The following is a 141,307-nucleotide window of genomic DNA, read 5'->3' on the forward strand; positions in this document are numbered from 1 at the left end:
ATTCTGCTGAACTATGTCCCCGAGGGCAGAAAATCGAGATCTTATTTCAGAGCCCAGATCCCCTATCAAGACCCACTGCAATTTCACCTATCATTTTGACAGATTCACAGCAACACCCACAGCCCAGCGCCCACCCCGCGGAATTATTGTTACCTCCCAGTAATTCCTCCCTGAGACAAACTCCTCACAGCACAGTGCACAGACAACCGAATCAAAATACATTTAGGTAGTTAGAGATCCATGCTTCATGCACTTTCAATTTTCAAACAGCACTAGGTGCGGATCCTTCGTCAGATTTGTTTGTGGAAGAACAGCGGAAATCCACATTAGAGGAAAGCCCAGGGTGGAGCAGACTTGAGTAATACGGAGCCCAGAGCAAAGAAAAAAATAGGCTTCCTAAATAAATATTTATTTGGTGCCCTCCTCCCAACACTTTCTGTTATGTGTATGCTCTCAAGTGCATAATAGTTGTGGCAACTCCATATCCTTTCTGATTGGGGCCTAACTTTAAGTAGATATAAATATAGGGATTTATATAGCAATCTGTATTAATGCTAGTTCCACATCTCCCAGATGTAGCATTCTGTAGGTGGAAAAGAGCAGAGAACTGGAGCCAGCGTCTTTTTGTGCAAGTTGGAATACAAAATAAAAAGTTGTAAAGCTAAGTATTCCTGGCTACAGGCTGAAACTTCAAATTTAGGGGATTAGGTTGCTTAGTGCCCGCTTGGGGTTACGCAGTTCTTTTCCCAGTACATGGGGTCCTAGTGCTCATACTGTGTTGTGCATGCCAGCAGAAAATAGCTGTTTATTGGCTCAACAAGCTGTAATAATCACGTGTAAGTGGGCAGCCAGATGAAAAGGTCGATTTCTATTCCCAGGGGACCGAAGTTAAGCCGGGATGTGTTTGCAGCCTTCCCGCTTGTGACGAGCAGCAGCCTCAAGGTGTTTTAAAGGCAGGCGTAAAATGACAGGGAGGCGTTTTTCGAAGCAATGGGGTTAGTGCCCGAGCAAGCACAGGGGTTTAATATTATTTTGGCCGGCAGTGTTTCCGTTCTTCTCTGAGCGTTGTGGGTGGCTCTGAAAAGAGCCTTTGGGTCTGGGTACTTTGTGGCCGGCCGTGGTCCGGGCTATTTGGCCTTTTGGCCTCACTGGACCGCGACGGGCGCGGTGCTGGGCTTGAGGGGCGCCTTGGTGCCTTTGGCGGCCTTGGTGACGGGCTTGGGCGCAGCCTTGGCGGCGGCCGCGCTATGCAGAGCTTCGGTCTTCTTGGGCAGCAAGACGGCGTGAATGTTGGGCAGGACTCCGCCCTGCGCGATGGTCACTCCGCCCAGCAGCTTGTTCAGCTCCTCATCGTTGCGCACGGCCAGCTGCAAGTGGCGCGGGATGATGCGGCTCTTCTTGTTGTCCCTGGCTGCGTTGCCGGCCAGCTCCAGGATCTCAGCACTCAGGTACTCGAGCACCGCGGCCAAGTAAACGGGCGCTCCGCCGCCGATGCGCTCGGCGTAGTTTCCCTTGCGCAGCAGCCGGTGGACTCTGCCCACGGGAAACTGCAGCCCGGCTCTGGAAGAGCGGGACTTGGCCTTGGCTCGTGCCTTCCCGCCTGTCTTGCCGCGACCGGACATCTTCAGAAACTCCCGACTTCTATCTGGACGAAAGAACGAAAGGAATGCAGGTGCTTGGAGGGGGCGCCTTTTATACGTTTCTTGAGCTGGCTGTGATTGGTCGAAGATGAACAGGCCAATAGAAAAAAGGATTCTATTTCTAAACCAATGGGAAACGAGTGCGCGCGGGTGGGGTCCAGGGAGAAGGTGTCAGATTAATTTAGAATATATTTATATTGCAGGAGAGCAAATAGTGCCTCTCTCTGCTTTTTGTTCATCCGACTCTCCCCAATGTTTTTCCAATGGAAATATTGATGCTCGCGGGTTGTTGCTTTTTTACCCATACAATGTTTGGTGAGAGCTGGGGATATTTTGCAAGTTTTCTCTATGTACATTATAGAGTTTTTGCCCATTCCTTTGCTTATACTGTACATTTCCGGCGCGGGAAAGCTACATATCATTGGGAACATATTAATTTAGAATATATTTAATGTAGACTGCCTCATTGGCTGTTTTCACGCAGCAACCCAAACCAATCCTTTGAATTTTCTGTTCCTTGCTGTTGATTTCCACGCACTCGAGGTGGTTTGCAGTGATTTATAATCTCAGATTATTATCTTTATTCCGATCAATCTCGTGTCCCCCGCGTTGTATGAAGGGCAAACATATTTGCCTACCAAAGTGGAATCAGAAAAGGAAAGGGAAAATAAAATAAAACCCGGAGGCAATTTATAACGGCGACTACCAATGCAAAGACGACTGAGCAAAACAAAAAAGGTTTCCCTAGCGAGATCATACTAGGGATGCATCATCTGGTGGTACTATGAGTGGTATCGACTCGGGGATCGTGGATTCTTTGAAACTGATTTAGCTTTGCCATAGCTCTGCACGTTTCAGTGCACGATTCCACAATACATTTATTAGGAGAAACAAAAATGTCACAAAACAACGAACAAGTTGTCGTGTTTACAAAGCTCTTCGTTATGTAAGAACAGCAAAGGCTAAGGGAGAGGCGGGAAAGCTGCCTTGATGTCAGCCTTTTTATGCACATACACAAACTCCGGTTTTGTTTACTAATCATCCTGATGATTAATACACGTTGGATTCCTAAAAAGTAGGTTCTGATTGGTCTACAACTTAGGTTAGTAATTTAAGAATAAGTTAGTAACAAAGGTCAACGAATGCATATATTTAAGACAGACTGTTCCCACTGAGTAAAGGACGGGATAAGTACCAAAGGGGGGTAGGGAATCTGCCAACAAAACCTCACGCGTTAATTTGGACATCCAGGAACCGAAGAAGGATTTTGTGTGGTGTCAAAAATGTTTACACAAAAATGGGATGATTGAAAGGTGAAAGGAAGGCAGGATGTTCTGTGATTCTATAGTATTGTGCGGATTTGGCAATTGGTAAATGAAAAAGACTTGATAGTGGATAGCAATATGAATACAATAATAGCTAGAGATTGTTTATGGCGATGGCTAATATGTTGGAATTGTCTGGAAAATACAGTGGCGCCTGGATCACATCTCAGTCCGGTGCTAATGTGAAGTGAATGCAGAAATTCCTGAAATTGTTTTGCTGCAACTGTAAAACCTTTGACTGCTACAGAAATTAACAAAAGTCCTGCTCAATCTGCCTCTCTGACATTCGTTGGCAATAACCACCCTGAGATCTTATGATGAAGGGCTGTATATAAATCGAATGAATGAATGAATAAAATAACGTAGATTTGAAAACTTTTTCCAGGTTTCAGACTGTCAGTGAATTAACCAGGAACAATTTAAGGCTGCGCTTGCGAGAGAATCAAATCAGACGCACTATATACATACAGAGTAATCCTATTATTATTTCAATTTATTGGCCACCTAATACAAACGCCCAGAATATTTCTGTGCACATTTAAAGAAAACAATCAAATCTAAAAATGAAACAATACACCCAAAATATAACACAAAGGCAGTTCAGTATGATATTCCTATTTCCTCAGATACCTGGAAGTTGTATATCCTAGGTGTGTCCCACCGTATTCAGTGTCTTACAGGTAAGAGGGCACACAATCTGTAAATTCTTAACATCTGTAAATAAAAAAAAATGCTAGATAAATGTGGGACTGCAGCGGAAAAAAGCTTCTGTCAGAATATACTTCTTAGTTTTTTTAAGTTGCCATAAAGACTGCTGTGTTTGTGGCAACAGACGAGAACGTGGCTCCTCATCCATTTATAAGATTATACATAGGAGTAATTAATACTGAAAATCAAAAGTTTCTGAAATAGAATTTAAGTTCATGAAAAGTAACCATGTCGGACAAGATTATATTTTAAAAGGAAATATTAAAATGAGATATCTCAGATGTTAATTTGTTGGTAACCTTCTTTTTCCTATGTGAACGTCAAAACTGATTAAATTTACAACGTTTCCCAGAAGTGTCTTTTTGAACGGCACAACTTTTCCCTCAGGCAGGCGAGCGAGGTGCCGGGGAGGAAAAAAGGCGGGAAAATCTGAAGCGCTTGGCCGCCATTTCCCCCAACTGCTCAGGAGCATCAAGCCCCGCTCTCCTCTGCTTTCTCCTCCGCAACTTGCGCATATTTAGTCTTGGAGTCTAGAGGGGCACTTTAACGAAGTATGGCAGGGAATTGTCTAACTTAAACTCCGTAACAGGTTTCTTGGAGGACCGTTGTATCTTTTACGCCCTGGAAATGTATAAGCAAAGGAATCGGCTAGGAACTAAATGCACAGGGAAAACTTGCAAAATATCCCCAGCTCTCACCAAACATGGTATGGGTAAAAAAGCAACAAGAAACGAGCATCAATATTTCCATTGGAAAAACATTCGGGAAGGGTCGGATGAACAGAAAGCAGAGAGAGACACTATTTGCCCTCCTACAATATAAATATATTCTAATTCTGTTCCCCTCTCTCTGGACCCCACCCGCGCGCACTCGTTTCCCATTGGTTCAGAAATAGAATCCTTTTTTCTATTGGCCTGTTCATCTTCGACCAATCACGCCAGCTCAAGAAACGAATAAAAGGCGCCCACTCCAAAACACCTGCAGTCTTTTCGTTACAGTATTTCGTCGAGAAAGAAGTCGGGGGCTTTGGAAAATGTCCGGTCGCGGCAAGACAGGCGGGAAGGCACGAGCCAAGGCCAAGTCCCGCTCTTCCAGAGCCGGGCTGCAGTTTCCCGTGGGCAGAGTCCACCGGCTGCTGCGCAAGGGAAACTACGCTGAGCGCATCGGCGGCGGAGCGCCCGTTTACTTGGCCGCGGTGCTCGAGTACCTGAGTGCTGAGATCCTGGAGCTGGCCGGCAACGCAGCAAGAGACAACAAGAAGAGTCGGATCGTCCCGCGCCACTTGCAGTTGGCGGTGCGCAACGATGAGGAGTTAAATAAGTTGCTGGGCGGTGTGACCATCGCGCAGGGCGGAGTTTTGCCCAACATCCACGCCGTCTTGCTGCCCAAGAAGACCGAAGCTCTGCATAGCGCGGCCGTCGCCAAGGCTGCGCCCAAGCCCGTGACCAAGGCCGCCAAAGGGACCAAAATGGTCCTCAAGGCCAGCACCGCGCCCGTTGCAGTTCAGTAAGGAGCAAATGGCAAAAAGTCCTGCCGAGGGCGATCAAAGATCCAGACCCAAAGGCTCTTTTCAGAGCCACCTACAACGCTCCTAGAAGAACGAAACCACTCGTAAATAAATTAAGCTGTTGGCTTGGAAAATTGGCCCATTGATTTTTAAGACGCCTGGGAAGTGAGGTTTCAGCGTCATGTTAGGCCATTTAAAAAATCACTTAAGCTGACACTTAAATTCCATGTGGGCAGAAATCCCAACTTTTTATGCGACTCCGATTAGCAATTTTGGGGACCATGACAGCTAAGTTGTGCTTGCATGCACAATGAATCCATATGAGCACCAGCACCCCATGTTTTAGGAAAAGGATTGCATAGCTCCAATGGGCCACTTACTTGATTTCCTATCTAGCTGTATGGTCGGATACAACCTGCAGACAGTTATACTAGCAGCTTTCAAACTATTTTGTATACCAGCTTGCACCAAAAGGCACTGCCTCCAGGGCCCTGCATTATTTTCCAACTGCTACATAATGCTAGTACACTTGGGGGATTTGCAAAGGATTCTGACTCACTTTGTAGCAGCAGCAAGTGCTCTCACCCCACCCTACCCCTTTCGCAGGTTGCTGAGACAAGTGGCAGCTTGAAGTAAACGGGATTGTGGGGAAAGACGAGCTCTTCTGGTAACAGAAATACACAGGTTGAACAAGTGTTACGGATTTGCCAGCCCCCAGCCTCAGGTCACTGTTTTGGATCAGCATCCTGTGAGAACCCAAAGATTCACCAAAGCAGAACTGACAAACTCACCTCTGTCTAGGAGAAACCGTGTGTCTTATACAGGTTGAATCTTTTAAAAGAGGCCCCATGGAACAGGTGTATTTTAAAAGAGTCGGATCGTCCCGCGCCACTTGCAGTTGGCGGTGCGCAACGATGAGGAGTTAAATAAGTTGCTGGGCGGAGTGACCATCGCGCAGGGCGGAGTTTTGCCCAACATCCACGCCGTCTTGCTGCCCAAGAAGACCGAAGCTCTGCATAGCGCGGCCGTCGCCAAGGCTGCGCCCAAGCCCGTGACCAAGGCCGACTCTTTTAAAGGACTCCGACTCTTTTAAAGGACTCACCATGTACTTGTCAGTGGTTTCATTTCTTCCCCACCCCTGGGGGGGGGTCTAATAGCATAACACAAATGCTCAGAGAAATATTTCAGCACTTTACTAATTCTTAGCTTTGGAGGAAAATGTACAACTTTTGAGATTTACAAACAATCCTATGAAAACATTGCCCAGTAAACAGCTTAACTCTAAAACTTAACTAGACTGGCTAGCCTCTCTAGTAAGTCGGTTGCCAGTCCATAGCCTTTAAGTACATAATTTCATCCGGGCTCCATATCTCAGCAGCATGAAGAATGGAAAGATTGTCTCCAGGCAGAGGGCCTTCTTGGTAGTGACATCCTCCCTTTAGATGTCAAGGAAATAAACAACTACAGTACCTGACTTTTAGAAGACATCTGAAGGCAGCCCTGTTTTGGGAAGTTTTTTATGTCTGATGTTTTATTGTATTTTACTATTCTTCTGGGATCTTTTCAGAGTGGCTGTGGAAATGCAGCCAGGTGGTTGGGGTATAAATAATAAAATTATTGTTGTTATTATTATTATTACTAGCAAAAGCACAATTTAGCCTTTGGGCATGCAGCCAGGGATCTTGAGCTGCTAACTGCTGTGTGGCTGGCAGAAACCAAAAAGGTCAAGCCTTTCCTATACAGTAATATGGAAATACCGTACAGTGGTGCCTCGCAAGACGAAATTAATTCGTTCCGCAAGTCTTTTCGTCTTGCGAGTTTTTCGTCTTGCGAAGCACGGTTTCCCATAGGAATGCATTGAAAATCAATCAATGCGTTCCTATGGAAACCGCCTTCAGACCAGGTTTGGGGACAGTCTGTCCCCCGACCTCTTCTGAAGGCCGACGTGGGGGGGCGAAAGTCTTTGCTTCCCCCCCCCCTTCCCGGGACAGCAGAGACTTCTCCGCTGTCCGGGGCGATCTTAAAATGCTGGCGGGCGGCAGCGCTGCCGCCCGCCAGCATTTTAAAATCCCCCGGGAAGGCAGGCAGGGGGGACAAAGACTTTTGCCCCCCACCCGCCTTCAGAAGAGGTCCAGAGGGCTCTCCAAGCTGCGGATAGCAGCCTGCTGCCCCGCGCGAGGGGCAGACATTCGCAGCTTGGGGAGCCCTGCAGGACTTCCCCGCAGGGCTCTCCAAGCTGCGGATAGCAGCCTGCTGCCCCTCGCGCGGCGCAGACATTCGCAGCTTGGGGAACCCTGCAGGACTTCCCCGCAGGGCTCTCCAAGCGGCGAATGTCGGCCCCGCGCGAGGGGCGCTCTGCTTAAGAGCGCCCCTCGCGCGGGGCAGCAGGCTGCGCACCTTCCCCTCTGTTCCCGGACCTGTCCTGAAGGCTTGCGGTGGGAGGAGGGCTTTCCACCCCACCGCCAACATTCAGAATGCTGTTCTGAATGTGGCGGTGGGGAGGAAAAACCCTCCTCCCACCGCAAGCCCCGGGAACAGAGGAGAAGCGCTGCGCACCTTCCCCTCTGTTCCCGGACCTGTCCTGAAGGCTTGCAGTGGGAGGAGGGCTTTCCTCCCCACCGCCAACATTCAGAATGCTGTTCTGAATGTTGGCGGTGGGGAGGAAAAACCCTCCTCCCACCGCAAGCCCCGGGAACAGAGGAGAAGCCCTTCGCGCCTTCCCCTCTGTTCCCGGACCTCCCACCGCAAGCCTTAGGACAGGTCCGGGAACAGAGGAGAAGGCGCGCTGCGCTTCCCCACTGTCCCCGGAGATTTCCCTATGGGCTTTCGTCTTGCGAAGCAAGCCCATAGGGAAATTCGTCTTGCGAAGCCGCTAAAAAATCGGAAAACCCTTTCGTCTTGCGGGTTTTTCGTTTAGCGAGGCATTTGTCTTGCCGGGCACCACTGTACTGCAAGAAATGCGTATGTGGTTGCCACCTAGTGGCCAAAAGGCAGAAGTATCTCTTTGGAAAAGTCAATACAAGCAGTTTTAAAAATTGCACCTGCAGTCCAGAATCACAGGCTCCTTAAGAATCTCTAGGCAGATGGGACAGGTGGCCTCACTGTGGGATGTGGACTAGATCAGCTTTTGCCAATCTGGTGAGCCCTCCAGGTGTTTGGAGGCTGTAGCTCCCATCAGCTAAAGCCTCTGGAGGGCACCAGGTTGGCGAAAGCTGATCTAGTCCACATCCCATAGAGGCCAAGAGGTCCGGACACAGACGGACTCCTAGCAATGGGCACTTACTGATCTACACAACAGAGCTTCCACTGTCATTTTGTCTATAACTGCTTGCAAAGACCTTGCGCAGAGTTGCTTGCCACACCTTTAAATACCCAAGACACCTAATCAGGACACAGGTGTGTCACCTGCCTACTCTAAGGCAGAGTTAGAATCCCAGTGGCCACAGCCGGTAGCTTTCACTTTTGTTGTTGATCTGCAGCCCTGAGCAGAAGATGGTTCATCCTCATACCATGAACAGCTTCATTTGCTGGTTTCAGCACACTAGGCCGCTTTAAAGGGGCAGGAGCAGGCAGGTGTCTCTTACTGAAGAGCAAACAATCCTAATAAACAAGGTGGATGGCAGAAGACAGGGAAGAAGCGGCCTCTATGGCAAAACAGGGAATATATGCAAATATTCCCGTTATAATTGTATTTACATAATTGTTTTGATTTCTACGTTGTACTGATACTATGTTATGTAGTTGTGTGGTGTAAAGTGCTCTTTGGACTTCTGATGGAAGGGTTGTAAATAATAATAATAATAATAATAATAACAACAACAACAACAACAACAACAACAACAACAACAACAACAACAACAACAACAACAACAACAGATAAGAAAGTGAAGTTTATGTGTCTGAATTAGCTCCTCCACAGGCAAAAAACTCAACAGGTATGGCTTTCCCATCTCTGCATTGCCATGTTGAAAAACAGCACCTTCTGTACAAGGGTTTTCAGCTCAAACTCAGGTGAAAAGGTGACCAAATGCAGCAACCCTATCTAGGTGTCAGCATAGCTTAGTCTGCCTCAAGTTCCGCCCCCAGAGTTTCACGGCTGAGTGGGGATTTGAACCCTGGTTTCCCAGGTCCTAGTCTAGCACTCTAACCACTACACCACACTGGCCTTCTGCCTTTTCCCCTTCCCATATTTTCTATACATCCATTTCAGCTTTTCCCTCGTCCCCCCCCCACTTTTCATAATGATCATAAGGGGTGCCTCTTTTAAGGGAGATGTGGGGCAGATGTTACTTTACCTTGATGGGATTTCAGTGCAGGGAGAGGTATAAATGGTCTGCCCCCTGAGTTCCAGACACCTGGGGGTCCCGAAAGGAATGGAGCCTTGGGCAACAAGAGTTCACATCTTTGAGTACATTTTAATAAGGATAACTCTAAACAGTTATACAGCACTACAGATTGTGGCGCTGTGGGTTAAACCACAGAGCCTAGGACTTCCCGATCAGATGGTCGGCAGTTCGAATCCCCACGATGGGGTGAGCTCCCGTTGCTCGGTCCCTGCTCCTGCCAACCTAGCAGTTTGAAAGCACGTCAAAGTGCAAGTAGATAAGTAGGTACCACTCCGGCGGGAAGGTAAACGGCGTTTCCGTGCGCTGCTCCGGTTCGCCAGAAGCAGCTTAGTCATGCTGGCCACATGACCCGGAAGCTGTACGCTGGCTCCCTCGGCCAATAAAGCGAGATGAGCGCCGCAACCCCAGAGTCGGCCACGACTGGACCTCATGGTCAGGGGTCCCTTTACCTTTACACATTGCTGAAAACACACTGATAAGTTCTCTTAGCAATTCTTACGACACTGCAAGGTAGGTTGGAATATTAGGGTCCCCACGTTAATTTTTATGTGTGAAGGAGAGGGGGCTAAGGGAGGAGAAAATGAGTCAATTGAACTTCATTTTGACTTTAAATGTAATTGATAATGATGAGGCAATACATCCTGGGTATATGTGAATTTAATCTCATCCAACCCCTAATTAAACAGACTTGTTGCTGCCACACGGGCCTCTGCGATTGTTGGCACAGTGTCTACTTGTGGAAAAAAGTTGTGACAGTTGCAGGTGAAGTTAGGAGCGAAGCCTTGACACTACTTTGGGAATATCGAGGGGGGCATTGATTGCCACAGATTGGTTGCCCTCTCCCCTCTCTCCCTTCCCCCAATTTGCTTCCTCTTGTCAGCTTTATATAATTATAGGAATATTCATGCTGTGCAGTGGTACCTTGGTTCTCAAACGCCTTGGTTCCCAAAGGCCGAAAACTCAGAAGTAAGTGTTCCGGTTTTCGAACGTTTTTTGGAAGCCGAACGTCTGATGTGGCTGTTGGCTATTGTTTTGGGGCGCTTGCACCAATCAGAAACGGCACCGTGGTTTTCAAGCATTTCAGAAGTCAAACGTAATTCCGGAACAGATTAAGTTTGGCACTTTTGTTTTGCTATTTATTTTGCATTTTTGTTTTTGAGGCATTTTCAGTTCCTTTGTTTTTTGTGACTGTGTGGAACCCAGTTCAGCTACTGATTGATTGACTGATTGTGTGACTGCGGAAATGGATAAAAAAACCCCACTCAAACAATGACTATCATCAATGCAGTTAATAATTTTTTATTTTTAAATTTATATAATCTACAATACTGTTTTTTTATTTTATAGTACACTGCATTGGTTATTGCTTTCATTTATGGATCAATGGTCTCGTTAGATAGCAAAATTCATGTTCAATTGGTGTTTTAGGGGTTGTTTTTAAAAGTCTGGAATGGATTAATCCATTTTGCATTACTTTCTAGGGTAAAGCACGCCTTGTTTTTGAGACACTTTGGTTTTGGAGCGGACTTCCGGAACGTATTAAGTTTGGGAACCAAAGTACCACTGTACTTGTATTCAAACCTATCACATACATTCTTTTGCAATTCTTATAACAAGCCTGCAAGGTACGTCAGTTTTATTATCTGCAGGCTGCAAATGGCGGGGAGAGAGAGAGAGAGAGAGAGAGAGAGAGAGAGAGAAGCTTGTCTAGGATACCTGAGTGGACTCATTACAGGAGAGGAGAGGGCAACTCTCAAATTCGTAGCACAAGTGTTCAGCCATTATGCCATGATATCCCTTACCTCTACATGAGAGCCAGCCAGGACCCATGTATTTCATAGCTGCCGTCAAAAAAGGTCATAGATTTTTATTTCATATGGGGACAGAAGAGATGGCCTCTTCTTATTTAACTATTAATTATTTATTTATTGAATTTATATATCTCCCTATACCCGGAGGTCTCACAGCAAAAATCACAATATATAAAATAAAAATAAAAACAATGACCCAATTAACACCCGCCCAAAAAAGAGCCGCATTTTAAAAGGGTATAGGATGTTGATCAGTCCAACAAAATGAACAATTTTGGCTGGCGCCTAAAAGTGTATAATGAAGGAGTCAGGCGAACTTCCCTGGGGAGAGCCTTGCACAGACGAGGAGTCACTGCAGAGAAGGCCCCGTTCTTTCCAAGACCTGCCATGAGGGTTCCTTTAGGGGAAAGCAACAGATTCAGTCTAACTTCCCCCACTCTCTCCTTTCCATGTACATGCTCAAAAGATCCCTGATCTCCCGCGCTCGGGGGTTGGCCGCGTACACCGGCTGCCTCTCCGGCTGCTGGTAAGACCGTGAGACGGACCTCACCACTTCCTGCCAGCCTTCCTGGAGAGGCTCCCCTCTGGTCTCGCAAATGTTGTGCAGGATGCAGCAGGCCACGATGACCCGGGGGGCGTAGCGCTCCCTCACGTCCAGGCGAGAGAGCAGGCACCGCCACCGGCCCCGGAGGCGCTCGAAGGCGGACTCTGCTACCGCGTGGCAGCGGCCGAGGGCGTCGTTGAACCGCTGCTGGCGGGCGTCCAAGTGCCCGCCGTACGGAGTCATCAGCCAGGCCAGCAGCGGGTAAGCGGGGTCTCCGAGGATCACCGGCTTCAGCTGCTCGCCCCCTACGTCCACGGTCACGGCGGGACCAAAGGTGCCTTGGTTCATGGCACGGAAGATGGGCGAGCCGCGGAAAATCCGGGCTGCGGGAAGCTTCCCAGAGCGCCCCGCATAGACGTCCGTGAACCTGCCTCTGTGGTCAACCAGCACTTGCAGGACCATGGAGTAGTAGCCTTTGCTGTTGATGTACTCGGTGGCTCTGTGCGCCGGGGCGATGATGGGGATGTGGGTGGCGTCGAGGACCCCGATGCAGTGAGGGAAGCCCTTGGCAGCGAAGCCTTCCATCACCTCCTGGGCACCGGCCAGGTGGACCACGTGGTGGTAGACGTCGTAGAGTGCTTGGCAGACTTCCATGACGATCCTGGAGACGGTGGAGCGGCCCACCCCAAAGCACTCGGCCACTGAGCGATAGCTATCCGGGGTGGCCAGCTTCCAGACGGCGATGGCCAGCTGCTTCTCGACGGTGATCGGAGCCCGCATGTTGGTGGTCTGCCGCTCGAGGACGGGCCTCAGCCGGTCGCACAGCTCCGTGAAGGTCCTCCGGCTCATGCGGAAGTTCTCTTGCCAGAGATGGTCGTCCCAGTGGGGCAGAACCACCTTCTCCCACCATTCGGAGCGGCCCGGCTGCACCCAGAAGGCCCTCTCCATGATGTAGAGCTCGTCGATCAGACCAGCTAGGACGGCTGGCGACTGGAAGAGGCACGAGCACATCATGGCCTTCAGAGAGTCGATGCTCGATTCCACCACCGCCCGGAGGCGCACCGACGCGGCCGTTTCCACCATCTCCTCCAGCTCGGCCAGGTCATCGCGCCCTCGCGGAAGAAGCTTCCGGCGTGTCGCCAGCCGTGCAAAGATGCGTGACTGGATCCCCGCGACGGTCGTGATGGCGGCCACAGCAGCTGTTGCGGCGGCGAGAGCAGCTGACGCCGTCTGATCGCCTTCTGGAGAAAAGGAAAGACAAGAGAGGTCGTTTCGGGAACACCAGGAAGGAACTGCTTTGTACCAGGGCAGATTCCGGTGATGGAGCCCCGTATCTGCTAGGCAATGGGTCTCAGGAGCCTCAGCGGGGAAAAGCCTTGCACCACCTTCGGCCTGAGCAGCAGATGCCTGAGGCTGGAGGTGCAAGCCAAGTAGTCTCTCTCCAGCTGAGCTGCAGTCCTCCTTATTTCCAGAAAAGGACATTACTTTCATTTTAGGTCAGGTGGGGCTGCTGAGTGGCATTTGTTTATTTATTTATAGAGAGCCAGTGTGGTGTAGTGGTTAAGAGCGGTAGACTTGTAATCTGGGGAACCGGGTTCGCTTCCCCGCTCCTCCACATGCAGCTGCTGGGTGACCTTGGGCCAGTCACACTTCTCTGAAGTCTCTCAGCCTCACTCACCTCACAGAGTGTTTGTTGTGGGGGAGGAAGGGAAAGGAGAATGTGAGCCGCTTTGAGACTCCTTCGGGTAGTGATAAAGCGGGATATCAAATCCAAACTCTTCTTATATTAAAGGCTGCCTATGGCTTCCAACTCAATAGAAATGGTCACCTCATTCTACAACTGGACCTTATCCTGCTGATATTAGGTGCGGCCTATAAAAGAAAGGGCTTTTTCACGCAGTGCATGGTTTTTTAAAAAAATGATTTTCAGTTTTATACATTTCAATAATTTTACAGTCCTTCTAACATTTCAAAACTTGACTTCCTTTCTGCAGTTCCTTAATTTTATTTTAAATATTTTCTGCATATCCAAATTAACTTAATTTACTCATCTATTTTAAACATATACTCTTATAAAACTGCGGGTTATTACAACAACCCTGCCAACGTTCTTACCTGTTTACAGTTCACTTGTAAATATCCAATAAACCATTTCCATTCTTTTATAAAAGGTTTATTTTGATTCTTTATTTTTCTATTTTTGCATATTCCATAAGTTTTTGAGCCCATTCTTCTTTCGCTGGGACTTCTGCTTCTTTCCAATTTTGGGGCAAGTAACATTCTTGCCACTGCAGTCTCAGCACATGGTTAAACTGTGGAACTCTCTCCCACAGGACAGGACACCAACTCTCCTCTTCAACCAGGCCTTTGGCTGATTCATATTCCACAGCCTTTTGAATGTGTTTGTGGGAGGCAGGGGGCCACTATTGTTTCCTTCTTTTTAATTACATTATTTACTTGCGCTTTTACTTTGTATTTTATCTATGAACCACCTAGAGATCTTGCGATGACGGGCGGTATATAAATCTAACAAACAAAATAATAATAATAATAATTTATTTATACCCCGCCCATCTGGCTGGGCTTCCCCAGCCACTCTGGGCGGCTTCCAAAATATTAAAATACTGTGATACATCAAACATTAAAAGCTTCCCTAAACTGGGCTGCCTTCCGATGTCTTCTAAAAGTCTAAAATATGAATAAATAAACCTGGGTGACTCTAAAGAAGGATTGGACAAATTCATGGAGGACAAAGGCTATCCAATGGCTATTAGCCACGATGCCTGTGCTCTATCTCCATGATTGGAGGCAACAAGGCTTCTTAAGAATAAGAATTTTATTACTTATACCCCACCCATCTGGCTGGATTTCCCCAGCCACTCTGGGCAGCTCCCCACAGAATATTAAAAACATGATCAAAAATTAAAAAACTTCCCTAAACAGGGTTACCTTCAGATGTCTTCTAAAAGTCAGACAGTTGTTTGGAAGGGCGTTCCACAGGGTGGGCGCCACTACCGAGAAGGCCCTCTGCCTGGTTCCCTGTACCCTCACTTCTCGCAGGGAGGGAACTGCCAGAAGGCCCTTGGAGCTGGACCTCAGTGTCCGGGCTGAGTGATGGGAGCAAGGCTTCTTAATACCAGTTGAAAGAACCACAGGAGGGGAAAGGGCTCTTGCGCTCGGATTCTGTTTCCCACAGGCATCTGGTTGGCCACTGTGAGAACAGGATGATGGACTAGATGGGCCACCGGCCTGATCCAGCAGACTATTCTTAAGTTCTTACTTTGGGGTGCTTTCACCAACAGTTAAAGTCCCATCTATCTACCCTGAGTTTCCCCAGACAACTAATGTTGGTTCTGGATGTTTGCCGGTTAGGATTTGGGCATTTTTTTTGATTTCGCACGGCTTGTTTTTTAAAAATAAAATAAAAATAAAACTATGCAAAACAACTTTGTTATTGCTGCAAAGGAAAGGGCACATAGAATTTGCAAAAAACCAATTTGTTCAGGTTCCTATTATTCATTAGGCAGAGATCTGTTTGTTTCGGTTCAGCTTATTCTGTTGCTGTGAGTCCTGGGGAAAAAGCATGTGGGCGCAAGGGGCATTGAGGTGACCAACACCCGCTGCATATATTTAAAGGAAGAAGTGGGGCTGGCCTGTGGAGGTCGTGAGACCAAATATTTGAATGCTTCCTCCTGTATAAGGAGAATTTCCACGTTTGAAACTTGCAGTCATGGAAAAGGCCAGGCTACTTCTGTAGGTCCAGGATTTTGCTGTTGTTGGTTTTTTACATTGAATAGGATATAATTTTTTAAAAAGAGAGATTTCCTGCATGTAGTCGGAAATGCTGAAATACCTTTGTGTTTTGCCAGCCGTTGAGAGTAAAAACGACCGTGACATGTTGGTTTAATCTCTCAAAAGCTGAAAAGATCCCAGTGTTTGCAGTGCAGGAGTTTGCACAAGCTAGGGCCAGACTGGAATGACCTTGGAAGCCTGAGAAAGAAGTGGAAGCTGCCTTGTTCATCAGTTTCGCATCCACACCCTTCACGGGAGCCCTTGAAAGATCTTCCTGGTCACACACCCACATTCTCAAATCTAATGAGCTAAAAAAAACACACAAAACCTACCGTCTTTTAATTCTATTAACATGTACCTAGGCACACATCTTTTAAGTCTCTCAATAGCTTTGCAAGAGTTACAAATACCGGTATATACAAAAATGCTATCTTATTCTCCTACTTTGTGAAACGAGCAACTTACTGTGGGCCAGAGGATACCCAGTTTAGATATGCAGTCATACCTTGGTTGACGAATGCCTTGTGAGTCAAACGTTTTGGCTCCCAAATGCCGCAAACCCGGAAGTGATTGTTCTGGTTTGCGAACGTTCTTTGGAACCCAAACGTCCGATGGGGCTTCTGATTGCCTGCAGGAGCTTCCTGCAGCCAATCGGAAGTTGTGCCTTGGTTTTTGAACATTTTGGAAGTCAAATAGACTTCGGAATGGATTCTGTTTGACTTCTGAGGTATGACTGTACTTCAGAAGGCACGCCAGACAGAAGGGACCCAAAGACCAGCAAGCACATTCACCTTTCACCTGATGAAATCAAACTTTTGACTCACACGGTTGCCACTGAAATACTCTTCTGTTATGTTTTTCTGTCCGAGTCCTTACCTGAGCTGCTATTCCTTGGCGTCTCCTCTGTCTTAGGGTCCTGGGGGTCCAGGTTCGATGTTTCTTCTTCTCTCTCCATCCTTAACCTCACCTTAGGCTTTAAAGAAAGGAAAACCAGGAAAGAGAAGGCAGAACTAATACCACCACCAGGGGCTGGCAGATTCCAACAAGGCCTTCCGCTCCTACTGCGCCAAGATGCTGCCTTTACAAGATGAGAAACGCCAAAGAGGCTGGAGACACTCACATACACCGTATGACCATACTGAGCAGGGGCAATGTCTGACATCCTTGGGCATCAGAGCGGATCCACCCAGTGCTCTGAATAGTGCCAGGCACTGTGGCCTATCCACCATTTTAATGCCCACCAGACCCCCCACAGCAACACCACACCCCCATCCGTACTGTACATTGAAAGCAGTATCATGGCTTAGGGCCATCGTACTTATGCGGCCGCCTCTCCTGGTATGCCCTGCAGGGGACCTTAAGGTCCATGAATAACCATAGTTTAGAGGTCCCGGGCCCTAAGGAAGTCAGACTATCCTCCACCAGGGCCAGGGCCTTCTCAGTGATGGCTCCGACCTGGTGGAATGCTCTGTCCCATGAGACCAGGGCTCTGCAGGATTTAACTTCCTTCCGCAGGGTCTGTAAGACAGAACTATTCCACCTGGCTTTCAATTTGAACCTGGCCTGATCTTTTGTTCCCCTTCCTTCCCCCCCTCCCCTTTTTGTGAAGATTGCCCACTCTGGGATCCCACAGTTGGTTCTCCCCTGGTCTCCTCGCTGGCCCAAGTGGGACTAATTTAGGCAGCTAGCCCTGGTGATCATCTAATGTTTATTGGATGGATTTCCGCCCTAAATTGATTTTTGATTTTATTGTTATTTACGCTTTATGCCATATTTTATGCTGGTTTTTTGTAGAATCAATTAAGTGTTTTAAATTTGTTGTTAGCCGCCCTGAGCCCAGTTTCCTGAACCAGGAAGGGCGGGGTATAAATAAAAATTTATTATTATTATTATTATTATTATTATTATTATTATTATTCCGCTCAAAAAACGGTCATGGCTCCCCCCAAAGAATTCTGGGAAATGTAGTTCGTTAAAGGTGCCAAGGGTCGTTGCACGTCTCTGACTACCAGATGGGCCATTGGCCTAGTGAGGCAGGTAGGAGACCCCTATTCCACTCGCAGAGCTGCCATTCCCAGAGTTCCCTGGGGTTAAATAACACATTCCCAGTTCCCAGCATTCTTTGGGGGATGCCATGGCCTTTAAAGTGGCATGACACTGGTTTAATGCTATAGTGCAGAAGATGTCTGTGTTGGACCTACTTCCAGGAAATTGTGCAGCCCGCTGCCGACTTAAAATAGCGACCCTTAAACATGCTTCCTAGGAAGTGAGTCTTGCTGAACTCATTGGCACTTGCTCCAAAGGAAACATGCGCAGGATTGGCTGGGATTGGGGAAGGTGGCCATTGCTCTGTGGTGGAGGTAGTCTTAGGTTTAATCCCAGGCACATCAGGATTTCAGGTAGCTAGCCTGAGAAGGCTTAGGTCAGGCATCCCCAAACTCGGCCCTCCAGATGTTTTGGGACTACAACTCCCATCATCCCTAGCTAACAGGACCAGTGGTCAGGGATGATGGGAACTGTAGTCCCCAAACATCTGGAGGGCCGAGTTTGGGTATGCCTGGCTTAGGGCCTGTCTATGGCAGGGATGGGGGGGTGGATAGCTGGGGGCAACATTGCCCACCATGTCTGGTCAGTAGCTACATTGCCTGTGGTTGATGGGATCTGGAGTCCCACCTTGCCAGGAGAGCCACAGGTCTTCCTTTCCTGACTTGGGAGACTCGCCATTGGGTGGAGCTGCAGCCAATGCATGGCTAAATCAGAGGCAGTCAGTCTTCAGGTTTGTCTGGTAAAGGTAAAGGTACCCCTGCCCGTACGGGCCAGTTGTGTCCGACTCTAGGGTTCTGCGCTCATCTCACTTAAGAGGCCGGGAGCCAGCGCTGTCCGGAGACACTTCCGGGTCACGAGGCCAGCGTGACGAAGCTGCTCCGGCGAGCTGGCACCAGCGCAACACACGGAAACGCCGTTTACCTTCCCGCTATAAAGCGGTACCTATTTATCTACTTGCACTTAGGGGTGCTTTCGAACTGCTAGGTGGGCAGGAGCTGGGACCGAAAGACGGGAGCTCACCTGCCGCGGGGATTCGAACCTCCGACCATACGATCGGCAAGTCCTAGGCACTGAGGTTTTACCCACAGCGCCACCTGCGTCCAGTTTTGTCTGATATCCTATTTATTTTTACCTAGAATACCAAGAGCTTCCAACCAGGCAAAAGGCATACCTCCAGGTGGGATTTCCCCAAATGTGGGTTTCTAACTTTTTTTTTTTTTTTACTACCACCCCCGTCATCCTTAGCTAGCAGGACCAGGGGTCAGGGATGATGGGAATTGTAATCCAGAAATAGCTGCAGACCCAAGTTTGGGAAACCTTGCTCTAGGGCAGGGACAGCCCATATGGTGATTTCCTGATGCTTCAAACTAGGACTCCCAGAAGCCCCAGCCTGCATTGCCAAAGGTCCGGGAGAATGGGAGCTATAACCCAAAACCACTTAAGGGCGCCGGTGGAGTTACCTTGTGTTTTTGAGCAGCAATAATTTATTTCCAGGGCCAGAAATGAATTGAGCCGTAGCTGAATTTCACGCGGAAGTCTATTCCTGATTAGGGATTTTTTTTTCCATTTCAGGAATTTATGTTTAGGTGGAGAACATCATTTCTTCACTGCTGATGGGACGACCGAGCGCTGGAAGCCCTTGCCGATCTAATGCAAACCATCCAGATCTCAGCAGATCTCGAGCCACCTTCCGCCTACCGGATTCCCACTTGATCCAGCATTGTCGGCGTCTTCCTTACACCATCCTCCCGTTTGCATTCAGAGAGGCGCCAGGCTCCTTTATCGCAAGCTGCGGACCACAGGAATCATCTTGCTTGGTCGCTCCATCTGGGAGATGAAAAGATCTCACATTCCGCCCCAGGATCGGATCTCCGGGCAAAGTTGGGTTTCTAAAATCCGCCCCGCACGATTCCTCCGCCTTGTAAGCAGCAGAGGAGACTGGGATCTAATGGGATCCCCCACTTCCTGAAAGTCTCGCGGACTCTGCAAGTGCAGGCAGAAAACGCGCGTGCAGCGTGCAAGGAGAGAGACGAATCCAGGATCGGCAGCAAACCCTCCCCCGACAGCCACGGGACCGAAGAGATCCTCTTCCTGTGGCGGCTGCGCCTGAAGACCTCTTACGTGTCAGCTCCCCTCAGGGTCCTAAAGCCTGCCTGCTCCTGGGAGTTGTTATTCTGGGTCGGCTTCTGCACCAAGATTGTGCCTGCGATGCAGTTCTTGCTTCACCTTAGGCATCATGACTGTGCCCTGGCACCAGGGGGTGGCCCCGCCGCCGTGGGTGCCCGGGGCCGTGGGTGCCATGCAGCATGCATGACCCTGGCACTGAAATTTGTGGGTTCCCGGGCCCCTTCATGGGGGATTTTGTGGGTGCCTGAGCACCCAGTTAGCCGGCACCTATGGCCAAGAGAGGGTGGCGCTGTGGGTTAAACCACAGAGCCTAAGACTTGCCAATCAGAAGGTCGGCGGTTCGAATCCCCGTGACAAGGTGGGCTCCCGTTGCTCGGTCCCTGCTCCTGCCAACCTAGCAGTTCGAAAGCACGTCAAAGTGCAAGTAGATAAATAGGTACCACTCCAGCGGGAAGGTAAACGGCGTTTCCGTGTGCTGCTCTGGTTCGCCAGAAGCAGCTTAGTCATGCTGGCCACATGACCCGGAAGCTGTACACCTTGGCTGGACCTAATGCTCAGGGGTCCCTTTACCTTTATGACCAGGAGAGTCAGGCTCCTTCAGACTTCATGCAGTTCCTCCAGACCCCAGGATTGCCATGGGTGCAGGGCACACAGGGTGATCAACTTGGTCAAGAATCAGCCTGCCCTGCTCAAACAGGTCAGGCATCAACAGTGGTGACCAGAGGGGGGATGACCGCTGGGAGGAGCCCAGAGAGAAGAAACGCTATGGGGCATCTCCAGCGGCACAACTGGATACCTTCATCTGTCCCACTTGCAACAAAACAGGCCTCTCCTACATCCGTCTCTACAGCCACGGCAGGCGCTGTGACTCTCCAGCGGTTTGACTTTACCCCCCCCCCCCGCCCCCAGGTACACTCTTCCATAGAATCATAAAATTGTAGGGATGGAAGACAACCGGAGGCTAATTTAATTCAACCCCCTGCAATGCCAGATTCTCAACTGAAGTACAGTGGTACCTCGGAAGTCGAACGGAGTCTGTTTGATTTCCAAAAACGTTCGAAAACCAAGGCGCTGCTTCCGATTGGCTGCAGGAAGTTGCGGAAGTCGCATCAGATGTTCGGGTTCCGAAGAATGTTCGCAAACTGGAACACTCACTTCTGGGTGTGCGGCGTTTGGGAGCCAAAACGTTCGACTTGCCAAGCAACACATGATACTCGCGAGTGGCTTTCAATTGGCTGCAGCAGCTGTGCCTTTGACAGGAGTCAGATCGTAACAAGCGATAAATGTTTAGCTCTGAGACGAATTCTCCCACCAATCATCCCATCACTGTCTCACGGGGGACGAATTCTCCCCTACCTGTAGCCTTTGGGATGTTACTGGACCTTAGGGATGATGGGTCTTGTAGTGCCATGTCCACCTGGCAGCCGTGGGGGATGTGAAGCTTTGTGTCTGAATTTCCAGTACAGAAATGCTTCTGCAGAAATACTTAGAAGGGAAATGATACCAAGGACGGAGGGCGGGGTTGTTTGGGTCTGCATGGTTCATTGTATATTCGGGCTACCTTTGAAGCTGACTCGGAAACTGCAATTAATCCAGAATGCGGCAGCTAGACAGGTGACTGGGAGTGGCCGCCGGGACCACATAACACCGGTTCTGAGAGACCTGCATTGGCTCCCAGTACGTTTCCGAGCACAATTCAAAGTGTTGCTGTTGACCTTTAAAGCCCTAAACGGCCTCGGTCCTGTATACCTGAAGGAGCGTCTCCACCCCCATCGTTCAGCCCGGACACTGAGATCCAGCGCCGAGGGCCTTCTGGCGGTTCCCTCATTGTGAGAAGTGAGGTTACAGGGAACCAGACAGAGGGCCTTCTCAGTAGTGGCGCCCGCCCTGTGGAACATCCTCCCTTCAGATGTGAAGGAAATAAGCAGCTATCCTATCTTTAAAAAACATCTGAATACTCAGGGAAGTTTTTAATATTTAACGCTGTATTGTTTTTAGCACTTGATTGGGAGCCGCCCAGAGTGGCTAGGGAAACTCATAATAAATTATTATTATTATATTATTATTTGAGCCACCCAATAATAATGTGGAGCCTGTTTGTTATAATGTGTCTAGGTAGGAACAGCTGGTTCTTGCATCCCAGAAAACAAAAGATGCTCCAGGCCATTCTCAAAGAAGAGGCGGGTGTGTCAACAAGAGACCTCTTCACATAAACAGACCCAGTCAGGCAGACCCGTCTGACAAGGTCTTTTCACCTCCGCCACCTCCAAACCCTTCTGCAAAGGACAAATCTACTACTTCTCTGGCGTAGCACCACCCCTAACCAGAAGCCTGCAGAAAGGCCATGGGTAGGCAAACTAAGGCCCAGGGGCCGAATCCGGCCCAATCGCCTTCTCAATCCGGCCCGCGGATGGTCCGGGAATCAGCATGTTTTTACATGAGTAAAATGTGTCCTTTTATTTAAAATGCATCTCTGGGTTATTTGTGGGACATAGGAATTCGTTCTCCCCCCCCCCAAAAAAAGATAGTCCGGCCCTCCACAAGGTCTGAGGGACAGTAGACCGGCCCCCTGCTGAAAAAGTTTGCTGACCCCAGAGAAAGGCCATCCCAGAACCCGTTTTCTTGCCTTGTCCATCCTCCTTCTTGTCCGCAGCAACCTTGCTCAACCCTGCCTCCAAGTGTCCTCTTCTTCTCGCCTCCCCATAGACTCATAAAAGCTGGAAGGTACCCCAGGGGTCATCTAGCCCACCCCCTGCAATGCAGGAATCCTGCGCACAGCCATCCCTGGGTGGGCTCAAAACACCAACTTTCTGGTTAACATCCATTTGCACTGAACCATTGCGCTCTTATCCATTATCGTTTGTTTTTGTCTCCATCTTTCAGCCACTCTGCTCTTTATCCTTCCATCCTCTGGGCTCCCTTCCACCCCCCCCAGTTCTAACACCGCCACCCCTCTTTTCAACACACACATACGTGGAGTTTTCTTCCAGCCAAATCCATTCTTCATTTCCTTCCCAAGCGATTTGTCAACAGTATGTTAACTATCACTTCCCCTTCTGCACTTAGAATACTCGACAACATTCCATGATGTCGCAGCAGCTTAGCCAATGGCTGCGTGTTATTTCAAATGCCAGCCTATTCTTTTAACCTATCCAAGTAAGTCATTTTCCAGCATGGGGCTTACAACTTCCTGCATACAGTAGAAGTGGAATAGAGGAACCATACATTGAAGATGTTGCCTGTAGGTTTATATATGTTGGCTCCCAACCACTCAGACAGATTGTGGGAGGGGGCTGTTTTGTCCCTGCTTTATTCTGTATTTTGTGTTCACCAAGAGGTGCATCTGAGATCCTTTGCAATGTCACAGAAGACGCTGCCACCAACTTTTCCCTATCCATGGTCTCCAGGCCATCCGTCATTGTAAAAATGTGCCTGGAGACAGACAGGTCCTGTAGAGAGAAGATGAGCCATGGTGCACTGGCAACAGCACAACCAGACGCCTTCATATGCCCCAGCTGCAACAAAACATGTCTCTCCTGTATTGGCCTATACAGCCACAGCAGGTGCTGTGACTCTCCAACAGTTTGGCTTCACCCCAAAAGGCGTGCTTCTCCATTGTCTTCCGAGACAGATGCCGACAAAAACCCTTCACCCTAAGGTCCCAGATATGTGACATATATCTATATATCTATGTGTGTGTTTTTGCGTGTATACATATAGAGAGAAATAAGATGGCACAAAATGGTTTTGTGTTGAGTGGCACGTGAGTCTCTGTGCTACAACATTTTTCTCCCACCCCTTATTTACCAGAACTAGTAATGTGGGGAAAGAAAGGGGAGGGGATGAAAGAACCCCACCCTCCAACCTTTATCCCCCCCTTCCTAATTACACAACTGGCCAGCCAAAATCATTAATTGCAAAAAAGTTTTTTAAATTCCTGAAAAAGAAACCTACAACCCGTTACGAACGCAGCCTGGATGTCCCGCACGCTAACGGAACTACAGCCAAAGAGCGCCGCCACAGCCACACCGCCGCCACAGCCGTCTTGGGAGTCACCTCCGGTACCTCGCCCTCGCCATGGACCGCCTGGTGGACCCCAAGCGCAAGGGAGAAGCATCTGCCGCGTGACTGGGCTGCCCGAGCCGGGGTAAACGGGCCTGCCGGGTTAAGGCCGGGGCCGGGGGAGCCTGGGCCTCTGCCTGCTTTCGCACGAGCGACTCTAGCAGTTCCGTCTGGCGGTTCATGAGCGCAATGATCTGCTCAGTGTCCACGCGGTCCCGCTCCCGCTCCTCCAGATCGGCCTTCGTGTACTCTCCCAGGGCTGCCAGGATCTGGTCGGTGGCTGCCTGCACCCTTCTGTCAGCCGCATGGGTGATTTCCAGCGCCAGATCCTGCCTGTTTTTCCTCTTTCGCTTCCGGATGTTGGCGAGGCGCTCTGCGGCGTACGACCTGGTGGGGTCAGGCAAGGGACTTGGGGAGGGGGTTATGGCCCCGTCTGAAAAGCACGAAAGAAAATTATGCTTACAACTCACTTCCTCGACAGCAAGTCCCATCGAACAAAGTGGGACTTTCTGAGTCAGCATGATTCGGATTTTCAGCGTTAACTTTAAGAAGCAGTGCATGAGTTTGCTTTCCCCCCCCCTCTTCCTCCTATTTTCCTTTTGTGTTGTGTCATTTTTTGGTGTAGCTTGATTTTTTTAAAAAAATGATCTGTAAGCTCTCTCTACCATGGGTTGGTTCAACTGAGCCACAGTGCGAAGGAAAGACCAATGTGTTGGTTCCTATCCATCCCTTGCGAGTCGGCTTCTTGGTACCTACCTGCCTGGTTGCTTGTGGCAAGAAAGAAAAATGCATCCTGGTAACTCAACAGGGAAGAGTTATGCTTTGGCCTGTGGGCCACAAATAACTAACATAGTTTTGTGTGGCTCGGCAAGCTCCTGCAGATGACCATGGGCGAGTGAAGTTTGCAGACCAACTTGCAAGGCTGTTCCCTCAAACAGCGTCCCTGTTGACATGAGACAAGCGCTTGCTGTCAGTACTTTCTGGAAATGAATGACATTTCTGGAAACACTGAAGACGGATTTGTTTCGACACAATTCTCCACCTTGAAGAAACGGCCTTAGGTTGAACAATACAAAACGAAAACGTCAACTTGGTTTTTAAAAGCTTTTTTGTGTGTTTGTGTGTGTTCCGCTCCTTCTGTGGCCTGCCTGCCAATTGCCTTGAGACAGTATGTAAAAAGCGATTCATAAATTAATAAGGCTACCTATTAACATAACTCCACCTATTAGAAAGGATTCTTCCTTACCCCAGGCGAGCATCTAATTTACATCCAGTCATTCAAATGATTAACCTCCAGAATTGGCAGTTCTTATCTGCTTGTTTTGTTCTGTTCTTACCTACTGTTGAGGCAGAACTGCCCAGTTTATCGCAGGGAGGAGACAGCAGAGGTGGAGCTGGACTGCTGGCTTCTGCAGTTCCTGAAGAAAGACAGAACACTGATTAATTTCAGGAGCATAGCTGGCCTTCGTCCACAGCAACAGCCCTAGCCCCCCTCTGCTTCTGGTCTATCGTATCAAAAACCACAACGTATGCATATTGTTGTGCAGAATGGACTGAGGAAATGCTTGGGGGCAGATGTGTGAATGCAGAAAGCATAAGAATGAAATGATCATCATATATAAAACACACCGCAATCCCTTGCGCATTAACCCAGCCCTTGCATTTTGATTATCGAGTTCAAGAACGTAACAGTCTTGTCTTCAAGAACTATGCTGGGAGCTAAAGACAACCAAGACTTATGAAGGACCGGTTGAAGGAGATGTATGTTTAGCCTGGAAGAGAGGAAACAGGATATCCATCTTCAAATATCTCAAGGGCTGCCGCGTGGAGGATGGAGCAAGCTTGTTTTGCTCCTGCTTTAGAGGGTAGAACCAAAACCAATGATTCAAGTTACAAGACAGGAGATTCTGACTAAACATCCCATAACTAAATAAGGTAAAAAGGTACACTACCCCTGGACAGTTAAGTCCATTCAAAGGCAATTATGGGGTTGTGGCGCTCATCTCGCTTTCAGGCCGAGGGAGCCGACGTTTGTCCGCAGACAGCTTTCCGGGTCATGTGGCCAGCAGGACTAAACCACTTCTGGTGCAATGAAACACCGTGACGGAAGACAGAGCGCATGGAAACGCCGTTTACCTTCCTGCTGCAGTGGTACCTATTTATCTACTTGCACTGGCGTGCTTTTGAACTGCTAGTTTGGCAGGAGCTGGGACAGAGCAACGGGAGCTCACTCCATCGTGGGGATTTGAACCGTCAACCTTCTGATCAGCACGCCCAAGAGGCTCAGTGGTTTAGACCACAGCACCACCTGCGCTCCTTTATAACTAAATAACTGCATGCGCTGATGCAAGAGGACTTGCTCCCTCTCGCCTCCTGCAGAGCATGTGCTTCATGCCCTCCCCAAATCTGCTCTGGAGGCTCGGAGGCAACCTCAGAACAGATTTAGGGAGCACAATGTGGGGGGTGGGAAGTCTCACTGCGCAAGCAGAAGTAGCTCTTCTCTTGCAAGGTTTTATCGCTACTTTGGATATGACTCACTGTCTGTAACGCTGGAGATATTAAGGAGCCATTGTGGCAGGCAGTCACTGGTGTTTTTTTTCATCCTCCGCAAATTTCTCCAGTGAACCTGTCTAAGCTGGCCGGCTGTCACTACATCTCATGGTAAAAGGTAAAGGACCCCTGGACAGTTAAGTCCAGTGAAAGGCGACTATGGGGTTGCGGCGCTCATCTCGCTTTCAGGCCGAGGGAGCTGGCATTTGTCCGCAGACAGCTTTTCAGGTCATGTGGCCAGCAGGACTAAACCGCTTTTGGCGCAACAGGACACCATGGCAGAAACCAGAGCGTACAGAAATGCTGTTTACCATCCCGCCACAGCAATACCTATTTATCTACTTGCATTGGCGTGCTTTCGAACTGCTAGGTTGGAATTAGCTGGGACAGAGCAACGGGAGCTCACCCCGTCGTGGGGGTTCGAACCACCGACCTTCCGATCGGCAAGCCCAAGAGGCTCAGTGGTTTAGACCACTGCGCCACCCACGTCCCTGTACATCTCATGGTAGCTAATGTGCACCACCAGCAACACACTGGCCAAGCAGCAGTGCATTATGGGAGAGGGATGACAGCCAAGAGGCACAGTGACACAAAATCATCCGCTTGGATCTACATGCTTATAACAAGTGCAGCAAAGGAGAGGAGGATATATATATATATATACACACACACACACACCCTACTTTTCTTCAAGGAGCTCCAGGCTGCACATGGTTGTCACCCCACCTCTCAATTTTATCTTGGCAAAAACCTCGTGAGCTTCCTGGGGATTCGAACCCTGCCGTCTCCCATCACGGCCTGCCTTCCTAACCACTACCCCACAGTGGCTCTCTGGAGTCCTGCGGCATGTTGAAGACCAAGTTATTCCACTTTTTTCGCAGGCTTTGGACTGTTTAACTAAATGTATGCTGCAAAAGCAGCAATTACGCCACGGTAAATGGATTTGGCCTTCCAAATGCCACAGTAGCTTTGACCTTTCACAGCAACAGCGGGTCACTTTTATTTACCCTTATGGTGCAAAAGTGCTTAGGAGAGAGAGACTTTCTGTTCCTCATCAGGCAATGGCTTTTCCACCTGCCTGGCCCCACCCAGCCTTTCCCAGACTATAACTTTGAGAACAGCAGCAGCAGCAGCAGCAGCAGGGAAGTGAGGAGTTCAGGGATATTTTTTTAATACAGTTTTATGTTGTGCTTCTCAGTTTCTCAATTTGATCCTTTTACATGGTTTTTGTATGTTTTGTGGTATTTTGCTGTTACTTTTATTGATTGCAGATTGGTAATTCTTTATTGTGGTTGAACTGTTTAATTGCTATTTGCTAATGTTTAATTTTACTGTTTTACTATTAGATTCTGATGGATTGCTGAACGTTGCTTTGTTTGATAGAAGTTGTTTATTTTAAAGTTATTGCGACTTTTATATTGGATCAGATTGTTACTATTAATGTTTGATGTTTTAATATGTTTTCATGTCTTGGAAGCCGACTAGAGTGGCTTGGGCAACCCAACCAGAGGGCAGGGCATAAATGAAATATTATTATTATTATTATTATTATTATTATTATTATTATTACTACTACTACTACTATTATTATTATTATTATTTATTTTGATAGACAAAGTTAACCACACTCGCAGAATCACAGAATTGCAGAGTTAGGAGCATTCCTGAGCAATGAAGGAATTTCAGCTATTAGCATCCAAAACTCAGTGTAGGAAAGGTTATTTTACATCTCTAATTTCAGCATTGGATATCAGCGCTTCTTGGGTGAAAGGCGGAACACACATTAAAGTCAATGTAGTGGTACAGGTGGTTAAAGTGTCATACTAAGACCTGGGAGACCAGGCAGTATTTTTTTTTCTGGGGGTACTCAAGGGTAAAGCTAAAGGACCCCTGGACAGTTAATTTCCGTCAAAGGTGACTATGGGGTTGCGGCACTCATCTCACTTTCAGGCCAAGCTAGCCGGCGTTTGTCCACAGACAGCTTTCCGGGTCATGTGGCCAGCAGGACTAAACAGCTTCTTGTGCAACAAGACACCATGATGGAAGCCAGAGTGCATGGAAATGCCATTTACCTTCCTGCCGCAGCACTACCTATTTATCTACTTGCACTGGCGTGCTTTTGAACTGCTAGGTTGGCAGGAGCTGGGACAGAGCAATGGGAGCTCACTCCATCACGGGGATTTGAACCGTCAACCTTCCGATTGGTAAGCTCAAGAGGCTCAGTGGTTTAGACCACAGTGCCACTCGCGTCCCTGTACATCTCATGATAGCTAATGTGCACCACCAGCAACACACTGGCCAAGCAGCAGTGCATTATGGGAGAGGGATGAAAACCCTGTCGCAGGGATTTGAACTGCCAATCTTCCGATCGGCAAGCCCAAGAGGCTCAGGGGTTTAGACCACAGCACCGAACTGCCACCCTTTTTCCCTAGACAAAAAGAACTGGCTAAAAGTGTGGCATTTACTGCAACGACTTCATGGTGAGAACCGGCACTTTTTTTTCCTACAAGAAAAGCACGGAGACCCGGGTTCAAATCCCCACTCTTCCATGAAGCTCAATGACCTTGACCTTGGACTACTCACAGGCTCTCAGCCTAACTGACCTCGCAGGGTTGTTGTGGGGGATTAAATGAGGTGGACAACCATGTACGCTACCTCGGCCTCCTTGGAAGAAAAGGCGGAATCTAAATGCAGGAAAATAAAACAAAAGACACTGTCTCCCAGGGATTGCTTTCTTCAAAAACCCATCCCACAGGGCTCTCCTCAGGACACCAAATGCTGCCACTGACCCGTGGGAGACGTCACAGGCATTTCGTCGGGGGCTTCCTCCTTTATGCGCAGTACAGGGAAGCCGCCCCCCAGGCTGGGGACCTGGGGGGGCGACCGCGTCCTTAGAGCCAGCATCTCCTGGCTGCCCACTTTGGCCCCCTCCGCCGCAGCTTCTTCCTCAGTGGAGCACTGAGACATTGAGTCGGCGACAGACGCCCCGCGGCGGCTCAAGGCGGGCAGCACCTCCGGGGGCGGGACGTCCGCCTCGTTGGCCAATAGGTGATCGAGCTGGTCGTAGAAGAGCCAGGCCAAATGTCCTTTCCCTGGGGAGTTGTTGGCCTTGGCTATGCGGTAGTCCCTCTTCAGAGTCTTGATTTTGGAGCGGCACTCTAGGGCAGAGCGCTTGTGGCCTCTCTGCGCCATCTTGCTGGCCACCACTTGGAAAGTCTCAATGTTCCGGTGGCTCCGCTGCAGCTCCTGCTGGATCTCCCGCTCGCGCCAAATGACCAGCAGGTCTATGATCTCGGGGTAGGTCCACGTGGTGCCGCGATACTGCCTGTAGGGCGCGATGGCTGGCTCAGGCGTTTCGGCACCTGGAAAGCCAAGTGGGAGAGAGGTGAAGCCAAGTGGGAGGGAGGTGAAGCCAAGAGGGAGGGAGGTGAAGAGAGAGAGAAAGGTTAAATCAGAAAGAACAGGGTGGGGAGAAAACAGCTGAGAATGTTTAATTACTGGTATCTTTTTTTGCATGTGTGTCCTGAAGCATCACAATAATTTTTAAACTCTTGAAACAGAGGGAGGTGTCAACAAAAATAAGGACTGCACTAGATTTGACACTAAGAAAATAGAAGGTTTACCAGCATTCCTCAAGTGGACTCTGCTGTACAGCAGGCTTGAGGCACACAATGCACGGATCCCCTGGGATAGCTCAGTCGGGAGAGCATGAGACTGTTAATCTCAGGATGGTGGGTTTGAGCCCCACATTGGGCAAGAGATTCATGCATTGCATGGGGTTCGACTAGATGACCCTCGTGGTTCCTTCAAACTCCACAATTCTTTGATTCTTCTTTGATGGTTTGAATGAGGAGGGTGCATCTTCCTCAGTGCTGAGTGAGCACAACCTGCTCACTCAAACTCTGGGCAGACAGAGGGAGAATAGACTTCCTTGCAATGAGGTTGAGGGAACGTTCTTTCATATGTAGTGGACCTGTAAAATGGTAAAAGAGCATTGGGAAATAATTCATAATGAATTGAAAAAAAAATGTTTTAAAGTACAGTGGTACCTTGGGTTAAGTACTTAATTCGTTCCGGAGGTCCTTTCTTAACTTGAAACTGGTCTTAACCTGAAGCGCCACTTTAGCTAATGGGGCCTCGTGCCGCCAGACCACGATTTCTGTTCTCATCCTGAAGCAAAGTTCTTAACCCGAGGTACTATTTCTGGGTTAGTGGAGTCTGTAACCTGAAGCGTATGTAACCTGAAGCGTATGTAACCTGAAGCGTATGTAACCTGAGCTACCACTGTACTTTTTTAAAAAAACAACACACCAGAGTCCTTTTTGTTGGGGATAATTCAGACGGAAATTCCCAGGTGTCAAAAATGGTTATTAATGTATGCCACTACTGCGGCTTGTGTTTTGTTAGCCCCAAAATGGAAATCGAGCAAAGTCCCAACTAAAGAAGAATGGCAACTTAAACCGATGGAATATGCGCAGCTTGCAGACCTAACATAAGAGAGCAAGGGGGACATAGGTTTAAAGATTGGAAAATGTTTATTGAATGTATGGGGAGAAATTGTGTACACTTGAAAACATTGGCAGCATTAACATAAATTCAACATTGTAAACAAGTTTTGGTGGATGTAATAATGGAATACCAAATGGTTTAGTTTACAGTGGTACCTCGGGTTAAGTACTTAATTCGTTTTGGAGGTCCGTTCTTAACCTGAAACTGTTCTTAACCTGAAGCACCACTTTAGCTAATGGGGCCTCCTGCTGCTGCCGCGCTGCTGGAGCACGATTTCTGTTCTCATCCTGAAGCAAAGTTCCTAACCTGAAGCACTATTTCTGGGTTAGCGAAGTCTGTAACCTGAAGCGTATGTAACCTGAGGTACCACTGTATGTAAAATAAACAGGGATTTATGATATGCAAAATGAACTATGGAAAGAGAAGAAGGGAAGCCACTGACATTTTAAGCTTGCTTAAATGAGTATTCTAAATTGCAAAGCAGAAGGTTTAATAAAAACTATAGTGAGAGAGAGTAGGCTTCCTGGTTAGAAGGCATGCGCTAGCCCTTCCAGGTGGAGTTGGCCCCTCACCTAACTTGCTTCCAGGCAGGATCCGCCTCCCTCTCGCAGCTTGCTCACTTGGGATCCACGGCTCTTCCTCAGACTCAATCTTGCAGATAAGCTCTGGCTCGTCAGCAGGCAACCCTGCACAGGAAGGAGCAGAAGAGCAGCAAGGCCCAGGTCAGTTGGCCGTTCCACCCATCATTGGCAAGGGAGATGTTCTCCATTGCTTCACCCCAGTCCACAATAAAATGAATTCCATCATTACTGGATGGAGGGAGGAAGGAAAGAAAGAAAGAAAGAAAGAAAGAAAGAAAGAAGGGAGCAGGATTTGGGGTTCTTACCCAGCAAGGCCATCGTTGCAAAGTTGTTCTGCATGACAACACCCCCAGCACAGGGCTCTTTGGTTCTGGTCCAAAACGGCTCCCTGATGAAGTCCCACCACTGTTGGGCTCAAGAGTCACCACCATCCAGAGAAATACACGGGGCCAAATGTCTCCTCCCACGGTTTCGACCAAGGAACTGTGACATGTAGGGGGAAAGCAGAGGAAACAGTGAATCATTTGGGAGTACCCAATGCTGCAACAGTAGGACGCGGGTGGCGCTGTGGTCTAAACCACAGAGCCTAGGGCTTGCAGATTGGAAGGTTGGCGGTTCGAATCCCCGCGACGGGGTGAGCCATTTCTCTGTCCCTGCTCCTGCCCACCTAGTAGTTCGAAAGCACGTCAAGGTGCAAGTAGATAAATAGGTACCACTCCAGCGGGAAGGTAAACGGCGTTTCCATGTGCTGCTCTGGTTCATGCTGGCCACATGACCCAGAAAAACTGTCTGTGGACAAACGTCGGCTCCCTCGGCCAGTAAAGCACCGCAATCCCAGAGTCGTTCACAACTGGACTTAACTATCAGGGGTCCTTTACCTTTTACCTAATGCTGCAACATGGTTGAAGCCAAAGCCTGCTCAGCCTGTCTGTTGTTGTTTTTTCTGATTCTGCGCTTCTAACTCATTCAAGAATTTCTTGTTCTCTAGCATGTCTTGGCCCTTTTCATTTTCCTGCTCCATATGCTTGGAATCACCTTCCAGGAAGCAGGAATCACCTTCCTTACTCCATATGTTCAAATCTGTCTTTAAAATTTGTCCTTTTTTTCTGGAGCCTTTGGCTCTGGATAGCTTGTTCTGTTATACCCGGTGTAACTGTCTGTGAATCAGTGCCATTTTAAACTATTGATGTTTATTGCATTGTTTATATTAGTTGCTTTAGACCAGTGGTTCTCAAACTTTTTTCTCTGGGCCACACTTTCAGAATAAAAAATTGCTTGCATACACCACAAAATATTTTATTGATAAGAAATACATTGGGGAAGGGGATGCAACAACTTCTAGCGGCGTTTGATTTATAACATAGAACACAACTGCTTTATAATATGATCATGGGGCAGCCAGAAAGTATAAAATGATGCAGCTACATAAGAACATGAATCATTCCCAAAATATAATATTGATTGTCCTTGAATCTTCCTGCCACACTTGCCATCTTCTCCTGGACTGACCATGGCTGATTATCAGTTAAACATCTGGCAAGTTCAGATGACAACCTTGAGCTAGGCTAAGAGCTTTGAGAACTTAAAGAAGGAAAGTCACTTGATCCTGCGACAGTCCACATATATATATTGGCCTATTCTAACCTCTTTTTCTTAATGGTGACTGCTCCTTCTCAGGCTGCACGGAAAAAGCATCTTGGCTCCAGAAGTTCATTCCGATTGCGCAGATAAAATATAACTGATAGATTTCTACAGAATGGGGCATTAGTGTGTGAAAACAGTCCAGATCCAATGATCCCCAGTTGTGGCATCAGGTGACAGTCAGGTAGGTTGCCCCGCCCACTTGTCAAAGTTGGCCCACGAAGGGCAAGTTCTAGCCCCGCCGGAGCCAAAATGTAGCCCCAACAACCTGGCAAATAGATCCAGCGTCATTGTGGCTGAAGCCCAAGCTCAGAAATTAGGAGTTGGGCATCCAGCCTCCCCTCTACTAGACTCATCGGCCTGCCAGTCACACAAACACTCATGCGCGGTATATATATAAAATTCAGGCTACCACGCCAAAGGCAGAAACCAAAAGGGCTGCCAAGAGCCACTTAATTTGCCTGATGTGCTAATAATGTGCTATTACGTAGTTTGGCAGTCATTAGGTGGCACAGGATTTAGTTGTGTCTGGGTGAAGTCAGGCATTTCCTGTTACTGCTCTTGTGGGAAAGAAACAACCAAATTCTTGTCTAGCTTCCAGCAGTTTTCCAGAGGAAGGGGATCCTAAGAGGTCCTCTAGCCCAACCCCGCTGCTCCATACAGGATCTACAATACAGGGATGCAACTACAGCACCCCTGAGAGGGCCACCAGGTTTCGGAAGCTGCTGTGAGCCTTCCGGGACACGCGACCCCAGCAATTTCAGGGTGGTTTTTTCCTCCTGGGTCCTGCGTCAAAAGCAGCATTAAAACCTGCATAACCAGTTTGAACAGAGATCCCAGCTGGTGGGGTTGGGGAAAGAGACCGCAAGTATACGTTGAGCAACAGCGATGGCTCTAAGATGCCACCTCTGAATTTCAGAAGAGGTTATTTTCTGTGCTGGGAGCATGTCTCTGTGGTTGGTATAATTATTCCTTGCCCACCCTTCACCCTAAGGTCTTGGGAAATTGCAACACCAAACTGCAATATTAAAAACAGTTTTATCGTCACAAAAATAAGGCAGGCGCTAAAAATGTACACCTCAAAAGCAAGGGTAGAGGTGCCACTCTGTGGGGAAAGACCCCTACAACTCAGAGCAGGCATGGGCAAACTCCGGCCCTCCAGATGTTTGGGACTACAATTCCCATCATCCCTGACCACTGGTCCTCTTAGCTAGGGATGATGGGAATTGTAGTCCCAAACACCTGGAGGGCCAAAGTTTGCCTATGCCCGACTTAGAGGTTGCAACAGAGAATGCCCTCTCCCAGGCCAAGGCATTTAGGGCTTCAAACACTATTTTGAGCACCTTAAATCGGGGCTGGAAATGAACCGGCAACCAGTCCAGCTGCTTTAAAACAGGTGAGATCTTAACTGGAAGCCCAGCCAGGAATCTTGCCTGATGCTTTGGGGAGAACAGTGGGCAAGTCGTGTCTGCCTAGTGAGGAAGGTGGCTGAAACCAGATTCCAAACGCCTTGTTGGTTTGTTTAAAAATAAGAGCCACCGCTTGGGAAACTGTCCCGAGACAGAAGGAAATCAGAGTAGCAAATGCAGCACAACATATCTGGGGTCTGTCAACTGCAGGACCAGCAGAACAATAATTTCAGACTCAGTCTAAATGAGAGGGTTTCTCCCCACCCCCTCCCCAAGGCTGGGGGCATAACAGGGTTGGCTCCCGTAGCATGACAGTTGTGTCTGTTCACACTTATTCCACCACCATCTTTGATCAAATAGCACTGCAGGTTTTTTTGACAGCTTCCAGACTCTTCAAAACCATTTGGACCGGGCTCTTTGGTGGGGCAAAAGAAACCAACAATGCATGCACACACATCAGGACAACACTGCCTCTCTCATGCCACCAGCAACTCTCTCTTAAAAGTAAATAATTAAAGTAAAGGTAAAGGGACCCCTGGCCATTAGGTCCAGTCGTGGCCGACTCTGGGGTTGCGGCGCTCATCTCGCTTTATTGGCCGAGGGAGCCGGCGTACAGCTTCCGGGTCATGTGGCCAGCATGACTAAGCCGCTTCTGGCGAACCAGAGCAGCGCACGGAAACATTGTTTACCTTCCCGCCGGAGCGGTACCTATTGATCTACTTGCACTTTGAGGTGCTTTGGAACTGCTAGGTTGGCAGGAGCTGGGACCGAGCAATGGGAGCTCACCCCGTCGCGGGGATTCGAACCACTGACCTTCTGATTGGCAAGTCCTAGGCTCTGTGGTTTAACCCACAGCGCCACCCACGTCCCCATAATTAAAGTAGTAACGTGATAAAAATAAAAATCAGAATTCAGGCCCTATACATTATCTTGTGAATCGCCCTGAGATCTTTGGATGAAGGGTGGTATAATAATAATAATAACAACAATAACAATAATAATAATAATAATAATAATAATAATAATAATAATAAAGCAGTTTCATACCAGACAAAACCGTCATGGCTTCCCCTAAAAAATCCTGGGAGCTGTAGCTTGTTATGGGTGCTGAGAGCTGTTAGAGGAGACCCCTATTCTCCTCACAGAGCTAAAGCTCGCAGACGTTCTTAGGAAGAAGAACTGATTGTTAAACCACTCTGGAATTGTAGCTCTGAGAGGGAGACAGGGTTCTCTTAACCACTTCCAGCACCCTTAACGAACTACAGCTCCCATAATTCTTTGGGGGGGAGGAAGCCATGATTGTTTAAAGTGCCGTGAAGACACACCTCTTTATCCTAGCTTTTGACACTAGAGGTGTATATTTTTAGCACCCCTCTTGATTGTAAGTTTTTACTATTGCGCTTTAACAATGAAACCCACCCTGGAACCATGGGGTGAAGGACAGATAAGTTAATTATTATTATTATTAATAATAATAATAATAATAAAGTGCAGCTGAGGCCACACACAGAGGGAGGCAGGGGTGAGTGTGTCAACTGAGGACCCCAGGACTAAAAAACGAGAAAGACACTGGAGTTTCAGTGAGGAAAGGGGGCAGAGTGGCAGTACTGATCTCAATTTTCTTTAGGGAATTTGAAGAAACCAGGGGCAGAAGCACCTCGCTTCTTGCCCTGGACTTCTCAACCTTCTCTTCCTCATCCGGGTGGATTAATGCAGACATAAATAGGAACAACCCCCCCCCCCCAAGCCTCCCACCAGTTTATTGCTGTCCTCTCAGAAACAAGTTCCACTGAGTTCCATCATGCTGCGCTTATTTCACAAGCAGAACTTCACCAACTCCACCCCCGGCTTACACAGCCCCAGGGAAAACGTCCACCAGCACAGACCACCACCCTACTTTCCCCAGCCCAAACAAGTCGTTCTTGGCAGGAAGAGGGGGATCTCAGCTCCCCCTAATCGCCTTCTCCACTTCTTGTGATTCTGGATTTCTAGTAATCATTATTAGGGGGTGGGGGGTGGGATTTCTCTTTCTGCAAAGTCCAGAGGACTTGCTGCTGTTTCCTCACCCGATCCACCGCACACCCATTCCCAAACCCCAAGATCTGCAAGAGAAGCAGGAAGCAAAAAAAAAAAAAAGAAAAAAGCACGTGAGAACGCGCGATCACGGGAGCTGGGGTGTCCACTCGCACCCCAAACTCTGATGCACTTCCAGGGCCACCCCGACCTGCCAGAATGACTCACACTTCTCCCAACTCCGGCCAGGTCTTAGAGACGCACCTTTTTCTCTTTTTTTATCCCCCTACCTGCTGGGGGTTTGGTTTCTGCAAAAGCGACGCGTCTGCAAAGGCTCCGCGATCCCGGAGCGCGTTTGCAACGCGAGGAGGAGGAGGCAGCCTCGCCGCCCGCGGCTGCAATGGCTCCGGCTGCTGCTGCTTCCGAGGAAAGGAGGCGGAGGAGCCTCGCCAGCACGTCCACACACTTCGCGGCACCGAGCGGGGGAAACATGGAAAAAAAAGAAGACCCAGGCACTCGGAGCTGTCGTGGCTTCCCTTGCAAGGCAGCCCGGGTACTGTAGTTCGGCCAGAGGCGGCGCCTCTCTTCGCCGGAGTCTCCCTGTTCCCCGCCGGAACTACAACTCCCAGAGTTCCCTGGGAGAGAGCGGACCCGGACTAGCTGAACTAGTTTTGGAACCGGTTTGTGTTTGTAGTGCAGATGCCGAGAGGCGCAAGCGGCGACCAACGCCTTGGAATGGGGGCGGGGGGGGTGCGATGAGGGTTTCAAAATATATATTTTACGGAGAGCTGAGCAGCCAAATTTGCATGGCTGATTGTGGGGGTTTTTGTGGTTTTTTTTAAAAGTTGTGATTTTGTTCCTGGAGGCTTTATGGAGCCTGGAAGGAACGCTTTTGTTTCAGCAGATGTTTAGAAAGTTGACGCGATTTTTAATCCGTTTTTAGTCTATTGTTTTAATTTTTGGGGGAAAGTTTTAAATTATTCTATAAATTTATTTTGTGTATCGCCATCCATTCGTGGATCTCAGGGTGGTTCACACACACAATATTCAAGATTAGAAAAGAAACACCACACAAAATATGTAATAAAAATATGGTTAGTTTTCCTTATTGATAATTTTACTGTTTTGTTCTGTTTTGTAAACCTCTTTGAGTGTTTCGTTTGTTTGTTTTGCAATCAAGCAGTGTATAAAATTAAAGAATGAACAAACATTTTGAAATAGATTTGTCGTGCAAGCCTATGTATGACTACTCGGAAGTCAGCCCCGTTGAATTCAATGTGATTTAGTCTCTGGGATGTCTGTATAAGATGGCAGCTGCAGGCTGCAATTCCAAACATGCTTACAAAGGCACTTGGTAGGGTTTACCTCTGAGTAAACACGGGCAGGATTGCTGCCGCCCTTTGCACATTTACCTGGGAGTAAGCCCCACTGAATGCAGTTGGACTTCTGTATAAGCATGCATTCAAACAGCACTACAGTGGTACCTTGGGTTGCGTACTTAATTCATTCCGGAGGTCCGTTCTTAACCTGAAACTGCTCTTAACCTGAAGCACCACTTTAGCTAATGGGGCCTCCTGCTGCCACCGTACTGCCAGAGCATGATTTCTGTTCTCATCCTGAAGCAAAGTTCTTAACCCGAGGTACTATTTCTGGGTTAGCGGAGTCTGTAACCTGAAGCGGATGTAAACTGAACCTGAGGTACCACTGTATTAGGATTGCTGAGGGCTGTTCCTCTGCCTGCTCCCTTCCATCCTGCACCTTCAACAACACCTAACCAGACAGATACCTGTCAGGTGAAGCTTTCACCTGCACTTCATTTGTGTGCTGGGGTGGGGTGCGGCTTCGCTTGCTGAAATTATCTACATCAGTCAGCGTGCAACAGTAGTCACACTCTGGGAACGGCTTTGACTTGCTGGCTAAACCAGGTGAGGGTAGCCGATGGGTCTCAAACCCTCCATGAGTTAGGACAGCGGTCAGCAACCTTTTTCAGCCGTGGGCTGGTCCACCGTTCCTCAGACCATGTGGTGGGCTGGACTATATTTTGAAAAAAATAATGAACGAATTCCTGTGCCGCACAAATAACTCAGAGACGCATTTTAAATAAAAGCACACATTCTACTCATGTAAAAACACCAGGCAGGCCCCACAAATAACCCAGAAATGCATTTTAAATAAAAGGACACATTCTACTCATGTAAAAACACGCTGATTCCTGGACCATCCACGGGCTGGATTGAGAAAGCGATTGGGCTGCATCCGGCCTCCGGGCCTTAGGTTGCTTACCCATGATCTAAGAGATGGAAAACTCTGATCCTAACTGGAAGGACAGATCCTGAAGCTGAGGCTCCAGTACTTTGGCCACCTCATGAGAAGAAAAGACTCCCTGGAAAAGACCCTGATGTTGGGAAAGATGGAGGGCACAAGGAGAAGGGGACGACAGAGGATGAGATGGTTGGACAGTGTTCTCGAAGCTACCAGCATGAGTTTGACCAAACTGCGGGAGGCAGTGGAAGACAGGAGTGCCTGGTGTGCTCTGGTCCATGGGGTCACAAAGAGTCGGACACGACTAATCGACTAAACAACAACAGCAACAAAACTCATTTGTGAACCCCGGGGGAAAAATTCATACCTGCTGGCTTGTGGGACATCTTCGGGAGGAGAGACGGCTAAGGAGTAAACCCTACACAAATCAGGAGTGGAGTCCCTAAAAGGGTCAGATGTTGCCTTCTTCGCCTCCTTCTGGCAACTCCTGCAGCCAAACATATTTCTTTCCTTTCCTTTGAACCACATCAGCAAGGCCAAGAGTGGAATCCTGTTATCTGGGCATCCCAGGACCTCCATGTACACTGTCCAGGCTTGCACCCCAGGGAGGTCACTTCAGTGATGCAAATGCAGAAAAAGCAACAGTTAATGAGAGCTTTTGAATGCATAGGAGAAAGGTTAGTGAGATAAGGTGGTAACTTGAGGCCATTTTAAAAGAAACCATCCTTAAGAAAGCGAGGCTGCCATGCCTGTGAGAGCGCTGTTATGAAAGGGCACATCTCCTGTGCTAGATATAATTTGAATATTATCTCTCCCCAGGCCAAGGAATCCTGGGATTTAAAGTTTTGTAAGGAGAGCTGGAGGCCTGTTACAGAGTTATTGCATCGCCGAATTGCAAGGATTCTCTGAGCCTGGGAAGCAATGATTTGATATAAATTCTCTCCAGGTTTTCCACTCTGCAGCAGCTGGCAAGCTTAGAAGCACTCAGACACAGAATAGGCAAAGATAGCCACTGAAGCTCAACATCAAAAAAAACTAAGACCATGGCCACTGTTCCATCACCTCCTGGCAAATAGAGGGGGGTGAAATGGAGGCAGTGAGAGATTTTACTTTCTTGGGCTCCATGATCACTGCAGATGGTGACAACAGTCACAAAATTAAAAGACACCTGCTTCTTGGGAGAAAAGCAATGACAAACCTAGACAGCATCTTAAAAAGCAGAGACATCACCTTGCCGACAAAGGTCCGTATAGTTAAAGTTGTGGTTTTCCCAGTAGTGATGTGTGGAAGTGAGAGCTGGACCAGAAAGAAGGCTGATCGCCCAAGAATTGATGCTTTTGAATTATGGTGCTGGAGGAGACTCTTGAGAGTCCCATGGACTGCAAGAAGAACAAACCGATCCATTCTTAGGGAAATCAGCCCTGAGTGCTCACTGGAAGGACAGATCCTGAAGCTGAGGCTCCAATACTTTGGCCACTTCATGAGAAGAGAAGACTCCCTGGAAAAGACCCTGCTGCTGGGAAAGATTGAGGGCACAAGGAGAAGGGGACGACAGAGGACGAGATGGTTGGACAGTGTTCTCGAAGCTACCAGCATGAGGTTGACCAAACTGCGGGAGGCAGTGGAAGACAGGAGTGCCTGGCGTGCTCTGGTCCAGGGGGTCACGAAGAGTCGGACACAACTAAACAACAACAAATCTTGCAAATCTTGCACTGGACTCCGCCTGACTTTGGCAGCGGTCTGCATAACAAAGTGATTTTTAATTGCCTGAATTGGGCCACCAGGTGGCAGCAGACACAAAGGAACGTAAATTTGAGGATGGAAAGGCTGAGTTTTAAACTTCATGCAAGTTGTGATGGATGGAGAGATATTCATGCCATTTTTGTACTGAGATTCCTGCATTGCAAGAGGTTGGAAGAAATGACTCTTGGGGTTCTATGATTCTATTATTCCCCTCACATCATCCTTCTGCCAAAGCCCCCCCCTCTTGTGTGGAATTCCTCTTCCAATCTGTACCTGCTGCAACACACTATCATTTAAAAACAAACTACTTTTAAAATAAAAATCCTGTTTCTGCATTAGGGTGCAAATCCATGCAGACTTAATCAATCCATTAAAATTCATTTGATCAACCAAGTAAGATTTATTTAACAGGATGACTGACCTAACGTGGGCTGATTTGCCTGTGTGCGACTACACTTTGATTCTTGATCATTTGCACTGCTGACGTGTTTAAATTAGCAGAACTTTAAAAGGACCTGTTCAGTTTTACATTTTGACAAATGCACAAGGCAAAACACTCTTAAGCAGCCTGGCTTAAATGACATTCCTTTGACACCTGAATCACGTTCCTTCGATAGCTCAGCTGGTAGAGCGGAGGACTGTAGAATGTATAAAGCCGTCATCCTTAGGTCGCTGGTTCGATTCCGGCTCGAAGGACAATCTGTTTTGCCGCATTTCCAGTGAGGGCTGAGAGAGATAGCTGCTGCCAGACAGTGTGGACAACGCTGAGCTGGGCGGACCGAGATCCGGTATATAAGGTTGTATTTTTCCTAATCACTTCGGGACAAGATTCTAGTCCACGGTGATCAACACTTTTTCTCGAATTCTGTGCCTAGTTATTCAGTGAGATCGCTGTGACTTCTCTAACGTGCGCTAGCAAGAAAAATCTGGCATTTTTTGTCCATGTGCTCAAAGCAGATGAGCAGAGAGTCAAAAACTAAAAGCAGAAGTGGGATGTATAACTTAAAAAAGTAGTAGCCAATGGGGTGTCCCAAGTCAACAGACCAACCAATAGCGTTCGCTACTTCCGTAGGAGTTTCCACCCAATAGCGTGGCCTCCTTAGAATTTCAAGGAGCCAATCGCAGAGCTTAGTTCCAGTTCTGTACTTAAGAATTTCCCCAGAAGTTCTATTCCTACCCCTGTGCTGTTTTTACGTAAGGAAACTCCAGGTGCAGCCTAATAACAGACCATCTCCACCATTGTTGTGGTTACCCTTCTTACCCGATCCTTTGCGTGGGCGCCCTGCCAGATGAAACGTTCTGCAGACTCGGAAAACTTGCCATGCTTTTGTGACCTTTTGGTTCCAATAACGGTATTATTACCCGATCGTGGGTTTTGGAGTTACAGTACTAAAAAAAGAAAAGAAAGAAAAAAAGAAAAAAGGAAGACAGATAGAGCGATCTTGTGCATGCCTACTCTCGAGTAACACCCATTAGTTCAACGAGCATCTCCCCTCGTTGCAAAGCTCACACGTGCAACCCAAACCCACGATCAGAAAGCAGAGAAACAGATTTCAACTTTCCTTATCTATCTATCTATTTGTCTATCATGGCCAGAGAAACATGTGAGATCTGGCCCAGCGGAGCCTAACAGTTAAAGGTATTTCGGGATACCAGGTTCTCTGGTCGTAATACCTTTATAAGAAAATGCATTCCAGTGGCGGGGCCTTTTTGGGTGTGGGGGGAGACTTTTGATGCCCTCAGCCTCCAGTGCACTCTGATCACCTGTAGATTAAATTGAGAATGCATCTGAAATTTGGTGGGGCATTTATAATAGAAAAGGGGGGAAAAAACAGAACGTCCTTCGAGCCGGAATCGAACCAGCGACCTAAGGATGACGGCTTTTTACATTCTACAGTCCTCCGCTCTACCAGCTGAGCTATCGAAGGAGCGCACTCGCCGCTTTTAGTCACAGCAAATAAGCGCCTCCGCGATCAGTTTCGTTTCTTTGCTTTTCCGCCTTCCAAATTCCACATTTGTTGACTCAACAGAAAAGATGACGTTGAAGGCACGTTGCTAACGCTAAAGCAACGCATTCCAGCCACGTTCTGTAAAACTGACCAATTTAGCATGGAGGGGGGAGGCAATCATATATATATATATATATATGCATATATATATGCTTAGAAAGTGGTGGCAATTTTAACATGTTTTAATATTTTAACTTTTGTAATGCTTTAAAGTATGGGTGGACAATTTTCTGGATTTTTATGCTTTTATCTTCTTGCAAACACACACACATATATATTGCTTTTTGCAGACAGATGGGAATTAAACCACGCTCGTCGTCGTGCAGCTGGTCGATGCTATCCGTGTAGACTCGGAATCTCCTGAGTGTTCAGAAAGGATTACTCTCAGATTAATGCGCGCAGGGTGGCAATCCTGCTAATCGGACCGGGCGACGCGGCGGCAGGGCATGAAGGACAGGCGCGGAGACAGGCACAGGAACGTGTACAAATGAGCGCGCGTGTGCATGTAGGTAGGCGCGCGTAACGTGTGAACCTGCCTTTGTGCTCGCGTGTGTCCTTATGCATATTTGCAGCTCAGCTTTCCAAGCAACACAGCTGCCCTACCCTGGTTCTGCCACACGGTGGCGGTAGGTCAGCGGCGAAGCTGGATCACGATATGCGGGTCCGATTCTGCCGGCGGTTCCAATTCTGACGCTGGGAATCTTGATACTTTCCTCTGCTGGCCCACTTACATTTCTATTTCTATTTTATTCCCACCAGCGAGATTTTCGTGGAGCCAGACTGGAGATCCCAGAGCTAGAGTGTGACGGTGCCTAAACTTTGGAACTTCCTGCCTGTTGAGATCAAGCAGGATACTTTTGGCACCCGATTCAAAACATTCCTGGTGAGACAAGTCTATGCAGATGCTTAGAAAGTGCTGGCAATTTTAATACGTTTTAATATTTTAACTTTTGTAATGCTTTAAAGCATGGGTGGACAATTTTCTGGATTTTTATGGTTTTATCTTTTTGCAAACAGCTGCGAGGGCTTTTTAAACAGTCAAGCGGTGCATAACTTTTTATGAAATAGAATAAATAAATAAAACAGGCTGTCAAGCTGAAGGTCGCCAGCATCGGCAACATCTCACTTCTTGTTGTTGTTTTTGTCTTCTGTTATTGAGATTCTGGTTGCCTGCCCTAGGTGACTGGTAGGCTGTTTGGACAGGCCTGCTTTCAAGCAGGCAGGAGTTGCAACTGGGGAATAATAGGGCAGGGGGTGGGAAAGAAGGAAAAAAGAACAGCCCCCTCTTCTGAACTGTCACTGAAACGCACAGAGAAAGGAAACAAAACAATTTCCTGGAAGATCCAGCAGGAGCCATTCCAGGAAGTTTTGCTGTTGTTGGCAAAGCATTCATAACCTGCATCTCTTCCCTTTGCATTTTGTTGTGGGGTGTGCGTGCGAGAGAATAACTGCTTTCAACTTGAAATGTTCTTGATCCCCTTTGCTGTTCTTTCCTGGTACAGAACAAGGAACTCTTTCCCTTAAATCACATTCGGTACTCTCTTTTATAACAGCAGCAAGGCTCACCTTCAGGCCTAAGCTCGTTTTCCTCTCCCCTCCCCTTTCCAAAAACCCATTTGTCATATCCTGCAGGTATTTCATGGACAGCTGCCACATCTTCTTAGGATACTGCAGGTATTCTAGAGAAACACATGAAGAAAAGCTGGCCAAGTCAGATGCTGCCCCAGGTTTCACGACTCTACTGCTGCTACTGCCTATGGAAACACAGTAATTCCAATGCCATTTGAAATAAAGGAACACCTTGGAACACAAAGAGATCTGTGATCCAGGGCGGAAATCAATTCCTTAATTACAAATGGCAACCCTGTCAACTTTTGAATGGGTGGGAGAAAGCCTACTTGTACACAGAATCTGGGAGGCTTTGAGAGGAGAAACTGATTTCATGAGACGAAAAATGCAGGTCACACAGTTTAACAAATCCAGATGTTTGCAGAGTCTAAGCACCAAAGTTTCTGCTTAAACATACACTTTCAAATGAAGGGAATCTTCTTGTTGCTTTAGTTTTGACAACTGGATTAAACGACAGACTTGCATGTATTGGCATATTTTCCATAAGCTCCTGATTGCAAAGAATGGAAGGTTTTGTATATTGCTTTTTGGAAGAGAAGAGGTATATACAAAATATATCCATGAAGTTATTCAGGCACTTATTCCCATTCCTGTGATGCCTCAACTGGTCTGCTCTGCCAAGGCCTCTTGAGAATTCATCAGGAACTGCCTAGATATCTGGGCTTGTCCAGCAATATTTCCATTTTGGTCTGAAGTTGCTGTCCATACTACCTCTTATTATCAGTGAAATCCTTGATTTTTGCAAATGTTCATATACTTTTACATTATATTCTTGTAATGTGGGAGCAATCAGCACGACACAAAATGGAAATTACAACCCTTTGCAGGTGTTAAGAGATTTAGAAGGGTAAATATTCACCTTAATGCCCATGTTACATTCAAACTTATTTTCTATAAACACCAACTTTGTATGAATCCCTATTCAGATATCCCAACTCGACAGTTCTATGATTTGGAGAGCATATGTCAATACATTAAGTGTAAATACAAATAGATCTATATTTATTGTGACTGTAGATGGCAATTCTTTTTTTGTTTCATTGTCCCCTTGTGCATGTTTGTCTTTTCTTAAATAGATTTCCAGTGAAAAAAGTATATGAGAAAGGAGCTACCCACATAACTAACCTCAACATGTAGCCACATGTGTGAGAAAGCTGCAGGTTTTATTCATGTTACACCACATTTCAAACGTCAGTGCCAATTATACAGATGCCTCTTCCACCTGAGGCGTATTTACTCAACAGGAGGATGGAGAATAGGTTAGCCAATGGCTCTTGTTAGCTATGTTAACTAGGTATGTAAGCTCCATATTCAAAGTATAATGGAGCTGTCAGGTTAAGATGTATGCTGCCTCTGGACCCATTATGCTGCCAATGAACAAGAGGGCAGGTGTAATAAATCACTATTGCATCCCGCTTCTGAACTGTCCAGGAGCAACTAGCCAGCCACTTTGGGACAGAACAATGAACTAGATGAATCTTTGGTCTGCTCATTCTCTGCCTGCTCCCCGCCAGACCTTTGTTACAGACTCTCGTGAAACGCTGAAGAATTCACACCAAGCGATTCTGCAAGATGAAAGACACAAAAGACAGGAGCTGTTTGAAAAGGACCGGCTTTTATTTTGCTGTGGAAAATAAGTTTTTGCATCTTCAAACATTTCACCAATTGAAATTTGGACATTAAAAACAGCATCTCTCTAGCAAACACCTCAAAGAGTTCAACCACCCCAAAATTTCACAAGCTTTTACTTTCAGCTGGAATTTCAAAACGGACCGTTCCAGGAGCGGAAAGGGAGCTTGGGAGAGAAGGAGGGAACTGAAGATGCTGGCGGATTCTCCCCGACTGACCCAAAACGTTCTTCCGGGGCCAATGCCATCTCAGCTGATCTCAGGTCCCTTCACCTGAAGCACTTTCTCTGGAAATGGAAAGGGAGGTAGTAGCACTGTGAGCTAGGACGTTCACACAAAACACGGACCACATGCCACAAGAAAGAGTTCAGGCCATAGATGGCTTGGATGGACAGACCTGTGCCATCCAAAACAATGGGTTGGGTGGGAAGGACAGAGAAAGTCCTCAATGTCAGGCCCTTGTGTTGGCGTTAAAGGTAGAGTCAATTCCCTATAAACAGTGTCCCATCCACTGGCTGAATCTTCAGAATTCTACAGGTGGGTGATACCAACTCCTGCCTGGACAGGAGGAAGAAGGGTAGATCCCATTCTAATTCAGGGGCTTTTGCTTGTGCCCCTAAAGACAGAAAGGGGAAGCATTGGGACAGAATGTGCTCCTCCTTCCCCCAACTGCCTTTCACTGGTCAAAGAGGTCATCTTTCAAGGTGCTTCCTTCCCTGCACTGGAGATCACTTTGAGTCTAGGAATGTGAACCCCAAACTAAAGAGAGTCCTGGAGCTACTCCTCATTTTCATCTTGATGTCTCCCTGCCACCCCCAATTCAAGCAAATTTCAAAGAAGGGTGTAGGACCTACTGAGAGTGCAACTCACCATCACTGCATGCTCTCCTTCACCCTCCTATGGTCTTGTCAGTGAGTTTCCACAGGTACCCATTCAAAGGGAGAAGAGAAGGCCTTTGCCTTCAATGGAGAATCTTCCATTCATAAGTGTACACCCTTTTTAATGGAATATTTTCCCCAAAACCTCACCAATATATATCCCCTCACAGAGGTTCCTCCTCTGAGAGAAACCCAAGATGGATCACCCTTTGAAAAAAGAAAATAATAATCTCATGATCAGGGTTTTCAACGGAAGAGACGTCTTTCTCTCACGGTCCCAGTAGCAATACTGCTTTTTCAAGGAAGTACTAACGAAACATAATTAAATAGATGCAACAAGATCATTCAAATGCAGTTCCCCCGAGGCATCATCTCCTATTCTTCCATCTGCACCAGCTAGGAAAACAAGAGATGCGGAAGGAAGGCCTCCCACACCCATTTTGCTGAACTTGGCCGCAGGAGAGAAATTCCTTACTGAAGTGGAATTCCAAAACAGAGACAAGGGGCCGTCTTCAACTGAATTGTGGAACCAGTGAAAGCCAGCAGAAGGATCCCAGCTAGCGCAATAGGACTTTCTCCCCTCTCCTCCCCATGCCCTTTCCATATCTGCTCCAGAGTGTTAGGAGAACCCACAACAGAACACAGGGATGGAGGAGGCCAGGGGAGATCATTCTGTTGGACCAGAAGAAATAGTTGCACTGGCAAAACAATCTCCTTAGTGCTATATTGAATACAATCCCGTATTTCTTTCTTCATTCACCATGGAGAGTTTGAATAGGTTTTTTTTTTAATAAAAAAAGACAAAAAGTAATACAGCATCCAAAGAAACAAACAAAATACTACCCTTTGGTGTGGTCTGAATTTTGGCCATATGAGGTCCGAAGCTCCTTCTCCATGCTTACTTTATCTAGTGGCTCTGGAGCAGCTCAGCAGCGCCTTCTAGAGGCAAGAATGGGGAAAGAAGCTTCTGCACCGCTGAATAAGGCTGGGCTCCTACCATGGTGTGTTCTGCTGACTCGGGGATTCCACCTCTGCCCCGTTGCTCCCACAGACCTGGTGGTGGATCAGTGCTAATGTGACAACCAGTTGCAAGAAATGCTACTGAGGGATAAGCCACCTCTGTGGTGGGGCTGAATTTAGGGACCGCCCCTCCCCCCAAAACCCAAGGCGAATTAAGGCAGCCATTGGGGACAAGTTTCCTCACTCATCCTGGGAAGAGAACATGGCATCACGCCAGAATTAAACCAACCTCCTTTTAAATGTCATGTAGCTAGTTTATAATGGTGACTACAAAACATAACTGAGAGCAAATAGATGCTTAAGATGGTACCATTTCTGACTAAGTGGGGGTTTGAATGCTCCTTCACACACGTCACGGAAAAAGCTAGCCCAAGACCTTCTCCTGGACATGCTAGCCTGGCACATATAAGGGGAATTTCATGTGGGTGAGTTTTCAAATTTAATCCCCCACCTGCCATCTGAAATGGTCCAGCCCGTCCGGATTTCAGTCGCCGTAGCTTACAGTAAGGACCAGCTGACAAGAACCTCCTTTGGCAACCAACCACATCTCCCCCCCCTGTGCCGCCGTTTCCTTATTACCCAGGTAAAAACAACTGGAAATTTAGACACTCGCCTCACCTGAGCAATCCTCACATCGCCTTTATCAGTGCACGCACCTTACCTCCCATCGAACACAGTTCAAGAATGATTTATTCAGAAGACCCAAGTAAAAATGGCCAATATGGTCAATAAAAGTGGTCCTTCTAAGGGACTCACTGAACGTCCAAAGGAGTTTCCTGTTTGCAATGCTAGCATTCAACTATGTCCAAATGAGAAAGGAACAGGCCGTCAAGAGGGGAGAAAAGGCCCTCATTCCCTCCCTATTGCTCAGGCCTGCACAAACTGCGACCCATCAGGCGGAATGCAACGCACCAGCTATGCAAAGCGACCTACCAGGAGGTCAGCAATTTTTTTGCTTGCCTGCATACGTGGAACAGGGAAGTTATCAAGCCATGTTGTGTGCCTGCGGAGCTGCACCTGGCTTGCTGGGCCGCAAGCTGCGCAGGCCTCCGTGAGCTCAACGAAGCTGGGAAAACCTCAGTGGGTTGCTGCTTTGGTTTAGCACGGGCTTTAACCTCAAAAACACACCGACTTGGAGAAGCCACCAAGGATCTAATGAGTGAACAGACCACCACATTAAAAAAAGGAGAATAGGCACTGGAGGGTAGAACGGAGAGAGCACTGGGAACGCTCCACCTCACCCCCTCTTCGGGGCATCGGAATAACCCCCGCAACCCCGCCCCTCCTACCCCATAATTTTAAGTGCACAAAACCACCCTCATCCCTGGAATGCACTCGAATGCCACACAGGAAAAGAAAAATACAGAGTTTTGTCCCCGCCCCCCACTCCCAACTCCAAGCACCCCTTTGACAACAGGGTCCAACATGCTTAAGGGTCGTCAGCTGCTAACTCCAGCTAGGATCGTAGCCTGTCCAGTCCGAAGGAGGTGCTAAGTAAACGCGGCGGCCTCTGAAGAGGAAACTGACGATGCCCTGGTAGCCGGCACGGGGCACTCCGGACTTGAGGTCGTCCATGACCCCCAAGGCCTTGGCGAAGGCCTTGAAGGAGTCGCGAGTGGTGTACTGCACTCGGACAGTGCCCAGCTCCCGGCGCTGGTTACCCTGAAGCTCCTCGACCCGTAGCTCAGGGGCCCCGTAGACCTGGGCTAGGAATGAGCGCTGGTACTCATCCTTCTTGAGGTAAGAGAGGTCCATCTGGGTGAAAGGCACGAAGCGGTCGTTGAGCTTGATGAACTTCAGGTACTGGTCAAAGAACTGACCGTGGCTCACGCCCTTGCGGCCAAACGTCATGGTGCGCGACACTTCGGGCCTGATGCACGAACGGCCCTGCCGTTGCTCAGGGTGTCGCATCCAATCATCCCAGAAGGCCTTGGGCCACTTGGGCTCCAGCTCGTCCCACAGGTCGGACAGCAGAAGCCAGCCCAGCCCGGGGAAAAAATCCGTACGGTAGAGGAGCTCCGGGTGGTTGGCGTCCACCATCTGCTCCTTGCCGTTGTCGTTCCAGGCGGAGAGACACCAAAGGGTGGGGTCGGCTAGCAGGAGCGGAAAAGCAGCCTGGAAGTATTCAAAGAAGTCTGGAGCGACTTCCAGGTCGTCTTCCACCACAATGGCTGCCTGGTACTTGAAGTTCCTGAAAACCTGGCTCAGGGCCCAGCGATAGTGCCGGGCGATCTTGTAGTAGCCTTGGAACTTGCGGTGGTCGGTGGGCACAGGGATGTCGCTCAGGTTGGGCTGCTTGATGTGCATGATGGCGTCTCCATAGGAGGCGATGACCCTGGCGGTCTCCTCGTGTCCGCAGTCCTGGCTCACGATGATGGGGAAGCGCTCCTTGGAGGGGCGGTAATGCAGCAGCTTGTCGAGGCAGCGGCGGACCGTGCTGCGGTCGCAGGCAATCACCAGCACTGGCAAGACGGCGTCTGGAGAGATTTGGCTGCGGCGGGGCAAGGGGGCAGCTGTCGAAGGCGGGGCGGAGGACGCAACCGAGAGGTGGAGCCTTTTGGCTTCAGTAGCCTTCCTCCTGTTCCAGAGAGCGCTGTAGCGGTAGATTTGATGCAGGAGGTCCTTCTGGCGCTCCAGCTCCACCTCTGCGTCCTGGGCCAGTCGGATGACCTCTTCGGTGAGGCGGCTGTGGTCAGAGGAGGACTGAGGCCGAGTCCACAGGAAGAAGAGGATCAGGGCATTCCAGGCCACAAAAAGCACCACGCCCCAGAGAACCAGGTTGCTTTTCTTCAGCATCCTTCACAGGCGCAGGCCCCCACCCTGTCTTCTCGTGCTCGCTCTCCCCTCCGATGGGCGTCACAATACCACCATGGACCTGCACAACAAGTAGCGGGGGGGGGGGGGGAATAAAAGGGTGTTAGGGGAGGCCACAACATGTTCCATCGGTTTTTCTCCTCCTTCCTTGCCCTCAGTGATGTGGGTTTTCCAAACACTAAAATCCTATGCAAATTAGGATAATTTGCTTGGAGGCAAGTTCCGATACCTTAGAGAATGTACTAATTTATCACGTTTCTTTTGCTTGCATTTAGTAAACAAAAGTGTTTTTTTTCCCCAACACACCACAAAAGTTTGACCTGATATATTTGAGGGGATGAAAATCAAAGCCTTCCCTTATCATCATCATCATCATCATCATCATCATCTATAAATTAATGTGGTTTAAGTGTTGTATTATGGGGGTGGGGGAAAGAATTACTGGGAGAGATTTACCGTTAATAGCATGCAATTTCCTTATACTGTTCAAATTTAAGCAAAAAAACAGAGGTGCTGAAAACTTGACACACTAATCCATTTTAGCAATCCAAAGGCTTGTGCATGATATGCTGACTATCTCATTGCCAGAGATAATTACTTGAAAAACAACAATTACAACTATGAAAACTGCCAAGCTTGCATAATACTGCATTTGCGATTGGCATCTATTCATTATTTTTTACCCCGCATCACTGCTTGCCCCCTACCAACCCAGACTATTAAAAAGATGATACATGCAATGTTTAACACAGATCTCTGAATGGAAGGTGCAATTCTGCAGTAGGTAGGAGAGATTTAATGGGCCTGCGCTCTCAGTGCTTTCCAGCTATTTCAACAAGAGAAACACCAGAGGTATATTCAGTCTCGATTCATCATCTACCTTCAGCATCACTTTTACTCTGAAGTCCACTCCACCTTGCTCCCTTGCTCCATGTAGGCCCCACCATTCATTTTAGCAGTTTTAGAGAAGGGCAATGGAAGCAAGACAGTTATGCTAAGCGAAAGCAACAGGCATGCATGCCTGAATGTTTGGGCTACTTGAAATACAGAACTGTTGCAATAAACACAGCGTCAGAGTCATTGTGGCAAGAAAACATGGTCACGTCAAATCAAAGGCCTACACAATTTAGCTTGCTTGGACTGGCACTAATTGCCCCATAAATATCTATTTGATAAAGTCCAACAGGGCTCTTATGACCAATCACTGAGAACCATCGTTTTGCAGAGAAAAGGAGTCAGCTGAGGGCATGGTCCTGCCCAGCACAGAGATTATACTGCTCACTGTAGACAAAGCAGCTGTACCAGCAAGTCCAGAAAACGTTACAAGCCCACAGACATTTTTTTTAAAAACTATGTCAGTCATTTTGTAGATTAAGAAAGACTTTTGTTAAGTTCCCTGTCTGGGCATTTGGAGATGATTCTTCTACCACAGGCAATCAGCTAAATGGGCATTTGCATGCCTGCAATTAAAGTAGCTGGTCTGCAGTGCAGCCTTCTTGAAAATAAGAAAACTTTAAAACAGGGCAAAGTTATACCCTCTAACATTTCTCCAATGAAAATAGGGACATCCTAAGGAAAAGCGGGACATTCTGGGATCAAATCAGAAACCAGGACGGCTTCTCTAAATCAGGGACGTCCTTGGAAAATAGAGACACTTAGAGGATCTGAGTAAAGTATCTGAATTTATAGCGGGAAAACCACAAAGAATACAAATTCTCCACATAGCAGCTTTGGGACAATCATTGCTTCTTGCTACAGTCTTGTCCCCTGTTGGGTAGAAGAATCTCTGCAGGAGACTGGAAGCGATCCCAGCATCTGCCCTATAAACACCCTCCAGTTCCATTCTTTTCTGAATTAAAGTGTGTGTAACAGACCAGGGTGGGGTGGAAAAATCTCTGCCTATTTTCAAAGCGGGAGTATTGGCTAACGGCAGCAGCTGCTCCCCAGGGTTTCTTGGTTTTGTGCCCTACACAAACTCTTTTCCCGTTCTGTGTACCACCCAGAAGAGACCTGGAAACATAAGGCACATTTCTAGTCATGCTTACTCAAAAGTTAAGTCCTGCTGATTAGAGTTAGGACAGCCTAATGCAGGGATGGGGAACTGAATCTGGCCAGCTTATCTCCCCCACCTGTGGTGGGCCAAGTTTGACAGGTGGGTAGTGCTACCCACCTGTCAATCACCAGGCATCACAATGACACCAGATGACCACTTTTTTGCCTGCAAAACACTAATCAGCTCATTCTTCATAGGAAATGTGCCCCACACTCTGCCCCACAGTCTGAATTAGGCCCAACAGGCCAGTTTGGTCAAGTCACACCCACCTGCCCTAAGGCAAAGCTGACCAACAGGCTTAAACAATGAATTCAGGCCTTCCCATCTCCCCTCAATCCTTGCTAAAGCCCGACATTTATTTTTAAAGTCCTTGCATGCTGTGTTTCAGGGCAAGGCTATCCACAGGCTGCGTACAAAAGAGGAGTCAAGCTATACATTTTTCCAGCGTCCACATAAAACAATTCAATGACAAAATCAAAAATGCATATTGCCATTCACTGCTTGGATTGGGAAGAGAAACACGCTTCTTTATACCCCCAGCCAGCCTTTCATCTCCACCAACCAGTAGAAGCGAACACAAACACTTCTTTTGACAATAGTTTTTTGGCAGAGGGAGATTAAAAGCTTGAGGGGGGGGATCTCCTTTCCCACCACTAGGCAACATGTCAAATGCTGGGGAAGAGCACATCAGTTATTCCCCTGCTTAGACTGAACGATTCACTTTGCTGAGCAATTGTGCTGCACAACACGTGCCGACTGGCCTGCTGTGTGTGTTTGGGGCCGTGGCCTTGAAATCTTGTGCCCCTTCTCCATTCAGTCCCCATGTTCCTTTGCTCAGCTCAGTCCATTTTCACCACACTTCTCCCTCCAGAAAACCTCAAGGACTTGAGTTCAGAACAAAGAAAGTAACATGAGCTTGTTGCGCACAAGACAATTTTGTACCACTCCCATTTGCATAATTTATTTGGAAAGCAGAATCCGATCTTTTGGGAGAACAAAGCACAGACAGCTCTCCTTTCAGGGCAAAGAAAGAGCACAATTAACTTCTTGAGGAAACCACAAAACTGAATGGAGACTACCCAAGCACGGCACGGACTGGCACAAAGCCCAACCCAGCGCTGCAGAGCCATGACTTGAGTATCCAGCAGCAGTTTGCTACAGACCAGGGTGAATCAAAGCCAGGTCTGTCTTTCTTTGGCTGCAGGTATCGCCACCGCAGTAAGGAGGGAAAGAGGAAATATTTGAGACAGCTTTCTAACAGTGAGTGGCAGCCTTTATTAAAAATGTAAGCTCTTGAGAGAAATCTAGAAGATGCAAATTTATTTTATTAACCAACCAGCTGATCAGTTAAGAAGTGGCTGATTATCAATCAGGATTCATTTTGTGGTAGGTGGCCCTATTATGATGCACACATTTGCTTCTTTGGGTCTCAGATAGCAAGACAAAGGAACAGTAAGCCCTGAAATCACACACCACAGTCCATTGGAATTCTGCTGAGACTCCCTCCTAGGCTGCAATTGCAAAAGCCTTAAGGAGGCTGCAATCTGAACTCTGATCCAAGTGAAACACTTTCTACTGGACCCAAGTCCTAAGCAGATGACCAACTTATGCACACCTAAGGGTGCACAGTTCTATATGGAGGGGCTTGAGTGCTGCTAGATTCAGGGTAGCCAAAATAGTGACCTCCAGATGTTGTTGAACATCTTGAGCATTGGCTATGCCAACTGGGCTGGTGGGGATTAAAATCCAAGAACATTTGAAGGGACCCTTGCTGGCTACCTTGGTACCTTGGTACTCCACAATGAATCAGTGCTGCCATACCCAGCAATGAACCTAGTCATTGAAACCAGCACACTCAGAATGAGAAAGAGAGCAAGGCTCTGCCTAACCAAGACCCCTCCTGTAGCAAAGTTATATCCACAAGTTCCTCTGTGAGCAACCAAGGTTCAGATCAGCCTCTCTCCCGCTCAATGACAGTAGGAATTTTGGATACAGCCAGTAGTCATCTTAAGCACTACCTTGGTAAGTAGAAAGATGGGGATATAAATGAATAAATTATTCTAATAATACAACGCATTTCATGAGTGGGTGTGTGCAGGGGTAATGTGAAAAGTGAACTGAAAGCTTATGAAAGAAGTGTTTTGAGATCAGCTGCAGCAGTAAGAGTTTCAGAGTAGTAAGTAAAGCTAGTTTGTTCTACGTGTCAAGTCTCCAGTGGCATCAACTTGAGGAGTTCGTAGCAGTAAATTATCAAGGGCTTAAAAGCATCCCTGCTCATAATTTGCTTCTCATATGATAGGGGAACAGCAGCCATAAACCTAGTTATGGGGAAACAGAAAATACTGGCAAAAACCACACAGCATAACAAAGTTGATAGCATGTATTACCGTACCTATGGAGCTGTAGGTTTCATGAATGTGAGGTTGCAGATAGCGACTTTGTGAGAGGCATACGTGTATGGTTCAATAGGCTTTCATCTAAACCTTCACACTTCTTGCTATGGGTCTGTGGTGTGAGTGACCTGCAAATCCCCCCCCCCGATTTAACCCCCCACAACTCTGCAGCTGACCCCCATAACCACTTGTCCCCTTAAACACTAATCCTCAATCCTCTAATCTTCTTGACTCCCTTTGGCCCCTGCTGCTTAGCAGCTGCATGGGCAACCTTCTTAATCGCCACTCAGTAAGAGAACCAGACATATACATTTAACATTGCAGGGTTGGATATGGACTTTGCAGCTAGGCTTGTGCAAAACCTAGTCATTCTGAGGCCCTGGAATCCCACTTAATAGCCAGACTACTCTGAGGGAACCTCAGCTTCTTACAGGAGACGACAATCGATATTGACTGGCTTGCCCATATATAATTCGACTCCTGAAACAAATAAAAATGCCCTGTGGCGGCCTGCAGCTTGTGTGGCATGAAGAAAAAAAGGAGAGGCAATTGTTTGGCATCCCTGAGATCAAGGAAGGCATGCAGAATTTACATTTAGGTGCTTGTCTGATGTCCCTCTATGCTGCTCAGCAGAGCTCTCAAGATGTTTCCTTCAACATCTGTTTAAGTCAGTCAGATTGCTGAAATGACCACCTCTTGTCCAGGTAGGGGTAAGAAAGACCACAGTCAGGATAGCAAGCACCCAGGCAGTACAATAAAGAATTGAAGCTGCCAGAGGACATGGGATGATGATCTTAAGGAAAGATTCCACAGTTTTCATGGGTAAGATTTTTAAAATCTGTTTTTTTAAAAAACAGATCCAGTATTTGAAGGAGACAAGCAAGGCAGAAGCACCAGCGGATCTACACCCAGCAACACAGATCTCTCACTCCCCTTTCTCCCCTCCAATAGTCACTGCCTTCTTCCAATCGTTTGGAAGCAGAAAGGAAAAGCACAGAAGCTGTGGTCCTTGGGACCCAGACACAACATGTTAACTATCCAAGAAGACTGCAGAGGAATACAGAGGGTTTTACTGGATCAGATCCAAGATACATGAAGCAGGCTAGTCCACCCTCAGATTGAAGCAGCTTAGCATCAGTTTCTTGTCTGTGTTCTGGAGAAAACTGGATGGTCTGAACAAGTAACCAGTGGTTTGCCTATTGATGACACCACATCCCCAGATGGCTTCAGCCAGTGGCACCAAACACAACAGAAGACGATACTGATCCCTGTGGAATCTCACAGGAGTAACAATCCCCTAGCCCTGCCTTCTCAATTCTACGCTCCACATAAGAGCAAAACTGCCACAATATGGTGTCTCCAATCACCAACCCACAAAGGGAATCTGGAAATATAACTTCTCTATGAAACATGGTCAGACTCCCCCATACCTCTCTTGTCATCAGCCAGAGCAACCATAGTCGTTTCCTTTATTGCAACAGTGGGTGCTAAAATCAGACTGCTAAGGATATAGGGGGAGGGGAATAGTTTCACCTAAGAGTGTTGGAATCAAGCCTAGTCAGAGGAATGTGCCACTTTGCTAGGCACCGGCTGATTTCCTTGATGACCTCCCCGCTGCGATTCCCGGCAGGAAAACAGGCGAGGTCTCTTATCGGCGATCCTCCTCAAATGTGAGAAGAACACACCACTCCTTTCCCCCTCTTCCCTGCTATCCCCAGGGAGGAGAAAGAGACAGACAGAAATATATTTACAAGGGAGGGGAAAGAGACAGACAGAAATATATTTACATGCTTTTATTTCTGTCTTTTGCAGCAGTACAGAGAAACATGTCTGCACTCAACAGCAGAGAGAATATACTCCTCCCATGTACTTCCAGTACAGGTCATATGACACACAGAGCTAACATCCGGTGCTCAGTACAGTGAATGGACTGCCCCCTTGTTCCCATGGTAACAGTCACAAACATCCTGTTTGGCTTTCCAGCCAGCTGCTCGCTGCTGCATTGCTCCTTTTTGGTAACAAAGAGAACCTGGAGTGACAGATGCTGAAAACAACCAGTAAGTACTTAAGGTCATCAGGGTCTTTCAAAGGTTTAAGGAGGGGCAATGATTGTGCAACCACTGGTGCCCCATACTCTCCTATAACGTTGCCCCTTTCCTCATTTGAAATCAATTGAAATTCATCCAAATAGCAGCAACTCACTAAAGCTAAGGTGATTTCATGAACAGACTCCAAAGTAAGTGGCAGCGGAATGGAGGCAAGTGATTCAAGTGCAAACATACTTGGCAAAATTGGTGCAGATGTCTCCATGCAAAGATTGCAACAGCAGTCTAACCACTTGGTGTAGCTCCATAGGGCAACATGACAAATAGGCTTCTTTGTTACCAACTCTGCCTACTCTTTCTGAACCACATTCAGCCTTATCCACACTTACCTTTCCTCTGCTCTTTCCAGGCAAAGTCACACTTTAAAGCTCTGTGTCCAAGTGCCGCCCTTTTTTTGCTCCAGAGCTTTCACCATGAAAACCCTATTTAAAGCTTTATTGAAGTAAACAGCAATCCACAGGAAACCCAAGCTGCGCAGCCTGCATTCGCTCCATAAGACGCACACACATTTCCCCTTACTTTTTAGGAGGGAAAAAGTGGGTCTTATAGAGCAAAAAATACGGTAAATCCTGTGATACTGACCTTCACGGTTTACGGCTAAGACACCAGAAACAGCTCTCATAGACTATGCATAGACCCAAAATGAATCTATGACTGGTAGAATGTGTAGAGCTCAAAATACACTGGCCTCCTGCTTATTTTGGACTGCACTAGAAAAGAAGAATGAATCGCTTTGAGGTGGTTAAACACCAAATTTGAGATTACATCTGCACAGTCAATCAGGGAGTCAGGCACTATGATGGGTGGAATGATGACCAAGCCCCCAGGCTGTCCCTGCCATACAAGATAAATGTACTAAATAAAACCCTCTGCAGGACAAGGTGTCTGGTGAGAGTGATAGAATCTTTATAGATTCCTCCTCGGCTTCCACCACCACTACACTGATGCTAGACCAAATACCTGGCTGGAGAAAGTAGGACAGTCGCAGGGTCAGCTGCCTCATCCCACCAGCTCTGTGATCCAAGCCAGAGTGGCTTCATTATCCAGGATCAAATACTGAATTACCGCTGTTCCTTTTAAGACTGATCTGGCATTTAACAGAAACAGGCAAAGAGAAGCTGACTTGGCAATTAGAGTCCCCAGTAAAGGAAGTAAAAAGAGAAGTTTGCTATTTGCTCAACATCTCCTTATCTCACCAGGCAAGCCCAGCCAGCGCTGCCATATCTCTGTCACAACACGCACATGATAAATGGTGACGCCCTATCCTATGCCTGACTATTCAACTGAAGCAGCACTAAACATGCCTATAGTTTGAATGGGGATCTTAAAAATGAAGAAGAAAAACAAAACTAAAGTGGGGCAGTCAAGGAAGGAAATCTAGTTACTTCCCACCTCTGGCCACCCAGTTGCAACGACTGATCCCAAAGGAACACAATGCTAAAAAGGAACAAGCAGAATACAGAAAACAGCCCTGCCCCCCTCCAGCAACAATACCCTCACTAGGGCACTCAAAAGGTACTGTACTCACTCTCAGACATGCACCAGTCACATACATAATACTTGCATTTCTTCACAGCCATGAGGATTATAATCTCCAGTGTCTGGATTCTATTCCAGAGTGCATGTTTTGCAAAAAGTCTGCTCAGGTATTAACTGCTCTGGATACAACTTTAGAGGGCCTCATGGATCTGGCCAAAAACAGTTGTGTGCTTGGATGCCAGACCAGGCAAGCGTCATGCAGAAGAACACATTTGCTTTTAACTGTTTCAGAGGAACTGTATTCGCCTTGCTAAAAAACTGAGGGCAGTTTAGAACAGGAAGTCGTGTTTTTTCCATATGCCTTGCAAAAATAAAGATTAGTCAGGATTTTAGAAGGGGGTTGGGAAAGGATATGGTGATACAAAAGAGAACTTTCAGCAGTAGCATTGTTCTTCAAACATTACAACATTGGTGTCAACAGAGTCGGAAGAGAAATTCCCCTAAATGTTTTCAGTGACATGGGCACTGGCAGAATTAACTTGTTGGCCTGATAATGAAGAGGGCCTGACGCTCTTGCAAGGGCAGCCACCTTAAGAATGAGCCAGAAGTAGAAGCAGCCACACATTTCTGATTCAGCAAAGCAGAGATGAGAGAACAACTCCATCTTTGCACTCTGCAAAACCGAAGACTGCATATATTCTGCATTCCACCCATGGATGCCAGAAACAACAAGAGAAAGCAGAGGGTTGCCTAAATCAGCAGTGAGCAAGTCAGAAAAGAGCCTTGAGTAAGGTGGAGTTGTCAGGATGGCATTCCCAAGCACCACCAGACATGCTCATCTTCTTCCTACATCCCTCTGTGACAGAACACAGAAAGCTGCCTTATACCAGGTCAGACCATTGGTCTGCCTAGCTTAATACTAATCACTCTACACCATGGGTGTCAGACACAAGGCCCGCGGGCCAAATCCGGCCCGCCAGACCTTGTCATGTGGCCCGTGTAGCCGCCGCCGGCCACCAGCCTTCACCTTTTATTCTCGCTTGTGTTTTTTTTTTTTTTTACACAATAAAGTTTACATGGTGTGGCTCCCTACTCGCCTCCCCCCGTCGCTCTTAAGGACGTGGCTGCTGCTTCAAATGTCCCCATGTCTCTCAACTTGCACCTTCGTCGTCGGGGGCTGAAGCGAGGCGGGCAGCTTGCTTCTCTCTCCCGCTCACTGCTCAAAAAGAGCAAGCGGAAGGTCAGGTCTCTCTGCTCTGCGGAGGGGGAGTCTTTCTCCTCGGAGAAACTTTTTTATTCCAGCCTTAGATCTTCTCCGGGGATGCTGGATCCTGGCGTGCAAACTCGCCCTGCGGGAGGCGTCCTCTTCTCCTCCGCGCTGGATTTCACCAGCCTCTTCCTCTTCATTTTGCCTTCCTCTTCATTTCCCTTCCCTTCCTCTTCATTTCGCCTCCCTCTCCATCTTTGCACGGCCAGCCTTTCCAGGACCGACGATGCCCGTGTTCTTTGGGAATATGGGGTGGCTGGTGTGGGGGGGGGGGGGGGTGTGAGTTGGAGAGAGAGAGAGGCGCGCGCACTCCAAACACCCTTAAAATAAATGTAAAGTGGGGGCGGCGATGATGATGGCCGTGATGGGAGGGGGCTGTGTTCCCTGGCACCCCCTCCACTCCCTGCACCCCACCGCCGCCTTCCTCCTCCTCCTCTTGCAATTTCGCGGCAAGCCAAGCGAGGAAGGCGATCTGGCGCCCGGCTCTCTATCTCAGCTCCACAAGTTGGACTCCGCGCCCGCGCAGCGGCACTGGGCGGTTCTCCCCGTCCGGCACATGTCAGTCTCGCTAGCACATTCCTGGGAGGAGATCGGACTGTGGCTCCTTGCAGCCCTTCCATCACTCGGTCACACAATTGGGCGGCTCGCTCTCCGCCCTGCCAGCAGCTCCGTCTTGATCTCTCCCTCCCGTCTCGGGGAAGGAAAGGAAAAAGCCGGAGATCCAGTTGCAGGCAGCGTGCTCGCGCTCTTTCGCCTTTTGCACTATGCAATGGCACCCCGAGATGGGGGGGAGGGCAGGGGAATTAGCCAAGGAAAATGAGAGTTCACAAGGCATGTTGATGCTTTCCTGTCAGAGCTCTCTCCCACACACACATTTTATTTACAGCCCCATGCCGTGTATGTTTACTCAGAAGCCAGCCTCACTTTCTTCGACAGGAGTTTCAAGTAAATGCACATAGGATTGCAACAATCGTCTCATTAGGGCTCATTATTTGTAACAACTTTGTTTCCTAGTTCTGCTGGATCTCTCAGCGGCCTTTGATACAATCGACCATAACATCCTTCTGGACCGTCTACTTTATTACAAAAAACAGTAATAATTGAATGCAGTGACAATAATTTATGATAATAAAGAGTGGACACATAGTCCTACAGATACAACCGGCTCTTTGAGGGTGACCAAACTGCTGATGCGGCCCCCGATGAATTTGAGTTTGACACCCCTGCTCTACACCAACTGGCAGCAGCTCTCCAGGGTTGCAGAGAGGGGTCTTTCTGAGCCAAACCTGGAGATGGCCAGGGACTGAACATGCAATCTTCTGCTTGCAGAGAATGTGTTCTTGCCACAGCACCACACTCCTTCCTTATCTGCAAGGCATATGAGAATCATGTCAGCTTTAAAGCAGATTATCCCAGCAGCACACTGATCTCAAAATCCAAGTTCATTAAGCCACTGATATAAATGAAGAGAAAGTCCAACTGTATCTGTCAAGGTCTTAATGGAGAAGAAGCACTCATATTCCTGCAAAGCCAGACAACCATGTACACCCAACAAAGAAGTGCAAGGCCTGTAGGACACACACAAATACCTTGCATCCAGAATAGAAATTATGCAAATTGTTGAGTTACGTTGCATGATTTATTCCAACCCTGTTACTTCTTCTTTTTTTTTAGAATGTTGATTGTACTAGCAAGGGCAGCATGGTGGAAAGCAAAGAAAGGGAGCTGTGGAATGAGAACTATGGACATTTCTGGTATGGGCTTTTATCTGCCTGGAGTCTCATTTTTATTTCCCAATGGTCACTGAGACACATCATGTGTAAACAAACCAGAGGGTGATGATGGGAAGAGAAGGCTTCACCATCCATGGGATGCAGTTGTGGGTTTAACCTTTAATAACTAGCAATAAGACTTACTAGTCAGTGTTCCAGCACTTATTCTACAACTTACAGCAAGCTGTGCTGTTCATAACCCAATCTGCTAGATGAGTGAAATTTGAAAGAGTGTCTGCATTGTTACCTGCCGTCTCCTGCATGTACTGGCACTAACTGGGGTTAACTTTCAGTATCTTTCCTGGCACCAAATTTTCCTTGTCAATCTTCTCCAAATTCTGAACACTGTATTTGAGTTTTTGCATAACAAAATAAATATTCTACAGGTTTGCATTTTTCCTGGGGTAAAACCGAAAGAGCTTTGCTATGAACACCAAGGCAGGAGCCATAGGAACAACAGCTCAGCAGATGCTTTGCATAGAAGCTCCAGGTGCCATCCTCAGTAGCTCCAACTGAAAGGCAGCACTAGGAAAGATCTGAGACACTGGAGAGCTGATGCTAGTTTGAGTAGACAGCCCTGGCCAACCTTTGGATGGGCTCAATCTACGTCAGTTTCATATGTTCAAGAGAAAGGGAAACTAGGACACATGAAAAGGAATGGAACCAAAGATGGAGGACAAGGGGCTGCTCCTAAGCAGTAGACGTCCTACTCAAGGGGGCCACTTCAACTCACAAGTCATTTTATATTTCTTTAGAACAGTGGCTTTTGAACTGCAGGAAAGATTGGGTGGGAAGTAGGTGGAAAACCTGGAAGAGGACAAAAATGTCCAGGGAAGAATATGACTGAGAAAACTGTACCCTTCCTCTGCCTACCAGCCAAGAGGATCCTCTCTGAGTAATCCTGGACTGAGGGATGCCTTCTCTTAAATTTACATCACCATCCCAATAAGATTTGGGAAATGTAGCTTTAGGAAGGGATCACAGAGGTGTCTTATTCTACTCCTTTACTGATCATAGAATCTTACGAGTTAGAAGGGACTCAAGGGTTATCTAGTCCAGCCCCCTGCAATGTATGTCACGTGAGTGTCATGTGTCCTTCACAGATCTTTGTACTGTGCTGAAGGGCTGCTGTGCACTCTACTGTAGAGCAGAGGGTTAGAATTGAGGAAAGCGGCAGAATGTAGGGTAAGCTGAGCAGGCAGGTTCAAAAAGTTTGCAAAGCCACCTCAAATGCAAGAATATAAAGCAAGTTCTTAAACTGTTCTCTGTTAGAAGGCAGAGAAGGGACAGGGAAAGAGCAACAAAGGGAAAGGGGATAATGTCTAAGCAGGGGAAGTCTATCTTGGTGACAAAACGTCCTCTAAAATGGATGGAGAACCTCAGATGTGTAGGACAGATCCCACCTCTTTCCATTTCAATTCTAGGCTCTAATCAAAGTTGTCCATTAAGATAATTTAGGGAACATAGGTGGAGAATAAATTTAGAATTCCTCTAGGGAGGCAAAAAAAGGGGAGGAGGGATAATACTCCTCCCCCCACAACCAATAAAAATGTTAAGAGCCCTGACTGTATCAGGCTAAAAGTCCATCCACTCCAGCAACCTGCTCTCACTGTAGTCAACCAAATGTTTATGGGATGCGTCCAACAGTGCCCTCTCCACTTGCAGCTTCCAGCAACTAGCATTCAGGGTACTATTGCTCCCAAAGTGGTGGAATAACAAAGCCATTGTGCATAAAAGCCACCAAATTTGTCTATACTTTGAGCAGGAGTTTTGATTTCCCCCCTATATGTTTGTTTAATAAGTAAGGGATGAGAAAGCAACAGTTATTCTATGCAAACATATGCAAGCTTGCAGGTAAAGCCCTCTTGCTATTTTACTTCAGAATCACATCCTATATACCTTAGGATCAGGGCAGCTTAAATTGAAAGCATTTGCAGATGACCTGGTATTAACACTGCAGGAGCCTGTCTCTAGTACTAAAAGAGTGTTAGAATTAATTTCGGACTTTGGTCGGGTGGCGGGATTTAAGCTGAACAAGCAAAAAACTAAGGTTATAGCAAAAAATTTGACAAGTACAGAAATAGATGAGTTTGTGAAAGAAACAGAATTAAATGTGGTTAAAAAAGTAAAATACCTAGGGGTGTATCTGACCTCCAAAAATTTGAATCTGTTTAAGGACAACTATGAGAAATGTTGGTCAGAAATCAAAAGAGATTTGGAAACATGGTCAAGATTGAAACTTTCCTTGTTGGGCCGAATAGCAGCTATAAAGATGAATGTATTGCCAAAAATGTTATTTTTGTTTCAGACCCTACAGATCGTGGACAAGGTGGAATGCTTTGGAAGGTGGCAGAAGGATATCTCTAAGTTTGTTTGGCAGGGCAAAAAGCCCCGAATAAAGTTTAAGATACTAACTGATGCGAAAGAAAGAGGGGGATTTGCCCTGCCAGACTTGAGGTTATATTACGAATCGGCAGCCTTCTGCTGGTTGAAAGATTGGATTTTACTGGAAAACACTGATGTCCTAGATCTGGAAGGGTTTGATAACGCCTTTGGGTGGCATGCATATTTGTGGTATGACAAGGTCAAAGTGCATAAACTGTTTAAAAACCACATTGTCAGGAGAGCAATTTTAATGGTCTGGACAAAATATAAAGACTTATTGGAGAGTAAGACTCCGAGGTGGCTCTCACCGGTGGAGGCCAAGGCACGTAAGAGACCTAATATGGAAGCCAATTGGCCTAAATATGAGGAAATTATTGAAAAGATTGGAGACAATTGGAGGTTGCAGAGCTTGGAAAAACTAAAAAACAAAGTGCGAGATTGGTTGCATTATGCACAAATTCAAGAGGTCTTTAAAGTAGACAAGAAGGTTGGATTCCAGGTGGAAAAATCGAAACTAGAGACAGAATTGTTAGAACCAAAAAGTAAACTACTTTCGAGAATGTATAACCTGCTGCTTAAATGGAATACTCAGGATGAGACAGTCAAATCCGCCATGATAAAGTGGGCGCAGGATTTGGGGCATAACATTATGTTTGAAGACTGGGAAAGGTTATGGAACACCGGAATGAAATTTACGGCATGTAGTGCCTTGAAGGAAAACATTATGAAAATGATATACCGGTGGTACATGACCCCAGTCAAGCTTGCTAAGATATATCACCTGTCTGATAATAAATGCTGGAAATGCAAAGAGGCGGAAGGGACATTTTTTCACCTCTGGTGGACCTGCCCGAAAGTGAAGGCCTTTTGGGAAATGATTCATAATGAACTAAAAAAGGTATTTAGATTTACCCTACCTAAGAAACCAGAGGCCTTCCTCCTGGGCATGGTGGATCAGAGAGTGCTTAAGAAGGACAGAACCTTTTTTATGTATGCTACTACAGCAGCAAGGATCCTGATTGCAAAATACTGGAAGACACAAGATTTACCCACACTGGAGGAATGGCACACGCAGTTGATGGACTACATGGAACTGGCCGAAATGACTGGCAGAATCCAAGACTTGGGAGAAGAAACATTCGAGGAGGATTGGAGAAAATTTAAAGACTATTTGGAAAAACATTATAAGTTGTATGAATGTTAAAAAACGCACCTTCTTGGAAATTCTAGCTTCAGTAATGTTAAATTAAAGAAATGCAAATTAAGGTACAAGGAGTCAGAGATAGAATAATGAAACAACTTTATTGTGTTAAAATGAAAACGTACATGATTTGGGCCATAATTTATTTGAAATTGGGTAACATGATAAAAAGGAAGATACAATAAGTATTGAAACAAGTTAACAAATTGCAGACGTTATGTATTACAGAGAATGCAGGGTTGGGAGGACGTGGGGAAGTCCAACAGATTTGGAAAAAAGAGTAAGAAAAATTTGTAACTTTTCTTTTCTACTTTCATAATATGTTCTTTATTCTGTATTTCATAAAACTAATAAAAAATATTATAAAAAAAAAGGATCAGGGCAGCTTACACCATACTAAGTATCAGTACAGTCAAATACCATCATCTTCATAACCTGAGCAGAATCGGCCCCCTTCCTTCCCCTTTAGAATCCTCAAACAGGATGCATTTTAAAGAGGTGCAGCAGCAGCACAATCCCAATTACCGTAAGTATCCTTCTGCCAACTTTTACTACTTTCATGTCGGGGGTGTGTGTGTGATGGTGGTGAATGACCCCTTGCCTAATGCAAAATCGTTGCTCCAATTCAACTTCCCTCTTTCTTGTCTTATCTTCCAAACACTCCTTCCTTTCCCAATTACTTGACGAACTCCACAGACCTCAGATTCTGCTTTCCAAACAAGACATCCTCTATAAAATTAGCATGAGGACTCCTCATGCCCTAAAAAACCACCGCAGAGCAACTCATTCTTTCCCCACTACTAAAATGAATTGGGATGAAGTTTGGATTGTGAAAGATGTGCTTTTTCAAAAGGTAACGTGTGCCAGGTCTATAAAACCTTTTAAAGGACCTTAAGCATGAACACAAATATACACACAGAATACACACACCTACAGAAGCTGCAAAAGTGATCCAATGTCCCTAAGGGATCTGGATTTAATTTGTCACTAGGGGTCCAGGGGCCCTCAGTGGCTAGGTGTGCCCATCAACCTCTGTCCGTGCATCTACAGTGGTACCTCAGGTTAAGTACTTAATTTGTTCCGGAGGTTTGTTCTTAACCTGAAAGTGTTCTTAACCTGAAGCACCACTTTAGCTAATGGGGCCTCCTGCTGCTGCTGCGCTGCTGGAGAACGATTTCTGTTCTCATCCTGAAGCAAAGTTCTTAACCCAAGGTACTATTTCTGGGTTAGCGGAGTCTGTAACCTGAAGTGTATGTAACCCGAGGTACCACTGTACTACAACCACACCTAGACAGTGATAGCCTTGGCTACAGTGGTCCATACACTGGTAACCTCACAATTAGAGTACTGCAATGCATTGTATGTGGGGCTACACTTGTACCTGGTTTGAAAGCTCCTGCTAGTACAAAATACAGCTCTTCTATATCTTTGTTTGCTTTTTCTATGACACCTCATAAAATAAATTATCTGCACTTGCACTGAAAGATCTGCACTGGCTGCTAATAAGCTACCCAGTGAGTCCGTATTTTGTTACAGACACTTAAAGCACTAAACAACTTGGGACCAAAGACATCTTGCAGACTGCTTCCCTTGGTTCAGACCAAGCCAGGAGTGTTAACCCCTAAGTTAAGTCTTTGAAGTGAAAGAGCTGACTGACAACATTTATTAACACTGTAGGCCATGACTGCTGTGCTTGCAAACATGGCAGGAAACCCATCCCGCAAGAGAATGATGGAATGAGATGCCTCCACGTAATAACTGCGAAGAACCTGGCCTGTATTAACCATAGTTTGGCCAGCTTGATGTAAAATGATCTCAATTATAAAATGGATGAAACTCAGTTTCTCCCAGATAAGTGTGTTCAGGAATTAAGCCCTAGTTTGTAAAATGCTTCAACCAACTTGTTCATCAAAGCACACCATCATCTTCCAGTTCCCTGGAAAGAGATGCAAGTAATTTTAGCTACACCTTTGCGGCAACTATAAAACTTCCAGCTGGGCTGGGGTGATAACTCTGGGATCTCATGACCAAATCCAAACACAATACAGTCATACCTCGGGGTACAGGCGCTTCGGGTTGTGTGTTTTTGGGTTGCGCACCACGCCAAACCCGGAAGTACCGGAACAGGTTATTTCCGGGTTTCGGTGCTCACACATGCACAAAGTGCTAAATCGCACTTTGCGCATGCGCAGAAGCACCGAATTGCAACCCGCGCGTGTGCATACGCAGCGCTGCAGGTTGCGAATGTGCCTCCCGCACGGATCACGTTCGCAACCTGAGCGTCCACTGTATTAGCTTCAACAGGCCTCTTATTTCTTTGGGCTGAATAAGACTTCCTCAGGACTGCCTCATGTATTCCCTTCAGCCCCTAGCAAAAGAAAACATTCCAAGTGCATGAACACATGTCGCATGGATTAGTAATGCCCACGACTGGACTCAGTGAGACTTGCAGGATTCAACACCCTCCCGTTTTGAGTTCCATATTTCAAGAACATTGGAGCATCGGGGCTGTTTTATACCCAACACCCCTCCTCCTCCCCCCATTCCAACCCCCAACACAGGCACAGCAGAATCCAAACAGATATTTCCTTTGGGAGCTGCAGGCCACAGTACAGTGGTGCCTCGCAAGACGAAAAGAATCCGTTCTGCGATTTTCTTAGTCTAGTGGTTTTTTTCATCTTGCGAAGCAAGCCCATTGACAGCTTAGCGGATTAGCGCTATTAGCGGTCTAGCGGCTTTTAGCGATCAGCTGTTAAGCGGCTTAGGAAAAGGGGGGGGAGCGAAAATAACCTGTGGGAACTCGCAAGATTTTTTCGTCTTGCGAAGCAACCCCATAGGGAAATTTGTTTTGAAAAGCGCCTCCAAAAACAGAAAACCCTTTCGTCTAGCAGGTTTTCCGTCTTGCGAGGCGTTTGTCTTGCGGGGCACCACTGTAACTTCTAAGCCCCCCCGCTTCCCAGTCACGGCTGGGAAGGGGGAACCCACAACCAAGTGCCGCAGCCTGGTCTACTGTCTTGCATGAATGAAGTAAAGCTGAGTCAATGAATGAGAGTTATTTATGTGTTGACAGTGGCTTCTTCAGCATGGGGACTTCAAATAAGAGGGACCTCTTCCAGACCTACAACTTTCCAAATCAAAACACCTTGAGCATTTTTTCCCCACCAGGAGCTGAGGTCCAGACAAGTCCATCCAGCCAAAGCCAGGAACTCCCTCACCCACCCCCGCCAGCAGACTAATAGCTATGCCAAAACTTCCAAAGCATCTGTCAAGCTGTCAGTGGAAAACTCCCAGCCAAACTTGTTTGACTGTCCAACGCTGAGCCCTGGTCTGGATTAGAAAATCAAAGGTGGAAGGTCAACAAATCCCTGTTTTGTCTGGCTCCAGCTCTATCCACATGAGGAAAACCCTGGTCCCAAAGGGGAACCTAGGAACAGATACTGTTGAGTTTCAGTTAAATTCCTCACAGCCCCACATGCACAACTAAATACTGTCAAAGCACCAGATATGAGCCACAATATTTGCATCAGTGGAGAAATTGGTTCCTTCAAAAAATGCAGGGAGCACTGAAACATTTTTTTCTGTATTAGATGTATATGTATGCATACACGCCTCACATTAGAATAACAGGATTTTAGCTCTGGATTGGATCACTGAAATACTGGGTAGCCATTGTGGGTACTGCTCAGGGTTTTATAGTGTCTGTAGTCTTATACATTTGTGTTTTTTTTTTCTTCAAAATTTTTATTAGGTTTTTTTTAATAAAAGAGATACAAAAATGAAAAACAGCATTGTTTGTGTCTTTACAAAATTTCATAACATCTTTGGACTTCCTCGCGTCATCCGCTCGCACTTACATTGTTCATAAAATTTTTCAAGCAAATTACCATCTTATTTGTAATCTTATAACCAATCATTACAATATAGTCTAATAATACTCATCTAATTTAGTGATGGCCAATTGTTTATAATCAAGCATCCTTCTTAGCATTCCATCAAATTACAATAATTTTGTAAATAAATCTTAAATTTCTTCCAGTCTTCTTCAATCCTTTCTTCTCCCAGGTCTCGAATTCTGCCAGTCATTTCCGCCAGCTGCATATAGTCCATCAGCTGCATCTGCCATTCTTCCAGCGTGGGTAGATCTTGAGTTTTCCAGTTCTTTGCGATGAGTATCCTTGCTGCCGTTGTTGCATACATAAAGAAAGTTCTGTCCTTCTTTGACACCTTCTGGCCGACAATACCCAGAAGGAAGGCCTCTGGTTTCTTAGTGAAAGTATACTTAAATACCTTTTTCAGTTCATTATATATCATTTCCCAGAAGGCCTTCACTTTAGGGCAAGTCCACCAGAGGTGAAAGAATGTTCCTTCATTTTCTTTACATTTCCAACATTTATTGTCAGACGAGTGGTATATTTTGGCAAGCTTAACTGGGGTCATGTACCATCTGTATATCATTTTCATTATATTTTCTTTCAAAGCATTACATGCAGTAAAGTTTAGCCCAGTGGTCCACAACCTTTCCCATTCCTCAAACATAATGTTATGCCCAATGTCCTGTGCCCACTTTATCATAGCCGATTTAACCATTTCGTCTTGTGTGTTCCATTTCAACAGCAAGTTATACATTCTTGAAAGTACCTTAGTCTTAGGTTCTAACAGTTCAGTTTCCAACTTCGATTTCTCCACCTGGAACCCTAGCTTTTTGTCATTTTTAAAAACTTCTTTAATCTGAGCGTAATGTAACCAGTCTCGCACTTTATCCTTCATTTTTTCCATACTCTGCAATTTCCAGTTATTTCCATCTTTTTCTAATATTTCCCAATATTTTGGCCAATTGGCTTCCATATTGGGTCTTTTTCGGGCCTTAGCTTCCAGAGGTGAAAGCCACCTTGGGGTTTTATTTTCCAATAAGTCTTTATATTTTGTCCAGACATTAAACACTGCTTTTCTGACAATATGGTTCTTAAAGGCCTTATTGATCTTAACTTTGTCATACCATAAGTATGCATGCCAACCAAAATTATTATTAAACCCTTCCAGATCCAACACATCAGTGTCTTCGAGAAGTAGCCAGTCTTTTAGCCAGCAGAAAGCTGCGGCTTCATAATACAACCTTAAGTCTGGCAGGGCAAAGCCCCCTCTTTCCTTTGCGTCAGTCAGTATCTTAAACTTAATTCTGGGCTTTTTGCCCTGCCAGACAAATTTAGAAATATCTCTCTGCCACTTCCGGAAGCATTCCGTCTTGTCTATAATCTGTAGTGTTTGAAACAAAAACAACATTTTTGGCAATACATTCATCTTAATAGCAGCAATTCGGCCTAACAAAGAAAGCTTCAATTTTGTCCAACTGTCCAAGTCTCTCTTAATTTCAGACCAGCATTTTTCATAATTTTCCTTAAATAGACTCAGATTTTTTGCTGTTATGTTCACCCCTAGGTTGTAGTCTTATACATTTGTTCCCCTTATGGCAAAACAGCATTCATATGTTGACACTTCAGCCCTCTAGATATGAAGGACACAAAGTAATAGGGATCTTGCCATAAATAGCCATAACTATGTGCCATTTCTGTATCAGAGTTGGGGATTGATTTTGCAAGCTAATTGGGACCTGCTCCTATTTTTCTGCTGAAATCTGGGAGGTACACAGGGCAAAGTCATTGCAGAATAACAATGATTTTTCAAACATTTGCTAGGTTAACACAGGAAGGGGGAAGAAAAGGGTTCTTGGCAGCGTGAATAGAAATTCTTGTTCCATTGGAGAGCTATGACTAGCTCTATTTCCTCACGCTGCTGGGAAGGAACATGCAACTGGCTGATCCTAGCAATAGATTCATGAAACATGCCTTTGGCTTGACGTAGCACCTCTAGGCAATGGGCTTTGAGGCCTTAAATCGTAGAAGCCTACACAATCAGAGAACAAGAAATCAATCAGTTATAACAATTCAATTCTCTCTCTCATTAAAAAATAAACACCTTAAATATGAAGAGGAGGCGTTTCACATTCCAAACTACAGACTAAGGTTTACACACTTCCTATCACTATTGCGTTTACGGAGGAGACCCTGAGAAGGTCAGGTCTGGGCATGGTGGTATTCAGATACAACATGAAGAAGTCATGCTTACTAAGGGAAGGGTGGAGATTTTGAAGCAGAAGACTCATGCAAACCACACTCTCTGGGCTTGTGTCTTTTACCTATGCTTATTTCTTACCGGAGGATACAATCAATGGGTAAACTGGAGATAAAAAGCAGATCAGAAAGTAGTATGCAAGGAGCTTTGGATGACCAGGGCCTCCATTTTTACCTTTGCAATTGTCACAAGGTTACTGATACTGGAGTTGTAATGCATACACTGGGAAGGTGCCTGGTCAAATGCCTCGACTGTCACAATGACCCACAGCCATGCATCAGACAATGCAATGGAACTGTGTGCAAAGACAGGGAACTTTGGGGATTCACAATTTCACAAAGGTCATCTCAGGATTTGAGTAGAAACTATACTACATGCAACAAGCCTGAGGCTACATTGGGAAAACAACCCAAACCTCAACATATTCAGCCCTGTGCAAGTTATTCAGATGAGCAAGAGACTAACCCCAAGTATACTGAATCATACTCCTTCATGGCTCAGGTTTTCCAGCCCTGCCAGAATTGAGCATATTCTTTCCCCCATCCTGCCCCCACCCCAAAAGAGATAGTTAAAGTACTCTTTCTGGTTGTGTGTATCCACAAGCAAAAGGGTAACGTATTTACTAAAACAGGATAGATGTAGGGTTTTGATCTTGCCTGAAAGGTAGCCTCTAGGCAAATTCTAGTTCAGTTCATCATTGTTAGGTGACAGCTTAGATAACACTTTACCCTGCCCAGAGGAAGTAAATTCTGTTTTTGTACTTTCGTGACGCTAAATGCAGCACTGAACCTTTCAGGAAGTCAGCGCAGCTGCCAGCCTCATGGTTACTGGTGCTAATGTTCAGAAGGCAAAGCGATGGAAACACTCTTCCCTCCATCTGGGTTTAATGCTCACAGGAACCAGGTCCCACTTTCTACTCTGCCAAGCCCATAAAAACAGTTGAAGCCACAATAGTTGGTTGTGTAAGCTTCACAAACAGGCATAGGGAAGCTTTGGCCCTCCAGACTGCAATTCCCATCATCCTTGGCCATCAGCCACACTTGCTGGGACTGATGGGAGTTGTAGTTCACTAACATTCAGAGGGCCAAAGATTATCTACACCTGCTCTAAATGGAGCATGAGAAGAAAAGCATTTGAGGTTACAAAGTGTGGGGACAGGAAGTTAATGGGAAGCAGAACTACTTAAAGACTGAAAAGAAAAAAGAAAAAATACACACAAGTCTCAGCTGTTCAGCAAACAGAAACGCCCAGCGACTAATCACGAGGCAGCCTAGCAAGACAGGATATCAGTATGACGGGCTCCATGCTTTAACCTTGGACTTAGAACTAGTTACAGTTGAACACACAGAGTCCCAGAGGCTCAAGCAAGTCTGTTCAGATAGTGGCTCAGCCGCTAAAGGCATCTCAGTGTAGTAAATAGCCAGCTCTTAAGACAGCCTGTGCAGTTATTTTGTATATTTCGTCTATAAACCACCATAAGAATCTAGCTGGGCGGTAAGATGAGGGATGCAAACATGATGGGAGAATAGAAGGCGACAACAGGAGAGAGGCCATGACCATGCAAAATTGTTCCTTCCAAGTGATTCTAAGGGGTGCAGACCATTCTATCACCTAATTCCTTGCTGTAAGCGCTATTAGAAGGCAGAAGGCAGGACGAAGAGGCCCACTATCCAAACAGCACTGCGGGAAAAGTACATGTACTCATGAGCCACAACAAACACAAACACTCCCGGATCTAAAACCAGTCAGATAAAGTCTCTCAAAAGTTTTGCTCCCATGTCTAATACCCACCGCAGAACTGTTCAGAGACTACTACATAGGAAACACATTCAAGACTGTTTGTACAGTTCTTTTGCACCAAGTTCATCAGATATAAACAACTAAACGTAGAATTACCAGAACAACCTAGAATTCGATCCTTTTTAAAAGGCCGCGCCACTGTAAAGTGTTCCTAAATCCCCTCTCCATAGCGCCTTAGAAGATCAGCTTGTACCCACCGTCACCATTAAGTTGCTGTTGCCACATGGTGCCAGCACTTTCCCCTCTATCTGAAGCTCTGTGGAGTTAACACACAGCGTTTGTCCCGAGCAGATTAGCAAGTCCAGCTCAGGAGACATTCCTTGTGCTCCTTGACAAATAAGTCCACTTCAAGAGCACCCTGCCGCTGCTGCTATGTTCAGCTTCTACCTCCCCTCTCTGTCCCGCTCTGCGATCAACAGCCCAAGTCCAGTGTTATAAACTTGCCTTCTGTCTCTCTGGCAGTTTTTATCGCTTGAAAAAGATCTTTCCGCCGGTATCCAATTTCCAGTGGCAGCAGAGCGGCAGGGCAGAATCTGACAGATTCGCTGGATGCCAGAATTGAGGGAGGGGAAAAACACGGCAAGGCACGCTGCCCTGCTGCAAAGTTTTGAACCCAGAGAGCTAGTTTCACTTCCCCAGGGAAATCAGGAAAGGTGGCCCCTCCTTTGTAGGAGGGAAGGGGGCAGGGTTAAGAGGTTGCCACAGGGCAGCCCTCTCTATCAGGAAGTCAGGGCCCCTCTCCTCCTTCAACCTGAAGAGGGAAGGCTTAACCCTCACACACCCAGAACACCCATAGGGAAGCTGAAGATAAAAAAGGATTGGATTCTCAACTCTGCATCTTACAGCGAGTGCAGTGAAGCTAATGTAATCCTGAAACTGTTGCACTGGCCAATATGGGAAAGGTGAGGGCTGGATTCTGACCTCAGTTACTAGCATTATACTGAGTCAAAGCTGGGATCAGATTCTGACCTAAGTGACAGAAGTGGATGCCAAGCTCCCCCTCATACTGCATTTATGCCAAGGAAACAGATCAACATGACCCTCTCTTGCTAATAGTGGACTTTGGTGGAGTTGAAGAAGAGTCTCAGCAAAGAAGCAAAGGCGAAAGGTACAATATTCTTGGTAAAATACTAGGAATAGGTCTGGAAGAGAAAACGGTTCTCCTGGAGATGATTAGCTAAGCAAAGCAAGCAATGACCACAATGAGCTAATTTCTGCTGCCACGTTTCCCCACAGAGGAGCGTTAACCATTAACTGCTCTCTTCCCAGCCAGCTGGTCGCCTGTTTCTGGTGGTGGTGGTGGTGGAGGAAGTGTGTGTGTGTGTGTGTGTGTGTGTGAGAGAGAGAGAGAGAGAGAGAGAGAGAGAGAGAGAGAGAATGTGCTGGTTTCGAGGTAAACAGGATACAGAAGAGGGAGGGGATAATTGTGGGGAAATTAGGAAGACCACTTTAGGCAAGCTGTGCATTAAGGGTGCAATGTACACCACCACTCAGAGTCCCATCGTGGGAAGGGGATTAAGGGAGAAGAAGCATGAGCGTGATCTCAGACCACTCAGAGGTCTCAATGGGACAGCAAGGGAAAAAGTGAAGTGTTACCTGTGGCTGGGTGTGTACTTTTGTCTTCCACACCAGCACAATGGAACTGTGAGAGAAGGGAAGAGCCTGCTGGGGAGGAAGGAAAAGAGATACAATGGTAATGTGCCTTGGAGCATTTTAAAATCCTCCTTAACCGAAGAGGCTGCTGGGGGATTGCGGGAGAGAAAGAAGAAAATCTTTACTGCATTGGGAACCAGTTTAATTATGAGGACAGGATTTAGCTTGACACGGAAGGCAAAGACGGTTAAAATGCCTAATCAGACACATTGAGTCCACCAAACTCTCTTGCTCTCACTGATTTTATGACGTGACAAATCAGACTTTGGTGTTATATCTGTAACACCAAACAACAAAAACATTTATTGGATGATTTGGATCAAGTTTGCATCAGAAGATCAAGGCTGCAATTGAACACGGGGAGAGCCAGACGCAAAATTAGGACCAGATCACTCAACTCCATCCCCACCACAGCTGCCTACTCACTAATAGGAAACAGAACTCTGTCCCAGCCTGCCTGGTCTTCTGCGTAATTATGTTAGGGGGGGAGGGGAAATGAACAGAATGGACAAAAAAACAGGAAGCCATCAACAAAACCAAGGCAGACAATTAAGAGCAGCCTTGGTAGATCAGGCCAAAGCTCTACTAGTCCAGCATTATGCTCCTCAAGTAGCCAACCAAATGCCTAAGCAAAGCCCACAATGAGCACAAGAGCACTCCTGCTGATGATCCTCGGAAACTGATACTCAGAAGCATGCCACTTTGGATAGCAGAGATAACGTATAGTCATCTTGTCACTGATAATCCTCCATATGCAACCTTATAGTAAATTTCTACTTAATAGCTCAGAACCATTGAAGGAACTCTGAATTCCTTAACCTGGTATTCTCCAGATGAATTCTGAATGGCACCAGTTTGAGGAAGGTTCAAAACATGGATTTTAAAAATTTATTTCTCACCTTGCTTCCACAATGTAATTCCAAGCAGCATACACAGGGTATCCAAGGCAGTCTCCCAGCCAGGCGCTGACCAGACACAAACCTGCTTAGCTTTAGCAAAGCTGCTATATCCCGTGCCTTCTGACTATGGAAGCAACATGCATTTCCACAGCAGAGGGCAGACAGGTCTGGGCAACGTGCATATAGCCAAGTCAATTACAGAAGGAAGGCTGAAGGATGGCTGGAAAGGTCATACTGTCGAGATGTGATTCGAGCCTAGAGATGAGAAATAGTCTCATCTCTGTGCAAGGACACAGTTCCTAGTTTCTCAGTAGTCCTGAAACAGGCTAGCAGCAAACCCAAGTTTGGCCCACAGGGCTTCCCATTTGGCCTCCAAGATAGAACCCTCCTTGTTACTTAGGCAGCTCTTCGTTAGGCAACTCGGTCACTTTGTCCTATGGGAGCTCACATATTGCAAAAAAAATCTTCCTGTGCCAACAGCAACAGAAACATTGGCAGCATTCACATACACCTCAGCTGCTCACTCCCATTTGCCTGTGTTTTGACTCACACAGGGGACTGTGCAGCTGTGATACATCTTCAGGGGAGAGCTCTGTCCAAGTCTATGTTGTGCACTAAGGAAGAGTAGGAGATTAAAGAACCATTGGCCCATAGATTGTACTAGAGTAAGTCAGCAGGCAGGTCTAAAACTGCTGGCCCTTCCACCATTGCTCACTTATACAGCCCCCAGTATGAAGCTAATTGTCAACCAGGCCACTAGTTCAAGTATTTTGCTCAGGCTTAATCAAGACTCCTTTGTTCTAGCCACAGCTCTAGAGCCCAGGCATGGTCAAACTTGGCCCTCCAGATGTTTTGGGACTCCAATTCCCATCATCCCTGACCACTGGTCCTGTCAGCTAGGGGTGATGGGAGTTGTAGTCCCAAAACACCTGGAGGGCTCTAGTGGATAAATGTCTCAAACTGAAAGTCCTCAAAGCAAGAAACGAGGAACACTTCAAGTTCATGCCTATGTGCAGAGCAGGCAGATGGAAATCAGAGAAAGATCCCCACTGAGACCAACCCCCAATCTTGAAGTCTCCAAATCCCAGTGACTGGAGAAACGGCAGCTAGAGGAGCCCAAAGGGGAAAAAACTCCAATGCCACATTCTCCACCCTGATGGTGATGAAGCAGCAGCAGACTAAGATAACCTCACCTTTTGCCTCTCAGTTTCACTTGCCGGAATACAAGTCAACAATTTTCATGATAGTTTTCTGGACCAGATGAACACTTAACGGGAGAAAGACATGTGAACTCGCAGAGAGTTAAGAAGGCAGCCAGGAAGCCTTGTTTCACAGGCGTACAAAAAAAATGCCTTCCCTTGAGACTCCAGGATGGAGATATTCTAGTCCAGCTGGTTCCCTCATGATACCTAACTCCCTCCTCTGTGAGCATCAGCTACCAGATCAGGGAGGATTAACCTTTCCCATCTAAAGAGGGCTGTGTGAGGAAGTAGTGAGAGGAAGAGAGAGAACTCAGTGAGTAAATTGATAATGTTTTGCTCGGTGGCTTTACTTGCTTGTTGAGCGGAATTGAGCAATACAGAACTCTCCCACCAAGAAGGGGCAGCACTAAGCTGGAAAAACGGAAACAGACTCTTGAGGCTTGGCTGCTGACCAAGCCTGTCAGAATTGGGGCCACCAGAGCTAAGGAATGCAAGCCACAGAAAGGGGAATAAAAAGCTCTGGAGCCAGGGAAACCTTGTCACTTGAAGACCTCATAGAAAGTCCCTTTTGCTTTGTTAGCCTTTCATTCGCCCCATCTGCGCAGCTTTAAAACTTCAAAGCTGTGGAGACCAAAAGCCTGTGTCACTTGGAAAGCATGCAAGTCCAATGCTCAAAGAGCCAAATCCCATGGCAGGTTCTGTGCTCTGTGACACAGCACAAAATACGCATGTCCTCAGGCACAATTTGTCCCTTTTCAGGAAGTGCCAGCTTCAGGTGGAAAAGGGGTGGGATGAGGAGGAGACGGCTGAAGGCTTAGAAACAAAGTCTCTTGCTTGTTCTGGCCTGTCTTATCTCCAACAGCTAGTCAGCAACAGGAAGGATTCCAGGTTGGAGACAGGGAAAAAGGCAAAGACAACAGCATCAGGACCTGCGCTGGCTGGACTCCACAGGACTACCACGAGCAGCACAGAAAGGATCCCAGTTACGTTTTATATGTTGCTGCAATTTATTGCTTTTTTTAAATGTAGTTTAATCTTATTAGTAAGATGCCTTGGATGAATTTGTATTCTGAAAGGTGGGACAAACACCTGTAATGAATAATAATGGACCACCCAAGACAGATAGAAACCCAGCAACTAGATCATGCAACATATCCAGATTGTAACTTTGCCTGCCCGCCTATTCACTCAGACAACACTACTGTAGTGCTTAATAATATTCACCACACCATCAGGGGCTCATTCAATTGCTTATACTTCTACCTCCACAGTTGGACATCAGTTGCTGGGAATAACAAATGGGAAGGATAGGGAGAGTGCCTTGCACTCAGGTCTTGCTTGCAGATGTCTCACCAGCATCTGTAAGAAAAGGAGGCTGGACTAGATGGGCCTTTGGTCTGATCCAGCACAGCCCCCCCTTATCTTCAACATGTGATGGAAGCCATCACCTGCCAACAAAGCCCTTCTATATGGCGCAAATAGATCAGTCACTATGCAGGAGTGTAAATGGATACAAGCCAGACATATAAATCCCATGTACTTTTAGAAACCAGCAGGAGAACATTTCAGCCTTCCAGGGTACTCTACCACTGACCTAAACATCAATATTTGTCAGGCAAAAAAAACTTCCAAGAATCCAGCATGAAATTGTTGAATAGCATTTACCATCAGGTTTGACTGTATTCATGGGCTTAAATCAGAACCAAGGGTGGGGGGAAGTAGGGGAGTGGGGGAAGTCCCATTATACAAGTAGAAAAGCTTGTGCTGATGGGATAGACATGCTCTTAAGCATGTGAAATTTGGATTTCAAACTGAAAACAGTATCATGACTACATGAATAAATGCAGTTTGCTTTTGCTAAAGGAATGGTAAACACATTTACTTGGAAATAAGCACCATTTTGTTGTAGATATGGTCTTAGTGCATGATCTGAAGGCACACACACGAGGCCTTGCTGAAGCTAAGCAGCTCTGGGTCTATTCAGTGCCTGAATGTTTACTCCCTTGGAAAGAGGTGAGATATAATGGAGGAGAAGTGAGATATAAAGTAAAATTTAAATCAATAAAGATAAACAACAAATAAACTATTCTGATTGTTACTTCAGGCATTTTGTTAACTACCTTGCCTCTTCTTTTGGAAAAGAAAGGCAAAACAAAAATTGTAAAAATATAGGAATAATGCACACCATGGGCAGAAATCCCTGGAAATTATTCTGAGAGAATCCGATCTGTAGACTTGTTTTTAACACCCATTGTCTTGCTTTGTAGCTTCTCCTTTATCCTTCAGAAGAACTGGTGACAGATACCTTCCCTGGGCATAATGGGCACTGTAAGCAATCTGCCTTGCTTGGGACACAGTGACCCAGCTAAGAGCATGATAAAGGGCTACAGGCAGGGCACAAGAGACTGAACACTTGAAACGGATTCCCATCTCTGCATAAAGGGGGAATTCAAAAGGTTTAAGGAAGGAAGTAATCAGATCATAGATGAATGAGGGGTGGTGTTGCTTTCAGCTCTTTTGCTTTCCACATCACCCCAGGATTTAAAAATTTTCGAAGGAAGGCTAGCTGTAAGTACCTCCACCATGAAGCATAGTCCATGCGCCTAAGATGCATGGTTTCCTCCACAGTGGTGTTCCAATGATGGGAGCTCTTTATCCAGAAAAGCTCACCTGACCAATTCTACAAACAGTTTAGAAGACTGGTAAAGCTTTCGTCCTCTTGGAACAATGTCAGAATTTGCCTACAGATTTTTTTAAAAAATATTATTACTCATTTGTTTTCCTTGTTGCCTGTTAATTTGGAATATGTTTTCCCCCTGATGGGGTTCCATTGTCCTTTATGCTGCATTCCAATGTGAGCAATCTTAGAGATCTTGGCTAAGACAGAAGCTTATACACATGAATTTAAAAAAAAACCAAAAACGTGAGAACTTTGGTATAGTCATAATGGGTTATTAGGCTAAGGAATTCTAAAAAGGAGCGGCAGAAGTGGACAATTGGTGAGCCAAGGTTGGATCACAGTTAAGATAAGACACAATGTGACATGCTAATAATGTATGTAACTGCCTGCTGTCTTTCTCCTCATACTGTGTAATGAGCTGAGCTTGATTGAAAAAGTTGAGCTTGACTCTTGGCAAGAAAAAGGCACTGTGGGCGAGTGGTTCTGGTGTTTGGGAAACTGGTCAGCTGTCTGTCCTGGATGGGGCTGCACTCCTCCTAAAGGAGCAGATAAGCAGTCAGGGGTGTTTCTGGGTCCAGCTATGTCACTGGAGCCACAGATAGACTCAGTGGCTGGAAGCGCCTTTTACCAGCTGCGCTTGGTACAGAAGCTTTTATTCTTCCTGGACTGGGAAAACTTGACCACAATAGTTCAGACACTGGTGACTTCAAGTCTGGATTGCTGCAATGTACTCTAAGTGGCGCTCCATTGTGCTTGACCTAGAAACTGCTGTTGGTGTAGAATGCTGCAGCACAGTTGCTAACAGGAGTGAGACCCTGCTCAGATATCTGCACTGGTTGCTGATTTCTTACCGGGCAGAGTTCAAGGTGTTACTATTAGTATACAAAGCCCTTAATGGCTTGGGACTAGTTTACTTGTGGGATCACCTTACCCAATATGTGTCCTCTAAACCACTTTCATCTACAGAACTGGCACTGTTACAGGTGCCACATAATACCTGCTCCACAGTTTTGAGGAATCAAGTCTTTGAGTATAGCAACACCCATACTTTGAATTTCCCTGCCTCTTGACTACATTATGTAGTCAGGTGCCCTGACTACATCATTTTTGGCACTTGCTTGTAACAGGTTTCGGCAATCCTACGGACATGACTAAATGACTAAACAACAACAACAACAATCCAGACCCATAAATCTTGGTGTGTTTTAATATTTTCTACAGTTTATTTTAATAATTTTAAAAAATGTTTAAAATTGCTTTTCTGATAATTTTGGTATTTCTTGGGAACCACTTTGAGGTTTTATTACAATCAAATGGTACAGAAAATGTTAACAGGACGTGGGTGGCACTGTGGTCTAAATCTCTTGGGCTTGCCGATTGGAAGGTCAGTGGTTCGAACCCTCGCAACGGGGTGATCTCCCGTTACTCTGTCTCAGCTTCTGCCAACCTAGCAGTTCGAAAGCACACCAGTACAAGTAAATAAACAGGTACCACTGTGGCGGGAAGGTAAATGGCGTTTTCATACGCTCTGGCTTCCATTATAGTGTCCCATTGCACCAGAAGTGATTTAGTAATGTTGGCCATGTGACTCAAAGTTGTCTGTGGACAAACGCTGGTTCCCTCGGCCTGCAGCAAGATGAGCGCTGCATCCCCTAGTCACCTCTGACTGGACTTAACCATCCAGGGGTCCTTTACCTTTATTTTTACCTATATAAAATGTTGTTAAATAAATATGTCTAGTGTGGCTCTAGCAAATTTGCCAGCAAATTTGGAAAACTCAGCAGTGGCCAGAGGATTGGAGAAGATCAGTCTACATCCCAATCCCAAAGAAGGGAAGTGCCAAAGAATGCTCCAACTACCGCACAATTGCACTCCTTTCACACGCTAGCAAGGTCATGCTTAAAATTCTACAAGGCAGGCTTAAGCAGTATGTGGACCGAGAACTCCCAGAAGTGCAAACTGGATTTCGAAGGGGCAGAGGAACCAGAGACCAAATTGCAAACATGCGCTGGATTATGGAGAAAGCTAGAGTTCCAGAAAGACATCTACTTCTGCTTCATTGACTATGCAAAAGCCTTTGACTGTGTCGACCACAAACTATGGCAAGTTCTTAAAGAAATGGGAGTGCCTGATCACCTCATCTGTCTCCTGAGAAATCTCTATGTGGGACAAGAAGTTACAGTTAGAACAGGAAATGAAACAACTGATTGGTTCAAAATTGAGAAAGGAGTACGGCAAGGCTGTATATTGTCTCCCTGCTTATTTAACTTATATGCAGAATTCATCATGCGAAAGGCTGGGCTGGATGAATCCCAAGCCAGAGTTAAGATTCCCGGAAGAAATAACAACCTCAGATATGCAGATGACACAACCTTGATGGCAGAAAGTGAGGAGGAATTAAAGAACCTTTTAATGAGGGTGAAAGAGGAGAGTGCAAAATATGGTCTGAAGCTCAACATCAAAAAAACGAAGATCATGGCCACTGGGCCCATCACCTCCTGGCAAATAGAAGGGGAAGAAATGGAGGCAGTGAGAGATTTTACTTTCTTGGGCTCCATGATCACTGCAGATGGTGACAGCAGTCACGAAATTAAAAGATGCCTGCTCCTTGGGAGAAAGGCGATGGCAAACCTAGACAACATGTTAAAAAGCAGAGACATCACCTTGCCAACAAAGGTCCGTATAGTAAAAGCCATGGTTTTCCCAGTAGTGATGCATGGAAGTGAGAGCTGGACCATAAAGAAGGCTGATCGCCAAAGAATTGATGCTTTTGAACTGTGGTGCTGGAGGAGACTCTTGAGAGTTCCATGGACTGCAAGAAGATCAAATGTATCCATTCTTAAGGAAATCAGCCCTGAGTGCTCACTGGAAGGACAGGTCGTGAAGCTGAGGCTCCAATACTTTGGCCACCTCATGAGAAGAGAAGACTCCCCGGAAAAGATCCTGATGTTGGGAAAGATGGAGGGGACAAGGAGAAGGGGATGTCAGAGGACGAGATGGTTGGACAGCGTTCTCGAAGCTACAAACATGAGTCTGACCAAACTGCGGGAGGCAGTGGAAGATAGGAGTGCCTGCGTGCTCTGGTCCATGGGGTCACAAAGAGTTGGACACGACTAAACGACTAAACAACAACAAGTGTGGCTCTATATATGCCAAGCTGGCATTCTGCTACATTTTAAGGTTATGCACCCTTAATAAAGGAATCTGACCCCAGTATTAGTCTAGGACATGGATGGACAACTTTGATCACACCGGCAAAACAACTTCCTGTGCCAGATGTGTGCACCCTATTTGAATGTTTCAGTTTCAAGCAAATTGCTGCAATTTGCACACTGTTTTCTCAAACCTGAAACCTGCCACATTACAGTGGGCAGACACCGCTTCATCAAACAATGTGCTGGTTTCGGAGTGGTTATCCTCATGTACAAAAGCAGAAGTTACTTGAACAATCCTCCCATGGTCTGCCTTCTCATTTCCCAACCTGCTCTTACTATTTGGCTAGCCTTGTAAATAGTTGGCATCGGCTGTCTGGGTTGAGGAAGATTTGCCACCCAATGGGGAAACAGGGAAGGAACCCTTTCAGATTGCCAGTATGCCAGTAAAGGACTAATAGTCACCAGGCTGGCAAGTAATTTTTGTGAACCACTTTAAGGTGATGTGCAACACTTGCTAATAACTAAGGTTATTGGTCAGAAATACTATTGTCTGCTGGAAGCCTCAGGAAGGTTTAAAAATAGTGTTTGTTTTTTAAAGCAACAGAGAATGAAGTAGAACCCATTATAGGCCCCCAATCTTTTGTCATCTTATTATGGGGTGCTATTCCATTTCGTTTTACACTTGCAAGCTACATTTCTCCCTGTGCTTTATTCTATCTACCTTCAGCAGCTGCCTCTCTTTCTAGGGCACGTTTTAAGATGAATAGAGACATCCACAAAGGTTGAGCATCAAAAGAAGGGAAGAAATGTCATGCCTGACTCCAGGAGAGAGATGGTATGCTTTGCAGCAGACTGCCACTGAGCCAGAAGAAAAATAAAATGGACATGGAAGATCAAACAGCAAATATAGGGCAGGATTGTTAGCATACCTGCATTTAACAGAAAGAATAAAAATGAGAGAGGCGTAGATAAAACAGTTCCAATACCTTGAGCAATTTTAAAAACTGGCCCCTAAAGAGATACTTTTGGCACTGTATTGATTTGGGACATCTAGCCTTTAAGCCACTGCACTTGCCTCTCCTATCCAACTGCCAAATCACAAATGAGAATTGCTGCCTTTTTCCTCAGCACCCAACTGTCATCACATCCCGATCCAAGCTCCCCAGGACAAAACAAGTAGCAGAACCCCCTCAGGCTCCCTCCCCTTCCTCCCACTTTTGCATCCCCCCTCTACTCTCAATTTCCATCCAGCGTTGCCCCCCTCCCCAAACATCCTTCTCTCCCCTTTTGCAGGGCTCCCTCCAAAAAATGAGGATATATTTGGCCCAGGGAGACTCTCCTTGCCTCCAACTGGGACTTACTGATTTAATTCCCCCCCTCCCTCCTTTACCTGCCTCCTGTCTGGACACCCCTCTTCCTTTCCTTTCCTTTCCTTTCCTTTCCTTTCCTTTCCTCTCCTCTCCTCTCCTCTCCTCTCCTCACCTCTCTCCTCCTGCAAGGATCCCTCTTCCATTCTCACCCTTTCTCTGCTTCCTAGAGCAGACTCCCTCCCTCTGTAGCGCTTTCAGGCATCTTAGTTTGCAGTGATGGAAAGGGAGATGCAGGCAGGTCTCACTTTGGAAAAGCAGTGCCAGAGCTGTGGGAACATCCAAGAACCCTTACGCTGCCTTCTCAAAATCAGGCAGCCTTTGGGGAGGTGGCAGGGTCCACTCAAAACAACAACAACAACTCTGTCCGGATTTTCACTTTTGGAAATATGGCAACCCTAGTTAACTGCTATGTGGGAACTCATTCCCAGCCATTCTGTGAGAAAATGAAAGCCTTTCGGGGCAAACCAACAGGGTTATAAAGTCATATGCTCAAAGTCATAAGCCATGACAAAGTGCATGAAATTTCTCCGGTAATAAACTTGGTTATCTCAAATGCAAAGCTAACTTGTCAACAAGCCACCTTTGCACTGATTTCAATATTTATTTATTAAATTTGTATACTGCTTTTCATCTGTAGATTTTAGGGTGCTTCATAACATAAAAATGCAAGATGCACATGCAAATAAGTGACCCCAATCAAATTTTAATACTTCTTCTAAAAAAGCCTGTTTTAAAGATAAGAGACTTATTTAGATGCTTGGCACTCCCACATCTAAAAAATGTAAGCTGGGAAAAGTTTGATCCACCCCCCCCCCCATTTCCACCACAGACCCATGCTCATTGAGTCCCCACCTACCTTTTTCTCAGAAGCAGGCACAAAAAGCTCCTTATATTTTGAAACGCAAGTATAGTGTGTAAGACAACTTCCATGACTCCAAGAAGTCACCTAATTAAAAAGAAAAAGTAAGTCTGATACTTGCTGCCAAAGAAACATTCAAATATAACTAGTATAGGTTGATGCACCATTAGGATCTCTGTACTGCACCATGGATAAATGAGGCATGGCACAAAGTTCAGGAGAGGGATGTCAGAAGACCAAGTTCAATTTCCCCCCAGAAAGCTAAATCTCCATGTTCTGGATGGTGAAACTTGGATTTCCAGCACAAATTTTAAAAATGCAGCTTACACACAACTTTTGCAGTCATGCTGTACTCCCAGGACATGCAAATAAACAGCCTTATAAACTGTGTAACATAGTGGAAGCAGATTGGGAGGGGGGTGCAGGGGGAATAGGCAGGAGACTTCATATAATAAAATATGGGTCTTTACATCAAAAGGGGTAATGCATTTTAGGTTTAATAAAAAATAAAATAAAAACACAAAGTGACGCAAGTCAGATTCTTTTTCAGATGTGCCAACATTTCTACACAACAGCAGCCACTGAGGGCTCCTAAATACCTGACAATATGTCAGAGACTAAACAAAAAAGGACCACTGTGTTGCGAACAGAACAATCTGACAACCCAAAAGCAACATGGTAGGCTAATAATATAATTACAATACTTTTATATCACTATTGAATTATGTCTTAATTGACAATCAGATACAATACAATACAATACAATACAATACAATACAATACAAACATATAATATATACATGGTGACACCAACATTGTATCCTGTGTACCTTTTGGACGTTTTACTTGGTAATGTATCTCTTATTGTGTAATAACCATTTACAGAATATTCAGGTATATCATCTCATTTATTGTATTTGAATGTAACTGATTCCATTTGGTATTATTATCAATCAGCTGAGGAAGAACATTGATTGAAACAGTCGGTCATCCTGGAAGGACTGTCCTGTTGCTGTGTTTGGAGCACCAACTTTCTTCAGCTTACTCTCTGCAAATACTGCATATTTGCCTCAAGCTTTAGTGATTCTTCGTGATGTTTTACCAGCCTAAAAATCCCTTATTTTGGGACGTTTTCTTAACTCACATTAGTTGGTGTCACCATGTATATATTGTACGTTATCTGATTGCCAATTAAGACATAATTCAATAGTGATACAAAAGTATTGTAATTATATTATTAGCCTACTGTGTTGCTTTTGGATTGTCAGTCAATATGTCAGAGACTTACATTCACACATGATGCCTCCCCCATGATTCTTAAAAGCCCCATCTTTGACTGACATCCTCTTGGTTTCCAGGCTTATCCACTGAAGCCTTGAAACCTAGAGAAAATTCTTCACAATGATAGACTAATTCAACAGATTCCAGCCTTATTTGGTTAGAATTGTAATGCTGACCAAGTGACAGACCAAATGCCAACCAACAGCCTATTTGATAATAGTATCCAATTGTGGCTAAGCATTCCATATGAAAACTAATGCCAATGTGAAACTGGCATTCTTGCACCAGCACCATCCATTTGCAATGGCAGGAGTAAGGTCTCCATGCTGCCCAGCCATGCATCCCACCCTTCCTATACAACCTGCCACCATCTGCCCTGTAACTCTCCCTCCAGTTCTACCGCCACAATTAAAATTACACAACCCAGCTTCTCCTGCTGACATATCTGAACAGAAATAAGAAGAGAGAGGTTAGGAGCAAAACAAAAAGAAACACACAAGCAGTCGCAGAGGGGACGAGTCTAGTGCTGCCAACTAGAGAGAATTTTACGGGCTTGGCCAATTGCCATCACGAGAGAACGCAAAGCCAGAAAGTTCCAGCTGAGCAGTTTGTGCTATTATTGTGCCCATGTGCACCGTTATAGCAAGCGCTGAGGCATCACATGGGGGCAGTAACTGCATTTGTAGTGGGGTACACATGTGAAAGCACTGAAAGCTTTGTGCTGCTACTGCAATGAACATTGTATTGCTCCGTTCAGCTCTGCCTCTCAATACCAGGCTATCAGGGAAGTGGCAGGCACCATTTTGTAGAGTGCACCTGAAGAGACCACATGAGTATGTATATACTGTATTTTTTGCTCTGTAAGACGCACTTTTTCCCCTCCAAAGATTAAGGGGAAATGTGTGTGCATCTTATGGAGTGAATGCAGGCTCCAAGGCTTCAGCAAAAGCAATGCAAAGCCTCCGAAGCGCAGCGGGAGCGCTCTCGCAGCGCTCCAGAGGCTTCATGTTGCTTTCGCTGAAGCTTGGTGAGTGAGAGGGGTCGGTGCGCACCGATCCCTCTTGCTCTCCTGGCTTCATTTTGCTGGAGAGGCAATGCGCAGCTTTCCCTCTCTGCGCGGCGCCCCTTCAGCAAAGCGGGAGGAGAAATGGAAGGGGCGCTGCGCAGAGAGGGAGAGGTTTTTTTTCTCGCTCCCCCCTCTAAAACTAGGTGTGTCCTATGGTTGGGTGCATCCTATAGAGCGAAAAATACGGTAGTGGTTGTCTAGATGGGTAAAGGTAAGTCAGCAAGTGCAGCAGAGGGGCCAATCCCCTCCCTGTCAACTGAACCACCATCTCACACTGGGTCACATCTCAGACAGTGCTGCAGTTGTGAGGCTGCAGTCCCTGGAGGCAGGAGAGAGGAAGTCACCAAATTACACAATCCCCCCCCCCCCAGACAGGGAAACATCCTCACAAAGGCCATCTGAACATGCTTGGGAGCACACTTGCCCTTGAGCCCTTATCTGAAAGAATTTCAGGTGGGGATGAACATTGAGACGGGGAAGTTGGCCTTTCTCCAAGGCGCTCACTTAAGCGAAACACAGCACAGGCCACAAGTGTCCTGAAGTCAAGATTATTACCAAGGTAACTGCATTTGGGATGGTGAGGAAGGTGCTCAATTTCCTTTCCATATTTTCTCCAGGAGTTCAGAACTACAGCGTTCACCACACCTTTTATTTGCTTGCCACCCTTTGAGGAATGTTAGATTGAGAGATAGTACTGGGAAACCTTGGGCTAGTCACCTTTTGGCGGAGCTGCTTTTTGAAGCTGGGCCTCCCTGTTCTACGAACGAAACTCTAGCTGTTACATCACACTAACCCGGCTTGCTGACTTGTAAAGGTTGTAAGTCAGGGGTGCCCAAAGGTTTTTCAAGGGGGGGCCAGATTTGATGAAGTGAACATGTATGAGGGCCGCAGGGGCCAGATTAACTTGGCTGGTGTGGTCCGGATTAGGCTCCCAAAGCAGACTTTGGACATGTCTGTTGTAAGTAGAATAGAAATCTGCTGGCTTCTAGAAGGCAGACATTTCTGCAATTAGCAGTTCTGCTACTCTTCCTAAAAACAAGCTCTTAAAATATGTTATCAGTATTACACAGACTCTTTTCTACTACCAGTCAAACGGTAACCAGAATTCTCAACAGAGCCAGCCAAGGTTTCTAGATCTGCAGATCAGAGCAATCTGTCAGAAAACACGTGTCTGCCCTTTGCAATGTTTCTTGGGTTCTGCCAAGCAACAGAGACTTAATTGAATGGCTTTCAATATTTAACACTAATGAAAAGACTTCTTCCCCAGAACACAGAAGCCATCGCTGAGTTCTGAACACTCATTCAAGTCAGTCTCAGCTGAACTCTGAATCAGATCACCTCACAGAATGTAAGATGGCCAGCAGCTTAAATGGCTTTTTAAAATGCCCAAACCAATTTACAGAGGATAGGCCTATCAATCACTGTTAGCCATGAAAGCTAAAATGAAAGTACCACAGATGGAGGCAGTACAGATCTGAATACCAGTTGCTGGAGGGTAAATCATAGAGAGAGCCATCACATTCATGACTTGTTAGTGGCTGATTCCTGTTAGAAACATCTGGCTGATTCCTGTTAGAAAGTGAATGCAGGGAATTCTTGAAGGTCTAATGAGAAATTGAGGTGTTTCTACCTGCAATCTTGTTAGAATCTACAGGCCAGGCCCCATTGTGACTTCTTCCTGAGGTTGTGAGGACACTACAGAATAGGGATGGAGAATCCCAGTGTTATTGGGCTACAACTCCTGGCCTGGGGCTGATGGGAGTTGGAGCCCAAAAACATATGGAAAGCTACAGGCTTCCCATTCTAGCGCAGAACATATTGCAGGTACCTGTGTCTACTTACTACAAATGTGTTATACTGGGCAGAGCTGTAAACAGAAATAATGTAATTTACGCAATAATCTTGCAGGAAAACAATTCATTAGCTTAAGAATGGAGACGAGCAGCTCGCAGGTGAAGTGAAATGTTAAGAGTTCTCCAGGGGCCACCCTCATGAAGCACAAATGTTTTCTACAGGGGAGGCAAGCTTCACATCCACCCCCGTTTGTCTCACATTTCATCCAGGATGTCCCTTCCCACTGACCTGGCTAGCTAAGACTATTTCTCCACTGGCTTTTATGCTCCCAGGAACCAAAGCTACACAGTAAACACATACAACTACTTCCAAGTGAGGGAGTAAGAGATGCAGCCAAGGCATTGCTTGTTGAAGTGTCCTGGCTATACTTGAATAGAGCTTATCTTGATTTAAAGTGGCACACTAATTAAATTTGGGATCGCCCACAATCATGGCAATAACAACACAACTCTCAGGTGTTGCAGAAGAGAAGAGAGAAACCACATGACACATTTCAGTCTAAATAGCCCTCTGGTCAGACAGGATAAACTATTATGCTGTGCATATTGAGTAGCCAAACAGACAGCAACCCCGTTTGTGTGTTACACTAAACCATTGTTCAGTGATACGTGAACAGGTCAGAATGAGTGAAATCTCACATGCTCCCCCTTTCCTCCTATAACAGTTGGGAGAAGGAATTCATTAGTGTTTACATCTGACAAAGATTGGAATTTAAAACAAACTCTGGTCAAATAAACAAGCCAACTTCGAACCATAGTTTATTACATTTCATGCAACAAGGCAGCAGGATTCTGTGAAACCAAAAGTAAATGCAAGCAAAGTCTTCCTCCTCACTACATGGAAGTGAAGGACCGGTGTAAGTCCAAGGCTTTACTTGGGTTCATTCCAAGTAAGGGGATAACATGGATCCCCCAGAAAAGACCCTGGAGCTGCTACCCAAAGCCATCCACCATCAGAATAACATCTTCAGTGTAGCTTCTGTGGTCACCTGGATCTCAGTCTCTCTCTTCCCCCATTAATTTGCACAAAGTCATAAGAGGCTGAACATATTTCGAAGAGACTGAGTTAATTAGGGCCTCAAAGTACTTGTACAGTCATGATCTCAGAAAACCAGAGATGGGTGGAATTCAGTATTCACAGGGAATACTGTACGTGATGTTGGAACTAAACAGGGAGTTGCTGAAACATCTTGCCCATAATACAAGCCTAGCCAACCATTATTAAATTACTTTAGTATCACTGACCTTACGAGCCAACATTTAACTTTAAATTAGGACATGCTGCATAGAATACTGAATATATAGTGTAAAACACTGTGGTGGATTCAACTTGACCCCATTTAAGGCCAATCTTGCAGTGTTAAAAGCATGGGGGCTGCTTATTGGAGACTTACGGTGGGATTCAGCTAATGAGTCATCAGATGAAGCCCTGTCAAAAGTCTTGTCAGAGGAGGGGAGACATCAGTTTTCCCCTCCCCGGGGGGGGGGGAGAGATACGAACTCTGGAACAGTGCAGAGGGGGGAGAGGGGGGATCATATCATCTGGCAAGTCCATGAAAGAACAATCACTTTAGAGCAAGGTTGAATTTCTCCCTAAAGTCCTAATGACTCTGCCTGTTGTGCAGATACGAGGTAGCAGGCAGTACAACCATTTTGCTCCATATCCTTGCTGCTCTATGGGATCAGTGAAACAGAAGCATTTCCCCTTCTGCACTTTCTGCATATTTGTTTCATCTTTCATCTGGGACATCCTGAAATCTCCTCCCCTCTAATTTAGCATGGTATCAGAGCTAAGCACCATCTGTATACAACTCTTGGGAGTAAATTACAATCATGTTTGGACTTGCTGCATTCAGATATATGGAAATGTGCACATTGATTTAATAAGCCCACTAGGTGATCAGGGCTTTCACAAGTTTGAATTTTTAAAGCAAGGATCAAAGTAATCAAACAGGTTTTTTTTAAAAAAGGAGAGCAGAGGCTTGTGGGACTTGTCAAAGCAAGAGGGTCAAGTGCCAAAAATAGTGCTCAGAAAGCAATATTTAGTATACTGAGTAGTGAGCAAATAGACACTATAAACAGAACTTTACCAAAATACCCCATGCCAGCCCCTGCTTTGCCCATGTCAGATTAATAGCATGGCATGTGATTTGCTATGTAAGGAAGCAATTTGGGCTTTTGCTCCAGTATTATATCATGTGTTGTGATTATGCACCACCACAGCAGCTCATGATATCACAACTTGATCAGGGTGAAACTGATCAAGTCAGACTTGGCAAGAGACAGTGGCATCACGTAGGCAGGGCAGTGGCCACACTGAGCACTATCCTATCCACGCCAGTTGAACCACCCTTCCCTCAGTGCAAAATTATGCTAGTATGAACTCAATAACATGTGTGGCAGGACTCAGAGACTAAACAGACAGGACAGACAACCCTGGGCCCTAGAATCACGTGTCAGTTTCACAAGTACCCTTCACAGAAACCATTAAATTGAACTTCCAGTTTCCTATCTACTGCTTCAACAGGGTAAAGAACAGCTTCTATCCATGGGCTGTTAGGCTGCTGAATGAAAAGATAACAACAGGGCAAATGACTTTCGGGTTTGGTGGGTGTGCGTCAGTAAACGAGGGGAATTAAGACTAAGAGAGCTGAGTGGGGGGGGGTGGTCGTGTAATCTCACTATATACAAGTTGTACAAGTGACAATGAAGTATTTCAATTCCACTGTTGCCAAGGCTGCAATCCTGCAAACGCTTACTGGGAGTACAAGTGAGTGCATTAGGACTGATTTCTAGATAAACATACACAGGTTTGCAATTCATGGGACTGATCTGTGAACTAGAGGCATCTGGCCCAGATCTTACTTCTGACATTAGGTTGCCTTCAGTAAGCTACTATCTCTCACAGATTCACATACCACATAGCTAGAGAGGGCACAGCTGTGTTACTGAGTTCCCAATTGGAAACTCTGTAACGTACCCAGTCAGCTTAAGGTACAACCTCAGCACACTTCCAAGGCTCCTGATAGTTCCTTGGCAGCCACGTCTTTACGTACTCCACACCTGGCATTACATATAGTATCAAGTGGGTGTGGTTTGCGGGGAGGTCTCAGACCTGTGCCAGGCCAATTTATTATTATGTATTAAATTTAATCTCTTCCTATCCCATCCCATGATTCCAGAGCAGCAAACACCCAAGTAGCAAAATTTTATAATAAAAACACATTCACAACATCTAAAAGTACAGTGGTACCTCGGGATGCGAATCGGATCCGTTCTGGAACCCCGTTCGCATCCCGAACAGAACGTAAGACACAACAGCGTGTCTGCACATGTCGCGTTTTGCCGCTTCTGTGCATGCACGCGATGTCATTTTGACCGTCTGCGCATGCGGTGAAACCCGGAAGTAACGTGCTCCGTTACTTCCGGGTCGCCGCGGAGCGCAACCCAAAAGCGCTCAACCTGAAGCGTATTTATCCTGAGGTATGGCTGTACTACGAATAACCCTGAAACTTGCAGAACAATCACATACCCTCACGTTTAACAATTTCAAGGTTTTAAGGAACGGTATCTTTGAGCAGGTGGCGCTGTGGGTAAAACCTCAGCGCCTAGGGCTTGCCGATCGCATGGTCGGCGGCTCGAATCCCCGCGGCGGGGTGAGCTCCCGTCTTTCGGTCCCAGCTCCTGCCCACCTAGCAGTTCGAAAGCACCCCTAAGTGCAAGTAGATAAATAGGTACCGCTTTCTAACGGGAAGGTAAACGGCGTTTCCGCGTGCTGCGCTGGTGCCGGCTCGCCAGAGCAGCTTCGTCACGCTGGCCACGTGACCCGGAAGTGTCTCCGGACAGCGCTGGGCCCTGGCCTCTTAAGTGAGATGGGCGCACAACCCTAGAGTCGGGACATGACTGGCCCGTACGGGCAGGGGTACCTTTACCTTTATCTTTGAGCCATCTTTGAGGGTGAACAGAAATGCTTTTAACGTCTTCCTGAAAGTTAATAATGAGGGAGACAGGTTGCACATCAGCAGGAAGGTTATTCCACAAACGGGGACCCACCCAAGCTCTGTCACAGGTCAACACCAACCAGGAAGTCAACACTGCGGTATTGCTAACAGGGCCCTTTCATAGGGCCCAAGATGGTTGGTGTTGAGGGAGGCACATATTTAGGTACTGTACCTCAGTCCCAAGCTTTGTTTAAGGCTCTGTATACTCTTACTAACACCTTGATTGGGACCGGTATCTTAGGCTACTTCCTCCAGGTATACCTGTAGCTAGCTGGTCACCGCCCTCTCAATCACCTTGCCCAGGAAGGAATTATTAGAGACTGGGTAGCAATTTTCTAAAACCTCTGAACCCATGAAGGCCTCTTCAAAAGGGGCCACACTACCACCTCTTTCAAGGCAGTGGGCATAACTACCTCCAATAGCAAGGCATTAACCACTTAATGGACCATCCAATCATTACTTCCCACAAGACTTTACCAGCCAAGATTGACAGGGATCAAGAGGGTGCGTAGCCAGCCCCCTGTCAGGGGTTCCCCACCCCTGAACAACAATGCTCAATAAGACTGAAATATTAATTTACAAAGGCCCTGTAATCTGAAGCATTCTGACAAGCATTCTATCCGTATACAGTGGTACCTCGGGTTAAGTATGTAATTCGTTCCGGATGTCCATACTTAACCTGAAACTGTTCTTAACCTGAAGCACCACTTTAGCTAATGGGGCCTCCCGCTGCTGCCACGCTGCCAGAGCACGATTTCTGTTCTCATCCTAAAGCAAAGTTCTTAACCTGAAGCACTATTTCTGGGTTAGCGGAGTCTGTAACCTGAAGTGTATGTAACCCGAGGTACCACTGTACTGTGATTATTACAACCATTATAATACTGTGATTACAAAAATAATGATAGGATATATCGAAACTGAAATATAGTTCTGTCTAAAGAAATAAGTACAATCACTCCATAAAGTCAATCTAGAAATATCTCATATCCAAACTAAATGAAGCCTCTAGATCAAATAAATGCACCGAAGAGATTTCTTCAGAAATACATACCACATTTCTGGACATCTGTTCCTGCAATGCTTTCACCGGTCTCAGGCACTACATGCACAAGTGGTCCCTGTCTCTGAATGACTGCAGTTAACCGATACAGGAAAGCACCCAGATCTACCACAGGGTGTATTCAAAAGGCCCTCACACCCTTCCTGTTGCAACAAGATTCAATTACTGTGAAGCGTTATGTGTGCCTAGCTAATTGGCTGTTCTGCACCATGTATAAATTGTGAAGGCCAAACAGATGCACACAAGTCTACTTAACTTACCTACTTTATTAGGAAAGAAATGGGTCACTACAGACATTAGGGACAAGAGGTACATGAAATCCTACCTACTCACGTAACCTATCAAGCTCAGATTTTAACAAATTAAAGGTAAAAAACATGGGGTTTGATTCATTCACTTAATACTGCACTTTCATAACTGAACACATGACATCCAAACACTTGCAAGCTAAACAGAATATGGTTACAGTGCAAAACAAGTGTAAGCTTTGAGTGAATTGCACCTAACTACTCACCTGGAAGGTGTCATATTGCCATAGATATAGGGTGGCCAGCCTAATGTTCTTCTCTCCTGGGGGAGGGGGGTCTCTTGGCACCCCCCTCCCCCTTCAAAAACTCCACCTTGAAGAAGCAGTAGAGTGAGATAAGCCAGAAAAAGTCTTCTTTCTTCAATTTCTTACACAGACCCCACTATGCTTAAAGGTAGGGGTGAAATGTTCCTGCAGCCTTAGCCACCACTAAAACAAATGGCAGCATGGTCTTCTGGTGCCAGGATAATCCCCTTCAAGTCTTTTTTAAGGCTCTTGTGGAATCTTCCATTTCACAGAGGGGAGGTTCAGTCTTCACAATTGATCATAAACTCTGCTACAGAACTCTGCTACTCTCATTGTCCTCAGTGTCTAGCTGTTCTTCTCAGTTGTCCTTAAGCCTGGTTCCACATCTCTTAGTACTGTAGATTTTTTTTAGACTATCTCAAAAAAGACACAAGTTCTTGCTGGATTTAAACAATGCCAGTAGGATTCCCTGGTTGGAGGCACAACACTGCGTCACCAATTGTTCTGGCCTCAGTCACCATGCCCCTGTGTAGCATATAAAACTGGATTAAAAACCTTTTGCCTTTCAAGCAACTCATTCCTACATAAGCCTTGACCACTACCACTAATAATAACAATTATTTATTTGTACCCTGTCCACCTGACTGGGTTACCCCAGCCACTCTGGGTGGCTTCCAACACTTATAAAAACATAATAAACACAGACTGAGACCAGAACTTTCCCATGAATAACTGTTGCTTCACACAAACCCAGGAGGGCAGTCATCTAATCATTTCTCTAAAATGTAACCTCTTGCCCGACGCTGAGGGACAGATGGGACCGCTTGTCATACACCTTCCCTCACATAGATTGCAGGGGTCACATGGGTGGCTTATAAATAAACTCTTATTAATAATATATTATTATAAACAGGGCCATAATAATTTTCTTTTTGAGGTAGATTTCTAGCCCACCCTTTATCACAACGGATCCCAGGTCAAAATAAACACACAAACATATATACCGGTATCTTGTGTGTGTGTACAGTGGTACCTCAGGTTAAGTACTTAATTCGTTCCGGAGGTCCATTCTTAACCTGAAACTGTTCTTAACCTGAAGCACCACTTTAGCTAATGGGGCCTCCTGCTGCTGCCGCGCCGCTGGAGCACGATTTCTGTTCTTATCCTGAAGCAAAGTTCTTAACCCGAGGTACTATTTCTGGGTTTGCGGAGTCTGTGACCTGAGGTACCACTGCATATATATGCACATGACTAAGCCGCTTCTGGCGAATCAGAGCAGCGCACAGAATATGCACACATATACATATATGCACACACAAACACCAGTGCAGCTTTTAAGATTTGGGGCAGCTACTACCTGTGAGAGAAAACGATACTGGGCGACCCAGTACCAGGCAGCCTCTTATGCTCACCTATATATATTGTGAGGACAGTGCTGCTTATATGCGCTCTTACTGACCAGGGCTGATGGGAGGTCCTATAGGGAAGAGGTCTCCCCTTTAAAAAGTCAAGTGACAGGGCCTTTCGCGACTCCTTCTCTGCCCCCACCTCCCGGCCGACTGCGAGCAGCCCCTTCGCTTCTCTCAGGCTCGCTCCCTCAGCACAGGCGCTACTAAATACGCGGATAAATAGGGCGCGGGGCGGAGAAGGGCTGCCCCGCTCCCTCCCTCGTGTCCTTCGGTTCCCCCTCCCCCCCGTCCCTTCCCCTCCCGGTCCCTCTCTCCCCCGCCCGCCTCACTCTGGGGGGGGGGCGCGCTGCCCCCCCACTCCTCCGGCGAGAGGGGCGCCCCCCGCCTCCCCGCGCACTGACCGAGGGCAACGGCAGCAAACGGCAGCCAGCAGCAGAATTCCAGCCACTTCCGCCAGGCAGCGCCGGAAGCGAACCCATGGCAACCAGCCGTCCCGCCCCCCTCACCCCACCCGCTTTCGGATTGAGGCCACGCCTCGCTTCCCTCATGTGAGGGCGGAGACTGGAGGGCGGTTTCTTAAGGCGAGCTCGTCCTCGCCGGAGGCCACGCCCTCTTCCTTCCCTCCGCGCTCCGAACCAACGCACGATTCGCAAGGCCGTTCGATCCGGCGCCGGCCACGCACCCCCTCGCCCTTGACCCGCCGCGTCAAAAGCGTCACCTCTTCCGTAAGGAGGATGGGGGAAGCGCGGCGAGTGACGTCGCTCTCGCCTCAGAAATATGTATATTCACGCGCGCTTGCGCTTGAAGGGACGTAAAACGACGTAGGTAGGACTCGCCGCCCCTCCCCTTTTGCTTTCCTCCAATCCGCCGCCCAGCAGCCCGCACCAGACACGCCCACATTTGGGTACCGCCCCCTCCAGCTTCCTACTTGGTTTCAAGGCTGGTTTTTCCCTCCAGTCGCGTCTCCGTCCGTGTGTCTCTTGCGCCCCCTGGCGGTTCAGAATAATCATTTGAAAACTAGAGCTTCCTTGTATAGAACGCAAATTGTCCCTAGAAGAACTCTGTGTTTGTATATCCAATTGTGGCCGCATGGTGTATATGCCCATGCATACTAAACATTTACTGGCACGCATCACGAGCCTCCAAATTGTACCGATGGCACTGGCTCCCACTGTCCCTGGCATCTGTGTCCCTTCTCTCTCTTCCCTGCCTATCCATAAGGAACTCGAGAGACAGCATGTCTCAGAGAGGACCACAATTTCTCTCAAACTGCAGACCCTCCAAGTATCCCTATTTTCCAGGTTCAGGTAGGTAGCTGTGTTGGTCTGACGCGGTCGAATTAAATAACAAAATTAAATTTTTATTTATTTTCCAGGCAGAGACAGTCCTGGATTTATAGAAGCCATCCCAAGTTGATGACTAACCTGATCTCGTTTTTTGACAGAATTACAAGCTTGGTAGGTGAAAGGAACACAGTGGATGTAGCCTACCTTGATTTCAGCAAGGCATTTGACAAGGTGCCCCATGATATTCTTGTAAAGAAGCTGGTAAAATGCGGTCTTGACTATGCTACCACTCAGTGGATTTGTAACTGGCTGACTGACCGAACCCAAAGGGTGCTCATCAATGGTTCCTCTTCATCCTGGAGAAGAGTGACTAGTGGGGTGCCACAGGGTTCTGTCTTGGGCCCAGTCTTATTCAACATCTTTATCAACGACTTGGATGATGGACTCAAGGGCATCCTGATCAAATTTGCAGATGACACCAAACTGGGAGGGGTGGCTAACACCCCAGAGGAGAGGATCACACTTCAAAACGACCTTGACAGATTAGAGAACTGGGCCAAAACAAACAAGATGAATTTTAACAGGGAGAAATGTAAAGTATTGCACATGGGCAAAAAAAATGAGAGACACATTAAATAAATGCAGGCATGCCTTCGAGATATTGCGGGGTTCCTTTCCTGGCCACTGCAATAAAGCGAATATTGCAATAAAGCAAGTCACATAATTCCCCCCACCAGTGCACATAAAAGTTACATTTACATTATACTGTAGTCTATTAAGTGTGCAATAGCACTATGTTTTTTAAAAAACCAATGTATATACTTTAATTAAAAAAATACTTTATTGCTAAAAAATGGTAACCGTCATCTGAGCCTTCAGCAAGTCAGGGTCTTTTTGCTGATGGAGGGTCTTGACTCGATGTTGATGGCTGCTGACTCCTCCAGTCCTTCATTTTGTGTGTGTGTTTTAAAAGCCATATCTGCGAAGCACAATAAAGCGCTTCCAACATAGAGCTGGAAGGGACCATGAGGTCCAACCCCTTGCAATGGAGGAATCTTCCATCCTACATGGGGCTTAATCCTGCAACCCTGAGATTAAGAGTCTCATGCTCAACCAGCTGAGCTATGGAGGCTGCTCATTAAAATGAGGTATGCCTGTAATGCAGGCATCCCCAAACTTGGCCCTCCAGCTGTTTTGGTACTACAACTCCCAACATCCTTAGCTAACAGGACCAGTGGTCAGAAGGGGCCTGATACAGGGAATTCTGCAGCTGAATTTACAATATTCTGTTTGTAAGGGGGGGGGGGAAGGCAAAGGACCCCTGGATGGTTAAGTCCAGTCAAAGGCAACTATGGGGTTGCGGCGTTCATCTTGCTTTCAGGCCGAGGGAGCCAGCGTTTGTCTGCAGACAGCTTTCTGGGTTGTGTGGCCAGCAGGACTAAATGACTTCTGGTGCAATGGAACAACATGATGAAAACAAGAGCTCATGAAAAATGCAATTTACCTTCCCGCTACAGCAATACCTATTTATCTACTTGCATTGATGTCCTTTTGAACTGCTAGGTAGGCAGGTGCTGGGACCAAGCAACGGGAGCAATGGGGATTCAAACCTCCGACCTTCTGATCAGCATGCCCAAGAGGCTCAGTGATTTAGACTGCAGCGCCACCAGCATCCCTGTTTGTAGCAATAGTCCTTCTTCGCAATGGTGAACTTAAAGTTGCCATCTAGTAGTCCCTAGTAGTAGGGACACGGGTGGTGCCTAGGACTTGCTGATCAGAAGGTTGGCGGTTCGAATCCCCGTGACGGGGTGAGCTCCCATTGCTCGGTCCCTGCTCCTGCCAACCTAGCAGTTTGAAAGCACGTCAAAGTGCAAGTAGATAAATAGGTAAACAGCGTTTCCGTGTGCTGCTCTGGTTTGCCAGAATTGGCTTAGTCATGCTGGCCACATGACCCGGAAGCTGTACGCCGGCTCCCTCGGCCTATAAAGCGAGATGAGCGCCGCAACCCCAGAGTCGGCCACGACTGGACCTAATGGTCAGGGGTCCCTTTAGTAGTCATTGGCTCTGGCGCCACCTACTGTTGGGCTCCTTGCCCACCACCCTACCAGTTTCAATGGGCATCAGCCAACAAACAGGCATATGTCTAGCTGGGCGGGCGGGGGATGGTGGTGGGGTTAGTGGCAGCGGCAGGGGATGGGGAAGGGAGTTGTTGCCTTCCTAGAGGCATCTAGTTAGCCATTAGACTGCTGCTTGACCAGAGGGACCTTTTGTGTGGTTGCACAGAGCCCCACAAGGGATGCAGCCACAGTGCATTTGCCCTCTTTCAAAAAGGCAAACAAAAATTGGCAGCGGTTTCTCTACTCAGATATGGGAGAGAGCCTCTAACAAGACAGGTGTTTTTAATTGGACGGATGATTGCTAGCAGAAGCGTTTGCAGTGGAAAAGTCAGGCTGGCTTCTTCCCAGTGAACCCGTAGAGTGATACCAGAGTTTGCAGTGGCCCATGAAACCAAAAGCTTAATCTCAGCTATTATTCTTCATTAACTGTGTGCATGGATTAACTCTGTGCATTTTGCAGTTCCGGGGATATTGTTTTTAAAGCCGTTTGACAAACTTCCTTTGGATTAATGGGCGGGAACAGCTTTTGTCTGCGGGGCTTTTTAGTTTAGAGAAAAGACAACAAAGGAGGGGTTCATGGGGAGAGATGGGTTTATAAATCTATTTGTGGTTGTTGGGCAGAGGAGGGGTGCTGGAGAGAGAATGCCTCCTTCCTTCTATCCTTCCTTCCATCCTTCCTTCCTTCCTTCCCTCCTTCAAAATCCTAGGCAGCCAACTGGCACAAAAAGATGGCGTTTCTTATGTGTAATGGTCACATTGCCACCGTACATTTAAAGTTTGAAGGGCCTGGCTTCTCCCAAAGAATTATGGGAAGTGTAGTTTGTTAAGGCTGTTGGGAATTGCAGTTCCTGAAAGGGGTAAAGTATGGTTCCTAGGATTCTTGTGTGGGGAAGCCATGTGCTTGAAATGTGGGTGATGTGGATGGACTTCCAAAAGCCAACAGTGTCTGCCAACAGTGATTAGCCCTTGTAGCTAAAGCCACTTCCGCCCTGCAGAGGAGGTGGGATTGCGGGTGTCACGGCCCCACCACGCGTGCGGTGGCTGGAGCCCAGCCCCCACGTGATTGGAGGGATCCCCGGCCACGTCACCCCCTGGCCAGCCAATCGGCTGGCTCTGGGGGCGTGGCCTGCCCTATTTAATGCAGGCATGGCTGGGGATCTCCCTCTTTCCCCGCCTATCAGCTGTTCCTGTTTCCCACCCTCCTGCCGTTTAAGGTTTATGTTCCTTGACCTTGCTATGGACCTTGGTTGGTCGCCGTTGAAGGGCCTGGTAGGAATTTTTCTACTTGGCAAATTGGCACCAGCCACTTGTTTTTCACCTACCTCGTAGCAAATTGTCACAACTTCCTTGGTATTGGTGGTTAGGCATTGGTATTGGTATTGTTTTGTAGATGGAAGAGGGGAGAAAGTGCCATCACCTGCCCCGCATATTGAAGGGTAGTCCGATAAAGGATTCTGGGGGGATGTGGCCCTGCCCAAAGCCTATGGAGGTGAGGGCCTAAGGCACGCCCCCCGAGCGGTGACCCCGGGGGCGTTCCTAGTTGACTTGCATCAGCAGGACTCCCCCTACTGGTGGTTAACCCTTCCCGGACTTCAAGCGGACGAGCTGAAGCTGGATATAGTCGGTTAGGACCAATGCCTAAGCCAATACCGCTCATCACCTCTTACCAATAAAGTTGTGGCCTTATTTAGCCCATTAACCTTAATAATTGTGTCATGTGTCTTTATTTCCACTGGGGGGACGGACGGGAACTCGCCACGCAAATGGAGTCCAGCGACGACTCAGCTTCTTCATTAGGGATGGTCAATCTGTGGCCTTTGAGATGTTTTTGGGCTCCGACTCCCATCAGCCCCAGCCAGCATAGCCCATTGCCATGGGTGACAGGAGTTGTAGTATAACAACACCTGGCTGACCCCAGCTCTAACCTGCATGCTAGGAACAAAGAGCATCACTCTTAGGGGATGCCCAGAATCTTCCGGGTCTTGGTTCGATCCAACAGGGCAGGTCTTTATATTCTTTTAAAGCAGAGGCTCGTGGTTGGATGATTGCGGTATGAAGGAAGGGAGGGATCTCCCTGCACCTTTATAGCAGAGGGGTGAGAGGGCCCTGTAGCTCTTCAGATGTTGCTGGGCAACTCCCATCATCTCTGACCATTGGTCATGCTGGCTGGGGTGGATGGCAGATGGAGGCCAGCAACGTTGGAGGGGGCTGGACTAGATGACCCTGGGGGCCTCTTCCGATTCTGTACAGTGGTACCTCGGGTTAAGTACCTAATTCGTTCCGGAGGTCCGTTCTTAACCTGAAACTGTTCTTAACCTGAAACACCACTTTAGCTAATGGGGCCTCCTGCTGCTGCCGTGCTGCCAGAGCACGATTTCTGTTCTCATCCTGAAGCAAAGTTCTTAACCCAAGGTATTATTTCTGGGTTAGCGGAGTCTGTAACCTGAAGCGTATGTAACCCGAGGTACCACTGTAATTCTATAAATATCTGTAATCCCTTTGGAGGAACCTTCTGGGCTTACCACATGCCAGCTTGTGGGCAGGGTCCAATACAAAAGTGGGGGGGGGGGGGGCGATGGATGTTATTTTTGTCCTTTGTACAGTAGGCGACTTCCTTCACGGTCAAACACCCCTCTCTGTTTTCCATCAGGCAAGCAGGGAGCACGAGCAGGGTTCAAGGACTCATTCCAACCAGGCAAAAGCTAATAATAATAATAATAATAATAATAATAATAATAATAATAATAATAATAATAATAGTAAACTTTTATTTATATCCTGCCCTCCGCAGCTGAAGTCAGGCTCAGGGCGGCTAACATCAAATATATAACATTAGTATAAAATCAAACAGTAATTAAATTACCTCCTAAAAACAGGTCAAAATCAAATTAAAGTCTAATTAGATGGCTTTCCACATGGTTAGGGTTGGGAACAGTAAGTGCTCATCGGCCCAACTGTTTACGCTGATCTTATATGGGCCTGTGAGAATGCTGGGAGGCCTCTTTCATATTAGTTCTTATGCAAAAAGCAAAGGGGAGTCAGGCTGAGCCCTGACCAAAGTTCCACCAAGCTGGGGCCAAGGCCGAAAAGGCCCTGGCCCTGGTCGAGGCCAGCCTAATCTCTCTGAGGCCCGGGATCTCCAAGGTGTTATTATTTGTAGACCGTAAGGTCCTCCGTGGGGTGTACCAGGAGAGGCGGTCCCGTAGGTACGAGGGTCCTAGACCGTATAGGGCTTTAAAGGAAGCGGGAGAAGGGTGTGGCTCAGGAGGGCGTGCCCTGGGGAGAGTCCCAAGGGCCAGACAGAGAACCAGAGGGGGCCAAATCTAAGGTTCCCCATTCCTGCTTTAACAGGATCCTGACGCACAGGAATTGAACAGGCCATGCTTCCCCCACCGCACCCCTTGTTCTCATGCCAGGAGAAGCTTCAACCGCTTGATTTCTCCAGATTAAAGTAGCCTACGACAACGTGGCAGAAACCTGAACATGGAGGCGGCAGGGGATGTTCTTCTGGAAAGCACCCAAATGTGGTTCTTCAGTTGTGTGTACATATAAGGGAGTCTCTCCTGTTTCGGAGTGCTTGCTTCAGTTTTGGAACCCGTTCAGTGTCAAGAGAGAGCAGCCAAACTACCCGTGACTAAGCTTTCCCTGACAGGCTTGCTAAAGCATCATGGGTTTAAGGGTTCTTCTGGCGAACAAGGAAAGTACCTGAAGGAAGGAGCAGCTTCCCCAGGAGCCTCTCCTTTCCATACGCTCCATAGGTTTGCATCCAATGAAGGAGGTGTTTTCTCTCCCGCTTGGACTACTGCAACACGCTCTATGTGGGGCTACCTTTGAAGATGACCCGGAAACTGCAACTAATCCAGAATGCGGCAGCTAGACTGGTGACTGGGAGTGGCTGCCAAGACCACATAACACCGGTCCTGAGAGACCTGCATTGGCTCCCAGTACGTTTCCGAGCACAATTCAAAGTGTTGGTGCTGACCTTTAAAGCCCTAAACGGCCTCGGCCAGGTATACCTGAAGGAGCGCCTCCACCCCCATCGTTCAGCCCAGACACTGAGGTCCAGCTCCGAGGGCCTTCTGGCAGTTCCCTCACTGCAAAAAGTGAGGTTATAGGGAACCAGGCAGAGGACCTTCCTGGTAGTGGCGCCCGCCCTGTGGAACGCCCTTCCAGCAGATGTCAAGGAAATAAAAAACTATCTGACTTTTAGAAGACATCTGAAGGCAGCTCTGTTCAGGGAAGCTTTTAATGTTTGAAGTTTTATTCTGTTTTAATTGTTCTGTTGAAAGCCGCCCAGAGTGGTTGGGGAAACCACATAATAATTATTATTATTATTCCTACAGAAGCTCCTGCCACAATAAATATGTTAGGCTGGTCTTTAGATTGTCACAGAGATCTTGGCTTGCTTTTGCAATGGCAGAATTAGTGTGGTGTTGAAGGAAAAAAATCTATATTCTCCATCAATTAATGAGATGAGAACTTGTGTCTGAAAATGATTAGAAGGGAGAGAAGAATTTGGTGAAGTCTTTATGGGCGGGAGACAGGTTCTCACTTCCTCACCCTGTGCTTACCTTCCTTTTGAGATGACCAAGGGGTGTTTGCCAATGTTCTTTCTCCTATTCTGCAAACCATCTCATCTGCATTCTGTGTTCGGCAGCCTTCCCAGGTGTTTGTGTTTTAGTTGAAAGGCCAGGGTGGAGGGGCTTTTTTAGATTAGGAAGTGCAGGCAGCCAGGGTGGCTGCAAGTGCTGGAGAAACAGGGAAGGAGAAGAAAACACATGCCACCCTCAGCCACCTACCTCCCAACAACAAGGTACCCTGAAAATCCCGCACCCACCAAAATGCGAATGGAATTTGCATGTGCTGTGAGAATGAGTTAGAAACTCAATCACAGAGGAATAAAACTTCAGAGGAAATTGCGGAGGACAGATTGCAGCACATTACCATTCTAGAATATAGTGGGCATTCTTTGGGCAAATATCTCCAGAGATCCCCTCCCAGTGTAAGGTGCGGCTGTGGCTAGGGGGTTCCATTTCATCCTTCCTCTTCTCCCTTGCATTATAGCCCATCTGCATGGGACTTAATTTTTTTCTTTGGGAAGGACAAGATCTTTCGTCAAATCTCTCTGCTCCTCCTCTGATGCAGCTGGCTTGTAGCCAAAGACTTCCATGGCTTCCTTGCAGATGCTTTGAACGTCTTGCACCTCCTGGAAGCTGAGGTGCTTCCTCCAAGCTTGGGAAGCCACCTTGGCATTTTTCTGTATCTCCAAGGGGTCCACGCTGGAGATGCCAGGCTTCTGGTCACTGTCGGCGGTGGGCCAGTGAGTTATGTTGTAGACCCAGGTCTCGAGCCTATGGGAGGAAGTCAGGCCGGTGAACTGGTACCACTTGGCCAGGTGCTCCAGAGGGTCCCTCACCAGGTCTTCATACCGCGTCAGGAGGTATCGCCCCCTCAAGGCCGGAGGCATGCGATGCAAGGCCGTGAGGTACATTTCGGCCTGGGCGCGGCAGACCCTGTGCATGACTCCGAGGGCACTGGGAGTGCCGTTGATGCCATTGCCGATGACCAGGTCATCGGGGTGAAGAGACACGGCCTGGCGGGATGCGTACACGGCGCGAGGGTCCCTGACCAAGTGGATTACCCGGAGATGGAAGGATGGATCTGTCAGGAGCGGGTAAAGCGCTTCCATCTGGAAGAAGCGGACGGCTTTCACCACCACGTGGCTGTAGGTGGCACAGGCCTCAGAAATCTTCTCAAAGGGCGTTTGGCCACAGCGGGACTCGCACTCCTTCACCCCGATGATGTCAGAGCGTCGGAAGGCCTCACAGGCCGGAGGGGAGCAGAGCGCCCTGCTCATGGGCCACATGAAGAGCTGGTAGACCATGCTGGGCTCCTCGATGTAGGCAAGGAGGGCCCCCATGTCGCAGAGGAAGACGGAGCGCAGCAAGTCCCTCAGGGGCCCCTGGAGGAGTTCGGGGCTGCCCCAGGGCAGGCGATGCCACACGTGCTTGGCTGGCTCCATCATGTAGAAGACCGAGGGGTTCTGGCTGAAGAGCTGCCCTGCGAAGGTTGAGCCGGAACGCCAGCTGGAAAGGATCAGCACATGGGTCTGGGTGGGAGCCGAGACTCCTTCCTGGGGCCCGAGCCTTCTCCAGGATGAGAACAAGAGGAACAGCAGCAGCGCTGAGACAGTGAGAAACTGGGCGGTGTTGATTCTGATGAGCATTTTTGCTGGTGGAAGAGAGGGACCTGCAGGTGAGAGGCGGAACAAGAGTTAGAGACATATGAAGGGGGGGGGGGGCTTGCAACAAAAAGTTGCAGTGTGGAGTGCTTTGCAATTGGAGGATCCAGGCAATCAATTTCACTCACCCCTCCCCGATTTTCCTCTTTGCCCTCCTCTGTCAGCCAACCAGCATTCCATGCACACTAAGCACGCTCTGTTTCCATTGGACTGTTTTGGGGTTCCCCTTCTGTTTAGGTCAACAAAAGAGGTTTAAAGACTGTCTGAAGGCATATCTAAAAAAATGTAGTATATACACTGACAACTGGGGAAACACTGGCCTGCGAGCGCTCCAATTGGAGAAGAGCCTTTACCAAAAGTGTCATGGGCTTTGAAGACACTCAAACTCAGGATGAAAGGGAGAAACGTGCTAAGAGGAAGGCACGCTTGGCAAATCCACACCGTGATCAACTCCTGCCCGGAAACCAATGTCCCCACTGTGGAAGGACGTGTGGATCCAGAATTGGCCTCCACAGTCACTTTTGGAGTCATTGTTAAAACCATGTTTATGGAAGACAATCTTACTCGGCTACTAGTGATCGCTGAAGAAGCAGATGCAGCAGCAGAAGAAAGTGGTTTGTCTCTCCATTTTGAGCTGGGAGGGTTTACTAATCGACACATTTATGCCCTGTGACAGATACAGTGGTACCTCGGCTTACAGAAATAGTACCTTGGGTTAAGAACTTTGCTTCAGGATGAGAACAGAAATCGCGCGGCGGCAGCGGGAGGCCCCATTAGCTAAAGTGGTACCTCTGGTTAAGAACGGACCTCCAGAACGAACTAAGTTCTTAACCTGAGGTACCACAGTACATTGAAATGATTTCTGTGGCCACATCTCACTTTTGTCCCTAGGGGACATTTAAACATAACATTATCAGTGCAGACCAGAATAGGATGGTTTTCTCTCTACCCTTTGGATATCTACATGTTTCTTCCTGTGTTCCCTCCTTCCAACAATGTCAGCAGTAAACCACCCTGAGCAAGTTGGCGTTTACTCTTTATTATCAAAAACCGGATCTGCATGATCTCGTCTTTCTCCTACTTAGACTTTTGAGTCCCCCCCCCCCACCACCTAAAATAGTGCAGCAATGACTAAAGATCTGTCTCTACTTTTCCTGGGATAGATAAGGGAGCCAGTTTTACCTTCTGTTGCAGCTGCCGCTACCTCTCTCAGATGGCTTTTGTTCCTGTTTGAAGAATGAAGCTCCCCTTGAAGAGGACTATTGCGTCTTTCTCTCCCTCTCTGTGTGCTCAAAGGGTGTACTCAGCCCTGGAGGAAAATGATAATCTGGGGCCATGCAAGAAAAACAAACAAGAATGTTCCAGGCATCTTCAAAACAATGTCTGGAACAGCTACAAAAACAAAAAAAACCTATCAGTGTCACCCATAAAAGGAAGTATCTTGGTTTCTAATATCTAGAGGGCCATGGGTTATGGGAACAGTTCAATATTGGTCTTTCCTGCCCATCCTCTACATGCTCTCAGTCTAAGGTAAAGGGACCCCTGACCATTAGGTCCAGTCGTGACCGACTCTGGGGTTGTGGCGCTCATCTCGCTTTATTGGCCAAGGGAGCCGGCGTACAGCTTCCGGGTCATGTGGCCAGCATGACTAAGCCGCTTCTGGCGAACCAGAGCAGCGCACAGAAACGCTGTTTACATTCCCGCCGGAGCAGTACTTATTTATCTACTTGCACTTTGACGTGCTTTTGAACTGCTAGGTAGGCAGGAGCAGGGACCGAGCAACGGGAGCTCACCCCGTTGTGGGGATTCGAACTGCCGACCTTCTGATCAGCAAGTCCTAGCCTCTGTGGTTTAACCAACGCCACCTGGGTCCCCCTCAGTCTAAGGTATCCAGGTGCAAAAGAGGACAAGGGGTTCCTGCACCTTTAGCAGTTGTGCTGAAGATTACTAAAGGGTAAAGCAGCGCAATTCTCTCTTTCGCATCTGGCCATCCTAAGTGGTTTCAGCTGGGGATGTCCAACGATAAGAAAAACAGGAAACTGCTGACGCCTGCAGATTTGTCCCATATCCAGAATGGAAATCAATCAAGCAAATACAATTGGTATCTATTATTCAGCACCTGAACCTGAGGTTCTCCCCACCCCTACTTAAGAGCTGCATTATCAGGGGACATTTTCTCCATCGCTCCATGCAGTCATTGAAGGAGTTTTTCTGGGTACTTGTAGAAGTGCCAGCTCCCCTATGGATTCCCTGAAACTTTGCTGCAACACTCTCTGACTTTGTTACTTCTTGGCTCTCCCTTTGGGGCTCATCAAGAGACTCCCGCTTGCTAAAGAAATGAATGCTTGTTTACAGTCTCCGTTCTCATAAATAGCAAGCGGCATTAAGAAGAAACAGGGCTCTCCGGTGTTGCCATCCCCAACAGAGAGACACTAACAAGGCCCACTGTGCCACATGGTGGCAATTAATGAGGAATGGTGGGGTGCAATGATGGCTTCCAGTAGGGACCAGGATCCCTTGGACGGCATTTCACTCCCAGCTCATTCAACCTTCTCTATAGACAGAGATGGCCTAAACAGACATGGCTCTGGAGACCTGCCATTGGACTGGCAACATCTCAGATATTAATTTAATAGGAGAAAAGACATTGGGGGGGGGTATGTTTGTTAACTCCTTCCTGTTGTGCTGTTCCCGCAGCCTAAATCGTCATTGTTGATGCTGCAGATACCTGTCTTTTTAGTCCATGGAGCTGTTTAGATCAGGGAAGTAAAAGAGGGCAGGAATGGGCAATCTCTAGCTCCCCCCCCCCCAACTTGTTGAAGGCCACGTTCATGCAGGGCCCACATGCCACAGAATCATTGAATTATGCATTTGGAAGGAACTGAGGGTCATCCTAGTCTAACCCTCTGGAATGCAGGAATCTCAACCAAAGCATCCATGATTGGTGGCCCTCAAACCTCCACTTTGAAACCTTCAAGGAAGGAGAGGCCATCACCTCCTGAGTAGCCTACAGTCTTTTAGGCACCATACTTAAAATCATTTTGCACCCTTGGGCTTTTGGCAGCTAATGATATGTCTGGGGTCCTGAGACTGCGGCCTTGGTATGTGTTTCCTAAGGACATACTGGAGATATTTAAATGCACCTCCTCAAACTGGGGGAGCGGGGAGGGGGGAGAAACCTGGCAGATGAAAGTCAAGGCACTTACAAATGGCTTGTTTTGTTGAGCCTTCATCCTGATTTATTTGCAGGGAGATTAGACCATGTTGGCTATTTAGTGAGCATTCATCCTGATTTGTTTGCCGGGAGGTCTGATGATGCTGTGTCAAAACAAGCGTTAACCCACACTTCCCCATGTGCCTTTCCAAATCCATTCTGGGTCTTCCTTCTGGACTCTGGAGCAAATTAGTGGGGAGATGAAAGGGAGGGGAATTTTGTTGCGCAAGCGGAAATCCTTGCACAAATGGAACAGGGTGGTTGGCGACAACCCCACAGTGCTCCCTAAATGCAGCACATTTATAACTATGGACACAGTTATAACTATGGTGCTGCTTCCAGATGGATGTTTATCACGGGATGGGTGCTTCTCATCTATGCAAAAATATTTTTGAAGTGTAAGGTAAAGGTAAAGGGAGCCCTGACCATTAGGTCCAGTCGTGGCCGACTCTGGGGTTGCGGTACTTATCTTGCTTTATTGGCCAAGGGAGCCAGTATACAGCTTCCGGGTCATGTGGCCAGCATGACTAAGCCGCTTATGGCGAACCAGAGCAGCGCACGGAAATGCCATTTACCTTCCCACCAGAGCGGTACCTATTTATCTACTTGCACTTTGACGTGCTTTCAAACTGCTAGGTTGGTAGGAGCAGGGACCAAACAATGGGAGCTCACCCGGTTGCAGGGATTCGAACTGCCAGCCTTCTGATCGGCAAGTCCTAGGCTCTGTGGTTTAACCCACAGCGCCACTCGCGTCCCTTTTTTTTTGAAGTGTAGATGCCATCAAAATACCAGTCCAGGAGAACTGCAAGTCCAGTTACAGAAGTTCAGCTGAGGCTGTTGCCACCTTGTGGCAGAATGCTAATGACTGCTGGTTGTCAGGGGCAGGACTGAGGAGGAATGGTGGGGGCCGACCCCCTTCTCCTGAACCTTCCCAAGGGGAGGAAGACAGTATTGATTTAGAAGAGTGGTTTGCAGAGGGGCATAGTCCAGAGGGGAAAAGCTGGGAAATACTGGGTGAGGAACAGCTAGTAGAGGAAACGCCAGGAGAGAGAGAGCTGGCAGATTCAGTGTCCTTGGAAAGCATTCCTGACCCACCCCTGCCCCCTTTGCCTAAGACTAGACAGGTGTTGAGAGTGATAGAACAGAGAGCTCAGCTGCAAGAAGCTCAGATTACCCAACGTAGGAGTGACGTATATTAAGGGGGACGGAGGGGGTGAACCTGTACTGGGAGCAATGCCATTTCTAGAGAGATATGCATTCCTTTGTCTCTGGGTGTGATTATTAAAGAAACTAACTGGTAAGAACGCTCCTTTCATTTGATCTGCTTATTTACTGCCACCGGGGGAGGGATCCGATTCCCCGAAGCCTGAGACTGGTATGTGAGGATCATCTAGGGCCCTTCCAGAATGGTGGCCTTTTGCAGGTGTATCTTGCAACTCGTCCACACGATAATGTGGTTGCTTTGATACTTGAGAGGTTTTAGGACCCACCCTGAGAACATGAGAAGAAGCCTGCTGGATCAGGCCAATGACTCATCTAGTCCATTCTCACAGCGGCCACCCAGATGTCCCACAAGCAGGGACTCAAGCACAAGAGCACTCCACCTCCTGCCCTTTCCAGGAAATGGCATCCAGAAGCATTATTGCCTCTGAACTTTGAGCCAGAGCGTAGCCGTCATGGCCAGCAGCCATTGATAGCCTTCTTGGGGCTGTAATTTGCTTTAAACTGCATTCTGTCTCCTAGTTTTGGTGCACGTAGAAGAGTATTCCTCCCCCTCCTTTTCCCTCCTCTCTTTTCCCATATACAGTCATACTTCATGTTACGTTTGCTTCAGGTTGTGCATTTTTAGGTTGCGTCCCGCGGCGACCTGGAAGTACCAGGAAGGGTTACTTCCAGGTTTCAACACTCGTGCATGCGCAGACGCGTAAAATGACATCACGCACAAGCGCAGGTGCGGGTTGCGTTCTTTTCAGGTTGCAAACAGGCCTCCGGAATAGATCCTGTTCGCAACCAGAGGTACCACTGTACTCCCCCTGCATACTCCTAATGTAAAGTCCAGCAGTTTTGTTCTTTCTTTACCCAGCGACCCTAAGTTTCTCTCTCAGTGAATTGCAACTCCTATTCAAAATAACACACACCTCATATTAATCTCCCAGATTATGTTAAGCAGAGGCAGCAGCTAAAATTGAACTCAAGTTGGTTTCGGATAATTCCTCTGTTGATGCTCCATGGACAGAATGGAATGCACACCGAGGAGAAATAACTTGTCATTTTGACCCTACTATAGTGGATAAAAGAGAAGCTAGACAACAGATTCAGAAGGAAATACACGAATATTTCAGACTTGATTGTGGATCGGTAGATGATACAACTCTGTATATTGTGGAGTGCTTTCAAAGCAGTGATACGTAGGATTAGTGTAGTTGCAGGGGGAAAAAGAAGAAACACAAGGGGGGGGGAGAGAAAGTGTTGGGAAAAGAGATTATGGATTTGGAAGCACAACACAGATGGGGCCATCTTCCCTCTGTTTATTATCAACTATTAGTGACCAGGGCTACAGTTGATCTGCTTGACACAATCAAAGCTGAGAAATCTATGTGGCACGAACTGGTTGGGTGCAGAGAAATGGTGGTGGGGAACCAGCTGGGGAACCAGCAAGAGAATAAGGTTCGGGTCCCAAGGAGTGGTGGTGGGACAATGATAAGTGGACAGAGGAGAAGACTGGGAGGAGGAAGTATCAGAAGCTGAAGAGGTAACAGGGCTTAGTGAGCAGGGGCAATAAATGCTGGGAATGCCAAGTTGAGAATTTGGAGATCTTTGGGTTTGGGGTAATCCCATGGGTAGAGGACTGCTGAACTCAAGTCCTGCATGTTGCTTTCCCACAAACATATGGTTGCCTCATAGAACTTCCTAGAAGGACTTTAATCGCAATACGCAATCCAGCCTAATTCATTGGATTCAACTATGGGTGGTACAAAATAAATAGGAAGCTTTGTACTGTAAACAGCTCCAAGCACGTCATCGACAAAGAATCTTTATTTTTAAAAACAAAAATAGCAGAACCTCTTAATGAAGCCGGGTGCGTTAATTCCGCTTCATTACTCTTCTCAGAGCTTTGTGTACCTCTTTGTTCCTCAGGGTATAGATTAGTGGATTAAACATGGTGACAACAAATGTATAGAAAAGGGAAACCATCTTGCCCTGATCCCGGGAGTAGTTGGACGGGGGCTGGAGGTAACTGAAAATGGCCGTCCCATAAAACAGGGACACCACAATCAAGTGGGAGGCACAGGTGTTGAAGGCCTTTTGCCTGCCCTCCGTTGAGCGGATTGCCAGCGTGGCAACTGCAATGTAGCCGTAGGAGACCATAATGAGTCCTAGTGGTACTACAAGGAACACTACGCTGGAAGCAAAGAGCACAGCCTCATTGACTGAGGTGTCAACACAGGCCAACTTGATTAAGGCTGGCACCTCACAGAAAAAGTGATCCACCCGGTTTTGTCCACACCGCGGGAGGCGAAGAGTCATCACCGTCTCCACCACTGAGGTGGTTAAGCCACTAATCCAGGAAACGGCAGCCATTTTGAAGCATAGGGATTGGCTCATAATGGCACCGTAGCGCAGCGGGTGGCAAATGGCAGCATAGCGATCGTAGGCCATGAAAGCCAAAAGAATACATTCTGTGGAGCCCAGAGCAAGGAAGATGTAGAGCTGGGCCACACAGGCACCGTAACTGATGGTCTTGCTTTTCCTCCAGAAGTTCACCAGCATGTGAGGGCCCACACTGGTGGTGAAGCAAAGATCAAGGACAGAGAGATTGGTGAGGAAGAAATACATGGGGGTGTGGAGGTGGGGGTCCAGCCATGACACTACAATGATGGTCGTGTTGCCTAGCAGGGTCATCGTGTAGCAGATCAGGACAAGACCAAAGAGGAACATCTCCAAGTGTGGGCGGTCAGCCATTCCCAATAACACAAATTCTGCTTGGTGACTCTGGTTACCTTCTTCCCATACTGCTCCCCTGAACATTATCTGGAATAAGATACAAAAACAGTAACAAAAGACCATTTCAAAATGGAAACTGGTATGAGCAGCTGACACAAGAGCCATAGTGACACATTTCTAAGACCGAGGACTCAATAACAGTATGAATATGATCCAGGAATCACACACATGAGGAAGGAATAGATGCTACACTTGATTCGTACAGGGGTGAGGAACTTTTAGCCCTCCTGACATTCCTGAACCACAGTCTCCATTAGTCCTGAAAGCATAGCCAATGAATAGCAAGGGATGATGGGAGTTGTCTTTTAGAAACATCTTGAATCCCACATGTTCTGGTTCAGTTTCTATACAAAGGACCAATTCAGGAAGGTGGTGCTTTGAGAAAAACAACCTGGCACGCAGCTCTCCAGAGGTTCTGTAGCTCTTCTGTTAGGTCTACCTACCCTGTTCTACATTGTCTTAACTGTTTTCACTTGGCTGGGATGTGCCCTTGAACTCTGCTGGGTGGAATCTAGACACATATAAAAAACATTGTGAAAATGCTTTTTTTAAAAAAAAAGTTTTGAAAAATATATGGAATTTGCCATATCTCACCATCGCCATCTAGAGTCACATTTGTATAATGCACGGTAAAGGTAAAGGGACCTCTGACCATTAGGTCCAGTCGTGGCTGACTCTGGGGTTGCAGCACTTATCTTGCTTTATTGGCCCAGTACAGCTTCCAGGTCATGTTGCCAGCATGACTAAGCCGCTTCTGGCGAACCGGAGCAGCACACGGAAATGCCGTTTACCTTCCCGCTGGAGCAGTACCTATTTATCTACTTGCACTTTAACATACTTTTGAACTGCTAGATTGGCAGGAGCAGGGACCGAGCAACGGGAGCTCACCCCGTCGCGGGGATTCAAACCACCAAACCTCTGATTGGCAAGTCCTAGGCTCTGTGGTTTAACCCACCAGCGCCACCCGCGTCCATAATGCCCTTTACAACACCCTTAAAACGTTTTATTTGCAGCTGTATAGCTGAGTCCCTCTTGCTACTTGCTTGACTAGATGGAGGCATTTGCTCTGATGTAGCAGGGCTGTTACTATGTTTTAATGTGGTTACTCCAGCTTTTTCTAGCACAGTGATAGCCAACGTGGTGCCCTTCAGATATGATTCAACTCCAACTCCCACAACCCCAGCCAGCATGGCCAAGGATGATGGAAGTTGTAGGACTAGTGCAATATCATTGGTTTCATTTTTTTTTTTATGGTGCTAATTGTTTGGTCTAATGTGGAACTGTTGTAAACATATCTAGCAGCAGTATATAAATATATATACATAGCTGTCAACTTACAAATTTGAAAATAAGGGACCAGCAGCCTTGAAAATAAGGGACCAGCAGCCAAAATAAGGGACCTGCTGCCTCACCTGTTCCAGGCACTCCAGTCTTCCTGTCCTCCTGCAGTCTGGTCAAACTCATGCTGGTAGCTTCGAGAACACTGTCCAACCAACTTTGTAACTAGAGGTTCAACTGAATAGAATCTGAATCACATGCACCACAAGGCCTGTGCAGCCTCAACTTAAGATTGCTTCCCGGCCTGGCTTTGCACTGCAAAGTTTGCAGCAGCACGTGCAACAAAATGGCGTCCAGCATTCAAAACCCCCCTCAGCTTGCATTAACTAGCCACACACAAGGCATGCAAGCTCCACCCCCCCCAGTCGTTCTTAGACTTCTTATTGGGTGAGCAACACAGCCAAGCAACACAGTTGGAGCCTCCCTCCTCCCTGGCCGGCAGGGACATCATTTAAGGGACATTTAAGGGACATTATAAATAAGGTACAGCAGCGGGACATGGCGCTGGAATAAGGGACTGTCCCTTCAAATAAGGGACACTTGACAGCTATGTATATATATTTCATAAAGAAATAAATATGTGCTAAATGGTGCTTTTTAAAAACGCACCAGAGAAGTTTAGTTAGTACAAAATGAAGCAGGTACATTGCTGACAGGAATCCAGGAACTGTGAGTTAGGCACACCTGTTTTAAATAGAGGAAGGAAGGAAGGAAGGAAGGAAGGAAGGAAGGAAGGAAGGAAGGAAGGAAATAGTAAAACACTGTTTGACTCTGAGCTGGACATCTTGGGGTCAGATTACAAAGCTTACTGAAAAAGACAAGGTATTGTGTTAAAGTAAAGAATAAAAATTCCCAGTTAAAATCTATTAGAGAGAAATAAACTACCCGTGATCATATGCTAATATATGAGCATACAATCACCCACCTTTTAAATAGTGTAATAGTATTCTGGTTTCCAGATCTCAGAAAGAACATAGACTTCAAAGAGGTAAAAAGAAGAAGAAGACAAAATATGGAAACTTAAAATGATCCGACACTGAAGGCTTTTCCTACCAAAAAGATCTTTAAAAAATGGGTTCCTTTTAGTTTAGGGAAGCTTAAGAGATTATTAATGACCTGACTACGTATTAGCTGCAAACTCAAGTAACAGAAACACAAAGGTGCTTTTGTTTGTTTGTTTAAAGGGAAACTTCAGAAGGGAGCATTTTGCACTAAAGATGCTCAATCAATGTTCCACATGAAGCTTCAAAATCCCATCCCCAGAGGCTTTTTTCTTATTCATTTCCAGGCAGGAGGAACAGTGAAGAAGTGTGGCTGGGCTAAGAAGAAGAAGAAGAAGAAGAAGAAGAAGAGTTTGGATTTGATATCCCGCCTTTCACTCCCTTTAAGGAGTCTCAAAGCGGCTAACATTCTCCTTTCCCTTCCTCCCCCACAACAAACACTCTGTGAGGTGAGTGGGGCTGAGAGACTTCAGAGAAGTGTGACTAGCCCAAGGTCACCCAGCAGCTGCATGTGGAGGAGGGGAGACGCGAACCCGGTTCCCCAGATTACGAGACTACCGCTCTTAACCACTACACCACACTGGCTCTCTAAGATAGTACAAGACCACCTAGCCTCAAAAAACTTGACAACAGATATCTTTGTATTACCTGGAATTAAAAGACTGCTATTGGATTCATAAACAGGATAACGAGCAAGACCTATATTTAACCCATATCTCAAAAATTTTCCTCCTGGTGCCACTTTCTGAAATCTAGCCATAGGTAAAGGTAAAGGGACCCCTGACCATTAGGTCCAATCGCAGACGACTCTGGGGTTGCGGCACTCATCTCGTTTTACTGGCTGAGGGAGCTGGTGTTTGCCCACAGACAGCTTCCGGGTCATATGGCCAGCATGACTCTACCACTGTATATACCGGTACATTCTGGATATCTTTTAACAGGTTTTATTTTTATTCAATTTGTTGGATCTGTAATTGGATTGTAATGGCTTTTAGCTAAATACAATAAAGTGTTGTTCATTTCCAGGCATATGCCTCAAAAATATGAGGGTGAGAAACTTTAGGTAGGGAGACAACAAAAGCAAATAACTCACCAAGTATTGTGAAAAGTGCTACAGTACATCCCATGAATTGAGAACATTGAATATGTAATCTCTGCTCTGCTCTTCATTTTGTTTCATTTTATAGCTGTTCTTTTCTTCATTTCACATTCATCCATTCTATAATTTATGGCCCCTTTATTTCTCAAGTAGACACTCCTCACACTAACTCACCCCTGTCTCAGTAAGAAGCACACTCATTACGCCTAGGTCAGTTGTGCACACTGGCAAATGATCTCTATTTATTTAAAATGCGTATACCCTGCACTGCATTCTGAGATCTCTGGGCAGGGGACAATAAGACATAATCCGTTTGCAATAAAAAAGTAGCATAAGCCATTAATCTCATGGAGTCATCCATAGGTTAGCCTCTTGGTCCGCTATGAGGGTTTTTGATATCAGGAAGCAGGTTCCCCAACCCTGCGCCCATGAAACTCTTACAGGACTGACTGTGGATGGAGTTCTGTAGACCAGAGATGGGCCAATGTAGCCACGAGGCTCCAGTGAGGAAGACACCCTGGGGAGATATGTGAACCAAGGAAGACAGGAAGCTTCCTTATACAAAGTTAGAGCATTAGTCCACCTATCTCAGAACAATGCTGACGGGCAGCAGCTGTCCATGACTGCAGATATGTTTTTGCCAAGCCCTTTCTGGAGATGGCAGGCAGAGCATGGAAGAGGAGTGGTGCGGTTGGAAAGGGAAAGCTTGCAGGAGTTGAGGGGAGTTGTTCAAAACGCCGGGAGGGCAGCACCCCAGGAAAGGCTGCTTTACAGCTTTCTGTTCTGTCTGTGCAGAAGGAGCTGAAGCCGATGGAGGTTGAAAGTGAATAAACAAAAAGTCTTTAAAAAGCAGAGAGAGCATTAACATTTTTGGGGGTCAAGGGGAGGGGGTAAAGGGATAAAACAGGAGACAGGTGGAGGCAGTGGAACACAATGGCATACGTTAGGAATCGGCTACATCATGTTTAATGTAAAGGATGGGGGTCGGAAGGAAAGGATTTCCCCCATCAATGCTTACCTTGGTTTGTTGTTGTTGTTGTTTAGTCGTTTAGTCATGTCCGACTCTTCGTGACCCCATGGACCAGAGGACACCTTGGTCAGTCTGCCTAATTCAGCCTTGACTCTTCTGGCTTAGCATCATCTCCCATAGTATCTGCATACATCTAGACATATACATGGGCCCCCTAGCATGGTTGCTCTAACTCGAAAGGGGCCTGGTGGGGTCAGGGGAGCTGATTTTATGATTCCTTCCTGAAGGAGGAGGCGGAAGCTGCCTCCCCACTTTTCAGCAGCTCTCCGATGAAGTCCCAGAAGGACCAGAGCTCAGACTGAGTAATTAGGGGGAAGCTACATCTTACACTGCAGCAATGAGCAAAGAAGCTTAGAGACCCCCCCTCCTCCTCCTCACAGTTTCCTCAGGAGAGGGTGCCTTGCTCCAGAGAAGGGATGGGAGGGAAAGGACTACTTCACCCCTTAAGGAAAAGGGAGGAAGAATGCCTCTGCCGTCTTTGAATCAACAAGCAATGTGGACACTTAGAAAGTTGCTTGAGGAAATTTATTTTATTGCTTCTTAATATTCAGAGTAGTCCAAATTGATGCTTGGAAATGCATGGGAAGATCCATGGGAAGATCTAGGTTCATGTCACCACGCAGTCACAAAATTCACTAGGATAGAGGTTTTTGACCTTGTTGAGTCCCCGGCTCCCTTGACCAACTACTACACCCCTGTGTAGCCCAGTTATGTCACCCCTTGCTGCCTCGTCAGCCTCCTCTCCTCTCCCCTCTCTTTGGGAGTCCTATGGACAGCTGTGCTGCTGCCCCAGTTTCTGAGCTGCCCTCCCCCCCAAAGAGAGGCGCCTCCCAGAGGCACCATTCGCAAGGGTAGCTTGCACCCAGGGCTGCTGCAATAAACAGCTGTGCAAGCCTTTGAGAGGCAGAGAAGTGAGAGGGCATCAGAGGAGGGACGGAAGGAAAGAGAGTCAGAGGCCAATGTTGCCCACAGAACCTCTGACCATCATTCAAGACACCCCAGGGTGTCATCCTTCCAGTTATTTTCTATTGTTCTTCAACACGTTCCTGACACAATAATTGTGCGGTAGTGGTGGATTTATTCTGCTTTAGTTTGTTCTCGGATGCCTCCTTGGTGCTGCCACATTAATAATTCTCATTATAGGCTAATTTGTTGGATTATTGTGTGGGCGATGACAAAAAAAGAAGCTTTGTGTAAGCGATTACTGTCATAGAAGTGATTTTATTGAAGGGTTTTTAATATTATTAAAATATATTGTGTAGCCTCTGAATGAAGTGGGGAGACATTGGGCTTAAGTTCTCTTCCACAGTCTTCTTAGAGCTTTGTGCACCTCTTTGTTCCTCAGGGTATAAATCAGTGGATTGAGCATAGTAGTGACAAATGTATAGAAAAGGGAGGCCATCTTGGCCTGGTCATGGGCACTGTTGGACGGGGGCTGGAGGTAGGTGAAAATGGTTGTCCCAAAAAAGAGGGACACCACAATCAAATGGGAGGCACAGGTGTTTAAAGCCTTTCGCTTGCCCTCAGCTGAGCGGATTGCCAGCGTGGCAACTGCAATGTAGCCGTAGGAGACCATAATGAGTCCTAGTGGTACTACAAGGAACACTACGCTGGAAGCAAAGAGCACAGCCTCATTGACTGAGGTGTCAACACAGGCCAACTTGATTAAGGCTGGCACCTCACAGAAAAAGTGATCCACCCGGTTTTGTCCACACCGCGGGAGGCGAAGAGTCATCACCATCTCCACCAGTGAGGTGGTAAGGCCACTAACCCAGGAGACGGCAGCCATTTTGAAGCATAGGGATTGGCTCATAAGGGCACTGTAGTGCAGCGGGTGGCAAATGGCAGCATAGCGGTCGTATGCCATGACAACCAAAAGAATACATTCTGTGGAGCCCAGAGCAAGGAAGATGTAGAGCTGGGCCACGCAGGCACCATAACTGATGGTCTTGCTTTTCCTCCAGAAGTTTATCAGCATCTGAGGGCCCACACTGGTGGTGAAGCAAAGATCAAGGAAGGAGAGGTTGCTGAGGAAGAAATACATAGGGGTGTGGAGATGGGGGTCCAGTCGTGACACCACAATGATGGTTGTGTTGCCCAGCAAGGCCATCATGTAGCAGGGCAGGAGAATTGCAAAGAGCAACATCTCCAAGCGTGGACGGTCAGCCACTCCCAATAAAATGAATTCTCCTTGATAACTGTGGTTACCTTCTTCCCATACTGCTTTCCTGTACATTATCTGGAAAAAGGAAAACAAGGAAACCAGTGAAACAGAAGTTCAAAATTGAGCTAGTATAAACAGCTGACAGAAGAAGATTAGTGGTATCGTTCTAAGACTATGATCACCCAAGATTCCCATACAGTGGTACTTCAGGTTACATACACTTCAGGTTACAGATGCTTCAGGTTACAGACTCCACTAACCCAGAAATAGTGCTTCAGGTTAAGAACTTTGCTTCAGGATGAGAACAGAAATCGTGCTCCAGTGGCGTGGCAGCAGCGGGAGGCCCCATTAGCTAAAGTGGTGCTTCAGGTTAAGAACAGCTTCAGGTTAAGAATGAACCTCTGGAACGAATTAAATACTTAACCCGAGGTACCACTGTACTTGAAAAGAAAATAGATCGGCACATTCTATTCTAGGGTTGCGTTTTTGGCAATGTTGTTGAGCTTTGTTCGACATTTTTGAGCTATTTTTAAGGGAAATCAGCAAAAACAACACTGCTGACATGTTTCCCAAACATTTTGCCCAGATACTACTTCTAATTGAAGGATTCTGTGTATGTCCGGGAACTTTCAACGTACGGCAACCCTACCATATTCCATGTCCAAGCTCTAGTAAGTGCCACCTCTGTCAAACAACTGCTGAATCTATGAATATGAACCAGAAACCATGTGTACAACAAGAAAATGTTCTTATTTCCACATGGCTTAACTGTGGTCCTCTAGCTGTTGCCAAGCTACAGCTCCTGTTAGCCCCTGCAAGCATGGCCTATAGTTATGGGTGATGTGAGTTTTAGTTCAGCAACATCTGCAGGGCCAATGATTCCTCTGCTTTAATACATCACACCTTGCTATAGTAATGTGTGGGGAGAAACCCCACACATGACCCTGAGGTGATTCTTTAGCTCTTCTGACTGGTTTTCCTACCCAGACCATAGCTATGGGATGAACTATATCCTCAAGGGTTACAGAAGTCAAGTCCATGTTATAGTGCATAGGTAGGCAAACTAAGGCCCATGGGAAAATTAGATATCAACGGGATCACAAGTTCATCGAGGACTGGGGAAAGTTCACGGATTATCTGAAAAGCATATGTGATGAACAGACAACGCTAGTGGGATTTAAAGAGGCTTTGTGATAGTTAAAGATGTATTGTAAAAAAGAAATAGAAATGAAAGAATAATATTAATTGGCAATATTAAATATAGAAAATGTGTAAAAATAGAAAATATGGATGATTGGTGGAGGAGCTGGTGGAAGTACAAAAATTGGAAATGTGTGTACATTGTTGTGATGATGAATTTGTAAAAGGAAAAATTTAATAAAAATTAATATATATATATATAAAAGTAATGTGTGGGGAGAAACCCCACCCATGACCCCGAGGTGATTCTTTAGCTCTTCTGACTGGTTTTCCTACCCAGACCATAGCTATGGGATGAACTATATCCTCAAGGGTTACAGAAGTCAAGTCCATGTTATAGTGCATAGGTAGGCAAACTATGGCCCGTGGGCTGGATCTGACCCAATCGCCTTTTAAATCTGGCCCACGGATGGTCCGGGAATCAGCGTGTTTTTACCTGAGTAGAATGTGCCCTTTTATTTAAAATGCATCTCTGGGTTATTTGTGGGGCATAGGAACTCGTTCATCCCCCCCCCCATATAGTCCCATCCCCCACAAGATCTGAGGGACAGTGGACTGGCCTCCTACTGAAAAAGGATCGCTATGTTTGTGCATTACCGGGGGGTGGGGGTGGATCCAGAGGTAAGAGTAAGATGAGACCATGGTTGAATCTAGACATATATAAAAAAACGCTGCGAAAATGCTTTTTTTTTTAAAAAAAAAACATTTTAAAATATATATTGAATTTCCCATTAGCTCACTATCACCATCTAGTGTCACATTTGTATAACACAATTAAAACACACTTAAAACATTATATTTGAAGCTGAGTCCCATCTGACCAACTAAACCAGGGTTGGGAAACCTCATGCCCAGCAGTGAAAGGCAGCCTTCCAGGTCTCTTAAGAGTTCCCCCCACTGTCTCTGCTTTGCCCCCCAAGTGTTTCTCCCTGGCTGGAATCTGCCTTTGAATTCTGCTACTGTCTCTTGCTTGAGGGCAGGGTGTGTAGAAACTAGCCTAACATATGAAAAGAAAAGCTTACATTTGCTGCTCCACCCACTTTTGCCCTTGGCTCCTCCCACTGATGAGGGTTGCCAGAGGGAATATGTCTTGGGGTGAAAAGTCTTCCCCAGCCCAGAACTGAGCAGTCACAAGGAATGGGGTGAAATTTTCACTTCTCATGGCACTGGATGATAGACTTTCCCCACTTTTTATTGTATTGGTTTCCTTAACATCCAGCCTCATTTAGAGGTCTGGCGACCCACAAAGCCAACTCGTTTCTTCGTGATCATTAGTTGCCATTTTATTGTTCCCCTGTTTCTTTTAGGCATCGGCAGCTCAGCCCCTCTCCTTGTCCTTGCAGGTGCTTCCAGATTGAGGCTTAATATCACAAATGGGTCAAGATATCACAAATTCATCGTTAGAAAGTTACTGGATTTGAAGCTCTTCTAGACCCTGTCTATCTTCTCTTTTGAGATCCTTCTCCCATTGTTTTGGATATATTGTAGTACTCCAATAATTTGGCAAGCCACTCTATTTTTGACGGTATAATACCACAGAGACAGGGACTGGGAGGTGTTTAAAGGATACTTGCAAAACCATATTGAAAAATCAGAACTCCTATTAGAATAAACAAGTTCTGTTTAAATACTGAAATACTAAATAAGATGGATAACAATGTGTAATAGAAAAAGAAGCATGAAATTAGGTTAAAGGTGTGTGAAAGAAAGTAATAGAAGTGGAAAGAAATTGCAATTGAGTAGATTGGAAGTCTAACACAAAGGTGGGGTGAGGGGTGGTGGATGGTGATGGGAAAAGGAATTATCAGTGGGATTGAGTGTAGGCATGTTTGAATATTTTTAAGGATTGTATGAAATGTATGTTTGCATGCTTGTATATTCGCAATATGTGTATATTAATGCTGAATTATGCTCTTCTAGACTAGGAAAATCTAAGAGTTTGGATTCCTTTTAGTTTAGAAAAAACAACAACTTGAAAGATTATTATTAACCTAACTACGCATTAGCTGCAAACTCAAGTAACACTAAAGCTGTTTTTAAAAAATGAGGGAGAAAGTTGCAATAAAGATATTCAATCTGCTCCCCACCTGCATTTTCAAACTACCTTCCACTGACACGTTTTTTCTATTCCTTTCCAAGCACATGTCTCAAAAGTGTGACAGTAAGAAACTTTAGGGAGGAAAGCAAAGCACAGCAAAATACACACCAGGATATCGCGAAAAGGGCTACATCCCATGAATGGAAAAATGTCTTTTGAATATTTCATCTCTGCTAATCTCTTTAATTCTATAATTCACAGCCCCTTTCTTTCTCAAGACGTTCCTCACATTACCTCACCTCTGTCTCAGTGAGAAGCAGATCCATTATGTCCAGCTTAGTTTTGCATGTGGGGTATGGGTATCATTTTAATTCTTTAAAATGTGAGTAGCCTGCACTGCATTCTGAGATCTCCGAGATACTGGGTGGGGGACGATTGAAGCATGGAAACCCAAGCCATTTGCAATAAATTAAATTAACAAGAACTTAAGAAGAAGAGCCCTGCCGGGTCAAACCAATGGCCCATCCAGTCCAGCGTCCTGTTCGCACAGTGGTTGACCAGATTTCCTTTGGGAAACCCACAAGAGTGTGGAGGTAACGCTCCGCTTGTGCTGAGGCACACCTCGCACCCGGCGTGCAACAGTGTGCCAAGGAGCCTTGTGCCCACGCTCCTTGTACTCCTGCCCCTTGGCTAGAAGATGGGATTTCCCCCCTGATCTTTTGTCCTTTCATAAGATCTGTTTACTAGACAGAACGCTTGGCTGAAGCATGACAAGGAACACAGACACAACCCACTTTTGCAACATCTGCTGACACGTGCATTAGCTAACGTTTAAAATGTGCTTAGATGGAATGTGTTAAAAGTTCAGAGTGGTTTCACTACCTCTTTTCCAGCTGTATTTTATCCTTTCAGCCTGCTCCTGCACAGCTCACTTGCATCCAACCTCCTGTCTTCCTCGTTATTCCATGGAGTGGTCCATAGTTTTGTCTCTTGGTGTGCTAGGAGAGCCTTTGTTCAGGGAGCTGGTGGCTCAACCCTGAGCGAATGAAGTTCTCACTGGACTAACTCTGGATAGAACTCTCAGGTCAGCCTGGATAGCTCAGCTGGTTAGAGTGTGGTGCTGATAATACCAAGGTTGCAGGTTTGATCCCTGTATGGGGCAGCTGCATATTCCTGCCTTGCAGGAGATTGGACTACTAGATGATCCTCAGAGTCCCTTCCAGCTCTACAATTCAAAGATTCCATGATTCTGCAGTCCATAGATAGGTCCGTGCAGTCATGAGGCTACAGTGAGGAGGATTCCAGAGGTATCTTAGGTGTGCCTATGGACCAACAAGATAGGAAGCTGCCTTACACCACATTAGAGAGTTAGGCCATCTATCTCAGTATTGTACCATGTTCTTCCACCTTGCATCCCCAGATGTTGTTGGACCTCAACTCCCATCATCCCCAGCCACCTTAGCTGATGGTGGCACTTGCAACCCAACAACATCTGGGGACCCAAGCTTGAAGGACATTGGTATATACTGATGGCAGCAGCTGCCCAAGGTTGCAAGCATGGGTCTCTCCAAGCCCTTCCTGGCAATAGCGCCTGTATGCAGGGCAGATGTTCTGCCACTGAGCTACAGCCTTCCCTGTGTGACTAGAAGGAGAGGGGCAGAGAGGAAAGACAAAGGCTGTGGGAGACACTCAAGTGAGGGGGAGCCAAGCAAAGGAGGAGACTGTGTAGACAGATAGAGGCAAAGAGATGGGGAGAGAGAGAACTAAAGCAGAGTGGAACAGTGGGAAAGGGAAGGCTTTGAGGACGATGTTAGGGAGAGAAATCCGTCAGGCTGATGATGGGGAGAAGGAGGGAGGAGTGGACCTAGTTTAGATTTGCAAAGAAAACCACAGCATTCAACACATAGCCTTCCGTCCTCAACCTGGTGCCCCCCAGATGTTTCAAGACTACAACTCTTGTGAATAAGCATAACAATCCCATCCTCCCTGACTATCGGCCATGTCAGCTGGGCTGATGGGAACATCTGGAAGGCCCCATGCCAGGGAAGGCTGCTTGACACCTCTGTGCTATGTACAGAAAGAGCTGAAGCAGATGAAGAATGGAACTGAATGCAGAGAGTCGAAATGCCATTCATTTCGAGCCAGCTTCGTAAGGATCGATGATAGTGGGGCAGAGGGGGGGGGGGAGGACAGCTCCCTTGCCAGCTCTTACCCTGGTTGGCCTTCCTAATTCAGCCCAGCGCCTTGGCTCCTCTGGCTCAGCATTGTCCTCATGGGCGCACTAGCATGATTTCTCTAGCTCAAAAGGGACCTGTGGGGTCAGAAGAGATGATTTTATTATGACATCACAGAGAAGGGCCGTAATGTCTCTTCCCACTTTCCAGCAGCTCTCCTGTCATGGGGCCCCAGAAAGACCAGAGCTCAGACGGAATCATTAGGGAGAGAAAAAATACACATTATAATGAGCAAGGAAGCCCCAAAGGCTCCCCTCCTCCTCCTCCCTTCCACAGCACCCTCAGGAGGAGTTGACTTGCACCAGAGAAGGGATGGAAGGGAAAGAGCTGCTTAACCCTTTAAGGGCAAAGGGCAATGGAGGAGTGCCATTCCAGTATTTAAATGCTCAAGCAATAAGTAAACATTAAAAGTTGCTAGAAGACATTGATTTTTCCCAAGTACTCCACATTACTGTTTGGAGACACCTACATCCACCCCAAAACATTTGTGCTTTAAAAAGTTACGGGATTGTAGCAGGAAGTTATAGGATCTGTACTGAATGGGGATGAAGCAATGTGACTTCTCCCAGGTACAAGTCGTATTGAAAGTGGGATTGCATCATGGGCATAGACAGGCTTTATGGGTTTTTTGGGGGGAAGGGGGGAACTGAGTTATCTGCGACCTGATTGGTCAGTTAGTTAAGTATTTTTATTTATTGACTTCATTTCGGGGCGCAGCTGTCCCCTGCCCACCCCCAGCAACACCCATGGATTGCATATAATGCCTGCTCATAACATCCTGAGCACAAACAGTTATGGATGTGCAATAAAAAGAGGCATCTGGAAGGGCCCACTGCTCCAACCCTTTGTTCCAGGATATATCGGACTTGCTTTATGGCAACTGCATTGGGATATATTCAGAAGACCATTGTATCACAAGTTCTGAAGATTTCCTCCTTGCATGCCTCCAGAAGTGCCCAGGCATAGGCTGGGCCTAGCATTTGCAGCCTTGTAGAGCACAGCATTATTTGTTACCTTTAAGAGATATGTTAATCTTTAATAGATAGGTTTTAATTCTATTGATGTTTATTAATGTCTGTCTCCTCTTGCTTTGTTCTTTATTTTCCTCATCCTGTTAATAAAACCCATTAAAGAGCAATTTTGATGGTCTTTGTTGTCCAACTGAATCCTACAGGTCCACTGCCTTAGGCAGAACACCAGCCTTTTTTGAGTTAATGCATCTGACTGGAGTGAGCCAGCAGTAAATCACACTGAGCAAGTTGGAATTAACTCTTTACTAGCAAAAACAAGATCTCTGGAGGAGTGTCAGGCCTAATGAGCACAGAAACTCATCTCCAGTGGGTCTTGCTCCCATGAAGCAATTGCCAAGTCTCCTCATAGCTGCCTAACTCCCCTCCTTACCAGGGTTCCCCCCCCCCAAACAATCTGAGACTGCGCCTGGGTGAAGCTAACTTCTCCTCCCTTTTCATACCTCTCCTGGTTATAGGAGACCAGCAGGAAGGGGAGCTCATCACAGCAGGTGGGGGAGACACCCATGCCTCTTCACCAGCCAGACTCATCTCTACCTCGTGGTCTCCCTCCTTTCTTGCTTCAGCTCCTGTCTCTGATTCTGGACTTCTCTCTGCTACAGGCTCCTAAGCCCTGCTACCTCTTCAGCTTCCAACACCTCCTCCCAGTTCTCTCCCTCTTCTCCCTTTGACCCCTCAGTGTTGTTCCACCACCAATCCCCAAGCTCTGAGCTGCTTCCTTCCACCATTCCTCAACTTCAAACCAGTCCATTACAGCATTTTACTATGGCTGATCATGTCATGGGAACCAAGAGTGTTGTATTACTGCTGGTGGGAGCAGCTTCAGTATCGCAGAACCAGTTTGGCAATGTTCCCCCTCTCCCCACCCTGCAACTTTGGCCTTGCAGTGGATCTTTGGGAAGGAAGATTGAGCCTCCATTTTTATTCCCATCTACCTAATGGTAATATTAACAACACTCATAAAAAAGGTAAAGGACCCCTGTGAGTTAAGTCCAGTCGCAAACGACTCTGGGGTTGTGGGGCTCATCTCACTTTACAAGCCAAGGGAGCCAGCATTTGTCCGCTCTGCGGACAGTTTTTCTGGGTCATGTGGCTAGCATGACTAAGCTGCTTCTGGCACAAAGGAATACCGAAACCAGAGCAGTGCACGGAAACACTATTTACTTTCCTGCCAAAGCAGTACCTATTTATCTACTTGCACTGGCGTGTTTTCGAATTGTTAGGTTGACAGAAGCTGGGACCGAGCAACAGGAGCTCACCCCGTCGTGGGGATTTGAACCACTGAACTCATGATCCGCAAGCCCGAGAGGCTCAGTGGTTTAGACCACAGCGCCACCCGTGTCCCCAATGACAGTCATACTAAAAGAAAAAGTAAAGTTTTAGGCAAGCGAAGAGTGCCACAAAAGTGATCAAATAGGTTTTTATTATTATTATTAAAAGATACTATAAACATGCCCAGCCATTGTGTTGAGGCTCTAAATATCAGTTGACAAGATCCAAAAGTAAGGAGTGTGCTTGGGTCTTGCTTCTGGCTAGACATCTCATTGGTCATTGTGAAAACAGGATGCTAGACTTAGGGTTGCCATATTTCAAGAGGTAAAAATCCAGACACAAAAATTTCTTGAGCTTTTTTAGGGCAATCGCCCGATAGTAGGACCTCTGCCGCTGAGCCCTAGACACCTGTGCCAGAGCCCGGGTACCCAGTGCCAGGGCCTGAGCTTGAACCAGAGTTACACGCAGTGGCGTAGCGTGGGTTGTCAGCACCCGGGGCAAGGCAAGTAATTTGCGCCCCCTAACCCGTGGGTTTTAGCACTCGAGTGCGAGTGTGCCCCTCCCCCCAAGATGTTGCGCCCGGCCCCCCTGCACCCCCACGCTACGCCACTGCTTCAGGCCCCCCAATAAAACATTTGAGGGGGCCAGTCCCCCAGTTGATGGGCATTGCCAATGTGGTAAACAATGTAGGGCGGGGCTTACCTGCCTCCCCCCCCAAATATCATACTGTATTCACGTTGGCACCCCTGATGAACTCAGCGGGGCTAACTTCTGCCCCGCAAGCCTTTGCACCTCCGCGTCTCCTTTCCGCTCTATATGTAAGAGAGTGAAGGTCAGGCTGGCAGCGCGAATAAGGGCCCCGCTGCTGAAGGCCTCGCCCGCCATGACCTCCTGGTCCACAGGCAGGGCAAGAAAGTGCCTTTTCCTTGGGGGGGGGAGTCTTAAATTTCAAACCATTATTATGATGATGATGATGATGATGATGATGATGAAGAATATCAAATGTGTGTGGTTTCTCCACCGACGACTCGCCACGTGCGAGGAGGAAGGTGGGCTCCCTTCACCTCCCCGTCTCCTTAAGGGAAAGGGAAAACGGTGTGAGGAAAAGCGACGCGGGACAGCGAGCGAGGTTCTCCTCAGAGCCTTTTCCCGCCGCCCCCTCGCAAGACAGCCCTGAAACTGAGCGCAGAGTGAGGGGCGGGGCCCCCGGCGGAGTCTCGCTGCCCCCCAACGCCTCTCGAGGGGGCATGAGGGGTGCCATGTCAAGGGCGCCCGCGGGCGCAACGGCGGCTCCTGTCAGGGCACGAGGCTGGCGGGTGTCCCTCGCGCAGCGGCAGCCGCCGCCGGCTGGCCCCGCCTCACCCGGCGCCTCTCCCCCACTCACCCCGTCCGCCCACCCATATCCCGCTCAGGAGGGGCCGGTGGGCTGCCGAGCGCCTCACTGCAGCAGCACCAGAGAGGGAAAGAAGTCCGCCTCCTGCCGCCGCCGCCTCTTCATCCCCAGCAGCAACTTCCTTGCCCAGCTCCCCGCCGCCGCCTCCTTCTTTCCCTGCTTTGCAGTAGCAGCAGCCGCCGCCGCTCCTCCCCTCCTCCCGGGGACGATGCTCTGGCTCCTCAGCGGCAGCTCCCGAGCCGTGTCCCCGCGGCACCTCCGCTTCCCCGGGCTCCCCTTCGCCGCCTGGCTCCTGCTGCACCACCTGGGGGCAGCGCCCATGGCTGGGGCTTCCTCCTTCCCGAGACATGCGGCTCTGCTACAGCCTGCGCTGTAGCGACTCCGGAGGCGGCGAGTGCGCCCCCCAGATGTTGCGCCCGGTGTGGCCGGCACCCCCTGCACCCCCCACGCTACGCCACTGGTTACACGTGCACATTTTTTTCTTTAAAAAACCACAACTCCAGGATATTTGCTTTAAAATATAAAATCCTACCCCGGGATGGGCATGTAGGACCCCCTCAAAGAGGGCATGTCCCAGAATTCCCAGACATATGGCAACGCTAGACTATATAGGATTTTGGCTTGATCCAGCTTGTTTCATCTTAAGCAACTTGTAATCGACCTTCGGGAATAACCATTATAATAACGCTGAGAGTAGCCTAATTCATTGGATTATTCTGTGGGAGACGAAAATGAAAGGGGAGCTTTGTACATTTGAACAGTGTCATATAAGTGATCAATGAGGGCTCTTTATTAAAATATACTGCAGAGCCTCCAAATGAAGTTGTGAGACATTGGGTTTAAGTTCTCTTCATCAATCTTCTTAGAGCTTTGTGCACCTCTTTGTTCCTCAGGGTATAAATGAGTGGATTGAGCATAGTGGTAACAAATGTATAGAAAAGGGAGGCCATCTTGGCTTGGTCATGGGCATTGTTGGACGGGGGCTGGAGGTAAGTGAAAAGGGCTGTTCCAAAAAAGAGAGAGACGACAGTCAAATGGGAAGCACAGGTGTTGAAGGCCTTCCGCCTGCCCTCAGCTGAGCGGATCCTTAACACAGCAGCCACAATGAAGCTATAAGAGACCATAATGAGGCCTACGGGTGCTACAAGGAACAGCACACTGGAAGTAAAAAGCACAGCCTCAGTGAGCGAGGTGTCAGCGCAGGCCAGTTTGATTAAAGCTGGCACTTCACAGAAAAAATTGTCTATTCGGTTCTCTCCACACCGTGGGAGCCGAAGAGTCATCACTGTCTCCATCACTGGGTTGCAAAGGCCACTAACCCAGGCAGCAGCCGCCATTTTGTAGCATACAGAGTGGCTCATAATGGTAGTGTAGCGCAGCGGGTGGCAGACGGCAGCATAGCGGTCGTAGGCCATGACAACCAAAAGAACACATTCTGTGGAGCCCAGAGCAAGGAAGATGTAGAGCTGGGCCACACAGGCACCATAACTGATGGTCTTGCTTTTCCTCCAGAAGTTCACCAGCATCTGCGGGGCCACACTGGTGGTGAAGCACAGATCAAGGACAGAGAGATTGGTGAGGAAGAAATACATGGGGGTGTGGAGATGGGGGTCCAGCCGCGACACCACAATGATGGTTGTATTACCCACCAAGGTAATTGTGTAGCACACCAGGACAAGACCAAAGAGCAACATCTCCAAGCGTGGGCGGTCAGCCACTCCCAGTAAAATGAATTCTCCTTCATAGCTCTTATTGCCTTCTTCCCACAATCCTTCCCTGTACATTATCTAGAAAAAGAAGAAACAAATATAGCAAAATACCAACTCAAAATGGAGTGGAATAAACAGTTGGCACAAAAGCAATAGTGGCATGGTTGCAAGACTGTGATCACCCAATGATCCTCATTCTTGGACATGAGACTCGTCCCCATTCTCCAAGCCCAAGCTCCAGTTAAGTGTACTCTCTACCCAATCTGCTTCTGAATCTATGCAGTATGAATATGAACCAGGAACCATGTGTACAACGAGAAAACCGTCTCATTTTTACATAGCTTAATGTAGGGATGGGGAACATTCAGATGTTGCTGAAGCACAATTCGGTTCAGCCCCAGCAAGCATTGCCAATTTCTGGATGATGGGAGTTGTAGTTCACCAACATCTGGAGGGCCAAAGGTAATCTACTATTTTTTTAAAAAAGAACAACATTTAAACCAGATGATTGTCAGAAGAATAGGGTGCAGACCTATATACAGTTTTATACACATTACTTGGCTGCAGAGCTGCACTGTGTGAATTTCAAAGAATGGCTGTGTTTAGGTTAGCATATTTATTTCTGAAGGAGCGAATTACGTAACTTCATTTCAAATTACAAGCTCAATCAAATGTCTCCTCCATCCCCAGTCAATACACATTTAATCAACATGAGGACATGGTGTAGGTTTGATTTCAGCAGTATTGGTGCATGCCCCCTGAATATTCAAAGGGTCCCAGATGCTTACCCAAGGTTCCGTTTCCTTGGACTGAGGGACAGCGGAGACGGTGGTGTCTTTAAGAGAGATGGTTTCTTTGCACATATATACCACCTGGGCCTATGATGGAGGGGTTGGCAGCATTACACTCCATGAGCGTCTTCCTTCTCCCATAGCCACAGCCTTGGATTCCAGTAGAAATCAAGTATGACTCTCCCTCTGTCTTTCTAGCCTGTAGCTTTTTCTCCAGCTTCTAGCTCTCCTAACTCAATTCTGCACTCTGGCCTTGGTCTTCCTAGCTAGCAGGTAGTTTAGGGAGTGAGGCCCACCCATTTGCACAGAGCCACTTCCTTTGTTACCTTAAATCATACTTAGCGGGCCATTACCAGGCTGGTGTAGCTAGTCCAAGAACTGAATCCATGCTGGATCCAGGAATTAGAAGGGGTCCAGGCATACAGCCTGTCCCCCCTCAAACTCGTAACAGTATTTTCATAGAATCATAGAACTGTAGTGTTGGAAGGGACCCCTGTGGGATGAGAAGGTGCAGTCAAGTGCAATATTCCGACAGAGGACTAATGACCTCCATGTTCTAACCAGTCACTGTGACAACCAGTTTGGCGGTTGCTAGTAGTTTTGAGAGATACCGTATTTTTCGCCCTATAGGACGCACCGGCCCATAGGATGCACCTAGATTTTTTTGGGGGGGGGGAAATAAAGGGGAAAATTTTATTCCCCCCCCCACAGGCGTAGAGCTGGGGGCGGGGGAAGCCTGAGCTTCCCCCGACTGCAGCCCCCAGAACGGATCCCAGAGCAATGCCGAAGCCAACCCTTGGGAGCCTGGTGCGGCTTTGCGCCGGGCTCCCGAGGGTTCCACAGAGCTTCCTGAAGCCTGGAGAGCAAGAGGGGTCGGTGCGCACCGACCCCTCTCGCTCTCCATGCTTCAGCGAAAGTCTGTATTCGCTCCATAGGACGCACACACATTTCCCCTTCATTTTTGGAGGGGAAAAAGTGCGTCCTATAGGGAGAAAAATATGGTAACTGCTCAGTTGCATGACTTGATTATTGCTACAGCAAATGAAAGAGACTATGAACAACTTGTAAAACATCTTAGCAAAGAAGTGGAGGTTAAGGAACTGGCAGATGTTCAGTACTACCTCGGGATGCAAGTTGAAAGAGAAGAAGACAGCTCGTTTCTTCTCAACCAAAGGCAAAAGATCCATGAACTAAATGAAAGCATGTAGATGCAAGCTGCAAACACAGTTGCTACACCCATGGCCACTGACTTCTTAAAGAATCAGCAGAGTTCAAACCCCTTCCCAGACAACAATATCGGTCAATGATTGGTAAACCTTTGTATTCAGGTACCACATGTAGACATGACATAGCCAATGCTGTGGGGATACTTAGTAGAAAAGTAAATTCTCCCACTGAGTATGATTGGGCAGGAGTTTAAAGGGTGGTGCAGTATCTAAAGGGTACTATATACTCTAAGTTAAGGTTGCCAGCTGTCAGTAATCCTAGTTTGATTGGGTATACTGATGCAGATTGGGCTGGTGACTATGCTGATTATAAATCCACAGGTGGATATGTGTTTATGTTCAGGGACCTGTTTCATGGGGCAGTTATAAACAGAATTGTGTAGCATTATCTTCCACAGAAGCAGAGTATGTTGCAGCTACAGAAGCATGCAGAGAGGGGGAGAGTGGCAAGGGAGACAGCTCAAAGCAGGAGACAGGGATGCGGAATCTCATATGTTTGGAGACATCTGCATAATGATCAAGGTGGAAGAAAAAGGAAAATGCTCCCCCCCCCCCAAACTCTTACTTGGGTTGGCTTGCCTAATTCAGTCCAGTGCCTGGGCTCTTCTGTCTCAGCACTGTGTCCCATAGTATCTGTTAGTACCTGTACATCTACATGACTGTAGTAGCACGGTCTCTCTCAAAAGGGGCCTTCTGGAGTCAGGAGAACTGATTTTATGATGTTATCCAGCAGGAAGGTGGTGGAGCAAGTTGCTCTCCATCTTCAGCAGCTCCCTGAAGAACCATCATGGAGCCCCAGAAGGAACAGAACTCAGACTCAATAATTAGGGGGAAAATTTACAAAGGCTCAAAGGACTCTCCTCCTCCTCACTTGCATAATGTCCTCTGGAGGCTGTGACTTGCACGAGGGAAAGCATGGAAAGAAAAATACTACTTAACTCCTTAGGGAGCCAAAGTCTTTGAATTAACTAGCTATATGGGAATAGGCAAGGCGATGGTCAATACTTCCACAGAGTGTATAAGGTCAAAGCAAACGAAAGGGAATCTCATTGCAGACCTTCCTGTAGATCCATTTGACCCCTTGCCTGCCCAAGAAGGGGGATTCTCCAGCAACAGATGGGGCCATAAGATCTTGTCTGTCTCCTCTTCCTTCATTCTTTATTTTCCTCATCCTGTTAATAAAACCCATTAAAGAGCAATTTTGGTGGTCTTTGTTGTCCAACTGAATCCTAAAGGTCCACTGTCTTTGGCAGAACACCAACCTTTTTTGAGTTAATGCATCTGACTGGAGCGAGTCAGCAGTAAATCACACTGAGAAAGTTGGAGTTAACTCTTTACTAGCAAAAACAAGATCTCTGGAGGAGTGTCAGGCCTAATGAGCACAGCAACTCATCTCCAGTGGGTCTTGCCCCCATGAAGCAATTGCCAAGTCTCCTCATAGCTGCCTAAGTCCCCTCCTCCCCCCAGCAATCTGAGACTGCGCCTGGGTGAAGCTAACTTCTCCTCCCTTTTCATACCTCTCCTGGTTATAGGAGACCAGCAGGAAGGGGAGCTCATCACAGCAGGTGGGGGAGACACCCATGCCTCTTCACCAGCCAGACTCATCTTTACCTCGTGGTCTCCCTCCTTTCTTGCTTCAACTCCTGTCTCTGATTCTGGACTTCTCTCTGCTACAGGCTCCTCTGAGTCACTAAGCCTTGTTACCTCTTCAGCTACCAACACCTCCTCCCAGTCTTCTCCCTCTTCTTCCTCTGACCACTCAGTGTTGTCCCACCACCAATCCCCAAGCTCTGAGCTGCTTCCTTCCACCATTCCTCAACTTCAAACCAGTCCATGATACCATTTTACTATGGCTGATCATGTCATGGGAACCAAGAGTGTTGTATTACTGCTGATGGGAGCAGCTTCAGTACTGCAGAACCAGTTTGGCAATGTTCTCCCTCTCCCCACCCTGCAACTTTGGCCTTGCAGTGGGTCTTTGGGAAGGAAGATTGATTCTCCATTTTTATTCTACCTAAGAGGGACGTGGGTGGCGCTGTGGGTAAAACCTCAGTACTTAGGACTTGCCGATCGTATGGTCGGCAGTTCGAATCCCTGCGGCGGGGTGAGGTCCCGTCTTTCGGTCCCAGCTCCTGCCCACCTAGCAGTTTGAAAGCACTCTTAAGTGCAAGTAGATAAATAGGGACTGCTTTATAGCGGGAAGGTAAACGGCGTTTCCGTGTGCGGTGCTGGTGCTGGCTCGCCAGCTGCAGCTTCATCACGCTGGCCACATGATTTGGAAGTGTCTTCGGACGGTGCTGGCTCACGGCCTCTAGAGTGAGATGAGCACGCAACCCCAGAGTCAGACACGACTGGCCCGTACAGGCAGGGGTACCTTTACCTTTACCTTTTACCTAATGGTTATATTAATGACAGTCAAACTGAAAGAAAAAATAAAGCTTTAGGCAAGTGAAGAGTGCCACAAAGGTGATCAATGATGGTTTTTATTATTATTAAGAGATACTATAAACATGCACAGCCATTGTGTTGAGGCTCTAAATATCAGCTGACAAGATCCAAAAGTGAGGAGTATGCTTAGGTCTTGCTTCTGGCTAGACATCTCATTGGTCATTGTGAAAACAGGATGCTAGATTTAGGGTTGCCATATTTCAAGAGGTAAAAATCCAGACACAAAAATCTGTTGTGCTTTATTAGGGCAATCGCCCGATAGCACCTCTGCCGCCGCTGAGCCCTAGCTACCTATGCCAGAGCCTGAGTCGCCGGAGCCTGAGTTTGAACCAGAGTCACCTGTGCACATTTTTTTCTCAACCCCCCCCCCAAACCAGGACATATGCTTTAAAATGTAAAATTCCCCCAATATGGGCATGTAGGACCCCCAAAAGAGGGCATGTCTGGGAATTCCCAGGCATGTGGCAACGCTAGACTAGATAGGATTTTGGCTTGATCCAGCTTGGCTCATCTTAAGCAACTTGTAGTCGGCCTTTGGGAATAACCATTATAATAATTGCTGAAAGAAACCTAATTCATTGGTTATTCTGTGGGTGACAAAAATGAAAGGGGAGCTTTGAACATTTGAACAGTGCCATATAAGTGATCAGTGAGGACTTTTTATTAAAATATAACCACAGAGCCTCTGAATGAAGCTGAGAGACATTGGGTTTAAGTTCTCTTCGTCAATCTTCTTAAAGCTTTGTGCACCTCTTTGTTCCTCAGGGTATAAATCAGTGGATTGAGCATGGTGGTGACAAATGTATAGAAAAGGGAGGCCATCTTGGCCTGGTCACGGGCACTGTTGGATGGGCGCTGGAGGTAAGTGAAAAGGGCTGTTCCAAAAAAGAGAGACACGACAGTCAAGTGGGAAGCACAGGTGTTGAAGGCCTTCCGCCTGCCCTCAGCTGAGCGGATCCTTAACACAGCAGCCACAATGAAGCTATAAGAGATGACAATGAGGCCTAGAGGTGTTACAAGGAACAGCACACTGGAAATAAAGAGCACATTTTCAGTGAACGTGGTGTCAACACAGGCTAGTTTGATAATGGCGGGCACCTCACAGAAAAAATTGTCTATCCGGTTCTCTCCACACCGTGGGAGCCGAAGAGTCATCACTGTTATTATCACTGGGTTGCAAAGGCCACTAACCCAGGCAACAGCAGCCATTTTGTAGCATACAGAGTGGTTCATAATGGTAGTGTAACGCAGTGGGTGGCAGACAGCAGCATAGCGGTCATAGGCCATGGAAACCAAAATAATACATTCTGTGGAGCCCAAAGCAAGGTAGATGTAGAGCTGGGCCACACAGGCACCATAACTGATGGTCTTCCTTTCCCGCCAAAAGTTCCCCAACATCTGAGGGCCCACACTGGTGGTGAAGCAAAGATCAATGATAGAGAGATTGGTGAGGAAGAAATACATGGGGGTGTGGAGATGGGGGTCCAGCCACGACACCACAATGATGGTTGTATTACCCAGCCAGGTAATCGTGTAGCACACCAGGACAAGACCAAAGAGCAACATCTCCAAGCGTGGGCGGTCAGCCACTCCCAGTAAAATGAATTCTCCTTCATAGCTCTTATTGCCTTCTTCCCACAATCCTTCCCTGTACATTATCTAGAAAAGGAAGAAACAAAAATAGCAAAATACCAACTCAAAATGGAGTGGAATAAACAGTTGGCACAAAAGCAATAGTGGCATGGTTGCAAGACTGTGATCACCCAATGATCCTCATTCTTGGATGTGAGACTCGTCCCCGTTCTCCAAGCCCAAGCTCCAGTTAAGTGTACTCTCTACCCAAACTGCTTCTGAATCTATGTAGTATGAATATGAACCAGGAACCATGTGTACAACGAGAAAACCGTCTCATTTTTACATAGCTTAATGCAGGGATGGGGAACATTGACTGGAGAGTTGCGCTGTGTGAATTTCAAAGAATGGCCATGTTTAGGTTAGCATATTTATTTCAGAAGGAGCAAATTAGGTAACTTCATTTTAAATTAAAACCTCAGTTAAATGTCTCCTCCATCCCCAGTCAATACACATTTAATCAACATGGTGTAGCATTGCTTTCTACAGTATTGGTGCATGCCCCCTGAATATTCAAAGGGTCCCAGATGCTTACCCAAGGTTCCGTTTCCTTGGACTGAGGGACAGCAGAGACGGTGGCGTCTTTAAGAGATATGGCTTCTTTGCACATATATACCACCTGGGCCTATGATGGAGGGGTTGGCAGCATTACACTCCGAGAGCGTCTTCCTTCTCCCATAGCCACAGCCTTGGATTCCAGTAGAAATCAGGTATGACTCTCCCTCTGTCTTTCTAGCCTGTAGCTTTTTCTCCAGCTTCTAGCTCTCCTAACTCAATTCTGCACTCTGGCCTTGGTCTTCCTAGCTAGCAGGTAGTTTAGGGAGTGAGGCCCACCCATTTGCACAGAGCCACTGCCTTTGTTACCTTAAATCATACTTAGCGGGCCATTACCAAGCTGGTCTAGGTAGTCCAAGAACTGAATCCATGCTGGATCCAGGAATTAGAAGGGGTGGTGCTGTGGGTTAAACCACAGAGCCTAGGACTTGCCGATCAGAAGGTCAGCGGTTCAAATCCCCATGACGGGGTGAGCTCCCGTTGCTCGGTCCCTGCTCCTGCCAACTGCTCGGCCCCTGCTCCCTTGCTCCTGCAAGTAGATAAATAGGTACCACTCCAGCAGGAAGGTAAACGATGTTTCCGTGCACTGCTCTTGTTCGCCAGAAGCGGCTTAGTCATGCTGGCCATATGACCCGGAAGCTGTCTGCGGACAAAACACCAGCTCCCTCGGCCAATAAAGCAAGATGAGCGCCGCAACCAGGCTTGGCTAGCTTGTCCAAGAACTGAATCCATGCTGGATCCAGGAATTAGAAGGGGCCCAGGCATACAGCCTGTTCCCCCTCAAACTCATAACAGTATTTTCATAGAATCATAAAACTGTAGTGTTGGAAGGGACCCTAATGTAGGAATCTCAACTAAAGCATCCGTTTGGTTTGGTTTGGTTTGGTTTGGTTTGGTTTGGTTTGGTTTGGTTTGGTTTCTTAAAATCTCTTACAAAAGGCTCTTTCAAAAGCTGAACATTCATGACATCTGCCTGGAAATTCAAAAAATACATCTATTTGACAAACCTCATACATTTCCACAGAGCTCAGCAGCACCCCCTCCAACACCTGGGAACCTAACACCCCCAAAATAAACCTTGAGCAGCAAATTAAACTGACTAATGTGGGGGAGGGAGACAGTGATCCTGAAGGTAGGAGTCCAAATGTCATAGACCAAATGGAGCAAACAGCACGCAGACCTAGTGATGGGAGGAAAAAATCCTTAAATAAGAGACACGGGGGAATGATTAATGGACTTCAATGTCTGTACACTAAAGCGCAAAGCATGGGTAATAAACAAGATGAGCTTGAGCTCTTGGTACAGCAAACTAAATATGACATAATAGGCATCACTGAAACCTGGTGGGATAAGTCCCACGACTGGAATGTAATAATGGAGGGATACAATCTATTTCAGAGAAACAGACCAGACAAGAAAGGAGGAGGAGTGGCGTTATATGTCAGGGATGTGTATACCTGTGAAGAGATCCAAGATTTAGAACCTCAAAGCCAAAGTGAGAGCATTTGGGTCAAAATTAAGGGAGAGAAGAATAACAGGGACCTCATTGTGGGAGTTTACTATAGATCCCCAAGCCAAACGGAGGACATAGATGATGCCTTCCTGGAACAGATGGCCAAGCATGCAAAAGGAAGGGAGATAGTAGTAATGGGGGACTTCAATTACCCGGATATTTGCTGGATGTCAAACTCAGCCAAGAGCATAAGGTCAAACAGATTCCTCACTGGCCTTGCAGACAACTTCATTGTCCAGAAAGTGGGAGAAGCAACAAGAGGAACAGCCACTTTAGATCTGGTCCTAACCAATGTTGATGACCTGGTTAGTGGGGTAGAAGTGGAAGGATCATTAGGCGTGAGTGATCATGCTCTTCTGAAGTTTACTATACAGCGGAAAGGAGCAGCCAAGCATACTAGGACTCAATTTCTTGACTTTAAGAAAGCTGACTTCATAAAACTTAGGGAAGTGCTGGGTGAGATCCCATGGACAGTAATACTAAAAGGAAAGGGAGTTCATGATGGCTGGGAGTTTGTTAAGAGGGAGATAGTAAAAGCACAACTTCAGGCAATACCAATGAGACGGAAACATGGAAGGTGCCTAAAGAAGCCAGGGTGGCTATCTAAAGAACTTTTAACTGAGTTAAGATTAAAAAAGGATGTGTACAAAAAATGGAAAAGGGGGGAAACCACCAAAGAGGAATTCAAACAAACAGCCAGCACGTGTAGATACAAAGTCAGAAAAGCTAAAGCACAGAATGAACTCAGGCTTGCTAGAGAGGTTAAAAGCAACAAAAAAGGCTTTTATGGGTATGTTCGTAGCAAAAGGAAGAACAAAGAAACAGTGGGGTCGCTCAGAGGAGAAGATGGTGAAATGCAAACAGGGGATACCGAAAGGGCTGAACTCCTCAATGCCTTCTTTGCCTCAGTCTTCTCCGATAAAGAAAACAATGCCCGACCTGAAGAATTTGGAGCAAATGATTCAGCAGAGGAAACACTGCCTAGAATAACTAAGGAGATAGTACAAGAATACTTGGCTAGTTTAGATGTATTCAAGTCTCCAGGGCCAGATGAACTGCATCCAAGAGTATTAAAAGAACTGGCAGATGTGATCTCAGAACCACTGGCACTCATCTTTGAGAATTCCTGGAGAACAGGCGAAGTCCCGGCAGACTGGAGGAGGGCAAATGTTGTCCCTATTTTCAAAAAGGGGAAAAGAGAGGACCCAAATAATTACCGCCCAGTCAGTCTGACATCAATACCAGGGAAGATTCTGGAGCAGATCATTAAGCAAACAGTCTGTGAGCACCTAGAAAGGAATGCTGTGATCACCAATAGTCAGCATGGATTTCTGAAAAATAAGTCAGGTCAGACTAACCTGATCTCATTTTTTGACAGAATTACAAGCCTGGTAGATGAAGGGAACGCAGTGGATGTAGTCTATCTTGATTTCAGCAAGGCATTTGACAAGGTGCCCCATGATATTCTTGTAAAGAAGCTGGTAAAATGCGGACTCGACTATGCTATCACTCAGTGGATTTGTAACTGGCTGACTGACCGAACCCAAAGGGTGCTCATCAATGGTTCCTCTTCATCCTGGAGAAGAGTGACTAGTGGGGTGCCACAGGGTTCTGTCTTGGGCCCGGTCTTATTCAACATCTTTATCAACGACTTGGATGATGGACTCAAGGGCATCCTGATCAAATTTGCAGATGACACCAAACTGGGAGGGGTGGCTAACACCCCAGAGGACAGGATCACACTTCAAAACGACCTTGACAGATTAGAGAACTGGGCCAAAACAAACAAGATGAATTTTAACAGGGAGAAATGTAAAGTATTGCACTTGGGCAAAAAAAAATGAGAGGCACAAATACAAGATGGGTGACACCTGGCTTGAGAGCAGTACATGTGAAAAGGATCTAGGAGTCTTGGTTGACCACAAACTTGACATGAGCCAACAGTGTGACGCGGCAGCTAAAAAAGCCAATGCAATTCTGGGCTGCATCAATAGGAGTATAGCATCTAGATCAAGGGAAGTAATAGTGCCACTGTATTCTGCTCTGGTCAGACCTCACCTGGAGTACTGTGTCCAGTTCTGGGCACCACAGTTCAAGAAGGACACTGACAAACTGGAACGTGTCCAGAGGAGGGCAACCAAAATGGTCAAAGGCCTGGAAACGATGCCTTATGAGGAACGGCTAAAGGAGCTGGGCATGTTTAGCCTGGAGAAGAGGAGGTTAAGGGGTGATATGATAGCCATGTTCAAATATATAAAAGGATGTCACATAGAGGAGGGAGAAAGGTTGTTTTCTGCTGCTCCAGAGAAGCGGACACGGAGCAATGGTTCCAAACTACAAGAAAGAAGATTCCACCTAAACATTAGGAAGAACTTCCTGACAGTAAGAGCTGTTCAACAGTGGAATTTGCTGCCAAGGAGTGTGGTGGAGTCTCCTTCTTTGGAGGTCTTTAAGCAGAGGCTTGACAACCATATGTCAGGAGTGCTCTGATGGTGTTTCCTGCTTGGCAGGGGGTTGGACTCGATGGCCCTTGTGGTCTCTTCCAACTCTATGA

The 141,307-nt window shown here is 46.9% G+C and overlaps 7 protein-coding genes and 3 pseudogenes across 20 annotated transcripts; 1 reads left to right on the forward strand and 9 right to left on the reverse strand.

Annotated features, from left to right (window-relative positions):
• Positions 1–1,066: 1,066 nt before the first annotated feature.
• On the reverse strand, positions 1,067–1,641 carry LOC310838047 (histone H2A pseudogene; annotated as a pseudogene). Its single transcript has one exon. The product of its transcript is annotated as a histone H2A pseudogene (transcript).
• Positions 1,642–4,682: 3,041 nt separating this feature from the next.
• Positions 4,683–5,314, forward strand: LOC310838045 (histone H2A pseudogene; annotated as a pseudogene). Its single transcript has one exon. The product of its transcript is annotated as a histone H2A pseudogene (transcript).
• Positions 5,315–11,439: 6,125 nt separating this feature from the next.
• On the reverse strand, positions 11,440–20,331 carry LOC310837639 (uncharacterized protein). 2 transcript variants are annotated; one of them, XM_083724550.1, is made up of 4 exons: positions 20,099–20,331; positions 19,418–20,066; positions 16,550–16,646; positions 11,440–13,122 (listed from the first exon to the last, which is right to left on the reverse strand). In XM_083724550.1, exons 2-4 carry the CDS (start codon positions 19,475–19,477, stop codon positions 11,756–11,758), a joined length of 1,524 nt encoding a protein of 507 aa, XP_083580676.1. In that variant the 5' UTR covers positions 19,478–20,066; positions 20,099–20,331; the 3' UTR covers positions 11,440–11,755. The 2 variants fall into 2 exon arrangements, with proteins under 2 accessions (XP_083580676.1, XP_083580677.1); XM_083724551.1 differs by having other exon boundaries at positions 19,180–20,066.
• A 3,425-nt stretch (positions 20,332–23,756) lies between these two features.
• Positions 23,757–37,159, reverse strand: LOC310837779 (uncharacterized protein). Of its 2 annotated transcripts, none has more exons than XM_083724874.1 (6): positions 36,902–37,159; positions 31,854–32,031; positions 31,540–31,653; positions 29,248–29,820; positions 25,246–25,326; positions 23,757–24,341 (listed from the first exon to the last, which is right to left on the reverse strand). In XM_083724874.1, exons 2-6 carry the CDS (start codon positions 31,885–31,887, stop codon positions 23,899–23,901), a joined length of 1,245 nt encoding a protein of 414 aa, XP_083581000.1. In that variant the 5' UTR covers positions 31,888–32,031; positions 36,902–37,159; the 3' UTR covers positions 23,757–23,898. The 2 variants fall into 2 exon arrangements, with proteins under 2 accessions (XP_083581000.1, XP_083580999.1); XM_083724873.1 differs by lacking the exon at positions 36,902–37,159 and adding an exon at positions 32,427–32,600.
• An 8,691-nt stretch (positions 37,160–45,850) lies between these two features.
• MGAT1 (alpha-1,3-mannosyl-glycoprotein 2-beta-N-acetylglucosaminyltransferase) lies at positions 45,851–96,894 on the reverse strand. 9 transcript variants are annotated; one of them, XM_083724777.1, is made up of 4 exons: positions 96,621–96,894; positions 94,772–95,335; positions 84,994–85,083; positions 45,851–50,655 (listed from the first exon to the last, which is right to left on the reverse strand). In XM_083724777.1, the coding sequence occupies exon 4, from the start codon at positions 50,574–50,576 to the stop codon at positions 49,227–49,229; it is 1,350 nt and encodes a 449-aa protein (XP_083580903.1). In that variant the 5' UTR covers positions 50,577–50,655; positions 84,994–85,083; positions 94,772–95,335; positions 96,621–96,894; the 3' UTR covers positions 45,851–49,226. The 9 variants fall into 9 exon arrangements, 8 of the variants coding, with proteins under 8 accessions (XP_083580903.1, XP_083580904.1, XP_083580905.1 ...); XM_083724778.1 differs by having other exon boundaries at positions 84,994–85,106; positions 94,768–95,335; positions 96,621–96,709; XM_083724779.1 differs by lacking the exon at positions 84,994–85,083 and having other exon boundaries at positions 96,621–96,709.
• Positions 96,895–104,577: 7,683 nt separating this feature from the next.
• LOC310837817 (carbohydrate sulfotransferase 6 pseudogene) lies at positions 104,578–106,035 on the reverse strand (annotated as a pseudogene). The gene has a single exon. The product of its transcript is annotated as a carbohydrate sulfotransferase 6 pseudogene (transcript).
• Positions 106,036–112,158: 6,123 nt separating this feature from the next.
• Positions 112,159–113,374, reverse strand: LOC310837860 (olfactory receptor 2G3-like). Its single transcript, XM_083725053.1, has one exon. The coding sequence runs from the start codon at positions 113,185–113,187 to the stop codon at positions 112,162–112,164; it is 1,026 nt and encodes a 341-aa protein (XP_083581179.1). The 5' UTR covers positions 113,188–113,374; the 3' UTR covers positions 112,159–112,161.
• A 5,411-nt stretch (positions 113,375–118,785) lies between these two features.
• On the reverse strand, positions 118,786–125,219 carry LOC310837901 (olfactory receptor 2G3-like). Its single transcript, XM_083725123.1, has 2 exons — positions 125,165–125,219; positions 118,786–119,789 (listed from the first exon to the last, which is right to left on the reverse strand). Exon 2 carries the CDS (start codon positions 119,784–119,786, stop codon positions 118,842–118,844), a length of 945 nt encoding a protein of 314 aa, XP_083581249.1. The 5' UTR covers positions 119,787–119,789; positions 125,165–125,219; the 3' UTR covers positions 118,786–118,841.
• A 4,331-nt stretch (positions 125,220–129,550) lies between these two features.
• Positions 129,551–131,892, reverse strand: LOC310837863 (olfactory receptor 2G3-like). Its single transcript, XM_083725056.1, has 2 exons — positions 131,377–131,892; positions 129,551–130,666 (listed from the first exon to the last, which is right to left on the reverse strand). Exons 1-2 carry the CDS (start codon positions 131,449–131,451, stop codon positions 129,719–129,721), a joined length of 1,023 nt encoding a protein of 340 aa, XP_083581182.1. The 5' UTR covers positions 131,452–131,892; the 3' UTR covers positions 129,551–129,718.
• Positions 131,893–135,692: 3,800 nt separating this feature from the next.
• On the reverse strand, positions 135,693–137,639 carry LOC310837864 (olfactory receptor 2G3-like). The gene is made up of 2 exons (XM_083725057.1): positions 137,221–137,639; positions 135,693–136,712 (listed from the first exon to the last, which is right to left on the reverse strand). The coding sequence occupies exons 1-2, from the start codon at positions 137,293–137,295 to the stop codon at positions 135,765–135,767; spliced, it is 1,023 nt and encodes a 340-aa protein (XP_083581183.1). The 5' UTR covers positions 137,296–137,639; the 3' UTR covers positions 135,693–135,764.
• Between the last annotated feature and the right edge of the window lie 3,668 nt (positions 137,640–141,307).

This window comes from Podarcis gaigeae (assembly GCF_964106915.1).
Source record: "Podarcis gaigeae genome assembly, chromosome: 2".
Lineage (NCBI taxonomy): Eukaryota > Metazoa > Chordata > Lepidosauria > Squamata > Lacertidae > Podarcis > Podarcis gaigeae.

Excerpts from the sequence above, each read along its gene's own strand:
- LOC310837639 (XM_083724550.1), bottom strand. The coding sequence starts at position 19,477 with ATGCAAACGGGAGGATGGTGTAAGGAAGACGCCGACAATGCTGGATCA. Across the intron at positions 16,647-19,417 it reads CTGGATCAAGTGGGAATCCG|CCTAAGGTGAGGTTAAGGAT; the intron begins GTAGGCGGAAGG and ends CTTTCTTTAAAG. Across the intron at positions 13,123-16,549 it reads GCCAAGGAATAGCAGCTCAG|AAGGCGATCAGACGGCGTCA; the intron begins GTAAGGACTCGG and ends CCTTTTCTCCAG.
- LOC310837779 (XM_083724874.1), bottom strand. The coding sequence starts at position 31,887 with ATGCAGAACAACTTTGCAACGATGGCCTTGCTGG. Across the intron at positions 31,654-31,853 it reads TGCAACGATGGCCTTGCTGG|GGTTGCCTGCTGACGAGCCA; the intron begins GTAAGAACCCCA and ends CTTCCTGTGCAG. Across the intron at positions 24,342-25,245 it reads CAGTTCTGCCTCAACAGTAG|ACGGGGCCATAACCCCCTCC; the intron begins GTAAGAACAGAA and ends CGTGCTTTTCAG.
- MGAT1 (XM_083724777.1), bottom strand. The coding sequence starts at position 50,576 with ATGCTGAAGAAAAGCAACCTGGTTCTCTGGGGCGTGGTGCTTTTTGTG.
- LOC310837860 (XM_083725053.1), bottom strand. The coding sequence starts at position 113,187 with ATGGCTCTTGTGTCAGCTGCTCATACCAGTTTCCATTTTGAAATGGTC.
- LOC310837901 (XM_083725123.1), bottom strand. The coding sequence starts at position 119,786 with ATGTACAGGAAAGCAGTATGGGAAGAAGGTAACCACAGTTATCAAGGA.
- LOC310837863 (XM_083725056.1), bottom strand. The coding sequence starts at position 131,451 with ATGTGCAAAGAAACCATCTCTCTTAAAGACACCACCGTCTCCGCTGTC. Across the intron at positions 130,667-131,376 it reads CCAAGGAAACGGAACCTTGG|ATAATGTACAGGGAAGGATT; the intron begins GTAAGCATCTGG and ends TTCTTTTTCTAG.
- LOC310837864 (XM_083725057.1), bottom strand. The coding sequence starts at position 137,295 with ATGTGCAAAGAAGCCATATCTCTTAAAGACGCCACCGTCTCTGCTGTC. Across the intron at positions 136,713-137,220 it reads CCAAGGAAACGGAACCTTGG|ATAATGTACAGGGAAGGATT; the intron begins GTAAGCATCTGG and ends TTCCTTTTCTAG.